This window comes from Anguilla anguilla, chromosome 4 (assembly GCF_013347855.1).
Source record: "Anguilla anguilla isolate fAngAng1 chromosome 4, fAngAng1.pri, whole genome shotgun sequence".
NCBI classification, from domain to species: Eukaryota; Metazoa; Chordata; class Actinopteri; order Anguilliformes; family Anguillidae; genus Anguilla; species Anguilla anguilla.
In genome coordinates, this window is record NC_049204.1 from 42,135,740 (window position 1) to 42,279,918 (window position 144,179).

A 144,179-nucleotide genomic window follows, 5' to 3' on the forward strand; every position below is an offset into this window, starting at 1 on the left:
ACGAATTAGTCTAAATTCATTATTAATTGAAGGAATGCAACCTTGGACATCCATTAAAAATCTATTGCATATCTCTGGCCGAAAGTGAGAGACATATGACTTAACAAGTCATGCAGCAAAATCTTGGCTACAGCAACAGACCAAAATTCACATTGGCAATGCAGCCCTCTATGTCATAGATGTATTGTGACTTTGCTTGTTATTGTTGTGCTGCTAAAGTAGTTGTTTTAAACTGGCCACTGTATGCTGTGCAGCATGAAGGACACTTTTCAGTTATACTACATGCTGGTACTACTTCATGGTGTGTTGTGGCAGAGATGTGCAGTGTGCAGATTACGGTTTTCTCTTTGACTGTTTGGACTAACTGGAGTACTATAGATGTGACATTCATCATAAAACATGTTACTGCTTTAAGGTATTTTATATTGCAATGGTGGGGCTGCCTCTAATTCGTAAGCACCTTTCCAGCACTCTGAAGATCACATAGTCCCTTTAAACCCTTCACCCCAAGCACTTAAAAAGGCTATTTGCAGCTGGTTTCTATTATTTTAAGGGCAGAAGTATACCATCAAGACTATATATAACATCTTAGGAAGTGTGTTAAAATTGATTCACATAATGTTCTCACAATGTACGGAAAAATCTAACTCCACTATTGATTTCACATAATTCACATCAGTTAGCAGTAAAATTATCACTGGATATGCGAGAACTTATCAGCTCTGAAAGTTGAGAGTTTTGTATAATTAGAGGACAGTATTTTGATGAGAATGCACTAAGTGACTGTTGATGGCCCCAGCCCAATTGTACCAATTTCCATTGTTAATTGGTAGTGAATCTGCACTCTATTTTATCAGTGTCTAACCTTACAAAATGTAAAATATGGAACTGTAGATATGGCTGTTGAACACTCTGACAACAGAAAAAAAGGAGGAAATACAGTAAAAGAGCACTAACTTTAAAAATATTGCATGGGTACAAATAAATTGGCAAGTCGCTTATCAAGAAGTCTGAGTTTGCCATTCCCCCATGCAAAGACATGTACGTAAAGATCTTTTTGTTTTTCTTTGTTCCCTCAACCACCTTTCTTTTCAGGTTTCAACACATCACATTTGGTTTTTCACAAAGAACCAATAATGTTATTGGAAGTGAATGCAGATACCTGCAGAGACAGTTGGATGCATACTTTAGATATGACAACTTTCACATAGCCAGGATCCTGTCCCAACATGAGCAACTGCAGGGTTTCCGCCGGTGTATTGCAAGCCCGGCGGCCCGCCGGGCCTAAGCATCAGGGAATTTATTTCTTTTTTAAATGTATTTTTAAGATGTTTTGAACTACAGTTACAGTGGGGGGGCTCGGTTGAAAAGCTCACCAGCGACATCTGTTGGTTAAAACGTGAACGCAATAGGAAAACACCAGGTCTGAGATCAGTGTTCTTTACCCTCATTGTGTGTAAGTGACATTCAACCTTTTCACAGTCTCTGCATTCAACACTTGACGCTTCCAACTATCACAAGCTAACGTTACCACCATTTCTTATTTAGTAGGCTAACTAACCTCGTTACAAACTGCGTTATCACTTCATCTCGACGGTAAGTCGGCCTACATTCTTTTTATATTAACTTAAGCAGTGTGTAGGTAACGTTAAACTAGTAACATGAATGTAATGTTCTCATATATTGTAACATTACATGACTTATTAATCGCCAACGAAATAACAACTTCACTTGTTTATTAATAACGTTAGCTTGATGACATTGATGTGCACGCCAACGGTGTCATAAAAATTTTTCCCGACTGTGAAAACTGTCTGACTTGTTTACATTCTGGACAGATGTGGCTACGGAGTAAAACCATCGTTGTTTCCGTCTCAGCACTTTCGTAAAAAATTCTTCTTACGGTGAAGAGTGCCTGACCGGCAACCGTAGATGTGTTAACACAGCGGCAAAATTAGGCTATATCTAGAAATACCATCTTTGGGGGAAAAACGCTACGGTTGAGGGTCAGGCACTCTTCACGGTAAGAAGAAATTTCAGGATGTTTTCGATATTGCTTGTGTCTAAAGTGCTGCGACGGAAACAACGAGAGATTTATTCAGGAGCCACATCTGTACAAAGTGTAAACAAGTCAGGCAGTTTTCACGGTCGGGAAAAATTTTATGACAACGTGGTCATGTAGCTAACTTAGCTAGCTAGCCAAACAGTCAGTAACACAGATACTTCCTTGGTGCCATTTAGGGATAATGTCAAGGAGGAAAGGTAGCCTACTGTAAAAGCCAAAAAACCTAAGACAGTTTTTTAAATGTTTAAATGTGCCCAGCATTCCAAGGCTTGTTGTAAGATTCAGTAGCCAATCAGTAGCCTACTTGAATACAATTTTTTGGTAGAGTCCAAAAACCTTGATATTATTTATTTTAATTTAATTTCTTTTGTTGTTGTTGAAAACACAGCATTCCAAGACTGTACATTGTTGTCAGATTCTTTGTAAGACTCTGCTATGCTGTAAATAATTGTTGATTTTTTAGAATGTGCGTTGAATAAATGACTTATTTATAACAACATTCACATTACGTAGTCATATTTTCAACTCTCCAGTCAGCTTTTAGCACTGACTTAATGTAGGGCCCTATGGAATCTGTGTTATAGCTTTTTTAAATTCTCAATTCCGTGATTCCGTCCGTGATTCTGTTATCACAGAAACTATAGGGCCCTACCTTAATGCTGCCATCAGTCTGTCGCTGCCCCCGTCAAAAAAGACACTTGGCTGCCGGCCCGCACCGGGCCCTGTCAAAAGATACTTGCCACGGGGCCTAACAACTTTTCTGGGGGAAACCCTGAACTGCATTCCTGTGAAAGACCCCCACACTAAAGAAAAACAAAAATGGATGTACGTATATGATAGCGTATGGGTGAGCGTGTGTGTATCTTCGTGCATGTGTGTGCACATGTATAAAATATAGGAGATAAGCACACAGTATTGAACATTCCAAGAAAAGTGTTTTATGGTGAACAACATTTCAGCACCTGATAACACTTGCAGGTTGAAATACTCATCATTGATAACTTTTTAGGAGCATTCTTTGGGGTGTGGTTATTGTTTTTGCTCCAATAGCCTGGATGTAATCCACATTACCGTTACTATGTTTTTATGCGGGCCAGCTTCCAGCACCAGGCACACCCATTACAATCCAGTCATATTCCTCTCCTTCAGAGGAAGTGGGTTATTCTTGACTAATTGGATTTGGACAAGTCTGATCTGGTGTGAATGCTCACTCAACACAACAGTTGAGCCCATGTGAAGACATGCCTCATGCCTGATGCCAAAAACACTGCTACAGGACATGATGTGTGCCACATAGTACTGACTAGTGGGGAAGTTCCCTGAGGGTGCACAAATGCAGCAGCTTGGCAAACTGCATTATAAAACATCTATGGCCCAAGGCCTGAGCATATTCATGTTGAAGCGATTGGCTTTCTGAAGGACAATGTGTGTTGCAACCTGTGAATGCAATGGAGTACTTACTGTGTGATTATGATTGGGTTTCTTATGGTGAACATGAAAAATAGAGAATGTAACACACCTCCCCCCCCCCTCCAAAAAAAGTAAAATCCTGGCCCATATCAAGACCCACAGAAATAATGGGATAAGCCCTTTTAATAACTTCAAGTTCTCAGGCCATCTTTGGTTTGGTCCCAGAACTGAAGCTGTATGAGGTACATTGATTATTATTCCAGTATACTCGTCTCAGAGGGTGAAGACTCCCTGCTGGACACACATAATCACAGGAGCTCTATTACAGACACTCTGGACCAAGTCTCCTTTGAAAAAGAGATTTTTAATTTCAGTGGGAATTCCTGGTAAAGAGAGACTTGAGACCTGCCCAGTATGGGCTATGTCTATATCGGAAATTAGGATATGCTATAAATGCTGTGGTACATTGCATTGGTTATTGTTTATCAATACGCTATGTTTAAATGTATCTGTCCCTATCAAATAAACATTAAATAAATAAATAAATGTACTGCAATGTTCCTGTTGATGACTGTGCTTTTCAGAGAAGGAGCAGCACTACTGTGTGGTACTCTGTGCTTCATGTACTTCCTGTGCTCTCAACACACATGTGCACATATACATGCATACACACACATGCAAACAGGACAAGATAACACAGTAAATCTATTATCTCAGCACTACTCAAAGCCTAGTCTTGATCCCATATGGTCAATCTCTTATTGAGGGCAAAGTTAACTTTTCTGGAACAGGCTTTAGTATGATTGGTAGGCTGGTATCTTATAATAGATTTGTTTGGCTGTGGTGGTTTTCATTTGTAATACAGGTCTTTGATGCCATTATTTCTGCTGGCCACATATTCACTTGACCTTACCATGATTACAACACAGCTGGTACAAATTGATTAATAGTAGAAAAGCAACTGAGAATGAATGATCAGGAACTACTCAAGTCATAAGACTTGCTAATTCTTTCAGCAGGATGTGGTTCATGGCCAGACTGAGAGGGATCACGGATTCACTCCATCCTGTGTATTTGTCTTTCTTATCAGTCTGGATTAAAGCTTGGGGAATGTATAAAAAGAAGGCACAGGAGAGGATCAGGATTCAGCTCAACTCCACTGAATCCAGCATGCATTTCCTGTATCTCCAACTATTGCCATTCCTGTAAATAAACATCATTTTCGTGACGTTTGAGATGTTCCTTTCCTTCTTACAGTACAATTGCATGCACTCACAAGACTCATGTGCCCCACTGTACTTCTGTATTGTTCTTTCCCACTTGGAAAAATTAGCATCGATACATAATAACCTTGTACTTTACCAATGTGGAGATTTCAGATGTTTTTCAAGTCGACCGTTGCAGTGAAGCCATATTGATGTCTTTGAACACTGTTGTTTATAATAGAGACATCTCGCCTGGCTGAGGTAGCAATATGGGTCTGTTTAATCAGGCTTGCCCTTATTTGCTTATGTGGCCATTATTTTCATCATGAAAGAACAAGTGAAATGTTTTAAAGGAAAAGAGTTTATCAGCTGCATACACCACTCATAAGCGTGACAGATTTAGATATTAACGAGCACTTTTAAATTGTCCTGTATCACCAGAGACCTTTGAATCTGGTAAAACTGGATGAAAAGTACAATGTTCACACTGTTGTTCAGTGGTCTCATTTGATTAAATGGTTAGCCTCCATTCATCATTCCTAAGTAACTAGATAATCCTACTGTTTGGGCCAAACATTATTGCTGTAGTTGAATAGTCATGAGCCTGTGACATAATTTAAGGGAGCATCACTGGAAAATGTTCCAGCTTTTAATCACCACCTGCAATTGTAATCTTGCTTACACAAGATTGTGATTATTCGGAAATGGTAACTAATCACTGGTTTAACAACATGCATCTCAGAGTCGAAAGGTTTATAGCATATTGGAGAGATAAATTAGCAAGACTATGAGGAGCCTGATGTACCTATGTGTATGTTTGTTACGGTCTATCCCCACAGGAAACTGACTCAATTACTTGCCAAACCCAACAATTTGCCATTACATGTTTCTGCGCCATGGCCAGCTGGCTTTCTCACACTTCACTAAGGAAGAAGTGAGGAAGGAGGGGTGGTGGTTTTGGTGGCCCAATTAGAAGGCCTCACCTTGCTCTTTGCAATCCTTGCATCAGACACACACAGGACAGAGGAAAGACCGTTGTGTCACACTCATCTGAGGGCCAGGGTCAGGCTGGGGTCAGGGAAACTCTGCTCTCAGTTTACACAGCAAACTGGAGACACACACATTCCCATCCCAATCTCTTCCTCCCTTCCCTTCTCTCTCTTTTACTTCCCCTGTCATTAATACAGCAAAATATACACAAACTATGATATTCCCATCTACCCTTCCTTTCACTCTCTCTCTTTTAACATAACTAGGCAAGCGCAGCGGGACCCTGGATACAGCCTGTGGAAAACATTGTCAGAAACCACTGACCAATCAAGTTTTGTCCATAAATAGTACAGGACCTTCTTTTCACAAAAAATACTTCCTCTTTATTTAAAAATTACATCTCTTCTAAATGACAAAAAAGTATGGGCAACTAAAGGAGCTTCGCTATTAATAGACATTAGCTATGATAAGGAGCTAGTTAGCCATCTGAAAACTTTTAGCATACCATTAAATGTTAGATACTTGTAACTAGCCATTGAGACATAATACAGAAACTAGTTAGCTAGCAAGCAAATTTTTGGCGCTCTGAACTTACAGTATCCAACAAATATAAAAACATGCTGCATGTTATTAACAAAATAGCTAGCTACCTAGAGCACATACACCACTTCAAATTCACAGCTGAGCTGTTTTTCTGCCCTTCAAAATTATTGTACTCAACTGCTGTAGTTAGTCATTGAAGATAAACCAACTGCATGTCACGGCCACTTGCGCATGTTTAAACAATGGATTAATATCGCCACCTACTGCACACCACCACCCGCGCACATTTGAACAATGGGGAGTCAGCGACTCAGCCAGCCCCTCAGTAAGAGACATTCATGGTTCCTGGCTGACCCGCAGAGTCCGGCAAACAGCAATCTAGACACGGAAACTCACAAACTCCCATCTCTAGCTCTCCCTTCTTATACTCACTACATTCCAACCTTTATCAAGTCTTTCCCCCTTTCCCATATTTGAAAACAGTCATTATTTCTCTTTACTTTCACATTTTCTTTTGGCTTTAGTCGCACCTTCCCCACTCCCTGAGAAATGTAAAGATGTTAAGCTTTCACAGAGGAGTTTCAAAAAGAGATTTTGCCAAGATGAGAGTAGGTGACATCAAAATCAATTAAATAGTAAAGGTTCTTTTGGCAACAATCCAAGATTTAAGAAACTGAAAAAGAGCTTAAAAGTTGAGTGTTTAAAATGGTCTAAACCCATTCTTGAAGTCACATTGATATCTGTAAAATTGTATACATTTATAATAATAATAATTATTGATAGTATTCTACTACTAATAATAATAATAATAATCATAATAATAACAATAATATGAATAATAGTAATAATACATGTTATTATTATTATTATTATGAATATAGCTGCAAGCATGGAGTCCAAGCACACAATCAACACCGGGGGTGGTCAAATCCATTCTAGCAAGGCGGATGTGTATGCAAGTCTTTGTTGTCACAAATAATATTGGACAAATTAGTGAATTACCTGAATGCATTAAACCGTAGATTAGACCACAATTAGATTTTTAATTTGAGACACAGACACAGTATTCAGCTGTTCCATTGAGAACTTATCAAGAAATGCAGATAAAATATGATTTACTAAACAAATGGGCTGGGCTAATGAAACAATTAAGAGCAGAAGTTGGCATTAAATCCAGAAACATATATGGCCCTCCTTGCTCATCCCTGATCAACACCATATGAATATTGCTCTGCTCAGACCCATGTGTACTACTAATCTGTACAATTTTCAAAGCAATAAACCAAGTCTGTAATTAATTACAGTAAAACAGAATAGTTTCTGCATCAGAACAAAAATGCAATTTAATACTACAGCCATGATTTTTCACATAGACAATTTCTTTATAGAACTTTAGGACAACAGAGCAGTGAACAACTTTGTGGAAGTTTCATGCAAATCGATCAAGATGTTTTATTTATTCAAATGAGCTAAAATGATCTAAACTCAGTGCAAAGATCCAAAAGCCTTGTTCTTTTTGAGGAGAGGAATGTAACGGCATTAGCCTCATTTCTGTATGGCAATGTGGACAATAGGACAAGAGGTATGGCTGTATAAATATTAAAAATTAAATTAATTGCTATAGGCCTAGTGCCACCAAGTATACTGAGGACAAACCTCTTCTGGCAATCTTTCAGATAACATACTGTATATTGACAGTTTACTTTTCATGCATAATGTCATAAATTCTACAGTATAATGAAATAACATATAAATTAACTTACCAGAATATAATGGCTGTTTGCTTTAATACGATGTTAAAAATTAGCCACTTCCATCGGCATGTGATCACTATGTGTTGGAGGGAAACGCATCATCCCAGTGCGACTTTTAAGGTGGGGTTATTTTTTCTTCAACAGCATGGACCAATATTTAGTGGTATTCGTACAGTAAACTGAATCTGATGAAAAACGTGTAACAGGTTTTGCAGCCCTTCTCCCCACAAACCACACAATCTGTCTTTCTTGGACACACACAGGCTTTATTGTGCGCTTGTTACAAAACACAGATATACAAACAAAACACACACAGTAAGGAAGGGGATTAAACGGCACGTCGCTCCTGCATGCATCTCTCATTCCAACGCCCCGGTCTCACTGCAGGCAGAGCATATAAACAGTTAACAATTACTGAAAAATGCCAACAGGTGTGGTAACAGTTCAGCTAAACTACCTCTCCACCTGCAGATGGTGCCCTAACCACACCACCCCTCCACATACCCCCACTGCCCGACTTAGGCCAGGGAGCCGTCTGGGCACCAGCTAACTCCCCCCCTTCTCCAAGTGGGAGAGGAAGACAGTAACCACCATCTGAGCCCCCGGCCCATGGATCATCTTGAACCTATACAGCCGTAATGCCAGATACCAACAAGTGATCTGCGCGTTGGCATCTTTCATGCGGTGGAACCACTGAAGGGGCGCATGGTCTGAACAGAGGGGTAAATGGCATCCCAGGACACAATAGCAGAAAGCGCCAACCACCCACTTGATAGCCAGACACTCCTTCTCCACTGTGCTGTACTTCGCCTCCCACTGTGACACCTTCCAGCTAATGTACAGCACCGGGCGGTCGACCCCCTCAACCTCCTGGGGCAAAATGGCCCCCAGCCCGCTGTTTGATGCATCCATCTCCAGACAAAATGGGAGAGCAAAGTTAGGTGTATAAACAAGCAGTTCACCACAGAGAGCCTGTTTAACCTTCTCAAATGCCTGCTGGCACCACTCCATCCACTAGACCAGATCTGAGGCACCCTTTCAGGTCAGATCGGTCAGGGGACTGGTTAGGTCAGAGAATGCTGGAATAAATCTCCTATAGTAGCCTGCCAGTCCCAAGAACCGTCTAACCTCTTTTTTGTCTTGGCCCGCAATAGCTGCTGTCTTATCAAACTGGGGATGCACCTTCCCACCGCCCAAATGGTACCCCAGATGCTGTACCACCAACTGCACACTTCTTCAGGTTGGCTGTAAACCCATACGGAGTGGAGAAGGCTGTTTATTATTTTGACTCTGGCGACAAGGGAATCTGCCAGTAGCCCTTAGTTAAATCCAGCGTCGTGAAAAAACGAGCAGTGCCCAGCCGGTCCAGGAGGTAGTCGACCCTAGGCATGGGATAAGCATTGAAACGTGAGATCTCATTCACCTTGCGATAATCAACACAGAATCGCACAGACCCATCCTGCTGAGGCACAAGCACAATGGGGCTGCTCCACGTACTGTTTGATAGTTCTATCACTCCCATCTCTAACATAGACTGCAGTTCTGCCTGTACAGTTATCTTTTTGTGTTCAGGCAATCTATAGGGCAGAGAATGCACTGTCACCCCTTGAGAGGTTTCAATGTGGTGGTGGAGGATGAGGTATGTGCACCCAGGGAGGGGGGAGAACACATCCAAAAAGTGCTTCTGCAACTGGGCCACATCTGCTCTCTGACACAGTGAAAGATGGTCATCACAAAGGGTTGGCGTAGAATTAGCCGGTTTCATCACGTCCGGACCCAACTCATCTCTCTCACTGTGGTAACCAGAGAAACAGGAGCCACCTCTCTCCACGCTTTTAGGAGATTGAGGAGGTATATCTATGTTGCGCCACCCCTGTCAGACCGTACAACTTCATAGTCAACAACCCCCACTAGCCGTATTACCACAAAGGGCCCTTGCCACCTGGCAAGACATTTGGAGGTAGAAGAAGGTAATACAAGCTCTTTATCTCACGGTGCAAATTGTCTGAACTGAATACCTTTGTTGTATGCGCACCGTTGTCTTGTGCCTGAAGCAAATGCTCCCGCGAAAATTTCCCTAGTGTGTGGAGCTTTGCTTTCAGGTCCAGAACGCACTGAATTTCATTTTTACGGGTGCTTGGATCTTCTTCCCCGTTTCCTTAATTAGATCCAACACACAAATTCAAAGGGAGAAAATCCCGTGGAGGACTGGGGAACCTCACGCATTGCAAACATGGTTCAGCCACTTATCCCATTATGATAATCTTCATGCACAAACTTGCAAATCATTGTTTTTAAGGTTTTATAAAATCTTTCTACCAAACTGTCCGTTTGGGCATGGTAGACCGATGTTCTGATTGATTTAATTTGTATATTCCGCGTAACGTGCAAAACCTTGATCAGTTACCATCTCTTTCGGGATCTCAACCCGACAGATTGTTTAAAACAATGCTTGTGCAACACTCTTAGATGACATGATACACAGTGGTACTGCTTTTGGGTATCGCTTTGCATAGTCCACTAAAACTAACACAAAGCGATGCCCGTGTGCACTTCGGTCTAATGGCTTGATGAGGTACATCCCCATCCGTTCAAAAGGGACCTCCATTAACGCTAACGGACGCAAGGGCGCCTTTGGAGTGGCTGTGGGATTAACTAACTGATACTTGGGACAAGATGCACACCACCTCTGCACTTTGCCCAAATGCCTGACCAATAGAATTGGGCCATTAGCCATCTCAGTGTTTTATCAACACCCAGGTGACCAGTCATTGGATTATGGTGAGCCGCCTGGAAAAGCATTTCCCAATGGCTCATTGGTACCAAGAACTGGGTGTTCTCCTCTCTGGTTTGAGTGTCACAACTCACTCGGTATAGCCTATCTTTAATAATAGAAAAATAAGGGTGAACTAGAGTGGTGCCAGGGCAAACCCGGTGACCATGAATAGCTATCTTAGTCAAAGGCAAAGTGTAAAGTAACTTACACATACAAAGCACTGTCTATAAGTTACATGAAACAATATTGGCTATCTCAGCTCACACAAATTAACTACTTTGCCCAATGCCCCAAGTGGTCGGCACACCATTTGGTGCTCCTGCAACCAAATTATGTGTTGAAAACACAAACTTGGTGTTCTGGCTTCATTAGTAGACGATTCAAGACAACTATGCCGAACACAGAGTTTCTAAGCGCCACCATTGTCGCACTGGTCGTCCATTTACAAAGCACCCCCTTCCTGCAGTCTAATCTGTAACTAGACACCCCATGCATGACACACTGGACAATAGTGTCTACCAGGGCATACATGAAAACATTCTTTTACCAATAAAAATTTGTATTCCGTCGTAGCAATAAGATAAAGCCAACAATAGCCAAAGGTATGCCAGTACAGCTGAGAAAACTGAACACTGAAATAAACAATGAATTTTTCCATGAATTTTTCCAAAAATTATACCATGTCATTCTACCATCAATATTGTCAACTAAATATGGAATAAATATACAACCTTACCATTGGTTTTACGTGTAGATGTCCCTTTTGTCTTAGACAATCCGTTTGTGAAATATATGCTCATTTGTGACGCCTGGGTGCATTCCAAAATAGCTGTGTGTAATACCACACGTTGTTTATGGTGTTGTCGTCCTTTGTAGTACAATCTGGCTTGATTGACAATTAATCGATCCAATAGATGACAGAATAAGCTTTCTAACAATTAATAATATGTCTAATTTTACTTGTGGAATAGTGTTTTATAGCTCAGCATAACGTAATGTTTTGTCTCATTATAGCACCTGGTGAAATTTTATCAATGACTTTTGTCATTTCCTGGAAAATATTATTATTATTGAGAAATTCTGTGCATGGCTAAGGCATATGTTTGCTGATAGACCGAGCTGATATACTGTTTTCTAGACTAAATTAGAACTGGGGAACGAGAACATTGATTCTGTCTCTGTCTCAATCTACTGAACACAGATAAGATTTCATCGTCCAATATATACGTTATTTTTGAGTTAATTGAGTGTTTTCAGGTATTTTATAATGATGATATTGTAACGTAAGCATTCACTGGTTTACTAAGTAGTGTTTGTGTTAAATGCAACTGATGTGACCTGAACTGGAACATTGCCAAAACGTGGTGGACGGTTGAATATTGTTTTAATGTCCCATTCCCATATGAGAAAACATCACATACTGTAGAGTACAGAAATACATACGAGAGTTAATGATTACACATTTAGGTACTGTACCACATTGTGTGATCATGTTTTTTGTATTATTTTTTATCTTATATCAATGTTTCATCTTCAACCTTCATAAGGGGCACACGCTTTATAATGGACAAAAAGCATTTGATTCATTTTTGGAGAGATTTTGGATATGTTTCTGGACTCCTAGATATTTTAGACCACTGTATTGATGGACAGCTTGTCATTCCCACTTGACAATGATGCAACAGTGAGTTTAGTTAAAACAGTTGATTTGTAGTGAAATACATGATTATGTTGAGATTTACAGCAATGCATAATTTAGACATGTTGGATAGTTTTGGAGACACTGGGTACACTGCTTACTTTTTGCTTCATATATCTTTAGTAGTTCTGCGTATCCACCTTTAGATTTTACACACTTGTGGTTGAGAAGTTTTTGATCCAGGACATAGTTTAATCTGCTGTGTATATGCAATCTCTCAGTATTTCATTGCAAACTAAAAAAGAGCAAATTCATTTTTGATTTTTTGCCTAGACAATTGCATTTGTGGCACTTTATTTCTTCATAAATTATGAATATAAACTAATCTAAGTTAGTATTGTAAATGGTACAAATGTCTTGCTTCATTTAAGGCATTTTTCAAGTCTATGTGATGCTCACATCTGGAGTTATAAAGCTTTAAATAGGGTACCCCCTAAATGGGCAAGGATTGACCAGATTTGGCATGTGCACAAAGAGGTTAAACAAGTGATATTCCAAAGTAATTCTACCCAATGTTTCCTAAATTTTTTCAAGTAACTTGGCCCTGTGTTTCTGAAATCTTACCATCTGAAGACAATGCCGTCATTCAAAGTTTGTGTCACATCAAAGTGTCAAAAATTGCCTCATGAGCAAGGCTTTTAAATGAATGTATGAAACTGCTGGTCAATACCCAAAGAATATATAGTCCTCCAGAAAGCATATGTTTATACTTTGTTGTCAAGTTTGTTTTACAAAATGTACAAGTCCTCGTATATTTGCAACTTATAAACAAATAAATACTGATTGTAAAATAATACTGTACATACATGCAGACACGCATACATGCAATACTTCATTATCCCCATGGCAACATTTCCCTAGCAGCATGTAACATTCACATTTATAAACAGACATTTATACCAAGAAACATACAGATAAAAATTACACATATTGAGGCCTATTAAATAAATATAGAATCTTACAAACCTATCCATGTTGTTACGTCCCCAGCCTCTGCTTGCCTGGGTAGTGCAGGTGGAGGTAATACCCAATTGCTTAATTGCTTGATTGCCTCCACCTGCCTGTGGCCCAATATAAGCCCTGCAGTATGAGGCTGGGGAGATTCTTCTTTGGGGTATCTTTTGTGTGGTTTGTGTTTGGTAGGTTTTTGTGAAGCCCCATTATTTTGTGAACTTTGAGTTTTTGTTTGTTTGAGTTTGTGTTTTTAAATCAGTTTTTGGATTGATTTTTGGTGATTTGGACATTTTGTTTGTTTCGGCCCTTCGAGCCAGCCGTAACACATGTATACAGTCAGGTCCATAAGTATTTGGACAGTGACACAATTTTCATCATTTTGCCTCTGTACGCCACCACAATGGATTTGAAATGAAACAATCAAAATGTGATTTAAGTATAGACTTTCAGCTTTAATTTAAGGGTTTTGTCAAAACTATTGTATGAACAATGTAGGAATTACCACCGTTTTTATACATAGCCCCCCCAATTTTAGGGGCTCAAAAGTAATTGGCCAATCTAACATAATCATAAATTAAATTGTCATTTTTAATACTTGGTTGCAAATCGTTTGCAGTCAATGACCGCCTGAAGCCTTGAACCCATACACATCACCAGATGTTGTGTTTCTTCCCTGGTGATGCTCTTCCAGGCCTCTACTGCAGCTGTCTTCAGTCACTGCTTGTTCTTGGGGAGTTTTGCCTTCAGTTTTGCCTTCAGCAAGTGAAATGCATGCCCAATTGGATTCAGATCAGGTGATTGATTTGGCCATTGCAGAACATTCCACTTCTTTGCCTTAAAAAAAGTCTTGGGTTGCTTTCACAGTATGCTTCAGGTCACTGTCCATTTGCACTGTGAAATGCCATCCAATGAGTTTTGAAGCATTTGGCTGAATCTGAGCTGATAATATAGCCCTATACACTTCAGGATTCATCCTGCTGCTTTTGTCAGCAGTCACATTATCAATAAATACAAAGGAACCAGTTCCAGTGGCAGCCATACATGCCCACGCCATAACACTACCTCCACAATGCTTCACAGATGAGGTGGTATGCTTTGGATAATGAGCAGTTCCTTCCCTTCTCCATACTCTTCTCTTCCCATCATTCTGGTACAAGTTGTCTCATCTGTCCATAGGATGTTGTTCCAGAACTGTACAGGCTTTTTTAGATGTTTTTTGGCAAACTCTAATCTGGTCTTCTTGTTTTTGAGGCTTACCAATGGCTTACATCTTGTGGTAAACCCTCTGTATTTCCTCTGGTGAAGTCTTCTCTTGATTGTTGACATTGCCACAGATACGCCTACCTCCTGGAGGGTGCTCAGGGTGGCCAGAAGATCCGGGGACCAAGTATGCCATCATGTCACCCTGGAAGGCAGGGTCATAGGTACCTAAGGACTTCCCTGCTTCACAACGCACCAGCAACCCGTATGTAATGCAGGCGCCTCTAGCAGACAACTCATACACAGGAAGACAGAACCATTTCACCTTTGATTATTTTTATTATTAAATTTGCTTTGCTCTTTCAAGTCAGAAAATACACATTTCCACATAGATTCTGGTACAAGTATAGAAAAAAATCTCTTCACTATTTGGTAACAAAAGCGCAATTGACAATCGGGAAAACGAATAAAAAAGAAAAAAAAATCTCCCTCCATAAGCCTGCATGTAGTCAGGAAGTTTGCTCTTTTGAGCTGGGCAGGTCAGTAAGCTAAGACACTGTGACTGAAAGATGACTAAATAAGACAAGTCTCACGCAATATTACAGTTGAACCTCATGCAATATTACCGCTGAGCTTTATGGAACATCACAACTGAGCCTCATCTAGGGATATTAGTGGAAAGTGGAGTCAGTGCACTCATACATGCACAGAACACACCTATGTGCATACATGTGCAGGCGCACGTACACGTTATGATCGTCACATCTTGCAGCCACTCGGAGGCATCATCTGTACGATCTTAAATCAACCAATCGGGGAGCCAAATCCAGTCTTGATTACATATAACGGGGGCTTGGCTGCCCTCATCTAGGTTCTTTGAGAACAAAAAGACCTTCACCCCTGAGTCAGTTAAAACAGTTTAAGTACCCATTAACCACAGCCAATGCTGACCCCTGACCTTTGACTCTTAAACCCCTCTCTCCCTCTTTACTCAATCTGCTCCCTGCCTCGTAGGACATTATAGAAACAACACAAAACAAATGGCAACACAAAACAAAAAGATAAAAACCGACTTAACAACACAAAAGACTTCAATGTGCTCATTAATTTGTACACAACAGCCCTCCCCCGAACAAAATATAAAAATAGATCTCCCCGCTCTTCCCGTCCTATTCCCTTTGCCTGCCTGTTCCTCTTCTTCCCCTGTGTGCTCCATCCTTTGCTCAGCTTTCTTTATCTTTTGCCTCGTTTGTTGCCTGCCGGGGGCTTCTTAAGCTGCAGCAGCGGTGGGCTGGCCCCAAACCCGGCCGCTGGCGGATTGGAGACGCCAAATGTGAGCCCTGCTGATGCATTGATCCCAGGATTGCTGAAATTAAAGCCAGAGGTACTGGAAGTGCCAAAACCTGGAGAAACGAATAGAGCCACAGATAATGAGGGAAGAAAGGAGAGGCCACGAAGAGAGAATTATTTAACAAGAAAAAAATAGTCTTTAAACCTCAGCCTCACTTGTCAGGCTAATAAGCCATTAATATATGAGCAAGACCGAGACTCTGAAGTGAGAAAAGTCTGCCCAATTTACAGGATGTGCCTTGCTAAATAAGAAAGTATTTTTTTTTATATCTGAAAAAAATGGGGCTCTAGTTGGAGGCATCAAACATGATTGGCGTGACCTGCCTCTGTGGCTAGCTAGGGGGAAATCTAAAGATTAAATATTTACAACAACATACGTATTAAGTCCATCCAGATAAACTTCAATGCTAGCTACAGGCGAGTAGATTTCTGTTAACAAGCTAACCTTGCCATACTACTTATCCATGTTGGATATAGCTGCGCTCTTCGGCTTCTAGGTCAACAAATGTTAACAAACATTAGCTAACTAGCCAAAATAAAAAACTGTGTAGCCAGAATATAGCTAAAGCAGCATCACAACATTATCAAACTAATGATAGCAAAGATGCTTTGCATTCTCTTGTAATTGTGTCTGAAGTTGCTTAGCGACAACCAAAGGCAACTGTTTATACCTGACGAACATTCCGAGATCCAGTGTGCTGTCATTTGGTGACGACAATATCATAATACACAAATGAAATTTTTGCAGAAAGAACACAAGAACCATGAAAGGTATTAACGAGTAATTAAAGAGCAACATAAATCATACTGAAATAGAAGTTGGGCCTATTTGTTTTAAATATGAGTTTTGGAACATTCGGAAGTTTAGACTCCTATACTTTGCAATTAACCTTCAGTTTAACTTGCTTGGGTGCATGTGCAGTTGACAGGTAAGATAGCAAGTTTAGCACAGCAGTGTCCGTAAGTGGCAAAGGGCAAGAACAAATCTACCTATGTTTCAGGTCAGCAGCTACTGTAATTGGAAATGATGTCAGAGAAAGTCAAAGTGGACACACCTGCGCTCAGGCTCCCTCCGGATGGTTTGCTGGAAGAGGCAAAGCCAAAAGACGAGCCACCTGCGGTCACTCCGCCAAAACCAGGACCGCTGCCGAAGGCTGCCAGGAGACAGGAAGAAAACTGTCAACAAAACATTTGCACAACGCTGTACAAGCACCCAAAACACATACATGTACTGCTTACCAATCGACACACACACTGTCACTACACAAACCAAGAAAACATAACAAATTACAAACATACAACAAAAACACCAGGAAGATCTGACACTGGACAGGCTGTGTAATCAGACATTTCCACAAAAACAGCACAGACCACTAAAAACACACTACACTAACTATAAACACACACTGAATTAACCATTAACCTGCACTACAGAAACTATTAACACACTCCAAAAGCCACTAGAAATACTGTACTGTCCATTAATATGCACGTGGATACCACTAATATAAAAACAAAAATACACAAAAAGCAAAGGAAAAATAAAAAACCAAGATTCAGCAAATTTCATGTATGAAGGAGCATGTGGAACGCATTTAAAGATGATGATATCCATGCAGGGTGAGTAGATTTGTATAGGTGTGATTATGGATGGCAGGGTAATGTGCATATATGGATGTGCTGTACATGGATTTGGAGAAAACTGCCCATGTCACAAGTAAGGGTGACTTATGAATGTGTAGGAAATTAATATGCAAGTGTGGAGCGAGTTTTTCAAACCTGGGACATAAGAACCCAGTCCAGAAGGGCTGCAGTGTCTACTGGTTTTTTGGTGCACTCCAACACCAGTGATTCAATTTAATTGACTAAAGAATCTACACACCTTGTTCTCATGGACTTTAACTGGCTGCCGATTGAAAGGACACCACAAATACCTGCCAAGTGCAGCCCTCCAGGACTTCAGTTGGACACCCCGGTTTATAATGTCAGTGTACGTCAATGTGTAGTACCGTGTGCAGCAAGTTTCCCCAGCTGTGGTTTGACGAAAGGCTATATCTGCAGGAAGCATTTCCCTCTCCTTCAGACCTCTACTCAGTGTAACAGACTGCAGCGCCACCTGGAGCCAAATTTGCAGCACTGCATCTACTTTACATGCACGCACGTGTGCATCCCACACCTGAGCATGCAAGTTGAGAGAACAGACATTTTTTGGGGCGACATAGCTCAGGAGGTAAGAGCGATTGTCTGGCAGTCGGAGGGTTGCCAGTTCAAACCCCGCCCTGGGCATGTCGAGTGTCCTTGAGCAAGACACCTAACCCCTAACTGCTCTGGCGAATGAGAGGCATCAATTGTAAAGCGCTTTGGATAAAAGCGCTATATAAATGCAGTCCATTTACCATTACCATTTCTAGAAAGCACAGATCGGGTAAGTGATAGGTCGCGTGTCTGCTCTGGCACCTTAGCCCGTCTACCAGTGTGCTCTGCCACCCGTATGTACGCTCGTGACAGGAGAGACATTGCAGCAGAGCACATGGGCAACATGGAGAGGAGCGATAGCAGATTTACAGCTGCGAGAAGCATTTCTGCTTAGCTCCAATTTCATGTGTGTGTCCTGTGTTCCCTTGCAACAAAAACCTCACTGATCTGGGAAGATGCTGGCAGAAACAGCACCATTTATCACCACTTACACGTGTGCCATGTGTCCGCATGTTCCAATGGGACTGCTGCCATTGGAAAATCATCCAGCAGCTTTCACCTCTGCTGCTTACCTTTAAGGTGTTAGTTAAGGTGTAAAGTGTAACATATGAACGCTGCTTATGATTTCGAGGAGGGGGTTGGGGGGTCTGGGTGAAAGGAGCATGTGGATGGAGGTGGAGGCCAGAAGAAAGCATTAGCGAGATCCCTCAATCTTCCTCCCTTCCTGTCACTGCTAGGTTCGAGGTCGCTACTTCAAAAACACGTGTGTGGAATCCCCGTCCCATTAATTTATATACATATACCAACACGCAGCGAGGACTGAGGATTTTGGTGCTCTGAATGACCGTTTGGCCGTTGAAAACCCAAGAACATACTTAATATGTGTTAAATCAAAATGAACGCTGCAATACTTTTTCCTCAGATAAATTATGCACAAGTACCTGTCCTGACTGATTCAGCAAGTCAGGAGACAGGTGTGCGGTAAGTCTGCATATGCAGACTTCTGTGTACAGTAAAGGAGTCACAAGTGCAGAACTACGCACAGCAGACATACTTTATGTGTAGAGCTCTTATATGTGGAGACCTGTGCAGTACAGAGTGGGGGTATCTGCATAGCGCTGCCAGTGTTTCAGACCAGACATCACACTATATTCTCTGCAACGCATTGGCTGGGGGAGGGGGAGGGAGGGGCAGGGTGATCTGAGTGAAAATAAAAAGGTACCTCCGAGGCCAGAGCCCAAACCAGCACCCAGGCCCGGGGCGAGAGGGGCCGCCAGTCCCACCCCCAGGGGCGGCTGTGGTCCTGGGACAGAAAGAGAGCAAAGAAGGGGCTTACTCTCCTGGAAACCAGCAATACTGCATGCCTCTGGGGGGGGGGGGGGCTTCACTAACGCCACCATGTCCAATGGAGGGAAAAAGCAAGCAATGCCGAGTCTTCAGTGCATCCCACAGTCCACATTGCCTTGGGTTACCTATAGTGCACCACTTGGTCTTCAATGTTACCCATAGCGCAAACTGCCCTTTCAACATTACATGTAGTGCAAGATTTGGAAAGAAATGTCTACCACAACACCAAATGTGACTGCTGTTTAAAAATGCAAAAATTACCAAGACTTTTCCCTCACCCCACAAATGAACTTCCAACCCATTCAGTGTTGCATTCTGGGTAGATAAAAAGTCAGAATTATTTGTTCAAAATGCAGCAAACATGCAGAAAAATGACTCTGGTCCCTTCTTAAACAGCTTCAATTGTCCATGATGCAACAGTTGGTCACCTCATGCGTGTGTATCAAACCTATCTGTCTGCAAAACGTGGTGTCAGAGCTGTGATGGCCTGCCGCAAGACCCACTCTCACTCTCCACACTACTGATAAGCATGGTCCCAATCAAAATATGTGTACTGTTCTCTGACACACTTTGCCTTACTGTACTCTTCTCCAACACAGTACAGTTCCTTAACGCATGCTTTCTTACCGCACTGTTCATTAATACGTGGTCTTATTACTGTTCCTTAACACACAATCTTACTGTACTGTTATGCAACACACTTTATATTTCTGTACTGTTCCTTAACACACGTTACTGTTCCTGAAAACATGCCATCTTGCTGTACTGTTCCTTAACATGCTATTCCATTGTACTTTTCCTTGCACACCATCTTACTGTATCATTACATAATACACTTTACATTGATGTATTGTTCCTTAACACATTTTATATTGTACTGTTCCTTAACACATGCCATCCTACTGTACGGTTCCTTAACACATGCTTTTACTGCACTGATCCTTAACGTGTCATACTGTATTACGTAACAACTTTACATTTCTGTACTATTCCGTAACACACTATACTGTTCCTTAACATACTTTACCTTACTGTTCTCACAGTCATCTTCCCCTTTCCTTGCAGTGTAGCATGTGCCAATTCATTAAGATCATGCATCACTGAAACAGTCCCTTCATTGCTGACACTACTTTTTCTTAGTGCAAATTAACTTAAAAGTCTCAAGTCTCATGTTTCCTTTTTGCTGTTAGGTAGAAACATCCCCTTTTTAGATGTTAATGCATAAAGGGTTTGGATGTCTCATTTAAGATGTACAACTTAGAGGTATGCCAAGTTGCATCACCAATTAGTTTTTCCCCCCTCATCCAATTTGGTGTAAATAACTTATCAGTCAAAAAGAAACAAGACAAGGGCTTTTTTAATAGATTTATTGTCAATTTAAAAGCAGATCACTTACATGAAACATGACAGACAATTGGAGACAAAACCAATCAGAAGGTTCCTAGTTGCTACTCTTATGTTACATCATTCCGTTCTGTTTAAGATTTCTGGGGTATGTGGAAGCCATGATGCAACACACTGGTTATATGGTTATATCTACAATTTAAAGGCACACCATAGCTAATGCACCAACAAGCAGTGCTTTACAAACACACACACTCGTCTAAAGAAAAACAAACGGTGAGTTAATGTTAGATCAAAACTACCGCTTCATATTATTCCTGTGTAAACTTTTCAAAAATGGGACGTTCTGATCCGTGGATGTAATGCATTTTAAGACATGGCCCCACATTGCACATTCTAGTCTGGAGTGATACAGTGCCCAGTGATGCCTATGGTTCTGTTAAAGCCTACCTCAACCAGTACACTTCAATGACCATATCTGGTCACTAATAAACTCAGTAATGATATTTTAAGATCAAGGCTGCTCAAATCTTATTTCGTCGTTGCCATAAATTGCACAATGCTATGCAAATGGGCTAAAGCATTATGTACCTGACAGGATTGTGAGTGAGTCCCAACAACTGAGGCCCAAAAAGCTGCCTCCTTTTCAAAGCACAAACCCAAATTAATTCAAAAGCAAATACTCCAGCTGACATTCTAGAGTCAAACAGTTCTACAAAGACCACTCTAGAACCACTTGAATTATAGAGGCATCACAGAACACAAAGGGGTTAAGGGTCATTGACTAATATGAGCTCTACAAGGATTACAGAGCCAAAATGGATTCTAGAGGAATCAGAGAACCAAATGGATTAAAATCAGAATCAGAAGATTACTGAAATAATTTTCAATAAGATGGATAACAATAGCATTCTTGAAACCAGGGCTGGACTGACCAGTCCATATCAGCAGTTTAACTAACACGCCATGTTCTGGAGAATTAGACTGCCATAGCACTGTTTATGGAAACATATTTTCCACTGGGAGGCCTACATTGCTGGCATTCCCAGCAACCACAGGGAGCAAACCGACTCTCTGTGAAAACTCACAAGCAAAGAAATGCACTAGCCCTTAAAATAAAGAAGAAAAAAAAGAGACATTGTGTCATTTAAGTCCGTCTTCGTGCTAAACCTTTCGCAAGCATTCGCCTGTTCCCAGCGCAGAGCCACAGAATGGTGACAGGCTAAGCAGGGCTTCAGATAGCCCAGAACACTTGGAAGCCACACTGATGTGAAGCAATGAGAGGTCACAAATGATCACTTCATCAGTGTGGACTGCACTGAAACAATTTATTAAACTTAGCCGCAACCTGGCTTGCACACAAGCACAGTGACCTGGATTCTACAATAACAAGACCAGAACCAACACTGCTAATCCAATCTAGTGTATTTCTCACAGTTCATTCACTGCACCAGAATGGATTGATACTCAACCTCCTGCATATCCAGTCAAACAGAAATCCTTCATCGAAAGATGAAATCTGCATATCAATGATGTAATTTGAGAACTTTCAAACGGGTTGACTGTACAGAGATAAAATAATGTATAGTGAAAGTTCAGCAATTCAGTAGTCTGGTATTTATGAGACACCAGGGGCAAGGGCAGAATATTAAAGATAAGAAAAGATTTCCACGGTAAGGGATAGAAGATGCAAAAATTAATATCTGGTGACGGAGATGTCATTAAAGGGTTTAAATTTCACATTGTAATGTGCGGTAATACTAAAAACGCAGCAATGCCTATCCAAGAACATTCATTCACATGGACCCTGCAGAGAACACAGGACCAGTATGAATGAGAGAAAGAGGATGGATGAGTGTGAAAGAAATGGAAGAGAAACAGTGATGAGGAATGGAGGAGGGGGGGGGGGGATGGGGAAAGGAGAAAAGGAGATGGGAAGAATTTTTGGAAGGAAAGCGCAAAGGAAGAGAAGACATGCAGTAAGGAGATAAACAGTTAAACTGGTTAGATATATAGACTACATATACAGCCAATCATGTGCTCTCCTCCAAAGCATGTGATGCCATCCATTGCTTCTGTACATACAGCAGTTCTTAAGTCAAGCTCACGCAGACATGAGTCGGAAGATGTCTCATGTGCAGCATAACAGTCAGACTCCGGGGCACCCGGTTAACCAGTGGGAGTCAGTAGAGAGCAATGGAACGGTCTGCACGGGGGACCTACACCCTCCCCTCCGTGAGCGTGGGTAATGTTAGCAGCAACTGTGTGGCACCCTATAGGGTGAACATTCAGACACAGTGGGGCCCATCAATGCATTAGAAAGGTACTTTAACAGGATGAGCAGCCCAGCAGCCCCATTTTGCTATCATTATTTGTGTACAGAGATGCATACATTATCTTCACATATGTGTGTGTGTGTATATATACACACACACACACACACATAAAATTAATGTTTGATTGTCATACAAACTGAACTATGTAACAGAAAGTAACTTGATAAAGATGTTATGAGAGAGAGAGAGAGAGAGAGAGAGATGACATTATTTAACGTAACTAGCTTGGAGATACATTTAGCTAATGACACTTTAAAATTCAAAAACTAATTTGTTCAGAATTTCTTTTGGTACCATGGCAATGTGTACAAGTAACCCTGCTCAAGAGACATGAACAGTACAGAAATATAAAGTGTATTATGTAATGATACAGTAAGAGATGGTGTCCCTCCGGTAATAAGTCCAGGGAAGGGAGCGAGAAAAATAGAGAGAGAGAACAGAGAAAGAAAGAGAACGGAGAGAGACAATGGGCCAGAAGGATGGGGCTGGTTAGGGGACACTGCAGGATAGCACTAGACTACATGTCCTACTGTTAAAAGTGAATCCAAGACAACAGCATATATACAGGAACATAATACTGTCCTTCAACTGCATACAATAACACAAGTAGAGGTATGTACATGTACATTCCAACCATTAACTAACAAGCATAGATAAATATGTCCTCTCTAAAAGAAAATATGCATGCACTCCCAACAAACCTTAAAATACACACACACACACAGGTGTTCACACCAACATTCAACAAAATGCATATATGCACTTGTCCCCTCCAAGCACTAACACTCACATGCACAAGTAAGTGTCCGCATAAGTGTCTCCGAGCAAATCCATGTACACAAGGCAACAGTCCTGAAAACATATTCACCATCAAAAATGGACCATTTTTATACTGGTATCCAGTATTACTGCATTAATACCATCAAGTACACCCTCCACCAATAGATCACATGATGTGATTTTACTATTGTCATGGGTGAAGGAATGGTTATTCAAGTTTTAAACTTTTAAGCCTCAACAGCAAGCAACACCTTTAATATTTTACCAATACCTGTCATAGAATAATTAGAAATTATATGTTAAAGCAAATAATGACTCAGTAGTTAACAATATAAAATCTTTCAAGGGAACCATTTGAGCATTTAAAAAAATCTGTAACCACACTATACCGAGGTCTTCAAAACAATGTTCAAGAACATACTAAAACCAATAAATTTATTAAACATTGAAATGGTTAAGTGGGCTTTGAGCATACAACCCCACATGAAATTGATAAGGATGTCCATATAACTCATTACAAAGCTTTAATCTAGAGCTCCTATGGACAGGGGTATGTACAGTCCGTTAAAAAAATAACTGCAGTCTTCAAACAGCAATGCTTTTCTACCACAGCAATCAATATCAAGTGCCAATGAAGCCAACATCATCACACAGGGCACCAGATCAGAAAGTAAAGCAAAGCTCACAACCCTCTTCATGTGGTAGCTGCTTTTGGGACTGTTTACCGTTTTTAAAACTCTGTAGTGATGTGGAGTCCACAAGCTGGCCATAGCACTGACAGAACTACTATGGGGCTCCCAAGTGGGGTATCAAACTGAAGACCTAATGCACTGAATGGCCTTTGGGTCTGGAATGAGCGCTGATCGCTCCAGTGCTGGCAGCGGCTGGGAGGCCCGCTAGGCGGTCCGCGATTAGCCACGTGTGTGGGAGGGGTTCAGCTGGAAGTCAGAACCACACCTCATTATACACCGGCAACTCGACAGCTCGACCGGGCGCCCATAAGTATCACAGAGAATTATAAACTATAGGATGTGATCATCTACCTATGAGCATGTCCTTCAGTACAGGAAAAGCCTGCTAGGTCCCTGAAAACAGTAATACTCCCAACAGCAGCTGAAGCCTGTGACTTTGTGACTCCCTCCGCAAATCTCAACTTAAAATAACACTGAACTAAATTTCTCTAAAATTTAAAGACCCTTCCTTCGAAACAGCTCACTCAAAATTCACTCAGCCCTGGGCATCAAATCCCTCAAATCATGAATGCAAAATAACCTCCACGTCTGAGCAGAGGAGAAAGGTGTAAAACACTAGGAAAGGCTGAATGCACACAGCACAGTGTTGCCCCCAGCTCTGAGCCCTGCAGCATGGTGCAGTCACCACAGCAGGGGGGGTCGGAACCTTCCACCCACCATCGGGCTCCGATTGGCACATCTAATTGGCACTTCACACTAACGCTTTGCTCCCAGACACTCAACAGGCACATTAAGTTGTGTTTGGGGCGAGCTCATAATGCACCCCCTGTTAAAAATCACATTTTATGGAGTAATAAGACAGAACGCTATATTTTCGCCTCATCTCATTTAGCATTCTTATCCTTGTCTACTTGTTCATTCATGTAAATGATGTAATGCTACACTCAGGCCCCAGGGCCGCACCGTTTTGCATAGTCTAATCTATTTGTGTGTAATCTTCAGAATAAAGCGACAATAAAGCACATTTTTCTCCTTTGAAGGAAGAGTGCACTTATTCTTCACAAATATTGTAGTAACATTTTAATTGTGCATATAGTTTATTTTAGTCAATCAGAACCTACAACAGTTCTATCAAACCCTGATCATTTTACATCCACCTTAGTTGGAGACAAGCCAACTTAACTTATACACATTACACTAAGGGAAGGGACTGATTTTGTCCCGTGCTCCACTCTTACCTAAAACTGACCCTTCAAATCCAAAAGGTTATGATCGCCAAACTGCTCAGTAACATGTCATTACAACATTACAACTTTCTGTTAGCCAGTCTCTCTCATGCATGTGCTGTGCATGCCGATGGCCATGATGGCTGCAATTGCATGCTGCAGGCCAAACTGGGACATGGTGTGTGACAGTGTATGTATGTGCGAGCATGTGGAACGTCTGTGTGAGGAACGTCTGTGTATCATGCAGACTGACAAGACACCTTTTCAGACTGCAACTAGACTCCCCTGCAATCACCATGTCCAAGCACACCTACCATATGCAATTAATTAAGCTATTACTATATTTCATGGTTTAATGGTCATTAGGTTTACCTGTATGCATGTGTGGTGGCCTGCATTGAGATTCTTGGCCAACATCAGTAAATTGTATGCTTTAGTGATATATGCATATATGCACAGTAATCTGGGAGCGCTAGCCGGATCTAGCACTGCTGCTTCTGTTACGCAGGTGTATGCAGTTATGACCTCTTACACTGCAAGTCGCTCTGGACAAATGCATGACTGTTAAAAGAATGGAATGTTATGTGGTTATTGTGTGTGGTAGTGTGTTTGTGTGTATGCGTATAATCAGAGCACTCCAATATAAAAGCAGTGCAAAAGCCCTTTAGCTCTCCCACCGTCTACTGCTGCTGCAGCCGTTTCAAACAATACGGACCCCACATTCTTAATAGGGATGGGCAATGCTACTCTGGCAGCTGGCAAAATGTGTTAAATGAAAAGAATTGACATTAATCCAGAAATTAATGCATTTTATAACCAGCACTGCAAACCATAATACAAACACCCAGAGCATGATATGTGTAATACCCCACATGTGAAGATGGCACTCCTAAGATTTAGACAAATTAATCCCAATGTAGTAGCTCAGGAACTCCTGACCTGTTGAATAAGAGTACATGTACATTGGCAATACTGCCTTAGGATAATTGTTATCTATGAAATCAGTCAATAAACAAGCAAGTACAAGCACTCAGCCAACCCATCAGTTTGGCAAGTCAGAACATTTTTATCTTTGTCTGGAGAGTATAACCAGCTACTTCCATGTTCCATATATTGGTAAATACTTGTTGGTAATTACTTTACAACGCCAAATCGGAAGAACGGTATTGCTCAGCACCAGAGAATTTTTAAAAGTTACAACTAGCAACAAAGAAAATGCAACAAGCCATATTTGGTTAGGTGAGACTATGATAACCTGAATGTGGACCGAACTAAGTGCAGCGAATTCTACCTTTAAAACAATTAAAATTTCCTGAAACATCAATCGCCTTTCACAGTTTGTGTCAGTGAGACCCAAATATCTTGAAAACGAGGCAGGAGAAACATATTTGTAAGAACATATTAACATTAATCTATTCTAAAAGAAAAGTATTGGAGCAGCAAGCGGTGAGAGTTCAGGGGAGTCTGATTCTGAGTAGAAACCTGGTGAGAAAGGTGTGGCATCAGCATAAGAGAGACAAGAAACAAAAAAATTGACTAAAAGTCTAGAAGTGCATCCTGGTGGATGTTCAATTACTTCATAGGGGACTGTTTCTCATCCTCCACATAAGACAGAGAATGAGATTTAGGTGCTTTTTCTCACAGTGAGAGAAGACAGAGGGAGGAACCAAGGTAGAGGAAGAGGGAGAGAGAGGTACGAGGAGAAGGGCCAGGAGTCCGTGCCGCCACATACCGGCAGGACATTTCAGAGTAGGAGTTTCCGCGGACAGACCACAGCAGGTGAGTGTGGGGGGTCCAGAGCCCCTGGAGCAGAGGGGCTGAAACCCCTTCAGCACATACAGAGGAGCAGAAAGGGGCATAGTTTCAGGCGAGGTTGGCACAGGCTGAACTGTCCTTTACTTCCACCTCCCCTCTCCCCTCCACAAACTACGGGCATTCTATAACTTGAATGAGGTCAGACCTGGAGCGGGCTGTTGCTGCTGTGTTAGCGTGGCAGCCATGGCAACAGCCGCAGCGTTCGGAACACTGCTGAAGGGGGTGGGGCCAGTGGTGACGCGAGGGGCGCTCTGCCACTTCTGGCCGGCGGCACGTTTGGACTGGAAAACGTCAGTGGAGTCCTCCAGGAAAGCCTTCCTGTAGCCCAAGTACTGGTGTTTAAGGATCTGTGGGGTGCATTGAGAGAATAGAACATTAAACAAAAATTATTACGAAACACCATCAATGGCAACCCCTCAGAGCTCAAACACATGGATGCACACAAACCCAGGCTGCCAATTCACTTACTAAGGGCCACACAACACAAAATTCTCTCATCAGCCACAAAAAGTCTAAATTCAATGCTGTGGAAAGTTTAAATATCTACTGTAAACAGTCCAAGGCCTAAATATAATCAACATTGGCCCTCAACTTTAACAAATATTTAGAAGTAAAAATTTTTTTCACAGATAGATTTAGTTTTGCAGTTACTAAAACAGTTTGAGAAGGAAAACTAACAATTTAATTTACTTCTAAGCCAAGGTTTAGGACAACTGTTGATTGAATCCAAAGTCACCATTTAGTCACAATCTATACTGCCCCTCAGGGCAGTCTAAACCGCCCCTGAGGGCAGACTAAACCACCCCTGAGGGCAGTCTAAACCAGAGGGCAGTCTCAACCTCTACGAAAGTTCTAAATCTGTACTAAATCTGTTATGTTTGGTCTCATCCCTGCTCATGTCTACTTTTTAGTGGGACTCACCTTCACATTTTCATGCACCGACTGGAGCTGTGCAGCCAGAGCCACAAATGTCTGGTAAAGTTTTTGCATGGCCAGGGACAGATCTGTGTAAACACACAATAACAGAGTCAGTAAAGGGGTGGGTACTACTTTGGAACATGTGAGGGCAGAGGGGCTGGGATATGGCAGATGAGGTGGGTACTGGGGAATGTGTGGGGGCTGGTGTGTGTGCGTACATGGCGGGAATTCCGACACAGGACTGTAACTGCAAATATATTTAGAACAATCTCCTACATTAGTTTTGCATGAAGCGGGAAAAGTCCAATAATGCCACCTGCCATCCACAACTATAGACCAGTTTCTCTGCTCGCATTTCTAGGGAAGAAACTTGAGCATGTCATTTTCAAAATTCAAATTTCTATTTTCCTCACACAGAACAACCTGCGCGATTCCTTTCAGTATTACATGGGGACCGGCTGGCAATCCTCTCTGTCAATGAGGTCTGCAATGGGGATCTGCGGTACGGCCCTTATCTGGACTGCATATCCTATCCTGCTGGACATTCTTTCCAGGTCACAGTAGGGTGTCACAGTATCAGCACCCTGTAGACTCTCCACAGGGGCATCCCCCAAGGCTCTGTCCTTGGTCCACACCTCTTCTCCGTCAATGACAAATCTCTTGGTGCCATAAAGCTCACAGCTTTTATCTTTGCTGTGGCAATGGACTCTTTAACTCTACTTCCTCCCTACTGTTGGACCTATAGGTCTCTTGAACACATCTCAGCCTGTTTAACTGACATCTTCATCTGGATGGAAAATCACCACCTACGAACTCTGGTTCTAGCTCCAAATTGAGATGCTGCCGTGTATTTCCCCCGACAGAACGTTTCTCTCATCCTAGGCTACACCACTATGTCAAATTAATCTAGTGCCAAGAACCTAGGAGATGATGAATGCAACACTGCGAATGCAGCAGCACTGGGTCAGGCCTGCAGATTATTTCTGTAAAATATCAGGAGAATCAATCTGTCCCTCACCCCCTACTCAACCCAGCTTCTGTTTAAGGCTCTGGTCCTTTTACACCTGGACTACTATAACTCACTCTTGCCTTGCTGACCTCATCCAGAATGGCGTTGTTCCCCAGGTTTACAACCTCCTGAACACTCCACGTTAATCCCCTCCTCATTACCCTCCGCTGCCTATCCATGTTTGCTTACATCAATTTTAAAACCTTAATGCCACCCTACCACCAATGGGACTACCCCACACCTTCAAAAAATCATCGGATGCCAGCCTGACCCACCACGCTACAATCTCGGGACTCTGACTCCTCTCCCTCTCTAAGCCTGTACTTTGCCACATCAGAGGTGCGTTCAAGTTTAGCGAACAGAGGCGAATGTTTGTGGCGAACATGTTTTCTTTGAACAGTTCAATTTGAACAGCTTTTTAACGAACATTCCAAATTGTTTGCATTAAACATGAACAGACATGGCGACGAGGGTATTTGTACTCACAGCCGCTTCTGTGATCACCGATGATAAAAAAAATAGCTAGCTAGCGAACAATAATAACATTGGCTAGCGTTAGCAATAACATTATTGAAAAAACTGATCACACTGCGGCATCTTCAATTGAAATACCCATCTGGGAACATTTCCCTCAGTCCAGCATTCATTTTTGTTTGCCGCAATCTACCTTTTCAGACCGTTCGCGACAAACACAAAGCTAACGGAAAAAAGTTTGCAAACGTTTGCCTTGTTCGCTGAACTTGAACGCACCTCAGCTGTCTGGTTATGGTCTATTGGTGGTGGAATTAACTTTTCACAGCAGGTAGAACAGCAGAGATTTTGTCCATCTTCTGATGCAAACAGAAGACCCACCTCCTCAGACTCCATCTGGGCTCTTTCACCCTGACCCTCAGTAGAACTTTTACCCAGCCATGACACCTGATTTTGTGCATATTCTTTCTCAATCGTCAGAGCCTATGGTTCTTTGGTGTTGTTGACATAATGTAGTTCAATGCTCATTCAGGGACTTTTTTCTTGTTTGTGTAGATTTAAAGTTTAATGTTCAAGAGACAGTAGACAAGCTGTCAATCAAGTCTGCACATTTTGCACTAGCTGTCTCTTGCGAATATACTTTCTTCCTCTAGGAAATTACTGCAATTTAATCCCGGATCTTATTTTGCACTGTAAATCACTCTTGATAAATCTGCTAATTGGCAGTACAGTAATGTATTTAATACATTACTGTACTGCAATTTTTTCAATAAGTCCTAAAAAATAAATATAAATATGACCATATCTGGTGCATTTTGATATTATACACCAAATTGGATTCAAAGATGTGCATATATGAATGTTCTTTTTTGACTGTTGACATAAAATTTTGCCACAACAGAAATTCATTAACCTTTCTACCTTGCTAGGTGGCTTCTATATAAGCTAGACAATCAGGTGTCGTCCTCTCAAGTGTCCAGGACAGTCGACAAACCGGCAAGTCAGTGATACCGAATAGCAAGCCACACCAATTGAGGGTCCACATTACTAGTAAGGCAGACAAGGTTTAGAAACTAAATGGCTAAATTAGTACCAATTGTCTTCTACTGCAGATAAAAAAGCTGCTCAGTCTGTATTTCAAAAGTGAATTTTGAGTTGATGCCTCAAAATGTCCTTGTTAGCCTGGAGTGGAGCAACAGCAAAAGCAGTAATAGAGGAGTGTCTTACAAGATGTCAATGGACCCATCAACAGCATTAGCAGTCACCCAGTGGGTAGAGGAACACAACATTGATGTTATTCTATTCAGATGTCATGGGGACTAATGTGAGAATGATCTCTGCAATAACCAGGGTCCGTTTTAAAAAAAACTTAATCTGGATCACAAACGTACAAATAATAAAATACCGTTTTTTGCAATCCAGCATCGGATTGATCCAACTGATTTTGAGGTTTTTCCAAAGCTTTTTCCAAAAAGATAATTCTGATCCAGATCAAGATTCAAAATCAAGATTTCATTTAATCAACCTCTATGTTGCCATCTATTGGAACGAATAATAACAGCATGCTTTTTCAAGGGAAAATGAAAGAACCACTTAAAAATGTTCTTTTATCATCTATTTATTTGCACAAGTATACAGCAGAGAAATTTAACCCCTTTGTGCAGATGCTAAATTTGGCCAACCCTCTCCCATTTAGGAAGTGTTCTATTTAAGGCTTTAAAGGCCAGACGTGGGCATCACAGAGGCTTGGAAAAACAAGACACTTGCACCATTTGTAATACTTAAGTAACATAGATTAAATTCATAATTCAGATAGAAATAAAGTGCCACAAATGCAATTAAATTGCGTGATATGCTACTAAACCCATATAAAGCAAAATGTAAGCACTGTACTGTGGTGTCCCTTAGTGTCTCCAAATTTATACAAAATTACCAAATAAAGCATTGCTGTAAATCATAACATACTCATATATTTCACTGCAAATCAATTGGGACTCAAGAAACACAGTTTTCCAGGGTTCAGCATTATTGCTCGTCAGGCACAAGCAAACTTTATGATGGGAAAAGTGGAATGTGTTTTGCAGTTGTCCGATCGAACACATATAAAATCAATGTAATAAAAAATCAGTAATGTATCAGCAAATTAATTGACGTTGTAGCCTGTCTTAATTTGCAACCCGCAGTATGTTTGCCAGCTGTGTCTCCTTGCCTACCAAGGCACAGGTTGGAAAATACGGAACTGCATGAAGGCGCAGTTGTCATTAGCAAGCCTAGTGTCTCTATTTACCTCAGATGCGCGGTATGAGTAATGCGCTCCTGTAAACATCGTTAGCTCTGGAACATCTATTATCAACCGGGGGGGTTAGAGTAATGACCACCTCAAACCCTAAATTTAAAAAATATCTCTTCAATAGGGATGAACGTAGTTAGCTTTTAAAATCTAAGTCTCGTATAAATACACATAATAAATTGTCCAAATTAAAAAATTTAAAAAAACTTCATACATATACATTTCACAAACATATTGAAAAATAATGCAAAAACACTGTGACACTGTGGCAGACATACCTAAATATGTAATCACTCTTGTATGTTCTTTTGTACTCTACAGTAAGTAATCTTTTGTTGCATAGGGATGGGGCTACATTTTACTAATGTTACTATTTATGATCAATCCAAGAGAAATTTTATGTTCATCCTGCACATATCAACACAATAAATTTGAGTATTTCCCATGCCGTAAGTGAAAGGACAGCCAATGGAGATACCAATACCCCATATTGGATACAATATGATCACAACAGAATAATATTACACCATCAGAAAAATGTTGGCGATGTTCTTGCTTCACAGTAAACTGGTACATACATAAAATGACTGAGCCACATAAGAGCGCTTACAGTACAATATGTGAAATGCCAAAATTAGGGAACAGCCAATTCCTCTTGAAAGACACTCAATTTCACTGTGAGTTATATGAATTCAAACAAAGCAGGCCACTACAAGCCACTATGCTAACACTGCTCAGGGTAACAATGCCCCAATACTAACAGTTGTTATCCAGCCCCAGTACAAATATGCTGAGCATTATTAGCAAAGTTTAACAGTTGTCTTAAAAAGCAGTAACAAAAAAAATAAATAACCTAAATAACTGAAATGTTACAAGCAATAATATATACAGGCAGGTCCATAAATATTTGGACATTGACAAAGTTATTGTTATTTTAGCGGTCTACCACAGCATATTGGAGTTGAAATTAAATAATGAATATGAGCTTAAAGTGCAGACCTTCAGCTTTAATTTGAAGGTATTTACATCCAAAGCGGGTGAACGGTGTAGGAATTACAGCACTTTTTATAGGGTAAACGTCCCTATTAAGCCCACCAAATCCGCTTTTCAGACATTTTTAATGTATACTGCCCCAATTTAAGTGAGAACATTTTGGTTAAAATGAAAGTCTAATCTCTCATTTGGAGTGTCAGTAATTCATTTATACCAATTTCTAATGTTTTTATTTTTTAATTTGTCAAAATATGTCAAAAGTCTGGCATGGGCTTAATGGGTACCTAACGTACCCTTTAAGCCCACTTCATGATTTGTTGATAAATAAATATATATTTAAAAAATCTTAACAATACAAACCTGTTCTATTCAAATCTGTAATCTCTTAGCTCTCAATAGCTATTTTCATTTTGTCTCCACTCCTATCCTATGGCCTGTAAATGGCATTTGAAATAGGCATGACCAGCCTTTTTGCTGTGTTGTCAACACAGAAAAAGTTAAACTTACATGTCTTCTTTGGAATGTAGCCAAAAAACTATTTACGAACAAAATCAAAACTATAGTGGAAATTACTCTTCAATACTTCATCTTTCAATATGTGTTGTCATTTTGTCTGTATCTCTATCCTATGGTGTGCTGTTGGCATTTGAAATTGGCCAAAATTTCTGGTCCAGTCAGCTGGTTGAAAGTACAGGTGTTTTTATGAAGATTTCTGAAGACCGACTGACTGAACGAAAAACAATTTCAGGTTGAATACTAATGTTCTAGGGATAGTAAATGAGTCAATTTCAGGATTTACAATTAAACAATAACTTTTCAAATGTGAATCACATTAAGGATAGTAGTTTGAAAACATTGTAAAAACACATTTTAAAACCATTCAGTTCATTGTGGAGTAACATTAAAACATACAGTTCATTATGAGGAGACATCAGTCATAACATATTGAAGCTCATGTATCATTAGCCTATAACTGAAACAAAATAAACAAGAAAGATGTCAATATTTCTGCAATTTCTACTTTCTCCCAGACTAAACGTAGGCCTATGCTCTTTGAGGTGATTGTATCGTTTTAGTAAGGCTATCATTTGCTCCATGCTCCATCTTAGTAGTGTAACATAACATAGGTTATAGGGTGGTCTAAGCTTTATTTTATTTGTTTGTTTCAATCTTTTGCCCACGTTGTGGTTGTCTTTGTCTTATGCTAACAAGTCTTTCATGGCTTTCATCTTGTTTTTGTAGATTTTCAATGACCTCATGATTGCGCAAATAGAATGGTCCAGGTCCCTACAGCCCTGCTTTGCAGAGGATGAACTTGCGCTTCTATCATGCGTGGGCATGAACTGTAGTTCTTTGGTGTTATAGCCATCTTAAACTAAAACTCATCTGAAAAGTAAAGATTAAAAAATTATTGCTAATGTTAAGATAGAATACAGGCTTATCCAGAATGAATTGACGTATGCAATATCACTGATATTTAAATATGGGTATTAATTATCTGAATTATGGAGCTGATTCATCAGGTGAGGTCAAAATTAGGGAGGAAAATGGTTCAAAGGTCAAAAGGGAGAAAATCCCCATTGAAACACAGTAAAGTGGGCTTAATGGGAGCAGGTGGACTTAAAGGGAACATCAGTGAATTTATGGTTAAAGACAGAATATTTTATTCTACTCACATGACATTAAAAAAACAACTATATGAAATAAATCAATATGGTGCACTAACATAATATGAAAAGTATAAATTGATCATGTAGAGAAGTAATTAGCTATACTCATTTACATCCACCTCAGACAGTGTGATTTTTTTTTGCTAGAGTCCCCTTTAAGCCCACCAGGTAAAAATGTTAATTAAAAAATAAATAAAGATAAACATACACATTTATTGTCTATTTAACAGTATAATAATATAAACTGCATACAAAAATATAAACTATACATGCTTATCATGCTTTATGTCATTGCAATGAACAATACTATGTAGCTACTGTATTGATGCAGCATGTGGTCTGTTTGCTAGCGTGCTAAAACTCAAATTTTGATTTCAAAAGACACAATATTTCTAATTCAGGTAATATTCTAACATATGTCTCATTCAAAACACTAATCACTTAAATTTTGATAACAAGTGAGTACGTTCCAAAAACAGGAGTAGAAATATACAAAAAATGTTATTTTCTGAGGGTACCAAAATCACCTAAGTTTTTTTGCAACTTCTTCTGGGATCAGCAGGCACATGCCACACGTGCTTCGATAACTCAATATCAAAAAATGTGATTGACTTACAATAAAAAGTGTCATTTACGTAACAAGCAGCTTCATTTGAAAAAACATCAACAGCACAAAATGATGATGTAGTTTTTTTTGATTTGACTCAGAAGTTGCAAGTGGGCTTATATGGTACGTGGGCTTAATAGGGACGTTTACCTGTGGTCCCCCCCCCCTTTTAAGGGACCAAAGATAATTGGACAATTGGCTGCTCCGCTGTTCCATGGCCAGGTGTGTTATTCCCTCATTATTTCATTTACAAGTAAGCAGATAAAAGGTCTAGAACTGCTTTCAAGTGTGGCATTTGCACTTGGAATCTGTTGCTGTTAACTCTCAATATGAAGTCCAAAGGGCTGTCACTGTCGGTGAAGCAAGCCATCATTAGACTGAAAAAAAACAAAAAACCCCATCAGAGAGATAGCAAAAACATTAGGTGTGGCCAAATCAACTATTTGGTATATTCTTAAAAAGAAAGAATGCACTGGTGAGCTCAGGAACACCAAAAGGCCCAGAAGACCACGGAAAACAACTGTGGTGGATGACAGAAGAATACTTTCCCTGGTGAAGAAAAACCCCTTCACAACAGTTGGCCAGATCAAGAACACCCTCCAGGAGGCAGGCGTATCTGTGTCAAAGTCAACAATCAAGAGAAGACTTCACCAGAGTAAATACAGAGGGTTTACCCAGGGGTTAAACTGTGGGTGGACGGTGTCCACCCACCTTTGGTAAATAAATAAATATTACATTACATTACAGGCATTTGGCAGACGCTCTTATCCAGAGCGTCGTACAACAAAGTGTATAACCATAACCAGGAACAAGTATGACGAAACCCCTAGAGAGAAGTACCGCTCCAAGTGCAGGGAACAACCGCATAGTTCAAATTGGACCCTGAAGGTTAAACTGATTAACACTAACAACGAGAACGGCAACAACGCAGTCTATGGAGAAAATACAAGCAGTAGTTAAGACAGTTAATGCACCTAAGTCACCTACGAAACAGCTGCCTAGTTACAACCAAAATTACTAATGAAAACAGGTTGAGATAAATGATTAGTTTAAAGGAAAGTTTTGCGCCCCACCATAAATAAATAATTTTGACTGGCAGTTTTACAAATAACTATGACAATCCAGTCCATTTTTCGTATTCTCCAGTCCATGTCTTCCCTCTAGCCAGTTACTTGCTCAACCAATCAAAAATCCGAAGAAAAAAACTCAGGAGGAACAGTCGTTTATATAGCAGGCACAGAAAGAAAAATATCGTTGATTGTCTTGATTGTTGGAAGCGGACGCGGTAGGTAATTTCATTAACATGTAATTTCATCTATACAACATTTTAAAGAGAGATAAACAGCCCCCACGAATGCCGGCTATCATTAACGGCAACTTTTATTGCTTGAGCAAAATCAGCAGGTTGCTGGTCAGTAGCTAAGCTAGGATTGAATATTTCTCACATATATAACGTTTTATTCAGCAGCGAATGGTGAGCTGAAATTGGTGGGGCGCAAAACTTTCCTTTAAACAAATCATTTATCTCAACCTGTTTTCATTAGTAATTTTTCCTTTATTATCAAGCGTGCCAACGATCGGACTAATCAACTGGCAAGTAGCCTAACACACAGCATCTTCATACCGTGTTAGGGGGATTAAATGATAAATTCTATTTATCCATTAAAAATCCGTTTTAATCACCAAGTAGTCTACATTTAACAAACAAGATACACCAGTCTGTTATATCTACCGTGTTAGCTTTCAGAATAACCAGCGAAAACAAAACCTGCACTTCAATTTTGTTTACAGTCTACGCATTGCAGATATTTGCCATGAATTCGAGTGCAGAGAAAGAAGTACGTAACCACAAATAATGTTGATTAAAATGTGCACAATTTCGTACTGTAAATGAACATAAATGTAGGCTACAAGGCCTAGGCTATTCGCTAAAACTGCCTATTTGGGGAGAGCTGGCTATATATGATAGTATTGCTATTGAGTAGCCTATTTTGTGGATTAATTGCACTGATACTCAAGGAAAATCGGGAAGATTCCGCCACTGCTTAGTGATTAAAATTGATTTTTCTAAATCGCATTTATCATTTAATCTCCCTAACACAAAATAAATGCAAAGAAGCTGTGTGTCCCTTTCCAAATGCTTAGTCAGATCGTTTGCATGCTTGTTAGTCACTGAAAATTAATTAAAACAGTTTGAGATCAATGATTAGTTTAAAGGAAAGTTTTGCGCATCACCCATTTTCAGCTCACCGGTTGCCGCTGGTTTTATTTTGTTTAAATTCGACAGTTTAAGAAAGACGGATAAAGGAGGAAGAAAGGGAGGACAAAAGAGGAGGATGACCGATTATTTCCGTGGGTAAAAAAATTCTCAGCATTAATGACACTCAATAAACTTGAAATATTTTAAGTAAAAGCTTGCATCAATAGTATATTCTTTTTAACCTCTTAGCGCAAAGCCCCTAGTGGTGGGCACGCCCGCGTGCCTAAATTACTAAACTCAAACATTCGGTGCTACTGCAACCAAAGTATGAGATGAAAACAGAAACGCGTTGTTTCCGTTTCATTAGTAGACGATACATGACAACTATGCCGAAAACGGAGTTTCGCAGCCCCACCATTGTCGCTCCCGTCGTTCATTTAACACACACCCCCTCCCTGCAGTCTCATCTAAAAAACACCCCCCACCCTTGACATAATGGACAATATTGTCTATCTTGGCATTCATAAAAATATTCTTTCACCACTAAAAAATCGTATTCCGTCATAGCAACAAGATAAACCCGACAATAGCCCTAAGATATGCCTATACAGCAGTGAAAACGCTGCTCACTGAATAACGAAATAAACGAGAAAAAGTTTTTAAAAATGATACCATGTCATTCTACAGTCAATATCTGGGACTAAATATTGAATAAATATAAAACCTTATTGGTTTTACGTGTAGAGATGTCCCTTTTGAGACTGCGTGGTCATATATTGTCTTGGACAATCCGTTTGGGAAATATAGGCGCATCTGTGACGCCTGGGTATCTTCCAAAATAGCTGTGCGTAACACCACACCTGTTGTTTACGGCGTCGTCGCCCTTTTTAGTACAGTCTGACTAGATTTACAATTCATTTATTCGGTAGGCGAGAGTATAAGCTTTCTAACGATGTATAACATGTCTAATTCTGCTTTCGGAATAGCGTTTTATAGGTCAGCGTAACAGAAAATATTCTTAGCATAGCATTCACTTACGCAATCACACTCTGTTAGCAGACAAATACGATGCACCTAACGAAACATGTTCAAGGATATTTCGTAATTTCTTGGAAAATACTATTATTATTGAGGACTTCTGAACATAGCTAAGCCATATGTTTGCTGATAGACCTAGCTGACATCGTTTTCTGGAGCAAAACAGAAGCGAATAGAACAATATAATTGATACTGTCTCTCTGTCTCTATCTACTGAACATAGAGGAGATTTCACCATTGCTATGTAAGTATTATCGTTCAAAATATTTCGGTTATATACGTTCTTTTTGAAATTGAGTATTTTTAAATAGGTTAGTGGTGTTATATAATGTAAATATTTCACACTGTAATGTAAGCGTTAGACGGAAGTGTAATAGTTTTTGTGAAGCATGCAACAGTGATGACGTCAGAGCTGGAACATTGCCAAAACGTGGTGGACGGGTGAAAATTGTTTTCATGTTGTCTCATCCCCATACAATAAAACATACGAGAGTACAGAGTATAGAAATACACACGAGTTAATTATTACATATTTAGGTACTGTACCGCATTGTGTGACAATGTTTTTGCATTATTTTTTTAATCTGATAGCAATGTTTCATCTTAAACCCTCATAAGGGGCTCATTTATATGCTTTATAATGGACAAAAAACATTTTATTCAATTTTGGAGAGATTTTGGATACGTTTCTGGACACCTAGCTATTTTAGACCACTGTACTGACTGAAAGCTTGTAATTCCCATTTGAAAATTATGCAACAGTGATTTTCTTGAGTCAAAACAGTTGATTTGTAGTGAAATACATGGATATGTTATGATTTACAGCAATGCATAATTTAGACATTTTGGATAGATTTGGAGATGCTGGGTACACTGCTTAGTTTTTGCTTCATACATCTATAGTAGTTCTACATATCCACCCTTAGATTTTATGAACTTGTGGTCAAGAAGTTTTTGACCTAGCACATGTAGTTTAACCTCCTGCATATATTCAATCTCGCAGTATTTCATTGCGAACTTAAAAAGTGCAAATTTATTTTGGATTTTTTGTCAAAACAATTGCATCTGTGGCACTTTATTTCTTCCAAAATTATGAATATAAACTAATCTGTGTTAGTATTGTAAATTGTACAAATGTCTTGCTTCATTTAAGCCATTTTTCAAGTCTCTGTGGTGTTCACGTCTGGAGTTATAAAGCTTTAAATAGGGTACCCCCTAAATGGGCAAGGATTGGCAAAATTTGGCTTGTGCCTTAAGAGGTTAAAACACTGTTTTCCTTAATTACAATTATGTGCACAACACATTAAAGATACAACTATTTTGAGTTGAGACATTCTTTGGTTTGTACCTTATTTCACCCACCTCCCACCGGATCTCAGGGTCCACCCACCTCCCAAATCCCAATTTAACCCCTGGGATGTAAACCGTTGGTAAGCCTCAAAAACAGGAAGACCAGATTCAAATTTGCCAAAAAAACATCTACAAAGCCTGTACAGTTCTGGAACAACATCCTATGGACAGATGAGACAAAGGTCAACTTGTACCAGAATGATGGGAAGAGAAGAGTATGGAAAAGGGAAGGAAGTGCTCATTATCCAAAGCATACCACCTCATGTGTGAAGCATTGTGGAGGTAGTGTTATGGCGTGGGGATGTATGGCTGCCACTGGAACTGGTTCCCTTGTATGTATTGATGATGTGACTGCTGACAAAAGCAGCTGGATGAATTCTGAAGTGTATAGGGCTATATTATCTGCTCAGACTCAGAAATGCTTCAAAACTTATTGGACGGCGCTTCACAGTGCAGATGGACAGTGACCTGAAGCATACTGTGAAAGTAACCCAAGACTTTTTTAAGGCAAAGAAGTGGAATGTTCTGCAATGGCCAAGTCAATCACCTGACCATGCATTTCACTTGCCGAAGGCAAAACGCCCCAAGAACAAGCAGGAACTGAAGACAGCTGCAGTAGAGGCCTGGTAGAGCATCACCAGGGAAGAAACCCAGCATCTGGTGATGAGTATGGGTTCAAGACTTCAGGCAGTCATTGACTGCAAAGGATTTGCAACCAAGTATTAAAAATGACGATTTAATTTATGATTATATTAGTTTGTCCAATTACTTTTGAGCCCCTAAAATTGGGGTGGGGGGGTGGGGGCTATGTATAAAAATGGTTGCAATTCCTACATTGCTCATACAATATTTTTGACAAAACCCTTAAATTAAAGCTGAAAGTCTACACTTAAATCACATCTTGATTGTTTCATTTCAAATCCATTGTGGTGGCGTACAGAGCCAAAATGATGAAAATTGTGTCACTGTCCAAGTACTGTACATCTTCGCCACGTTTGTATGTATCCTCGCTAGACATCATGCTTTCTCCTCCTCTTCTGTCCCACTCCACAAAATTCATGCCAGCATGGCGAGAATTTTGTCTCGCCACGCAGATGTGGCAAAATCAGTCAAATTCTACAAAAAAAAACAATTATGCCTCAATGAGTGCTAGTATATTATTGCGTAAGATTATGATTGACTATGATTGACTACTACATTCCACTTCTTTGCCTTAAAAAAGTCTTGGGTTGCTTTCACAGTATGCTTCAGGTCACTGTCCATCTGCACTGTGAAGCGCCGTCCAATAAGTTTTGAAGCATTTGGCTGAGTCTGAGCAGATAATATAGCCCTATACACTTCAGAACTCATCCTGCTGCTTTTGTCAGCAGTCACATCATCAATACATACAAGGGAACCAGTTCCAGACATACCACCGGAAAGCTTTATCAATCAGACCAGAATTAACTGAAAAGAGCTACAATGGCATAACAAGCAAGTGGGTTGTTTTTAGATGTGTTTATTTTTTAAACTGATTGTTCAAGACAATGACTTCTGAATCTTAAAAGGGACATCCCTACATGTAAAATGAATGGTAATATTGTACATTCCATAATTAGTTGTGGATACTGATAGTAGAATGGCATGGTATAATTACAGAAGAACTGCTTTTATTTATTTTGCTATTCAGCGGGGCAGTGCTTTTCACCGTTGTATTGACATACCTTCAGTCTACTGTTGGCTTTATCTTGCTATAACAAAATACAAATGTTTTTATGAACTCCCAGATAAACTCTACTGTCCAGTGTGTCATACTTGGGGGCTACAGTTGCAGATGAGACTGCAGGGAGGGGGTGCTTGTTCAAGTGATGACGTACACGACAATGGTAGCATTTATAAACTCTGTATTTGGCGTAGTTTCCAAGTATCATCTACTAATAAAGCTAGGACACAGAGCTTGTTGTTTACACTCATAGTTTGGTTGCAGATGCACTGCATGTCTCAGTTTGCATCCCGGCCACTAGGGGACATGTGTGAAGGGGTTAAAGACAAAAATCAATGTCTCCTTGAATGGGGAAATCAATCCAAACAATATTCCCCAGTAAAACTTTACATTTAGTTAGCAGCTTTACCTACATAGTTAAATTGTAACTAATTTGGTAACAGGAGGTTATTACTGCGTAACTGCAATGAAGGTAACACAGAACAATAGTTAGTGGAATTCTTAATTACATTGGAATAAATGCCAGTCCTGGTACATGTCTCCTGCTAAAATGAAACCATTCTGTATCATGAAGAAACATCCTGAAATTAACAGGCAAGGTTTGTTTAGTATCATGAAGATATGGCCTATGAGCATTGCCTCTGGGGGATCAGAACTTCATTTAGCAGTTTGGGAAAACCCAATTTTCAGATTTAATCCAATTTGATTACTGTTAACCTGTCAGAGTAGTTTTGAAAAACTGGCCCCACATATGAACCTAAAAGAGGGAGTAGGTGATAGCGGGGGGCTCTATTACTAGCGGGGTAGACAACATAGTCGGTTTGCAAAAAAATAATCCCGTATGGTGTTGCCTGCCTGGTACCCAGGTAGGAGATTTCCAACCCTTGCAGGAATTGGATCTTGCCCTTGACCCTGAGAGTGGGAGCGTGCAGACAAGCTTCTGGCTAGAGTGGGAAAAGACTGAGTGGTCATGGTTCACGTAGGAACCAATGAAATAGGTAAGGGCCGGTTTGAGGTCCTGCAGGACAAATTTGTGGAGCTAGCAGAAAAGATTAGGAGCAGAACCTTCACAGTAGTTTTTTTCTGGAATACTACAGTTACCACATGCAAGCAGAGGGAAGCAAAGTTTCATTTGGAGGCTTAACACATGGTTACAAACCTGTAGGAAAGAAGGCTTCAGGTTTATGGGGCACTGGAACTCCTTCTAGAACAGTGGTGACCGGTATAAGCGTCATGGGCTGCACCTGAACTGGAGGGCTACTGCTGCACTGGGCCAGCGTATGCTTAGGGTAGCACAAGATTATTTAAACTAGGGACTTGGGGGGCAGGGAGGTCAGAGTAAAAAGGGTAGGGAGGTGCAGACTGTCCGGATGGAAGCTGTCAAGTTCTAAGAATATTGTGAACACCAATTAAATCTTTTTTAGGCAAAATGGTAGTAAGGGTGGCTTGGGATGGCAAGGGGTGAGGGAACAGGAGAGGATGTGTACAAGTACTATTCTGAAATGTATTTGGTCACATTTTTGGAACTTGAGGCTGCTATGGATAGTGGAGGCTATAACATAGTTAGGATTACAGAGACATGGCTTGGGGAGAAGGATGGGGATGGATATAATGTAGAGGGGTACAAACTAATTAGTAAGGATAGGTCCAGAAAGAGAGGTGGGGGTGTAGGTCTCTATGTAATGGCCAGAATTTTTAATTCTAGATAAGCCAATTTTAACAAGATGCAAGCAAATTTAAGTAATATTGGCTGTGTGCAACTTACGATATGATATACTTAAATTTCCAAAAAGCATTTGATAAGGTCCCACATGAGACTTGTTAGTAAAACAAAGACAGTAGGAATTATAGGAAGTATTTCGCAGTGGATTCAGAACAGGACACAGGGTAGAACACAAAGAGAAGTAGAAGGAGGGATATTATCTAAGCAAGGGAACTGTGAAAAGTGAAGTCCCACAAGGATCGGTGCTGGGACCACTGCTTTTCCTCATTTATATCAATGACCTTGACAGGGACGCACAAAGTATATAGTCAGTTTTGCAGATGATACAAAACTGGGAGGCCCAGCTAATAGTTTTAAATATACTAAAGTAACTCAAGCAGATTTAAACAAAATTCAGAAGTGGGCGGAAACCTGGCAAATGAAATTCAATACAGCCAAATGTAGTTCTGCATGTGGGAAATGAAAACATTAAGCAGGATTACTTGATGGGAGAAACAAAATTGGAGGGTGCTCAATTTGAAAACTATCTTGGAGTAATGGTTGATCAAATACTTTCAGGTTCAAGGCACTGTGCTGTAGCAGTAAAAAAGGCCAACAGGATGCTATGATATATAGCCAGAAGTATTGAACATAAATCCAAGGAAGTTATACTTATCTTACACAATACATTTGTTAGACCAAACTTGGAGTATTGTGTGCAGTTTTTGGGACTGTACTACAAGAAAGATATAGAAGCTCTGGAAAAGGTTCAAAGAAGAGCAACCAATTTGATTCCTGGTATGAAAGATAAAAGCTGAGTAAAGCTTAAGCAGTGTACCCAGCATCTCCAAAGCTACCTAAAATGTCTAAATTATGCACTGCTGTAAATCACAAGTATTCAAGTATTTCACAACAATACTCAAGAAACTCACTGTTGCATCATTTCCAAGTGGTAATTACAAGCTTTCTGTCAGTACAGTGGTCTAAAACAGCTAGGGGTCCAGAAACATATCCAAAATATCTCCAAAAAGGAATATAATGCTTTTTGTCCATAGTAAAGCATATAAATGAAGGTTCAAGATGAAACATTGATACCAGATTTAAAAATAATGCAAAAATATTGTCACACCCTGCTGTACAGTGCCTAAATGTGTAATAATTAACTCTTGAATGTATTTCTATACTCTGTACTCTCGTATGTTTTCTTGTATGGGGATGGGACGATATGAAAACAATTTTCAACTGTCCACCACATTTTGGCAATGTTCCAACACTCTTGTCATCACTGTTGCATGCATCACAAAAACTATTACACTACTAACTAACGGTTACATTACAGTGTGAAATATCCACATTATATAATACCACTAACGTATTTAAAGACACTCAATTTCAAAAATAATGTGTATAACCAAAATATTTTAGCAGTACTTACATAGCAATGATGAAATTTTATCTGTGTTCCGTAGATAGAGACAGAGACAGTAAATCAACGATACAGTTCAATCCGCTTCTGTTTTACTCCAGCAAACGATGTCAGATAGGTCTATCAGCAAACATATGGCTTAGCTATGCCCAGAAGTCCTCAATAATAATAGTATTTTTCAAGAAATTACGAAAAATCGTTGACAACGTTTCGTTAGGTGCAGCGTCTTTTACTGCTACCACAGAGTGAATGCGATGATAAGAAGATTTTCGGTTACGCTGACCTATAAAATGCTATTCCAAAAGCAAATTTAGACATGTTATACATCGTTAGAAAGCTTATACTTTCACATACAGAATAAATGAATTGTCAATCAAGCCACACTGTATTAAAAAGGGTGACAACGCCGTAAACGACACATGTGGTATTACGCACAGCTATTTAGGAAGGTACCCAGGCATCACACATGCGCATATATTTCACAAACGGATTGTCCAAGACAATATATGACCACTCAGTCTCAAAAGGGACATCTCTAAGGTTGTGATAAAGCCAACAATAGCCAAAGGTGTGCCAGTACTGCTGTGAAAAACGCTGCTCACTGAATAACGAAATTAAAAAGATACCATGTCATCCTACAGTCATGGTATCATTTTTATTTTGTTATTCAGTGAGCAGCGTTTTTCACAGCAGTACTGGCACACCTTTGGCTAGTGTTGGCTTTATCTTGTTGCTACGACGGAATACAAATTTTTGAGTGGTGAAAGAATATTTTTATGAATGCCCAGATAGACAATATTGTCCATTATGTCATGGGTGGGGGGGTGTAGTTGCAGATGAGACAGCAGGGAGTGGGTGCGTGTTAAATGAACGACCAGAGCGACAAGTGGCGCTGCGAAACTCCGTATTCGGCATAGTTGTCATGTATTGTCAACTAATGAAACTAAAACAAAGCGTTTCTGTTTTTAACTCATACTTTGGTTGCAGTAGCACTGAATGTCTGAGTTCAGTAATCTCGGCACGCCGGGGTGCCGACCACTAGGGGCTTTGTGCTAAGAGGTTAATGCAAAAATTCAGGTAATTCTTGCAACTGTATATGCGCCCACCTCACACACCAATGGTAACTGGAATTAAAGCCGCAAGCGGCGTTGGGAGGGGTTCAAGCATTGGCACCATCGCACCCCCTATTGAGCGATTTTAAAATGGCTTTGTCCCCATGATCATATACCTTCACCCAATATATCTACTGAACATCATGATGATTGTATAGAAAATGGATGACTTATGGCCAATTTTGTGCTAAGAGACGCTGTCGAATGACTTAGTTGCGTCGCCATGGATGTGTCCTGGTCGCTTCCCGTAAAGGCCTTTACTATGTCGTAACACTTAGATGAGATGTTGTAACACTTAGATGGGATGTCGTAACACATATATGGCCCGGCGTGTATGTACAGTTGCAGCGGTTCCATGCCGCAACTAAAAAAGGTGTCACACTAGTGTTGTCACGATACCAAAATTTTGACTTTGATACCAATACCAGGTTTAGTATCACGATAATTGATACTGAAACGATACAGATTCAATACTCGGTACCTAACGATACTGAAATTACCTTAATAGATGAGAAACGTAATGTCCACAAGGGTTGACCTCATTTTCGAATTCATGGTTTATTAACAACCTGGTTCATTAACAACCTTTAAGTTGAAGCCTCTTCAACATATTTAATATGCATAGGCCTATAGTGTTACAACACTGAACAATAGAGAAATATGTTAAATATATTTCAAAAATTAAACAGTTGTAAACTAAATAATCTTTAAAACAGGTCTTTCACCTTTAAATAGATTTAAAAACAGCATATTTTAATAACAATACAGCATCTATCTATAATAAAGTATTTCCAAATTGGAACACCTATTGCTACTGAAGTGAACTGAGTCAAAGCTTGCCCTGTATCAAGGAGCTGAGTGCACAAGCGCAAGTCACCTCACTTGGCAACCTTAGTTGCTACTGCCTTCTAGCGAAGATTCTGACAAATTACACTTTTCATCTTCTCAATCAGTAATGCGGGAGACAATTTTCCCTGGCTTTTACATTTGACGCAAAACTACCGAACGTCGGGAAATTCTAATACCAAACCGTTTCTTTTTTTTTTTTTTTGAAGTACTGAAAAAATGCTGAAGTGTCGGCGTACTGTGCAACACTACATCAGACACAAACCTATGCAAATCCATGGCTCAGCTTAGCAGAGAATGCACATTTCAGAGCGCCTCAGAGACAGATAGAATAATAACACATGAATACACATTTCAAGAATAAATACGACATTGAGAAAAAACGAAACAAAAGACGAGATATCAAGTCGGGACCTACGCGCAGAGCAGCCTACCGTTTTATTCATGTAGACACTGGCATATAAAAATTTTTTAGGTTACGCTGACATATAAAACGCTATTCCAAAAGCGAAATCAGACATGTTATACATCGTTAGAAAGCTTATACTCTCACCTACTAAAAAAACCTAATAAATTAATTGTCAATCAAGCCAAATTGCACTAAAAAGGGCGACAACGCCGTAAGCAACAGGTGTGGTATTATGCACAGCTATTTTTGAAGATAGCCCAGGCGTCACAAAAGCGCGTAGCCTATATTTCACAAACGGATTGTCCAAGACAATATATGACCACTCATTCGCAAAAGGGACATCTCTACGCGTAAAACCAGTGGTAAGATCGTATATTTATTCAATGTTTAGTCCCAGATATTGAATGTAGAATGACATGGCATAATTTTAAAAAACTTTGTCTCGTTTATTTCGTTATTCAGTGAGCAGCGTTTTCACTGCTGTATTGGCATATTTTAGGGCTAATGTCGGGTTTATCTTGTTGCTACGGAATATTACATGACATTACAGGCATTTGGCAGACGCCCTTATCCAGAGCGACGTACAACAAAGTGTATAATCATAATCAGGAACAAGTGTGTCGAAAACCCTAGAGAGAAGTACCGTTCTAAGTGCAGGGAACAACCGCATAGTTCAACTTGGACCCTGTAGGTTAAACTGATTAACACGATCACAAACAAGAACAGCAACAACGCAGTCTATGCAAAAATACAAGCAATAGTTAAGACTAAGTCACCTACAAAACAACTACCTAGATACAACCCTAAGCTTACAGTCAATTTAGAGATTAAATCGAGAATACGATTTCTCTCAGCATAATGACGGATTTAAAGACTAAACGAACTCACCCGATATTGTCTTCAAATGGACCGTATTATTTATTTAGACATTGGCAGACTACAGCATAAATTGCGTCTTTTGTTCATATTCAATATTAGTAATTGCAGCGAGAAACTGCAGCTGTAGGTCGTTATGTTATGGAAGCAATGGAACGAAGCGGACTATATATGTATAGGGCTACCGTCATTGTTTCATTATATCAGCGTGTTTTCGCGCGTTTGCACAGAAACTCAGAACCTATCAATAAAATGGTTTAGCTATTTCTCGGCATAATGACAGATTCAAAGACTAAACGAACTCACCCGATACTGTCTTGAAATGGATGCAGGCTCAAGAAAAGTAATTATTAATCCTCTCAAAAAGCTTTTATTTGGTAGCCCTGGTAGCCTAGCATGCACTCTGGCTGGCACTGTCTTCTATTGCTTCCCCGACAGTCAGACCGTCCCCTCACTGATAAAAACTAGACCCTACGGTGTCGGATTACTTGCGTCGCCATGGATGTCGCTTGCCGTAAAGAAGTTTACTAGATGTCGTAACCGTTTAGATTTGGAGCCACAGCTCTTCCGCACCCCACCTAATAAAAACGGCCAAATGGCGGTCAAATAATATGGCGGACATAGGTAGTCCCAATGACAAAGTTGTACAGCACGTTCAGATGCATATGTCAATGAAGTTCTGAGTTGATCGGACTTATGGTGTAGGAGTTATGGCCTTTTACGCAAAACCCTTTGTTATAGCGCCACCATCTGGCCGACATAGGTGATTTTTAGTGCCTGAGTAGTGGAGGGCCATAGGAACCAACCTGCCAAATTCGGTCACTTTAGGACTTATGGTTGCTGAGCCTCAGACACTTTTAGCGGAGAAAAATAAGAATAATAATAATAATAATAATAATAATAATAATAATCCGAACAGATACAATAGGGTTCCACCAGCTTCGCTGCTTGGACCCCTAAATATTATGTTGGAAGGCTGGATATGATGGGTTAAGATGCCCTAAACAAAAATCCATGTGCAGTGGTTGTTGCTGCAGTTGTGTTAAGCATTCATAAAGAAGACACAAAGAGGCCGCATGTGCTTGCTATGCATGTTTTCTTTACTAAGATCTGGCACTGTGCAACCTACACATGTGTCCGGGAAGCAACACATACTCCCCTTATATATCCACACAGAACAGCTGCTTAATTGAAATTGCTAAAAATCCAAGAATACATTTCACTGATCTAAAACAGCCATGCACAGGAAATCCGGTGTAGTGCCAGTGTGGTAAACTATTCAATGGCACATACAGGTACTACTGGTCATTCAAGGTTGCCCCCCCCCCACAGAAAAAAACTTTATGTTGCCGTTTCCATTATGTGTTCACTACCCATACGCAGAACACAATATGTAACTTTTGATATGCTGGTGGTGTGTATGTGGTCATGCTGTACCTTGAGGTGTGATGTTGGGGCCATTGCCCTGAGTTGTCAGGTGATTCTCCAGCTCCTCAATTTGCTGGCGATACTGTTGCAGCTGCACCTCAAACTGACCAATCAGGGCTCTGAAATAACTACAGCACAAACAAACAGGGCTCTGAAATAACTACAGCACAAACAAACAGGTCTGAAATAACAATAGCACAAAGAAGGAGGAGAGAGAAGTGAGGAAGGGAAGAAAGAAAGGCCACAGGGTAGTCACTCACTCTGAGGGTGCAGTGTTTTCATGCTGGAGTCCTGGGGGGGTTTTCTGTGTGCGTATGGCAATATCTGCATTTTTCAGCTCCTGGGTAGAGAGGGAAAGTAAAGCAGACTTTCACAATTTCTACAATACAAGCTTGAACTGTTGATGCATTCACATACAAACTAAAGAGGAACACTACAGCCTTTGCCCCTGTTAAAAAACAGTCGGTCAAAAACAAGTATTAATCACAAAAACTGTTTTAAGTGAAATGTTCACATTTGCTGAAAGCCTCAAAAGACAGAAAATGAAAATGATCAGCCCTAATGCTAACATCAGCCGGCTCTCCATCAAGGTGTATCAGCACAGATCTTTGACAACTGCTACAGCTTATTAATTTAGCTATTAGCCCCACCCCCAAGCCCAATATAAAATGACAGAATTCGGTCCAGAAGCGACCCAAACTGTCAGGTTTTGGTCGAAGTTTATCAGGCTCAGGTGAAAGTTAAAAACTCTAGTAAGCCACTTTACCCATATATTTTTTTACAGTCTATGGTCCATACAATTTAGCTAGCAACAGGAAGGAGCTACTAGTTACAAACAGGTCAGGAGTTTATGAAGGCCCTCATCAGTTTGTATGTAACAGTGTTCAGTACCTGAGCAGTCTCCATCTTCAGTTTGTTGATGGCAAGGCTGTTTCTCTGCAGGGTGCTGGCACTGACAGACAAAAGCTGCTTCAGACTCTTAATGTCATCCTGCACCTTTAGCATGGCCTTTGAGGACATCCTGCTGATCTCCTCCTCAACCTGCTTCTGCTCCTTTACAAACTTCCTGTAAACCACAAAAAACACAGTCATACAGCTTACCAGCCAAAGCCAGCCTCTCGACCACATACTGTAGTTTCACTGGACACTTACTGGAAATTTTCAACATCCTGGCAAATGAGGGTTGGGAGATTGTCATCCTTCAGAGCCTTGCTGTCCCTGAGGGAAGAAACACAGGAAGGGAAACAGAAAGAGAGAGAAAGGAGGAAAAAAAGGGAGGGGAAATATGGAGTGTCAGAACGAGCACTCAGTGTAAGTGCTTGTTCTGTGGGTGTGCGGGGTTCTGAATCTATGGGTGTGTAGGGTTCTGATTCTGTGAGTACCTGGGGTTCTCATTCTGTGGGTGCTTGGGGTTTTGATTCTGTGGCTGTGTGGGGTTCTGAATCTGAGGGTGTGTGGTGTTCTCAATCTGTGGGTGTGTTGGGTTCTAATTCTGTGGGTATGCGGGGTTCTGAATATGGGTGCGTGTGGCACAGACAGTGTATGCATGCCCATTGTGGGTGTGCATGGTACGGACTACGTGTGGTACTCGGCATGGGCAGTACTTACTCTGGTCTGGCCCCAGAGGATTTGTTATTCTTCTCTGAGGAGCTTAAGTCAATACCACCAAGACCCACACTGGTGGAAGCTGGAGGGGCAGTAGAGGTGGAAGTGGAGATAAAAGATCCCATACCTAGCCCTCCAAGAGCTGGCTGTCCCAAAGCTGCAACAAAGAGCAGCGAGACATCAGAAACACACACACACACACACACACGCACACACACACGTGTAAGTGTAATGAGTAATAGTTCCTCACTAGCATTAGCTGTGTTAAAGAGGTTGGAGCCCATTCCAGAGGTGGAGCCCAGCATGAGCCCAGAGGGGGCGGTGGCAGAAGTGGCGGGCGTGGCCCCCAGGGAGAGCGAGAAGCCGATAGAGCCAGCCTGGGGAGCTGGGGCAATGGAGGTGAGAGCGGTACCGAGGGTCAGCCCCGTGGGAGCAGAGGAGGCGGTGAGTGAGAAGGGCGTAGCTGAAGCAGCTGGTTTTCCGAAACCCAGGAAGCTGTTGCTGGCGGTGGTAGTCGCAGCTGGAGCCCCTGATGTATAGACAATACATGAACCTCTTTGAATTCATAAACAGTCAACTATTGTGCACAGTAAAAACTACTTTAGACTACAGAATGGGTGAAGCTACAATGAGCTGCCAATCACCGAATACAAACAATTTTCTATCCTCAACAAAGCGCAATGGGTTTGTTGACATCCGTGAGCATTTACCACCTACCACCATTTTGGGTTTAATGAAGCTACCTGCCCAATCACACCTATTTTAGAGAAAAAGCCCCTGAGAGCATGTTCTGACAGTAAATCATCCTATCTGGAAACAATGAAACACAACAAAACAAAACAAAACATAAACACTCACTTTATTAGGTACACCTGTTCAACTGCTCATTAACACAAATATCTAATCAGCCAATCGTGGCTGCAACTCAGTGCATTTAGGCATGTAGACATGGTCAATACGATCTGCTGAAGTTCAAACCAAGCATCAGAATGGAGAAGAAAGGTGATTTAAGTGACTTTGAACGTGGCATGGTTGTTGGTGCCAGACGGGCTGGTTTGAATATTTCAGAAACTGCTGATCTACTGGGATTTTCACGCACAACTATCTCTAGGGTTTACAGAGAATGGTCCGAAAAAGAGAAAATATCCAATGAGCGGCAATTCTCTGGGCGAAAATGCCTTGTTGATGGCAGAGGTCAGAGGAGAATGGCCAGACTGGTTTGAGCTGATAGAAAGGCAACAGTAACTGAAATAACCGCTCGTTACAACCAAGGTACGCAGAAGTGCATCTCTGAACGCACAACACATCGAACCTTGAAGCAGATGGGCTACAGCAGCAGAAGACAACCCAGTAGCAAGGTGTACCTAATAAAGTGGCCGGTGAGTGTCTATATAACACAAGGCTTCTTTACAGTTAATTTAGTTTTCCTGACAACTGAAAATGTCTCCATTACAAGGTGGCCTTTAGAAAGAGCATGTTTTAATGCATCAACCAGCTCTGAAGCTTTACAATCAGACCTGCATACAGAAGGTACAGTAGTTCAATGAATGCAAAAATTCTTATTCACCATCCTTGAAAGCAGGCTTGGGCCAGTATGAGATTCTGACATAACGGTAGCCTTGGCCAAAAATATCATGGTTTCAGAGTACAGCACATCTTTAAAATGTGTTACTGTAAAATCAACAGGCAAAAAATAAAATCGAAATCTGTCTTCCCCGTTGAACAAAATGCATTTTATTTTCAAAGAATATATAGAACATTAAGAACATTAATGGCCATTATATATTGATAATTAGAACATAAATGAATTGTTTACTGAACTGCAAATAAAACACTTCTAAATAAAATTAAAATACATTGATTTTATTAAAATAATGCAACATTCGCCCTGAACAGTGAAATTAAAAGATCTTTTATTATCAATGCATGTCTATGCTTGGTTTGCAGTGGAACAAAACAAAAAAGTTGTGAAAATAACTGAATTCATGCTTATTCTACAAAGACATTCTAAAATAGCTTGGACAAAATTATTGGTACCCTTTAGAAGTTATAAGAAATAATTGATTCGTAGTGATACTTTAAGCAGACTATTGTGTTTTAATTAGTATCACAGGTGTTTTCAATCTTATAATCACTTATGCAGCCAGTTTAAAAGGAGAAAATTACTCACTCTGCTGTTTTGTGTCTCTGTGTGCATCACATTGAACATGGAAAACAGAAGGAAAAGTAGAGAGTAGGGCTGTGCCTGACTCAAAATTTTCTTAGTTGAATTGGATTTGGCAGTTCAATATGACGATTCGACGATTCATTTTATATATTAAGGGTTATAAGACTTTCTGGCAAAATAGTACATTGGCATGCATTTCAGTGGGGATTTAGACCACGTTAACATAGTCAAATGCAACAGAGTCACATAAACATTTTTTTGAGCATTTAAAATTAATAAATCCGTTAAGACAACTGCATATGATGCCAGATGGCTGATTTGAATTGCAATGCATTAGCCTGCGTGCAGATTTGTTGGAATCATGTGTCGGAATAATGAGACAGTACACAGGTATTTCTGGTTAACCTAGCTCTTATAACTTCTTTATTTTGCTTTAAACATTAAAAATGAACAAACAAATGAAGCAGTTTAAATACATTCACGGCATTGTCCGCTTTTAAATAACTGACATATCTTCTTCAACAGGATAGGGGCCCTGGCTACTTCTTTATTTCTCTTTAAATATAAGAAGCCTAATATAGGCCTATACATCTACTCAAACATGTAAAAGAATAAATTAACAAATGAAGCAATTTAAGATTTGAATTATTTTAGTTGAAAATAATGCGTTTTTAAACAAAAGTTAAAATAAATGGTATTGTCAGCCTTGAAATAACTGACGTCTCGTCTTCAATGAGACCCTTTTTATTTATCTTAAATACAAAAAAGTCACACCAAGGTCTGGGCACATGCCCCAAAAAGCTCTCTCTCTCAGTCCAGGTTGTGATGCAGAAGATTCACAAATTCTTATTTTCACAAAAATAAAGACATGTTAATATAACCTACATCTGTAATGAGATTGATTTGTTGCACAAATGAGTGTGCCTTAGTAATAACATATAGTACTAATACTATTTTTATACTTACTGGATTTACTGAACAATTTAATTTATTTTATGTAAAAAAATAATGGATAGAAATTACTATTGACTGTGTGTGTGTGCATCAGCACTGAAATGAAAAACGCACAGAACATGCTTGAGCATGTTACCGAGCTAAATAGCCTGGAGAATTTAGTTCACTAATGTTAGTTAACTAGACATGATATCTAATTATCTACAGTGCCCTCCATAATTTTTGGGACAAAGACATTTTCTTCTTGATTAGGCTCTGTACTCCACAATTTTAGATTTGTAATCAAACAATTAACATGTGGTTGAAGTGCAGATTCCCAGCTTGTTAAAGGGTATTTTTATACATTTTGGTTTCACAATGTAGAACTTACAGAACTTTTAACCCTTCATTTCAGGGTACCATAATGTTTGGGTTAAATGGTTTTACGTGTGTGTGTGTGTGTTGTCACAGGGTTCTGCTTAGTCGGGTGCGTTCAATTGCTTCCTTAGTACAGGTATAAAAACTTTTAGTAGCTAGTCTTGATTTTAGTTTACATACACCAAGGCTAAAGATATTCAAACTCAGTTCTTCACAACGCCGCACATTTCATGTTACCATACATTTCTTATGGCAAATCAATTAGGGCATCTACTTTGTTAATATCAGAGGTAATTTTAAAACAATCGATTAGAGACAGATTTATTTCAGCTTTAATTCACTATATCAGAATTCCAGTGGGTCAAAGGTTTACATAACTTGACTGTCTCTTTAAAAGTCTGGAAGATTCCAGAAATTGATGTAATGACATTTAGAAGCTTCTGATTGGCCAATTGCCATAATTAGGAGTTAATTGGCACCTGCGGCTGTACTTACGGGCCTACCTTTAGAGCCACCGCCTTTTTGCCCTTGATACCATGGGAAAATCAAAGCAACTCAGCCAAGACCTCCGAAATAAAATAGTGGACCTCCACTAGTCCGGTTCCTCCTTAGGAGCAATTTCCAAAAAACTGAAGGTACCACGAGCATCTATACAAACAATTGGATTAGAATATAAAAATCTTGAGACCACACATTGCATCGTTCAGGAACGATGCAAATTAACTCTCAGGGCTGAACAAACTTTGGTCCGACACGTTCAACTGAATCCCAAGACAACAACAAAGAAACTGGTAAAGGAGTTTGAGGCATCAGGTACCAAAGTATCTACATCCACCATTAGGAGAATCCTACATCGCCATGGCCTGAAAGGCTGTTGCGCAAGGAAGAAGACCGGTATAAAAAAGACAGAATGAAGTTTGCAGGTGATCACAGGACAAAGACCTAGCCTTTTGGAGGAGTGTTCTCTGGTCAGATGAAACAAAAAATTGAACTGTTTGGCCATAATGATCAGCACTATGTACGGAGGAAGAAGGGTAAGGCTTTTAATCTGAAGAATGCCATCCAAACTGTGAAGCATGGGGGTGGCAGCATCATGTTGTGGGGATGTTTTACTGTAAAAGGGACTGCTGCACTTCAGAAAACAGATGGCATCATGAGGAAGGAGGATTATCTAGAAATACCGAAGCAACGCCTCAGGACATCAGCTAGAAAGTTAAAACTAGGTTGCAACTGGATTTTCCTGCAGGACAATGATCCTAAACATACCGCCAAAGTTGTAATAAAATGGTTTAAAGACAACAAAGTGAAAGTATTGGAGTGGCCATCACAAAGTCCTGACTTGAATCCCATAGAAAATTTGTGGACTGAACTGAAAAAGCGTGCCCGAGCAAGGAGGACGACAAACCTGACTGAGATACACCAGTTCTGTCAGGAGGAATGGGCAAAAATTCCGGCAAAGTATTGTGAGAAGCTTGTGGATGGCTACCCCAAGCGTTTGATTCAAGTTAAGCAATTAAAAGGCAATGCCACCAAATACTAACAAAGTGTATGTAAACTTTTGACCCACTGAAAATCTGATATAGTACATAAAAGTTGAAATAAATCTCTCAGCTATTATTTTGAAATAACCTCTTATGGAAATAAAGTAAATACCCTAATTGACTTAACACAGGAAATGTATGGTAACATTAAATGTGTGGAGTTGTGAAAAATTGAGTTTGAATATCTTTAGCCTAGGTGTATGTAAACTTTTGGCCTCAACTGTAGTAAAATCCAACAATGGCGTATTTGTTGCTTTTGGATTACTAGTCAAATTGTGCCTCAGGGAGATTTTTATTTAGGAACATCATATAATATGAGGCGAAGATATGTTTGCAGAGAACAATGAATGGCTGACGTTTGCACACCACCCTGAAAAGGGCATGCCTTTTATGAGATTGTTAGGGTGTTTCCTTATGCAAATCAACATGAGCAGGCATGAGCATTTCATTTACGAACAAGTGGCATTCATCTCACAGCATGGAGACGCACAAAATCATGTCCAATGCAAAAAATGTTTTGTGAATGAGGCCCAATGAGTTTGTGACTGACCATATTAGGGCACTGTAAACTGCCCTCTGGGTTGAATGAACATACAGTAAAACACAACAAACATATGCACACACAGACAAATGGCACGTGCATGCATGCATGCACGCACGCGCACACACACACACAGACATGGCGGACGGACACATGGACACACCCACGGACACCCGGACGCAACTTACCAAGAGTAAGGCCTGTGGCAGGTGCAGCAGTTCCTGTAATTTGAAGTAAATGTGCATAAGACAGTCTGAAGATCAACACCCATGATCACACAAATGCAGGTTAAACCTCCCTTGTTGTGAAATAGTCTTTTACATTGGATGGAAAGATATTTTAGCTGTCCTGTAGACATCAATGTAACTGTTGAACTTCTCATGAGATAATTATGATTTTCAGCGTATACCCTGCAGTATATCAAGCTTGTGTCACTCTGCTAAAAGTCAATGCAGCACATTATGCACAAAATTATAAAACATGGTAAATAGATAGTAATGTTTCATTTAAGTAGCCTGCACTACTGCTGACTTGTATTGTTAGTTGTAAAATCAAATCAAAGCTTGCTGATGCAATCATGGTTATTAACTGTAAGAATTAGGGATGTGAATCATTTTAGTCAATTCGTCGATTGTCAGTCGTGAGCATGAACGTCAAATGTTAATTTTAAAAATCTTTTTGGTTTTCTTTAAAAAAAAAAAAAAAAAAAACACAAACCATTCAAAATAAAAGATCATCAAATGTTAAGAAGGCTACTGCTCTAAACGAGTAATATGGGGGGGGGGGCTTCTGAATTTGGGGAACTCATTCACTTTAATTACTGTAAGTTGAAAAGATAAAGAATGATTGCGTGGAATGATTTTGAAAATCTGAATGAAAACACTGTTCAATGCAAAATATGTACTGCCAAATTCACATACCACACTTCGACATCTATGATGTTAACCGACCTAAGAACCAAACATCTGAGGCCAAGGGATAACAGCAAATAAGCACTCAACTTCCTAGTGAGATCTCATCAGTGTGACAGCTGTCCAGCTGAAACCACAACAGATTTAAAAGACATGTTCTCCGTAAGCAAGGTAAAGGGCAAAGGTTTTCGGAACTTCCTGCGAAAGACCATCACAGCTCGACTTGAGTGGAGTGAAACAGCCGTCTATCTGTAGGCTACCATTTTATCCAATCCCGACAATGCAATGATAACCATCTACGTGCGGATATGCCAAACGGTACTAACTATTGAGCCTTACGTGACTAAAATTTGGCACTTCATAGAAGATTGGGTTAGGCTATGCATTAACCTGTGCAATTAGCGAAGAAGGATACATTCATACTGGAAAAAATATAGCAACGCTGTTTTAATCTCATGATCAGCACTGATTCTAGTAGAGGCTTGTTTTTATCAGTGGTATCCTACATCCCTAATAAAAATGTATGCATTAAGGCCATTGTGAAGAATGGATATTTGCATTCTCTGCAACAAAATACAGATCTGAGTAGCAGTGATTTCATTTCACCCACTAGCAAACAGACCCTAGTGTAGGTGTAGATGTTTGGGGTGGTGGTGCAGTGTAGGTGTACATGTTTGCAGTGGTGGTGCAGTGCAGGTGTAAATGTTTGCGGTGGTGGTGCAGTGTTGGTGTACATGTTTGGGGTGGTGGTGCAGTGTAGGTGTAGATGTTTGGGGTGGTGATGCAGTGTAGGTGTAGATGTTTTGGGTGGTGGTGCGGTGTAGATGTTTTGGGAAGTGATGCAGTGTAGATGTACATGTTTGTGGTGGTGGTGCAGTGTAGGTGTACATGTTTGGGGTGGTGGTGCAGTGTAGGTGTACATGTTTGGGGTGGTGGTGCAGTGTAGGTGTACATGTTTGGCTTGGTGGTGCAGTGTAGGTGTACATGTTTGCCGTGGTGGTGCAGTGTTGGTGTACATGTTTGGGGTGGTGGTGCAGTGTTGGTGTACATGTTTGGGGTGGTGGTGCAGTGTAGGTGTACATGTTTGGCGTGGTGGTGCAGTGTTGGTGTACATGTTTGGCGTGGTGGTGCAGTGTAGGAGTACATGTTTGGCATGGTGGTGCAGTGTAGGTGTACATGTTTGGCATGGTGGTGCAGTGTAGGTGTACATGTTTGGCGTGGTGGTGTAGTGTAGGTGTACATGTTTGGGGTGGTGGTGCGGTGTAGATGTTTGTGGTGGTGGTGCAGTGTAGGTGTACATGTTTGGGGTGGTGGTGCAGTGTAGGTGTACATGTTTGGCGTGGTGGTGCAGTGTAGGTGTACATGTTTGGCGTGGTGGTGCAGTGTAGGTGTACATGTTTGGCGTGGTGGTGCAGTGTAGGTGTACATGTTTGGCGTGGTGGTGCAGTGTAGGAGTACATGTTTGGCACGGTGGTGCAGTGTAGGAGTACATGTTTGGCACGGTGGTGCAGTGTAGGTGTACATGTTTGGCACGGTGGTGCAGTGTAGGTGTACATGTTTGGCACGGTGGTGCAGTGTAGGTGTACATGTTTGGCACGGTGGTGCAGTGTAGGTGTACATGTTTGGCGTGGTGGTGCAGTGTAGGTGTAGATGTGGTACCTGCTGCTGGAGCGCCAAAGGAGAATCCACTGGCAGGTTTCTGTGCAAACAGGCTGCTCCTCAGGCCGAGGGAGGAGGTGGTTGTGGTGGTGGTAGCCGTGCCCAGGTTTCCCATCGTGAACCCTCCAGAGCTGGCAGCTGGGGTACTACAAACACGGAGAGACCAAGATAGTCACACACTGATTTCTATATGAAACACATGGCAAGCTAGAGATGGGAAATTGTCTGTATGTTTAGACTCGCTGAAAGTTAACCTCAGGGATCGTTGATGAATCGGTCGGTGGGGTGGGGGGCATGGGTTTTTCATGAACATGTCACTTTTGCAATTTGCAGTATTAAGCCGGAAGGTGTACCATATTCCACCAAAATTACCCGGAACTTTCAGTCCCAGGAACTACTTTACCAGGAACTAAAAGGTTCCTTCAGCCAATGGTTGTCTGCGTTTCCACCGGGGTCTAAAGTACCGCGAAGATTAGGCAAATTAGCCCACTGACGTTGTCGTCGCTCCATCTGTCATATGATTTCTTCTGTAACCCCATACTACCACCGAAGTAGCCTACATTATTTTCTAATAACCGGGACAGCCCGGAGGGGTTTATTCCACTTATATACAATGGGTTACCAACAATGACTATATATGGTTACTTTTGTATTTATTGATTTTCATATATCCTCTCAAACACATTCATTAACAGCAGAAAACATGCACACGTTGTAAACAATTTGCTGTTTTATTACTTTCTCGTCGTCAATTCCATATAGGCTAATCGCAAAATGACAAGAATAGAACGAAAACTCGGACTTGCGTGAAAATGTAAATTAGTAGTGGTACAGCCACCGTTTGCTTTCCTTCGAAGTTACTGCTAGCCGAGCAGCGAAGTGTGCCCTCCAGATGCGAACCATGCACCATAAATGAGTCCATAGTCTTCCTGGTCTTTTCGTGGAATTGAAAAATGGCAGTAAAATTGAGTAAAATTACGGCAGTCTGAAAAAGCTAAAGCGAAGATTACTAGAATTAACCTGTTATTTTACCCGGATAAAAAGTGCGGAAGGTTATTTCCAGTTTGCTTGTACTGTATCACCAATGTTAATTATGCAGAACTACCGCATACCTCACATAACTGTATCAAACGTTTTGAGTCAATTACAACGGGCTAACAAAGAAAATCCGGAAGAAAATATTCAGCAACCGAATTAATCCGTTTGAATGTTTTGGTAGCCTACGTAATATGCTGTCCCAGCACGAATGCTTAGCATTTTATAAAACGAATACTAAAGCAAGAAAAGAACAGAAGAGCACACGTTATAATTCCAAGACGTTGACAGGTTATAACCAAAAGTAGGCTACTGCGCCGCATAACATACAAGTTTGATTTGAAGTTATTATGAAAATAAATTGGTTTGCCGCTGCATATTTTCAAACATGGCGGGTAATGGCGGAAAATAAATACAACACAAATGCTACGAGTACTCGACCAATCAGAAATGTTCAGCGCTGCAAGCTCCACCCAAAAGGTTCCTGTACTTTCGGAAAGTACTACCCCCCGAGCAGGAACGTTTTGGGGGGTAAAACAAAGCCCCCAGAACTAAATTTAGACCCTAGTTCCTGCGGTGGAAACGCACCGAGTTCCTCAAAAGGTTCCTAGTTCCGGGGTATAGTTCCTGCGGTGGAAACGCGGCTTTAATTACTAGCCTAGTCACTGAAATGAGTATATGCCATTAGGCAATAATTAGGTTATATTGGCTTCTGCATTTCCGCTGGTAATAATCAGTCGTGGTGCTGCGCCCTAGCAAGATTTAGCATGACACAGTAACATAAAACCCCTGAAATCGAGTAATTAGGGGTCTAAGCAGCGAAGCTGGTGGAACCCAATTGTATCTGTTAGGATTATTATTATTCTTATTTTTCTCCGCTAAAAGTGTCTGAGGCTCAGCAACCATAAGTCCTAGAGCAACCAAATTTGGCAGGTGGGTTCCTATGGCCCCCCCCCCCGTATGTCAGCCAAATGGTGGCGCTATAACAAAGGGTAACGCATAAAAGGCCATAACTCCCACACCATAAGTTAGATCAACACAAAACTTCATCGACCTATGCATCTGAACGTGCTCTACAACTTTGCCATTGGGACCACCTATGTCCGCCATATTGTTTGCCCGCCATTTTGACTTTTTAGGTGGGGCGTGGACGTTTTCTCCGCTAAAATGTCTGAGGCTCAGCAACCATAAGTTGTAGACCAACCAAATTTGGTAGGTGGGTTCCTATGGCCCCCCACTACTCAGGCACTACAAATCACCTATGTCGGCGAGATGGTGGCGCTATAACAAAGGGTCATACTTTAAAAGGCCATAACTCCCACACCATAAGTCAGATCAACACAAAACTTCATCGATGCATCTGAATGTGCTCTACAACTTTGCTATTGGGACCACCTATGTCTGCCATATTGTTTGCCCGTCATTTGGACTTTTTTTGAGTTGTGGTGCGGAAGACCTGTAGCTCCACATCTAAAGTGTTACGACATCTAGTAAACTTCTTTACGGCATTCGGCTAGAAGACATCCATAGCGACGCAAGTAATCCGACACCATAGGGCCTAGTTTTTATCAGTAAGGGGAGGGTCTGAACGTCGGCGAAGCAATGGAAGACAGTGCCAGCCAGAGTGCATGCTACTCTACTAAAAGTTTGTTAGTAAAAGCTTTTTGAGAGGATGAATAATTACTTTTCTTTGGCATGGATCCATTTGAAGACAATATTGGGTGAGTTCGTTTAGTCTTTAAATCCGTCATTATGCTGAGAAAAATTGTATTCTCAATTTAATCTCTAAATTGACTGTAAGGTTAGGGTTGTAACTAGGTAGCTGTTTCGTAGGTGACTTAGCTAATGCACTCGTCTTAACTATTGCTTGTATTTTTGCATAGACTGCGTTGTTGCTGTTCTTGTTTGTGTTAGTGTTAATCAGTTTAACCTACAGGGTCCAAGTTGAACTATGCGGTTGTTCCCTGCACTTGTACTTCTCTCTAGAGTTTTCGACACACTTGTTCCTGATTATGGTTATACACTTTGTTGTACATCACTCTGGATAAGAGCGTCTGCCAAATGCCTGTAATGCAATGTAATATTCCGTAGCAACAAGATAAACCCGACATTAGCCCTAAAATATGCCAATACAGCAGTGAAAACGCTGCTCACTGAATAACGAAATAAAAGAAACAAAGTTTTTTTAAATTATACCATGTCATTCTACAGTCAATATCTAGGACTAAACATTGAATAAATATACAATCTTACCATTGGTTTTACGCGTAGAGATGTCCCTTTTGCGACTGAGTGGTCATATATTGTCTTGGACAATCCGTTTGTGAAATATATGCGCATTTGTGACGCCTGGGTCGGCTACCTTCAAAAATAGCTGTGCATAATACCACACCTGTTGCGTACGGCGTTGTCGCTGTTTTTAGTACAATTTGGCTTGATTGACAATTAATTTACTCAGTAGGTGAGAGTATAAGCTTTCTAACGATGTATAACATGTCTGATTTTGCTTTGGAATAGCGTTTTATCGGTCAGCGTAACCGAAAATTTTCTTATATGCCAGTGTCTGAATAAATAATATGGTAGGCTACGCTGCGAGCTGCACTATCGAGCTGTCCTATCTATTATTTTTAATGTGTATTATTATTCTATCTGTCTCTGAGGCGCTCTGAAATGTGCATTCTCTGCTAAGCTAAGCAATGGATAAGAATATGTGTCTGACGTAGTGTTGCACGGTATACCGAAACTTCAGCACTTTTTCGGTACTTAAAAAGAAACGGTTTAGTAGTTTTGTGTCAAATATAAAAGCCAGGGAAATGTGTCTTCCACATTACTGATTGAGAGGATGAAAGGTGTAATTTATCAGAATCTTCACTAGATGGCAGTAGCAACTAAGGTTGCCAAGTGAGGTGACGTTGCGCTTGTGCACTGACTCGTTGATACAGCGTAAGCTTCGACTCAGCTCACTTCAGTAGTAATAGGTGTTCTAATTTGGAAATATTTTATTATAGGAAGATGCTGTATTGTTATTAAAATATGCTGTTTTTAGAACTATTTAAAAGTGAAAGACCTGTTTAAAGATTATTTAGTTTACAATTGTTTAATTTTTGAAATATATTTAATATATTTTTCTGTTGTTTAGTGTTGTAACACTATAGGCCTATGCTTATTAATATGTTGAACAGGCTTCAACTTAAAGGTTGTTAATAAACCAGGTTTTTATTAAACTGAATTTGAAAATGAGGTCAACCCTATGAAGGTATTTTCAGTATTGTTAGGTACCGAGTATTGAATCAATATTGTTTCAGTATCGAGTATCGTGATACTAAACCTGGTATCGGTATCAAAAGCCGCGTTTCCACCGCAGGAACTTTACCCCGGAACTAGGAACCTTTTGAGGAACTCGGTGCGTTTCGACCGCAGGAACTAGGGTCTACATTAAGTTCCGGGGACTTTATTTTACCCCCAAAAAAAGTCCCTGCTCGGGGGGTAGTACTTTCCAAAAGTACCGGAACCTTTGGGGTGGGGCGCAAGCGCTGAAAATTTCTGACTGGTCGACTACTTGCAGTGTTTTATTTTCCGCCATTTTAAAAAATCTGCAGCCGCAAACCGATATATTTTCATAATAACCTGAAATCAAACTTGTATGTTATGCGGCGCAGTAGCCTACTTTTGGTTATAGCCTGCCAACGTCTTGGAATTATAACGTGCGCTCTTCTGTTCTTTTCTTGCTTTAGTATTCGTTTTATAAAATGCTAAGCATTCGTGCTGGGACAGCATATTACGTACCAAAAAATTCAAACGGTTTAATTCGGTTGCTGAATATTTTCTTCCGGATTTTCTGTTAGCCCATTGTAATTGACTCAAAACGTTTGATACAGTTATGTGAGGTATGCGGTAGTTCTGCATAACTTACATTGGTGATGCAGTAAAAGCAAACTTGAAATCACCTTCCGCACTTTTTGTCAGGGTAAAATAACAGGTTAATTCTAGTAATCTTCGCTTTAGCTTTTTCAGACTGCCGTAATTTTACTTCAATTCCACAAAAAGACCAGGAAGACTATGGACTAATTTATGGTGCATGGTTCGCATCTGGAGGGCACACTTCGCTGCTCGGCTAGCAGTAACTTTGAAGGAAAGCAAACGGTGGCTGTACCACTGCTAATTTAAATGTTCACGCAAGTCCGAGTTTTAGTTCTATTCTTGTCATTTTGCGATTAGCCTATATGGAATTAACGACGAGAAAGCAATCAATTCAACAGCAAATTGTTTACAAGATGTGCATGTTTTCTGCTGTTGTTGCCAGTTATTTGTGGAATGTGAATGCATTCTGTTATATCGGATGTCAAGACATGAATGTTCATGTGAAAGTGCGCATAAAAACATAATGAATGTGTTTGAGAGGATATATAAAACAGTTACAATCTGACTATTGGCCTGTTATATCCTATTTGTTGCATAACAATGGTCCAAGTTCAACTACCAACGACAGTTTTGCTTGACAACGGTAAAATATGCCCAAACGGCCCCGGAAGAATATTTCAATTTCAGGTGATTAAATCGATAAAAATCAATAAATACAGAAGTAACCATATATAGCCATTGTTGGTAACCCATTGTATACAAGTGGAATAAACCCCTCCGGGCTGTCCCGATTATTAGAAAATAATGTAGGCTACTTCGGTGGTAGTATGGGGTTACAGAAGACAGGACAGATGGACCGACAACAACGTTGCTTTTTCATACGTCAATGGGCTAATTTGCCTAATCTTCGCGGGACTTTAGACCGCGGTGGAAACGCAGACAACAATGGGCTGAAGGAACCTTTTAGTTCCTTGAAAATTAGTTCCTGGGACTAAAAGTTCTGGGTACTTTTGGTGGAAACGCGGCTAAAGTCAAAATTTTGGTATCGTGACAACACTAGTGTGACGCCTTTTTCAGTTACAGCATGGAAGCGCTGCAGCTGTACATACACGCCGGGCCATATATGTGTTACGACATCCCATCTAAGTGTTACGACATCGAAAAGGCCTTTACGGCAAGCGGCCAGATTGATTTTATACAATCATCATGATGTTCAGTAGATATGTTGGGTGAAGGTATACGATCATGAGGACAAAACCATTTAAAAATCGCTCCATAGGGGGCGCAATAGTGCCAATGCTTGGACCCCTCCCAAAGCCGCTTGCGGCTTTAATTTTAATTGTGATTACTGCCAACAATCAATACAACTTTCTAAAAAAATAATCTGACCACCACAATGTATGAGATGCTCAAACTCTTGAAATGGGAAGCTATGTGGACATCCGTTTCGTCCACCATAAGCTAAGCGTTTCTCTATTCTTCGTCACTCCTTGTTTACTCCATTCAATGTGTGTTCCTAAAGCTCAAATATTCAAATATCTGGGCTGTTCACAACTGAAACCTACCCTAAACTAAGGGTTTAGCTTGTTGTCTGTTGCACAGCAACACACTTTTTAAACTTACATTATTAAAAAGAATATATTCTTGAATAAGTATAAACAAAGTATCATAATTATACAAGCCCATTATAAATTATGGAAACAATCTGTCTTGGTAGTGTGGTCAGACTTTTGGTCCTCATGCACTGTATGTTGCCACTTAGTCTTAAATAAAAACTAATTCAACATTTTGTTCAGCACATGAATTTATTAGCCTATGCGTAACGAGGTTAATTTATCATATGTATACACATAGCCTACCACTTGAAAAAAGTGTTTCATACAGTTAATTTCTTTGTGCAGCCTGCTGCTCAAAAAGAGTTCCCAGTAATTAGTTGCTTATTTTTATAAGAAACACGTTATAATTTTGTGTTCATTATTTTTTCTTTCAAATGTCAAAGTGACATACAGCCAACTCTTGTTTCGCAGCGTGAGCTGGCCCTCCCTCCTCTGTCTCGTAGCCGGCATGTTAACTTTGTTTGTAACTTTGAAAATGTTAACTTTGTCTATGCAGCAAAATTTCATAACCTCTTAATAGTTACAACACAATTTAATAAACAGCACAAACAAACAAATCCCCCCCCCGCCCCGACCACATACCTTACACAACCACCACAAATAAATTCTCAACCTGTGGGAAACACTGCCACAACTTGTTTACATGACTCAAAGCTAGTGATAACATAAGTTGGCCAGTTAGTCTACATTTATTCATAACTGATGAAAAAGACATTTTTAATGTACAAAATGCCAAGTTACTCACACATACAAAGCACTGTCTATAAGTCATTCATTCAAATCTAGGCCTGCCATTAAAAGTATTGATATCAAAATTGTGTCAAGTTACATGCAACAATATTGACTCTCTTAGCTCAGACAAACTAAACACGCTGTATTGCAAAGCAATGCTACCCAATGTTTCCTAAATTCTTTCAAGGAGCTTGGCCCTGCGTGTACAAGCATATAGTCCATTAATGGGGCAAAGGTGTGTGGATAGGTTTGTAAGATTCTATATGTATGTAATAGGCCTCAATGTGTTTTTATCTGTGTAGTCTGAATGACTGCATGTCTCTTGGTTTAAATAGGGTAAACGTCCCTATTAAGCCCACCAAATCCGCTTTTCAGACATTTTTCATGTATACTGCCCCAATTTAAGTGAGAACATTTTAGTTATAATGAAAGTCTAATCTCTCATTTGAAGTGTCAATAATTAATTTATACCAATTTCTAATGTTTTTATTGTTTAATTTGTCAAAATATGTCAAAAGTCTGGCATGGGCTTAATGGGTACCTAACGTACCCTTTAAGCCCATGGGTGTTCCAAATAAGCCCACTTCATTATTTGTTGATAAATAAATATATATTTAAAAAATCCTAACAATACAAACTTGTTCTATTCAAATCTGTAATCTCTTAGCTCTCAATAGCTATTTTCATTTTGTCTCCACTCCTATCCTATGGCCTGTAAATGGCATTTGAAATAGGCATGACCAGCCTTTTTGCTGTGTTGTCAACACAGAAAAAGTTAAACTTACAACATGTCTTCTTTGGAATGTAGCCAAAAAAATATTTATGAACAAAATCAAAACTATAGTGGAAATTACTCTTCAATACTTCATCTTTCAATATGTGTTGTCATTTTGTCTGTATCTCTATCCTATGGTGTGCTGTTGGCATTTGAAATTGGCCAAAATTTCTGGTTCAGTCAGCTGGTTGAAAGTGCAGGTGTTTTTATGAAGATTTCTGAAGACCGACTGACTGAATGAAAAACAATTTCAAGTTCAATACTAAGGATAGTAAATGAGTCAATTTCAGGATTTACAATTAAACAATAAATTTTTAAATGTTAAACAGATTTAGGATAGTAGTTTGAAAACATTGTAAAAACACATTTTAAAACCATTCAGTTCATTGTGGAGTAACATTAAAACATACAGTTCATTATGAGGAGACATCAGTCATAACATATTGAAGCTCATGTATCATTAGCCTATAACTTAAACAAAATAAACAAGAAAGATGTCAACATTTCTGCAATTTCTACTTTCTCCTAGACTAAACGTAGGCCTATGCTCTTTGAGGTGATTGTATCGTTTTAGTAAGGCTATCATTTGCTCCATGCTCCATCTTAGTAGTGTAACATAACAGGTTATAGGGTGGTCTAAGCTTTATTTTATTTGTTTGCTTCAATCTTTAGCCCATGTTGTGGTTATCTTTGTCTTACGCTAGCAAGTCGTTCATGGCTTTCATCTTATTTTTGTAGATTTTCAATGACCTCATGATTGTGCAAATAGAATGGTCCAGGTCCCTACAGCCCTGCTTTGCAGAGGATGAACTTGCGCTTCTATCATGCGTGGGCATGAACTGTAGTTCTTTCGTGTTTTAGTCATCTTAAACTAAAACTCATCTGAAAAGTAAAGATTAAAAAATTATTGCTAATGTTAAGATAGAACACAGGCCTATCCAGAATGAATTGACGTATGCAATATCACTGATATTTAAATATGGGTATTAATTATCTGAATTATGGAGCTGATTCAGGTGAGGTCAAAATTAGGGAGGAAAATGGTTCAGAGGTCAAAAGGGAGAAAATCCCCATTGAAACACAGTAAAGTGGGCTTAATAGGAACAGGTGGGCTTAAAGGGAACATCAGTGAATTTATGGTTAAAGACAGAATATTTTATTCTACTCACATGACATTAAAAAAACAACTGTATGAAATAAATCTATATATGGTGCACTAACATAATTTGAAAAGTATAAATTGATCATGTAGATAAGTAATTAGCTATACTCATTTACATCCACCTCAGACAGTGTGATATTTTTGCTAGAGTCCCCTTTAAGCCCACCAGGTAAAAATGTTAATTAAAAAATAAATAAAGATAAACATACACATTTATTGTCTATTTAACAGTATAATAATATAAACTGCATACAAAAATATAAACTATACATGCTTATCATGCTTTATGTCATTGCAATGAACCATACTATGTAGCTACTGTATTGATGCAGCATGTGGTCTGTTTGCTAGTGTGCTAAAACTCATATTTTGATTTCAAAAGACACAATATTTCTAATTCAGATAATATTCTAACATATGTCTCATTCAAAACACTAATCACTTAAATTTTGATAACAAGTGAGTACTTTCCAGAAACAGGAGTAGAAATATACAAAAAATGTTATTTTCTGAGGGTACCAAAATCACCTAAGTTTTTTTGCAACTTCTTCTGGGATCAGCAGGCACATGCCACACATATGCTTCGATAACTCAATATCGACAAATGTGATTGACTTACAATAAAAAGTGTCATTTACGTAACAAGCAGCTTCATTCGAAAAAACATCACACAGCAAAAAATGATGATGTAGTTTTTTTTGATTTGACTCAGAAGTTGCAAGTGGGCTTATATGGTACGTGGGCTTAATAGGGACGTTTACTCTATCTGTTTATAAATGGGAATGTTAGGCCCTACATGCTGCTTGGGAAATGTCGCCATGGGGATAATGAAGTATTCCATGTATGTGTGTGTGTATGTATGTATGTACAGTATTATTTTACAACCAGCATTTATTTCATGTAGCAAATATAGAAGGCCTTGTACATTTTGTAAAATGAACCTGAGAAGAAACTATAAACATATCCTTTCTGGAGGAATATCCTTTCTTTAAGTATTGACCAGCAGTTTCATACATTCACTGAAAAGCCTTGCATGAGCCTATTTTTGTTTTTAGACACTTTGATGTGACACAAACTTTGAACGACGGCATTGTCTTCAGATGGTAAGATTTTAAGAACACAGGGCCAAGTTACTTGAAAGAATTTAGGAAACATTGGGTAGCATTGCTTTGGAATACAGCATATTCAGTTTATCTGAGCTAAGACAGACAATATTGTTGCATGTAACTTGGCACAATTTTGATATCAATACTTTTAATGGCAGGCCTAGATTTGAATGAATGACTTATAGACAGTACTTTATACGGTATGTGTAAGTAACTTGAAATTTTTGTAGGTTGAAAATGTGTTTTTCATCAGATATCATGTATTTTTGTACTCTTTTTGTTATGAGTTAGTGATAAAGACATGCAAACCGGTGAAGTAGAATCTTTATACAGCGCCAGTACCGACCAGCGGTACATGGTCATTTTAAGTTATCGTGAGTGTTGTTGGCTATTTCACATTGGCTGTACGTGGCGATGTCACTTCCTGTTGTGCGAGTACAAGCCAGTTTACCTTGTCTGGCCGTGTCTCGGCTTTCTGTTAATCATACAGCCTCAACTGGCGTGGTGGCAGAGGTGGGATTATCACTCGCATACTGTATTTACTTTCACTTTCACTTTCACGTGGAGCCGCCCGACAGCGGAGAATATTTTACTGAAGCCAAAAGTGTAGCCGCCACTGTGAAAGCACGTCCGCATATTCAAACAGGTGCTACTCACCGTGCACCAAAGCAGCGGTGCCTTTCAAAGACTGAAACCATAAATACCTTTGAAAACTGGAAGCAGAATTTATTATACACTTTGTCATTGGACAAGAACTTTGCTCCTTTTCTGGCCAAAGGAGTCGCGTGGCTGAAGAAAACCAAAGCCCAGCCGCTGAGAGGATTTCAGAATGAAGGTGAGGGCGTTCCCATTGCTAGGTGACGCACTGCACAGCAGAAAGTTAACTCGCTTGAACTGAGTGCTACCTATTGCCCTATTATTTCAAGAAGCACCATAGTTAAAAATTTTACATCACTGGGATTCATATGGCAAACAATAAGGCAACACCTTGGTTTTCAAGTCTCCGGCGCTCAGTTTATTTACTTATCAGATATACATCTTGAGGGAGATGAGCGTCCAGAAGCCCTTTACCAGCGACTGATGGCCTTTGTGAAGGTCTCAATGTTACGCCCTGATGGCCTCAGCCACCATGGTGAGGTTATGACAGAACAGGAGGAGCTTTTGCCCACGCTAGAAAACATGGTGGTCTTCACATGGTTAAGGCTCATTCACCCTGGCCTACCCAGACATCCCATTTCGTAGTGATTTCATTATGGCGTGTGCTATTTACAGCTGCACTAGACAACCATAAAATAATCCTCCTCTTACGTTTTTTGGTAGCCGAGTCATTTTTACTATTTCCTTTAGCCTACTTAACCAAATAATTATTTGGCAGAAAGTGTAATCAGCTTGCTATATTTGGTAGTCCAGTAGCCTATGCTAAAACAGTTCGCAACTTCGGCTACCAAGCCATTTGACTAGCTAGCTAACCCTAAGCTGCAAATATTCAATCTGTCAAACGTGTTTGACGGCTTGTCAGTCATGTACATTCCGTAAATGTCTACCTGGGCCATGCTTCACGCATGTGACAAAGCTACTATAATCCCGATTTTGGGATAAACACTGCTAAATTTTCAGTTTTACGAAGCGAATTAAGAGTCTTAAGGTTTATTTGCTGAATAACACACAACACACGATGAAAGCACACACACAGAATTTAACAAAATTAACCATCTTTGTAAGACTGGCATTTAGAAAGGAACGTTTTTAGCATTTAAGAGACCGACAAGAGCATTTAAGACAGTGGTTCTCAGAATCGGTCCTGGGGGCTCCTTGCGTAGGCTATATTGGCTTCTCCATTGGTTTTGATTATTTACAAGAAAAAAAAAATAGTCTAATAATAATTAGAATTTCAATGTACATTATTTTTGTCTTCATGCACCAGGTGGAAAACTTGCTGTTCAAAGTGCGTTGTCATATTTACACGCCTGCAGATCAGTTATTAAAATACTTGGTAGATTTGTTAATCACCGCTGACAGTGTTCATTTTTATTCGGTAGAAAGGGACTTGCGAACGATCGGCCAGCTATCGTCACCCAGCAAGTGAACACCACAAACGGCGATGGAGTAGCTAGTAGCAGTTACTGGCTCATTAACTGACTGTGGCGAAAACCTACGACGATAACTTGCAGGTCTACCAGACAGTTATATGAAAATTAGCCTAGTCAAATCACCAGTAGCCTACACATCTCTGATTGATTAACCATCAGTGCAGTCGATGTTCTTCCCCTGTGGTTCATATTGCTAATGCGTGAGCTAACCACGGATAGCCTACCTAGCTCACTGTCAAGCTGATATGCTAGCTAAGCATATTCGTTTTGCTGAGAAACATAAATTGAAGATAACTGAACATAATTGTATTATTAATATCATACATAACGTGATTACATGACACAGTACAGTCACGGATGGAAATTAAACATTTGATAATATATTTTAAGCAGTGACGTATCGACCTTCCGATAATCCTGTTTTTGGGTCCAAGCCTCTGCTGTGTTGGCTGAGGCTCTCGTCTTTTCAACGTGCCGCAGTGCTGTGTCCCTTATTGTTTGAATAGATCGGAGTCCAAAAAAACTATTCAATTGTCATTCTACTGCTTTTCTTGCAATGAGAAAGAGAAGAGGAAATGGCTGCAATTAATTCTTAAACTAAATGAAGAAAAACAAAGTTTGGCGCCAGTGGGTGCTAATGTTAGGTAGCTGTTTACATCCTGTTCTTACCTGTCCTTATCAGTTCTCATTATGCATTAGTGCACAACCTGTCTACATTACAGTTTATCATTACCGTACACCTGCAATCATATATTCTTACCACCATTCTTAATGGTAGTTCTACTATTTGCACCGTTGTTAAGTAAAAACAGACAGAATCGTTGGTTTCATAGAATTAACGACCAGAGGTTTTTGCTTAACGGTGCATATAGGCTAGTAGAACCACCATTATTTTCCAATAACGGGACAGCCCGTCATGGTTTATTCCTTACATATAATACAGTGGTAAGAAAATATAGTAGCAGGTGCACAGTAATGATAAACTAATGTAGACAGGTTGTGCCCTAATGTCTATGCATAATGAGAACTGATAAGGACAGGTAAGAACAGGATGTAAATAGCTACCTAACGTTAGCACCCACTGTCTTGCTTTTTTAAAATGTTGCGGTCTAGCAGTGTAGACACTGCGTTTTTCCAAGGCCCTCTGAAACCGGGTTTGAATGCCAGTTAGCTTTATGATAGGTTCGCCGTCACTTGTCACCTAGCCAATATTAAAATTCTGGGTTTTGGGTCAGAATGATCTCACAGCACGCTTATTATGCCGGCTAACTAGCTAGCTAACTATTGAATTGTATTCAAAACAGCGGTTACTACAAACGGAATAGTTCACAAAGATACGGATGAAAATGCATCCCATAGTCATGAGTTAAATACGGAACGCCTATTCTACTGTCCAAATAAGGGACGATTCCACATTTTGTGGGATGGTTGGTATCCCTAAATGAAGTAACTAGAACCGTGATTCAACGTTGCCATCTATTGCGAAATTGGACATTGAAAAGGGGAGGGGAAAACGTAACAACAATTCAAAATCAAAAGAATAATGTTGCTGTTTTAACTGCTTTAAATGCTGGATTTTGTAGCGCATTGATTTTAGAACTGTTAAAAGGCCTGAGGTGTCCCTTTACTGAGAAATAATGCCCACCCTTTGGACCAATCAGAATCGAGTATTCAGCTAAGCCATTGTATAAAAAGTATAGAAAGATAGTTCCAGTCCTTGATTCTGATTGGCTGAGCCGTGTTCGAAGCCGTTGTAAAATACTCTATAAACGCACACCTGTGACCGCATTACAATTTCAGTATTACTACGCCAATTAGTCACCCATACAATGTGGTCCGTTCGCTGTTTTCATTTCTGTGTGTTGCTTGGCAAACATTCTGCTAAATGTCGCTGAAGAACTACATTGCTTGGCGGAAGAATGATTATTTGTTATCAATAAATTATTGCATTTTTTGTTGCTGTGTGTTTATTTTATGAAACCGTGCCAGGTATATGTAGTAACTGTTTCATAAAAGCAATAAGCCACGCGAGGCCGTGGTTTACAGTGATTTTACAACAGCTAACAACTTAGCTGTTGCAAAATCACTGTAAACCACGGCCTCTTGTGGCTTATGGCTTTAATAATTCATGTTACTGACGAGATGCGGTAAATTTATCTGGTCTGAAATTAGTGCACAACCCCAAGAAGGCCCCTGTGAACTGTAAATGAAAACAATAACTTGTTATATTTGATTTGATTCTAAACAACTTTGTTTATTAACTGTGTAAATTAACACATTAGCTTTTATGTTGTATTTAATGTTGAACAGGGGACCTTTATTTATTTTAATAAAATATGCTTTAACATGATAATTGTCATTTTCTTCAATCATAATTATTAGAACTCGTAAAATATGTTGCTAGTAAAAAGTGTTTGCTTGAGCCAGTTGAAGGCATGGTACACATGCACGTGTGTGCACGCATAGGCGTAGATTTTGGGGAGACGTAGGGGATGCGTCCCCCTCAAGATTTAGAATTTATATTTAGAACATAAAATGAATCCCCCTATTTTGTGTATTCCTTTACATAAAGACATTTACACCATAAATTGATGCAGAAAAGGCACAAATTGGTGCATAAAAATTCACCAGAATGCAGGAAATTAAGTGTTTGATGCTCACAATTTCCTGGAGGAGGACCCCCCGCTTAATGTGCCCCTCCGCCTAATTTTGAGCCAGGAAAAACCCTGAGACTATATATATATATTTACCATCATTGTTTTATTATACCAGCATGTTTTTGTGCGTTTGCAGAGAAACTGAAATACTATTAAGAAAAATGGTTTAGCTATTTCTCAGCATAATGACAGAGATCAAAGATTAAACAAACTCACCCGATATTGTCTTCAAATGGATCCATGCCAAAGAACAGTAATTATTCATCCTCTCAAAAAGCTTTTACTAACAAACTTTTAGTAGCATGCACTCTGGCACTGTCTTCCATTGCTTCCCCGACCCCCTAAAACCTAGTATAGGGCTGGACCTAACACACGTGATCCCGCCGGCCAATGGTGTAACTTCATCACTCAGTCAGTCACAGACATTCGCGTTTGTAGGGCTGGCCCTGCTCTTGCGGTCCAGCCAAAAAGGCTACAAACTACCTTTTCTATGAGAAATGTGTTGTCGAGCTCACGCAAATACACTACTGGCGACATTCTAAAGCTCCATTTTGCCCTCTGTACTATATAGCTAGCTAGCTATGGCACGTCCTCACCTCTGTAACGTTATTTGTTGTCCTTCGTGTGTCCATACATCTGTATTGGTGGTTGTAGCTGTGTCTCCTTAGCTCCTACTCATGCGTGCAGGATAGCATCCGTATGCGCTAATTAGGCTAGGTTAACTAAAGTAGGCGATCCATACGCGCTAACTAGGTTAGCTAAAGTAGGCGAAACGTGAACATGTTAGGGTTAGCTAAAATGAAGTTAGGCGATAAAGCTGTGCTCAAAAATGTCATGCCGTACCACCTGCGCATGCGTTCTACTAAACGAAGCACCACCTGCGCATGCATCCCACCAAACCATCATCAAAGGTTGTCCGTGAGTGAGTGAGTGGCCACAATTTGCCACGCATAGCCCACAGCGCCAGTTCCTGCACGCCGTGGGAAAAATACATATAGAGCAGTCACGTTTTCAAGCCACAAGCCTTGCCCATAAGTGTAAACTCGCGTGCTTTAGAATGCACACCAACCCACTCAGTTAATTATTAGTAATCAATAATTCAAATTATTTGCTAATTCAATTCTAAGTCTTAGTGTTATTCAATTGCACAGCAGAACAAAAGTTATGAGATGTTTGTTAGGGTATTGTCCCTACATTCCCTCAGAGCAATTTCCCAAATTTAGAGCACAATGTTCCTCAGGCCTATGTTCCCCTCAAAGGATTTCCCCACCAATTATGAGCCCTATGCTCTCAGGCCAACACCACAGCAACTACCTAGTGATTAGTGTTGCACGGTATACTGAAACTTCTGTACTTTTTCAGTGCTTAAAACAAAACGGTACAGTATTAGAATTTTCCGACGTGCAGTACTTTTAGGTCAAATGTAAAAGCCAGGGAAATGTGTCTCTCGCATTACTGATTGAGAGGATGAAAGGTGCAATTTGTCTGAATCTTTGCTAGATGGCAGTAGCAACTAAGGTAGCCAAGTCAGGGGACGTGCGCTTGTGCATTCATCCTTGTTGATACAGCGCAAGCTGACTCAGTTCACTTCAGTAGCAACTATTTTTATTTCTGTTACTTAATATGGTGTTGTTCTAACACTTTAGGTGTTCTAATTTGGAAATATTGTATTATAGGAAGATGCTGTATTGTTATTAAAATATGCTGTTTTTATATCTACAGTACCAGTCAAAAGTTTGGACACACCTGCTTAAACCGGTTTTTTCATGATGAAAAATGCTTTAAACTGTATAAACACTTAATATTTCATTATATGATATCTGTACTTCTATAAGTGAATTGCATTCAAAAGTTTGATTTTTAAATGAAAATGGAAATCTTGTAAGCTCATTGGGGGGGTGAATTTTGTTATTTAAATATCTTAGTACGTACTGGTGTTCAAGATGACGTCTATCTATGTAAGTTTCACCCTTCTACCCTCCATTGGAAATATATGGGACTGCATGTGGTGAAAATGATGTAGGAATATACCCCATGCATTTTGAAATATGGCAGTTGGTCTTCCTTTTTTTTTTAAATATGAAAAATTCTTGAAAAGTCCTGGAGCACCTGTTAAGACAGATGTGATCGTGAACACCAATACGTACCAAGATATTTAAATAACAAAACAATGCACCCCTTCCCCAATGAGCTTACAAGATTTCCATTTTCATTTAAAAATCAAACTTTCGAATGCAATCCACTTAAGATTATCTGCTTATATAAGTACATATATCATATAATGAAATATCAAGTTTTTATAGACAAATTTATACAGTTTAAAGCATTTTTAATCATGAAAAAACTGGTTTAGGCAGGTGTGTCCAAACTTTTGACTGGTACTGTATTTTAAAGTAAAAGACTTGTTTAAAAATTCTTTAGTTTACAATTGTTTAATTTTTGAAATATATTTAATATATTTTTCTATTGTTTAGTGTTCTAACACTATAGGGCTATGCTTATTAATATGTTGAAGAGGCTTCAACTTAAAGGTTGTTAATAAACCAGGTTGTTAATTAGAGCCCGACCGATGCCAGATTTTTGGGTCCGATGCCGATCCCGATTTTGGAGAGTCCTAGCCCACCGATTACCGATGTTTTGACCGATATTTTGTCAAAAAGTGCAACATTTTCAAATCAATTTGAAAAACCTATATTTTATTAAAGTTTCTATATTTAAGAACATTTAACTTATAAGCAAACAAATAAAAATAAACGCACAAAGAACTTTTTAGATAAAAAAATGTAAAAGATGATATTAAATTAAATATATATATTAACACCATCTTTGTGTGAAATCAAAATAACTCCACACCTTGCTTTTACTCTTTTCTTTTCCAGCCATCTATAAAAAAAAAAATTTAAAAAAATTAGTTTTCCAGTTTCAAACATGTATTTTTATGAATATTATTATTGTTGTTGTTGTTATTCATTTGTTATTATTATTTCTTAGTATCTATTCTCAGTAAATTAATTATATTTTCTTATTTTATTCCTACTACATGATCTCAAAGAGTAAGACTTTATCTAGCGAGCTTCCCTGTCCATAAGAATTCGGTGGTGAAAATAACTACAATGCGCTCTGACGCGTGACTAGATGACACACTCGCTCACAATAACGCATTAGCATATTGACACAGCCTCATTATTTCTTATTATATATTCTCAGTAAGTTAAATGAATTATATTTTCTTATTTTATTTCTATTACATGATCTCAAAGAGTAAGACATTATCTAGCGGAGCTAATGAGTGAATCAAGTGTTACGTTAGATGAAATTAAATTGACTGGATGAAATACGTGAAAAAAACCACAATGCGCTTTCGTGCAGGTTACCCACGCTGTTACCCAACTGTTGGTTGATTCACTTCTCCAACTGGAATCCTTCTCTCGTGTTATCAGGACAAAGCTAGATAACACGGTTTAAAATGATCCACGTTAGAAGTGTTTTATCGGCGTTTTTACTGTCTGTTTAGCTTGCTACGATGACGCGTGACTAGATGACACACTCGCTTGCAATAACGCGTTGTTTATTGACACAGCACCATATAGTAGCTAATATCATTATCTCAGATTTAAAAAAAATGTGTGATGCATTCAATCACCATTTTATTTTGGTTGGTTATTTATTTGAGAATACAGCGATGTCCTCTGGAAATGTAGATCCTACGCTGCTCATGTGCTCACTGCCACTTCATAAAGGCTTGCTAGCCAGCTAGCTTGCTAAAGTGAACCAAATATGTTAGCTAGATCGCTCGCTTGATAATGAGGATTGATAAACATAGTGGTCTTATAAACGCATTTAATTGAAAACTTTCACTAAATATACACACCTTTATTGCGGCAATCGAATCTGTGCAGACAAGTCTTGCAGTGGAGAATATTGGATGAGGCACGAGTGACAAACGTCTTATTACAGAAGTAGCGCGTCAGCTGCTGCAGTTCACACTTGTATTAGAGCTCCCTCTACTGGATAATTCTAGTAAATAGCAATTACAACGTTCGAACAGACAAGTACAGATAAATAATCAATGTTTATTATACTTATTTAAAAATCGGGACACATCGGCTGCATAACCGCCGATCCCGATGTCGTCAAAAAAGTCAAATAATGGCCGATATATCGGTTGGGCTCTATTGTTAATAAACTGTGAATTCGAAAATGAGGTCAACCCTTGTGGACATTACATTTCTGATCTATTAAGGTAATTTCAGTATCGTTAGGTACCGAATATCGAATCAGTATCGTTTCAGTTTCAAGTATCGTTTCAGTATAGAGTATCGTGATACTAAACCTGGTATTGGTATCGAAGTCAAAATTTTGGTATCATGACAACACTACTAGCGACACATTAGCTAATTACTACACACTAGCAACCACCCACCAACACCCTAGCAACCACCTGTAATAACCTCGTAATCCCCTAGCAACCATCTAGTAATTACAACAGTACCCATATAGTAATTACAACATTAACCACCTGGTAACATCCAATCAATCACCTAGCAACCACCTGTAATTACTAGGGATGGGTACGAGTAATGGACTGATCGATTACTCATCGGATACGTGCCAACTCGTTCTTTTTTATTTTCTAATAAAGGCTATGCATGTACAACTATGTGTTGGAGTGTGGTTCCATTTATTAGTTTATCATACACTAGCCTATAAAAAAGAAACAGTAAACACGTTTAAATAGAGAATATTTCTTCATCTAATACAAACAGAATAAAGCAAACATATTTTTAAACATATTAATTTAGAATGACGATTGAACTTTTGCAGATGCTACTCCACAGTCAGCTGTATATATAAAATAATACACACACATCCCAGGCAAGCACCATTAATTTATACTGAACAAAAATATACATGCAATGCTTTTATTTTTGCAGCCATTTTTAATATGTTTAAATAATAAACGTATTAAAGATATCAAAGATTTGTTCTATGTGCACAAAGATATTATTTCTCTCAAATTTTGCCCACAAATTTGTTTATATCACTGTTATGGCACTTCTCCATTGACCAGCACAGCACGGTACAGGACAGCAAGCATTCGTATCCTACCCGTGCCGTGTTGCCTGTTGCGCTTCTCCATTACACAACAGACCCATGGGAGGAGTAAAGCATCCTGAATGTGTAATAATTTACTTTTGTATGTATTTCTATACTCTACTCTCGTATGTTTTCTTGTATGGGGACGGGACGATATGAAAACAATTTTCGCCCGTCCACCACGTTTTGGCAATGTTCCAACACTCTCGTCATCACTGTTGCATGCATCACAAAAACTATTACACAACTAACTAACGCTTACATTACAGTGTGAAATATCCACATTATATAATACCGCTAACCTATTTAAAGACACTCAATTAAAAAAAATAACGTACATAACCGAAATATTTGAGCAGTAATACTTACATAACGATGATGAAATGTTATCTGTGTTCAGTAGATAGAGACAGAGACAGTAAATCAATGTTGTAGTTCTCTCCTCTTCTGTCTTACTCCAGAAAACGATGTCAGCTAGGTCTATCAGCAAACATATGGCTTAGCTATGCCCAGAGGTCCTCAATAATAATAATGGTATTTTCCAAGAAATTACGAAAATTATTGATAACGTTTCGTCGGGTGCGGTTTTCTATTACTGCTGCTCCAGAGTGCCAAAATGGTCGCACTCTGGAGCCTTGGCCGTAAGTCATCAATATTTTATACAATCATGATGATATTCAGTAGATATTTTGGGTGAAGGTATATGATCATGAGGACAAAACAATTTTAAAATCACTGAATAGGGGGCGCAATAGTGCCAATGCTTGGACCCCTCCCAACGCCGCTTGCGGCTTTAATTAATTTTTATTTTTTTAACACTGACACATGGGCACTCCATCCAGTGTTTCTCGCTGCCCAAAACATCAACAAGGTTCATGTGACCTGGAACTATTTTCCTCAGTGTCCATTTCTAAAATTGGTTGACAATGTTAATAATGTGAATATTATATTAATAATAATATAATAATGTTAAATATTCTTTAATAAAGTTATTTGTTTAACCACTTAGCGCAAAGCCCCTCGGCACACCAGCGTGCCGAGACTACTAAACTCAAACATTTGGTGCTACTGCAACCAAAGTGTGAGATGAAAACAGAAACGCGTTGTTTCAGTTTCATTAGTAGACGATACACGACAACTATGCCGAAAACGGAGTTTCGCAGCCCCACCATTGTCGCTCCAGTCGTTCATTTAACACGCACCCCCTCCCTGCAGTCTCATCTAAAAAACACCCCCTACCCTTGACATAATGGACAATATTATCTATCTTGGCATTCATAAAAATATTCTTTCACCACTAAAAAATTGTATTCCGTCATAGCAACAAGATAAACCCGACAATAGCCCTAAGATATGCCTATACAGCAGTGAAAACGCTGCTCACTGAATAACGAAATAAACGAGAAAAAGTTTTTAAAAATGATACCATGTCATTCTACAGTCAATATCTGGGACTAAATATTGAATAAATATAAATCCTTACTGTTGGTTTTACGTGTAGAGATGTCCCTTTTGAGACTGCGTGGTCATATATTGTCTTGGACAATCCGTTTGGGAAATATACGCGCATCTGTGACCCCTGGGTATCTTCCAAAATATCTGTACGTAATACCACACCTGTTGTTTATGGCGTCGTCGCCCTTTTTAGTACAGTCTGGCTTGATTGATAATTCATTTATTCAGTAGGCGAGAGTATAAGCTTTCTAACGATGTATAACATGTCTAATTCTGCTTTTGGAGTAGCGTTTTATAGGTCAGCGTAACAGAAAATATTCTTAGCATCGCATTCACTTACGCATTCACTCTGCTAGCAGACAAATACACTGCACCTAACGAAACGTGTTCAAGGATATTTCGTAATTTCTTGGAAAATACTATTATTATTGAGGACTTCTGAACATAGCTAAGCCATATGTTTGCTGATAGACCTAGCTGACATCGTTTTCTGGAGAAAAACAGAAGCGAATAGAACAGTATCATTGATACTGTCTCTGTCTCCATCTACTGAACATAGAGGAGATTTCATCATTGCTATGTAAGTATTACCGCTCAAAATATTTCGGTTATATACGTTATTTTTTAAATTGAGTATCTTTAAATAGGTTATTGGTGTTATATAATGTGAATATTTCACACTGTAATATAAGCGTTAGATGGAAGTGTAATAGTTTTTGTGAAGCATGCAACAGTGATGACGTCAGAGTTGGAACATTGCCAAAACGTGGTGGATGGTTGAAAATTGTTTTCATGTTGTCTCATCCCCATACAAGAAAACATACAAGAGTACAGAGTATAGATATACACACAAGTTAATTATTACACATTTAGGTACTGTACCGCATTGTGTGACAATATTTTTGCTTTTTTTTTAAAAATCTGATAGCAATGTTTCATCTTAAACCCTCATAAGGGGCTCATTTATATGCTTTATAATGGACAAAAAGCATTTTATTCAATTTTGGAGAGATTTTGGATATGTTTCTGGACACCTAGCTATTTTAGACCACTGTACTGACCGAAAGCTTGTAATTCCCAATTGAAAATTATGCAACAGTGATTTTCTTGAGTCAAAACCGTTGATTTGTAGTGAAATACGTGAATATGTTGTGATTTACAGCAATGCATAATTTAGACATTTTGGATAGATTTGGAGACGCTGGGTACACTGCTTAGTTTTTGCTTCATACATCTATAGTAGTTCTACATATCCACCCTTAGATTTTATGAACTTGTGGTCAAGAAGTTTTTGACCTAGCACATGCATAGTTTAACCTCCTGTATATATGCAATCTCTCAGTATTTCATTGCAAACTTAAAAAGTGCAAATTTATTTTGGATTTTTTGTCAAAACAATTGCATTTGTGGCACAATTTCTTCCAAAATTATGAATATAAACTAATCTGCGTTAGTATTGTACAAATGTCTTGCTTCATTTAAGCCATTTTTAAAGTCTCTGTGGTGTTCACGTCTGGAGTTATAAAGCTTTAAATAGGGAACCCCCTAAATGGGCAAGGATTGGCAAGATTTGGCTTGTGCCTTAAGAGGTTAAGAAAGCAGTCATCCGAGTACCTTTTCATAGTCATATCGGTGCAAAATTGGTGCACAATCCACATAGAAAAGATCTATTTTCATTCCAAAAATTCACTATATCGGCCACCATATCGGTAATCTGTGAATTTTTCCCCTCTAAAATCAGTATCGGTCTCAAAAATGCCATATTGGTCGGGCTCTACTTGTAGGACAACCTTACAATATGATATCCAGACTCTGATGATGTTGATAGGTCACAGACATCAGGAAGTCATGGCATGCAAAGGATATGCAACCAAATACAAAACATGACTATTTTATTTGACATTAAGTTAATCTGCGTAAAACACTGAAATGGGGGACTACGTATAAAAAGTGCTGTAATTACTAGCCTACATGGTGAAACCAAAATGTATAAGAATACCCTTTAATAAAAGTTCTGAGTCTGCGCTTTGACCATGTGTGAATTGTTTGATTACAAACAGAGAAAATAAACTATTAGATCAGAAAAAAAGCAGAAAAATGCAGGTGGTTTTAATGTTGTGGCTGATCGGTGTATGTGTCATACGGAAGTGTGAGATGGCAATCATTTATAGTGGGAATAATCTTACTGAATAATTTCACCTGTTTTACAGAAATGTAAGTTTTTTTTAATTACTTTAATTTTAGTATTTACAGTGCTGATCTCCTGCGCCTACTGAGAAGCAAGCGCTCACAACTTTTGACAACTAGCCTGACTACCCCACACCCTCACCCCTTCCACAGTCATCTTTTTCTGCACTGCTGCCAATCATCTCCTTACTGGTCAACTCCTCCCTGAGCACTGGCTGTGTCCACCGTGAAATAAGTAGGTCCAAGTAATGTGGACCCAAAGATTCATCTGCCATCAAAACTTTGAGTAGCATCACTTTCCTATCAAAAAATCATTAAACAGATTAGGCTATATCTACTGAGACAGCACCTTACCAGACTCAGAACAACCTTCTTGACCCCAAGCAGGCTGGCTTCAAAGCAAACCACTTAACAGATACAACTCTCCTCTCTGTAACAAACCATTTAATACAACAAAAGCAGAATCCTTTGTCCACCGTCTTATTCCTATTTGCTCTCTAAGCTCCATTGCTGCCAGCTAACTGTCAGGTGACTTTGGCCATCCTAACATAAAGGTTATCGCAGGCTATGTCCACAAACTCAATCACATCCTCCTGACCACTCCTATAAGGGGATATGGCATGTCGCAAAAAGCCCATCAACTTACCACAGGAGTCCCTCAGGACCATTCTCAGCCCTCTACTGCCTCCAATGTACACTTCCATGGCTAAATAAAATGGCCCCCATGACTTCTCCTACCAGCGTTATGCTTACAACACTCAGCAGGTTTCCTTTCCACCATCTATAGATGCACATATTGCATCACACATTAAAACCTAATTTGTAGTTTCTAATATTTCTAGTAAAAAAATGAGTAACTCTACATAACAGCTAAGGTTGAGTGGTATCCAGTCCTTTCCCACACTGTCATACCATCACAGAAAAGTAATGTGGTATTAAAGGTGAACTGAAACGTAATATGAAGTAAAGCTGATATCATTGATGCCTTTACAGTATAATACACATTTCTTTTCCAGCAGCTTTGACTGGTATGATTGTTAGTGCCAGGCATGGTGGTTTCAGCACCTCAGAAACAGCTTCCCTTCTAGGATTTTTGTGCACTACAGCCTAGAGAAGGGGTGGATAATTCTAGTCCTGGAGGGCCATGATGTATGCAGGATTTTGTTACCACCAATTACCCTGGCTAAATGAGCCACCTGGCTGTACACATGAACACTGATTCACTTGTAGATTAAATCCCAGCAAATGTTTCATATAAGGACAAAAGAACAGTCATCGGCTGTCATTCACACATTTCTCAAGAAATATAACTAAAATGCCAGATGGCATAAATGTTAGGACTAATTAAGTAACTATAGAAAGGCCAGAAATGCTCAAATAACAGCGGTATGCAGAAGGGCATCTTAGAATGCACAACGCGTCATGCCATGAAGCGGATGGGCTACAGCAATATAAGAACATGCCGGGCTGCACTCCTGTCAGCTAAGAACCAGAAGATAAGACTACAGTGGGCAAGCAAAAGCTGCACAAATGAAAATTGGTCTGATGAATCTCAATTTCTGCTGCGAAATGCAGATGGCAGGGTCAGAATTTGACGTGAACAGCATGAACCCATAGAGCCATTGTGTCAGTGGCGCAGGCTGCTGGTGGTGGTGAAATGGTGTGAGGAATGATTTCTTGCCACACATTAGACCCTTAACACCAATTGAGCACCATTTGAATGCTATACTATGGCAAGGAATTGTTACTGATCATGTGTATCCCTTTATGGGCACAGTGTAGCCTTTTTCAAATGGATACTTCCACCAGGATAATGCACCATGTCACAAAGCACGCATCATCTCAAGCTGGTTCCATGAACATGACAGATACTTCAGAGGTCTGCACAGTCCCCTGACCTCAATCCAACACAGCACTTCTGGGATGAGATGGAAAGATGCAGCATGAATGTGCGGCTAAAGAACTGTATGGATGGTGTGATGCTATTGGGTCCACATGGAAAAATCCAAAAATCCCTAAGGAATGTTTTGAACACCCTGTTGAATCCATGGTGCATAAAATTCAGGCTGTTCTGGAGGCAAAAGGGGGGTCCTGCTCAATACTATATTGTTGTACATAATAAACTGACCAATATATATGTACAATCTAGCCTTTCACTGCAAATGAACTCAATAATACAGCAATCACATAGGCCTACTGTTTAAAACATTAGATAATATTTAGAGCAGATTGGAAATCGCCTCCGTCCAAAACTGAGAATAAGCTCTGGAATCCATTCTCAAATTAAGACCAAATTCCCCAGGTATCTGACAACTGTCATTTTTGGGCACAAGAGCCGTCGCCTACCATTGAAAACAATGGGCCACACCGCGCAGAGTAAGACTGCCACGTTTTGTGTGCCAGGTTAAAATTTTCTATTCACTTACTTCACTGGCTCGCTAATTTCAGGAGACTACGTCGACTTTCCATCATTACTTGTAACTATTACTAGTAAAATACAGGCCATTGGTTAGTCAGCGATTCTTTTAGCTTACTTAATCTGTTAGAAATCACCACCTAAATCACCTAGCATTTTCAGCGATAATAACCGCGGCTAACGCTCGCCAAGCTAGCAAAGATAATGTCAGGTTCTTACCTTGCTGTTGCTCCGAATGAAAATCCGCCACCAGTGGTCCCCGTCCCAAAATTAAACCCAGACATTTGTAATATTTTACACAAATGTCTTTGTACAGAACAAAAACTGCAAATGTTATCTAACCCACACAAAAGTGTCCGGCTAGCTTTAAAGGCTATCGAGTCACAGGTCGTGAGACCTCGTGGAGGCCCAACATTTATAAAGTTGCAGTCATATCGTACAGGCCATAACTATAACGCAGACTGTACACTAAAACGAAAAGGCCCTGCACGCAAATATCGTTAGATGTCGGTTTAAAATCGTCGTTAATTCACCAAAAGTTACACAGTTCACAGCAATGGTTTGATTGCGCGCCTACGGTCAGACATCAGTTCCTCGGTATTTCCGGTGACGCAGCTTCGCAGATGGTGCTGGGATAGTGGAGAATCGAACTATGAGAGACGCGACTTCGTTGATTTTCAGTCCCAGGCGGATCAGGGATTGACGTTCACCCTCTGAGGCTCGCAAACTCCAGTGGTTACCTGAGGTATTGCAATTCAGTAAGCAGCTGGTGGCGAAAAGCTCATTTCCATATTGAAGTCCGTTAAAAAACCATGAATTTACCTTGGCCAAATTATACTATATGGACAGTACTTTAAAAATTTAAGATTTCTTCATACCAGACTAATTGCTTTCCAGAGACTGATTGTTTTTCTGATCTAGGTCACACAAATTAAACAAGCTGTATTCCAAAGCAGTGGTACCCAATGTTTTCTAAATCATTTCAAGTAACTTGGCCCTGTGTTTTTTCATCTTATCATCTGAAGAGAATGTGGTCTTTCAAAGTTTATGTGTCATATGAAAGTATCAAATGGCAATAAATTACAGTGGAAATGGGCATCTGATTTAACGCAGAGAAAAGCCTCCACCCATATATGGATATCCAAATCAAAGCATAATTCCTCTATAGAGATAATGACTAGGTGTCTCCCATACATAATCATCCCGGTCAGTCTGATTTCAATTTTAAAGCTACCATTTGCCAGCAAATACATTTTTAAAGAAAGTGCTCAAATAACTAAAAGAAATTACAACAAAACAGCAACAATAACAACAAATATATTTACACTGATACATACAACTGAACAAAAACCAATTTTAAAGTATAATTTATTACACTAATGGATAACAGCAAATGCTCACATTTTTAAGTCATAATAGCAATACATTGTAAATTGTACTTAACCTTTTTCTGTAAGTACATTCTATTAGCGTTTACCAATCATCTGTACACGAGAATAATGAGTCACTAGGACAATGAAAAACTTAAAAGTTTCATGTCAAGATAGTACGGATGATTTATGTTCAACTTTACATGATATCTATCTGATGTCCCAGGATGCGTTTAGCTGACAGTGACGTAACGGAGCCACGCCCAAATCGGAAGTACCAGGCAAAATTTATTGACGAAGAAGGTAGCTGGCTGCCGATCCCTGAAGCTACTAGCTATTGTTCTTTTTGTTCGCTAAATGAATAGCGTATGTAGCTAATCAGCTAGTAAACGAACACAGAAAAGAGACGCATCGTAGTTGCAGCTTGCAGCATTATCAAAATCGTCTCATGAGTGGACGCGTAGCTCTCCGGAAATCGCTTTCGACTGCTGCGTAAACTGACAGTCGACATTAGAATATGGAGCACATCCGAACTCCAAAGGTAGGGTGGAAATTAATTCGTTCGCTTGCTGCCTGTGTCAACTGGTAGTGACCAGCCTCAGCATCCGATCCGGTTCGAGGATTTCGATTCTGCTTTTGGAGCAGGAAACTTTTACACAACAGTGTGAAAAGTAGCCTACGGTGTTTTGCTGACAGCTTCTTTAATCAGACATTGCCAGTTAGCAATTACGTTAAGATCTCTAGCTTAGGTGGTCTGATTTCATTATTTTTTTATTTAGACCGGATCTTTTGTCACAGTCGGCCCAAACGTGCTTGCTATCATAGTTATCCAAGTTCGCCAACCTAACTGATTAGCAAACACTGACGTGCCAAGTGAAGTTAAGGTTAGGAAACATGATCAAATCGTAGCCGTCAGTGTGGTTGCAGAACAGGGTGTGGACATGAACAACCAGCATCCGCACTCAAATCTCTAGGATGAAGACACTAGCAGTAGCTATTGATTCGTTGGTACCTGCAATTATTGTGCAAATCGGCCGCAGCTATCGACAGCTAACATTAAGAGTCCGAGAACGTAGCTAACGTTAACTGGACAGCGGTGTAGCGGTGTGCCATACGATCTGCCTTTCTGTTGGCACACGCAATAACCTAGTTTCAGACTATTGCTGGTTCCCAGTTAGTCATGGCTTCCCTAAAAACGACAAAGTAATGTTAGTCTGCTTTCTAAATGTAAAATAAAAGGACCATGCGAGTATCAGATTAATTCACACACATAGTCTTTCATTTCATATCCGCAGCCTCAAGAACTAGATTTCGAATACACTTACTGTTAATACATTTTTCAAGCGGAAAGACTAAATGTGATGCTGTGCTGTAAAATATCATTTCCAGGGTATAAGTGACAGGCATTGCAAAACCAGTATTTCTAGGTAGCTAGGTAACAAGTGTCTGATCTGTGAAAAAAGCCCATTTGGATGTGGACTGTCTCTCTGGTAGCATTGGAAAGTCAATATGTGGGCATTTCCTTGTGTGTGAAGGCATCACAGAAGGTACCCACTAAACTGGTGGCAGATCCGAATGGAAACTCATGCATACTGGATGTTTACAGAATGCAGGACATCCAGATGCAAAACATAATTCCCTCATTGGTGAAATGGAGGATATGCTGTCAGCTAAAACATTAAATGAACAATAAATAAATGAATAAACAGAAATGCACCTTTATATACGACCAAATGAGCCTACTGAACAAGAGAGGGGGAAGAAGTGGCTGGAAGCAATCAAATGCTGTGGTCAAAGCAGTTAGGCCTAGTATTTGTTAACTCAACTTTTTTAGTCTACTGGTTGATGTCCTGTTAATCATTCAAGAACTCTTGCAGAGTTAATATTAAGAATTATCTAGCAAGCATAGCATTAAATGTTGACCCTGCTAGCTTTCCAGTTTGGTATTGTGTTTGGTATGGGCACTTACATTAATACTGTTTACTACATATCTAGCTGGGTAAATACTGTTCTGGATAGCATGCTGGCCAGTGTTATAAGTTAACATGCTAGATTGCTGAACTTAAATCTTCTACAACTTTACAGAATAATTAATTGGGCCTGTGTGGCCTATAGAACAGTAATACAAATACAATTCACCTGAGGATTTAAAAGCATCATTGAATCCAAACAAGACAGGTCCTTCTTAATTCCAGGCACCTTTCTTTATCCAAATGTCACAAAATTATGGTTGGTGCAGTGTTATTATCTATGAAATGGTACAATTCAAGCTAAATTCAGTATTTAATTAGATGGCTTTTTTGTTTTACCTAGAACATAGAACTTCAGACAAGCTTTGGAACGTGGAGCGTAATAGGATGTTCAGCTTTTCTGAGAAGGCTGGTTGCTTCTGTATTGTAGAAGTACAGTTCTAGTCCCGGATTATTTGCATTAGATTGAATACAGAAACGAAAGCTTTTATGAATTGTCCCATGTCTGCTGGCTTCTCCATTTGTCATAAATAACCCCCCACCTCACTAAACACTCTTCCATTGGAGAAAGAAGAGACAGAAACTTATTTGCTAGCAGAGTAAGTGTTTTTAAGTCTCATCTTGCATTGCTTCCACCACTGCAATGGCAACATTTCCTTTGTGAAGTAGAGACTGAGGTAGTGGTTAAGCTCATTGTCAAAGCTGGCCTGGAGTTTAGCTGTGTCTTCACGGGACCCAAAAGCCCTGTGTATTGGCTGTCTGCAAGACTTGGAGGGGCTGATCTTCTAACAGGGTTCAAGGAGAGTTGCAGGCACAAGATACTTTGTCTGCTCTGCCTTGTAGAACCATTTGGCCATTTAATCCCCCTCCTTCCGCAGCCCACATTGAGGATGATGTCCCATTGTCACTTTCATGGACTGTAATTTAAAAAAAAAATATTATATATATATATATACTGTATATATATATATATATATATATATATATATATATATATATATATATATGGACAAAGTTACTGTGACATCACCCACTGACTTTTCCATAAAATATGAACTTAAAATAAATCAGCACATGATGGGGAGACCCTATTGCAAATGCATGTTTTTGTGAGAAAAAATGAATGACTTTCAATGAATGACTGTATTTCAACCGCACATTGGTACCATTGATTTACACTGAAACAAGTGCCTGAAAGATCTATACTGGAGTCACCTGCACTGGCACTAGAGAGCACCATCTCTTATTAAGACCAGAAAGTGAGCTTCAAAAACGAAGCCTGGTCTTGCCAGTTGATAATTCTTTCCAGTGGTGCCAGTGTCTCAGTAAGTTTTGAGGTAATGTCCCACTGTGCTGCGGTCAAATATCATCTTTGCCTTCAAACGCAGAATGCACATTTCTGTTTAATCATCCTCTGCAACACATGAAGTGTAGAGCTCCAGCATATTGTGATAGGGAGGTTAATCTGCCCTGAAGAGGCCTTCATCTGTTTGACCGGGAGAAGAGTGCTCAAACTGAGATGCTGAACCGGAATGTCAAGGATGACTGACTCAAGAGGCTATTGTTGATGACAAGCTGCAGTGTGTGGACCTTGCAGCTGAAGTCTGGTATCTCTGCTGGTCTCATGCCTTGGAACATATTAGACCCCCTATTTATTTATGTGGATCTACATTAGCTGTTGCCTGCTTAGCAGCTACTGTTCCTGAAAGCACCACACGGCTAGTGCTGATACCCTAGTGCCCTAACATGACCTGAAGCGTCTTACTGATGTAGTAGTCACCTTTATGTGATATACTCATAGCCTTGCCATTCAGCACAACCTGGTCCAGTCAGTTTCAGGGAAGCTCAATTTGGGCTCATGTAGTGCCGTGTTTTTTAGCATCTCTTTGCAGAAGAATATCTTTTCTTTGACCCTGTACCACCTGGGTTTAGAGAGACCCATCAACTGCTGAAGACCAGTAACTGTGAGCGGCTGGTTGCATGTGGCCTTTACGCTTTGGTCTGAATCCTGCCATTTAGCCTGTTGACTGAAAAATCTGTGTATTTCTTTAATTCTTTACTACAGGCTTGTGGATGATTTTATTTCAGATGATTCCACATGTTAGTGGTATCTTTGGATTTAGATGTTGATGACAGTGTGCTTAAAGTTTTTGCACAAATACCACATGGCTTTTACAGGTGCTGCCTCAATGTACTAGTCTGAGGCTGTTGATCTGGCCCCCCCTGCAAAACTCCTGAATGCATTGATGGCGCTGCGTAGCCAGGATGCGATCTGTGCGGAGGTGGGCCACATCTCTGCATTGATGCTTTAGCTGCACTGATGATTTGGAGACATGGAAACATGCATACTTGCACACTTCTGCAAGAACAAATGCATTCCCTGTGACCTTTAATCATGACTAATAGCAAACTGCTGTTACTCGTTGTTTCAGACATTAAACCAGACCATTGGTAAGTCAATGGCTTAATCAGAGCTGATTAACTGAGTGCTCATCTAGGATGAGCGGTGGCATTTAGGGTGAGAGAAACCTTAATGTCTTGAACGGGTCATCCTGGCTGTCTCTACAGGGCCTGTCGCTTAGTGGTCTGTCCTCCAGTTCTCGAGGCCAAGAGTGGGGCCAGCCTTGGCAGAGTGCAGTCTGTGGTTGCTTAGTTGCAGACTGGTTCCTGGATACATAATCAAGTGCAGGGTTTCCCCCAGAAAAGTTGTTAGGCCTGGTGGCAAGTAGGCCTATCTTTTGACAGGGCCCGGTGCGGGCCGGCAGCCAAGTGTCTTTTTTGACGGGGGCAGCGACAGACTGATGGCAGCATTAAGGTAGGGCCCTATAGTTTTTGTGACAACAGAATCACGGACGGAATCACGGAATTGATAATTTAAAAAAGCTATAACACAGATTCCATAGGGCCGTACATTAAGTCAGTGCTAAAAGCTGACTGGAGAGTTGAAAATATGACTACGTAATGTGAATGTTGTTATAAATAAGTCATTTATTCAACACACATTCTAAAAAATCAACAATTATTTACAGCATAGCAGAGTCTTACAAAGAATCTGACAACAATGTACAGTCTTGGAATGCTGTGTTTTCAACAACAACAAAAGAAATTAAATTAAAATAAATAATATCAAGGTTTTTGGACTCTACCAAAAAATTGTATTCAAGTACTGATTGGCTACTGAATCTTACAACAAGCCTTGGAATGCTGGGCACATTTAAACATTTAAAAAACTGTCTTAGGTTTTTTGGCTTTTACAGTAGGCTACCTTTCCTCCTTGACATTATCCCTAAATGGCACCAAGGAAGTATCTGTGTTACTGACTGTTTGGCTAGCTAGCTAAGTTAGCTACATGACCACATTGTCATAAAATTTTTCCCGACCGTGAATACTGCCTGACTTGTTTACACTTTGTACAGATGTGGCTCCTGAATAAATCTCTCGTTGTTTCCGTCGCAGCACTTTAGACACAAGCAATATCGAAAACATCCTGAAATTTCTTCTTACCGTGAAGAGTGCCTGACCCTCGACCGTAGCGTTTTTTCCCCAAAGATGGTATTTCTAGATATAGCCTAATTTTCCCGCTGTGTTAATACATTTCTACGGTTGCAGGTCAGGCACTCTTCACCGTAAGAAGAAATTTTAGGATTTTCCCAAAATTGTGTCGAAAGTGCTGGGACGGAAACAACGATGGATTTACTCTGTAGCCACATCTGTCCAGAATGTAAACAAGTTAGGCAGTTTTCACGGTCGGGAAAAATTTTTTATGACACCGTTGGCGTGCACATCAATGTCATCAAGCTAACGTTATTAATAAACAAGTGAAGTTGTTATTTCGTTGGCGATTAAGTCATGTAATGTTACAATCTATATGTGAACATTACATTCATGCTACTAGTTTAACGTTACCTACACACTGCTTAAGTTAATATAAAAAGAATGTAGGCCTACTTACCATCGAGATGAAGTGATAACGCAGTTATCGAGGTTAGTTAGCCGACTAAATAAGAAATGGTGGCTTGCTTGGTAACGTTAGCTTGTGATAGTTGGAAGCGTCAAGTGTTGAATGCAGAGACTGTGAAAAGGTTGAATGTCACTCTACACACAATGAGGGTAAAGAACACTGATCTCAGACCTGGTGTTTTCCTATTGCGTTCACGTTTTAACCAACAGATGTCGCTGGTGAGCTTTTCAACCGAGCCACCCCACTGTAACTGTAGTTTAAAAACATCTTAAAAATACATTTAAAAAAGAAATAAATTCCCCGATGCTTAGGCCCGGCGGGGGGTCAACTTAGGCTGAAGTGTCTTTGCTGAGGGAGATTTGCAGAGAAGGAGAGAAATGTACATGTGAATTACAAAAAGGATTAACCACACAGATGGTGCTTGACAAATATGATGGGCTCTCTCTGCCTCAAGGCCCTCATCCTCTCTGATCTCCTCCTACTCCTCCTTCTCCACTTCTTCACCTGTCTGTCCTGTTCTGCTCAGTAAGTTGGATAGTGTGCTTATGTCAGACCAAGTTCACTGGTGCCGGGAGGATAAAGCAGGATTGATGAATAATAATAATGACTTGCATTTGTGTGGTGCTTTTGTCACACTCAAAGTACTTTACAGACACCAGAAATGTGAAGCAAGCACCTGGGTGATGCATGGGTGCCATTTGGCGCCAGATATGGCCCCATGTCATATGTGGATTTGATGGGCTCTTTAGTTCTTTGTTTTCTTTTAGAAAAATTGGCTCCGCCGCAATAGCACTTTAGTGCAAGGTGTTGTTTTTATTTACAGTGCTCAAAATTACAAAAAACCAAGTCCGAGGGGACCAGGGATTGGCATTCTCTGTGAAGCTCATAAACTCCAGTGGTTACTCGAGGTATTGCAGTTTTGTAAGGCTCATGCCAAAAAAACAAATTTTCCCATTGAAGTCCATTCAAAACTATGAATTTGCCCTGACCAAATTAAATTATTTTGAACAGAACTTATTATCTCTAAAATTTTGTCACATTGAACTAATTACACTCCAGGCACTGATTTTTGTTCTGATTCCCACAGAAGAAGATATAAGATTTATTTAATTCCAATTTGGTCCACATAGTTTTACGTCACAGTGCTCGTAACTGCTTAATCGAGCACACCTGCTCGTCTCATACATGAACGAATATGAGACTGTTACTGACTCATCGATGCAGAAAAGGGTTGAATTCAGAGTTGCTTGCACAGAACCAATATATGAGAATACGCAGAGTATTAAACCGTGACCTAGAATAACATGAATCCACTGCCATTATTGTTTTGATTATATTGTTATTTTGATATGTTAATATTACTAATAGTAATGTTACCTGCCATAATTTTCTTGTGTCCATTGTTCATGGTGATGACTCATGACAAATAAATATTTAGTAGCTAATAAAGCTAGGCATATGTGGCTCTTAAATTGAGATTCTATTATGCTGATTTCACAATATTATTTTGACTACATTCTCATTTTGATATTTCTACTAATAGCCTAATACCATTAAAATGTTATTAGTTGTAGTATTTCTTTCTTTGCATGATGATGGTGCTGATGGTGCTGATGATGACAATGTAATCACATGAAAAATAAATAGGCCAACATAAATTAAAAAATGAGAATAGCTATATATTTTCTCTTAAATTATCTTAATTAAGAATTCATCTAATTAAGATGAAGTGGTGTTGAAGATAATAAACATGTCATTTACAAAGATGACGATTGTATGAATATAATACATAAGCCTAATTTGACATTTGACTGATTTTACATAAATCTTTGCATTTTTCCCATTTATTTATTATTTCTTGTCTAACTCATAGTTCAATGCGCTCAGTAAGTTACGAAAGTTTGCCTGTGTGCTGAGATAAACCGACCATCACGTCAGTGGCTACAGCTTTTTGTAGAATACCACTGTTTTTGAATTCACTTCGCAGTTCCCTTTTAATTGTAGGCTACTACTCATTGCTTTTCTAAGGATATGAACATTAATTTTTCAGTGGATTTGTCATATCTTAGTGTGTATTATATGATTTTAAAAAGCACACAGACACAAAGCACAATTAACTGGGATGGTTTATAAGTGATTGGGTACATTTATCAGCACTAGGCAAAGACATCTTGAATAATTTTTACATGTACTGCTGAGATTGTCAGTACCCGAGTTCAGGATAGCATGACTAACAACATTACAGTATAGTAAATCATATCGAAAGGTTGTCGTTGCCCATATTATACTTTTTCCTGTAATTCAGGAAAAGTGTTTGTTGATAGAGTATGCGTTAAATAGGAGTGCGGCCGCTGATGACAGAGCTCTCTGTCACACTCATCCCACTACACCTGATCAGGATGAAGGGAATACCTGTACACTGTATTACATGCCCCCAAAACAAACGTTAATGGCACCTACAACGGTCTTTGTCCGGAGCTAGATAGCTTTACACCTGACAGAGGACATTGTCTGTTGAAATATTGTTGTCACCTTTTGATTTGTTTTGGGGATGTGTAAAGCAGTGTCCCCTCATCTTCTTCCCCTTCCTCATTCAGTTCAATTCTCTCGATCTTCCCCCGATTTCTCTGTGCCAGCCCACTCCTTTCCTCATTCCTGTCCCTGTTATCACCATCTTCTGAACTCCCTCTGCTCCGCCCATCTGTTATTATCCTCCTCTTTCCCTCTGCTCCTTACTTTCCTCTTCCTCCTATTTAACTTCTAAAGTCATTTTTGTCAGTTTAAACAATCAGCCTGTTAACAGCATTAGACCGAGTGGACACCTGGCATTGAGAGCAGTAGAATGTAGCCAGCGAACGATTAGCTGAGCAACATTTTGGTCTTTTCGCAAGTAGAGAGAGAGCCAAATGAACAAATATTTTGAATGGACAGAGCCAAAAGATGTGGCCCAAGCTTCTGGCCATATTGTATGATAGTGTATGAGCTCTATGCACAAGTGTAAAAACAGGCTCATTCAGAAGCAAGAGTTAACATTTCAAAATGGGGAATAAGTTAGATTTTCAGCACACACGTGATTACTATGGATGCACCGAAATGAAAATTCTTGGCCGAAACCGAAAATAAGGAAATACTTGGCTGAATACCGAATACCGGTATTTTCTCATTTATTTTCCCATTTGTACCATTGCATAAATTTAATCAGTTTTGCTTTTGATTTAAGCTTTTCGACGACAAAACTAAATTACAAAACGACATGGTGATGAAAAAACTTTTATTAGTCTATTTCAGTCCTTTCCAGCAGACATTATACTAAAAAAGCACAATAACTGGGGTAATGAACATAGAGGGCAGGGAGTGTTCCACAGAAAGCTGATATACTAGTATAATATTCAGTAAAAATCTTTTTGGGAGGTAATTCAAGATCTTTATTATTTTCCTTTGTACAATACAAGAATACAATAACTAAAAAATCAAATAAACGGAGAAAACACGCATCATTCAACCAACATGATTTCCAACAACAAATGTTCACCTGTAGCCTGTGGAATATATATTTCATTTCTACCAAATGTAATTTCAAAAGATAAGTCAGTGCCAACTGTTGACGAATCAAGGGAAATGTAAAATACCTAATAACTGTACAAATAGGCTACTAGCTGCATGCTGAGAGTATTAGCCATTCTAAATGCACAAAAAAGGCGCTGTTTGAAATGAAAGTCAAAATGAAAGTGCACGCGAGACGTGCGTGCACGGACAGGGGAATCAGTTTGCTTCAAGGATACTGAATTTGCTACAACATCAGCACTGTTTGAACGCATCATCAATAGCCGCAGGAGAGCAATGAAACAGTATCACATTTATTTATATACCTTTGTTACAATAAAAAAAATTTTTAAAAACACACACACATTCAGTCAAAATCTTCGGCATTTTCACTCTTTCGGTCAAATTCCAAATGTGTAATTTTTTGCTATTTTCGGCCGAATATTTTCGGTGACCGAAATTTCGGTGCACCCCTAGTGATTACATATAAAAAAGATAGCACGAGGGCTGTCAAAAGCAAAAAGTTGTTTTTTTTCCCTATTCAAAATGTATTCAAATATCGAATATAAATTTGACAGCACTATCTTTTTTTTTTTTGTCGATACAGGAGTAATGTCAGGAGCAGAGGGTGGTGATTGGTCAGAATCTCTTGTACCCACACAACTGTACTTGCAATCACTTTCATAAACTAAATTTAATAACAATAACACTTTTATTAGGGTCTTACAGCCAAGCACAACCTCAGCCTGTGTATCAAAGGAAAGAACCTCCTGCACCTGTACCAGTGACCATTGCAGGTTTTTTTTACGTTGCTAGATTGTAATATGTGATGTGATGCGATACTTGCCTAGTCTGTGCTATTAATGAGGAAGTGCACTGTAAGAATGAGAGGATAATATGACACAACGCAGCTTAAGCAGAGGCCGCAGTGTGTGGCGTTGCTAAGAGTCTGTTTGACTGACATTGCCGGGCCAACAGGTGCCCTTTGTCCCCAGGTATGCTGATGATTGACAACTGGTACTGTTTGCTCTTTCAGGTTGAGCAGGTGAAGCTCCAGGACAGGTTCAGTAATAAGTGCACCACAGGAGACCTACACCTGACTGCCACCCACCTCATCTTCGTGGAGAGCACATCAGCAAATGCACAGGAGATTTGGGTAAGTGTGTGTGTGCATATGTGTTTGAGTGTGATTGAAAGAGAAAATGTGCCTTCACAGTGCTATGGTTTCAGAGAGAGGAGGCTCTCTGAAGAAAAGCTGGGCTGGGATGACCTGGTTTTTGACTGGTGCAGTTGTGACGTTTTAATGTAGAATGCAACACAGACTCAGAGATAGGTCCCCCTTGTAAGCAGATGCTCTGCCTCCAAAGAGGCTGTAAACCATGGGAACAGGGGTTATTGGTGCCGCACAGTGATAGCCTCAGCCTGTGGCTGCCAGTTGGCAGGGTTGCCATGGTAATGTTAAGACAACCAAATTGACTTCTGATAGCGAGAAGAGGACCTAAAAGGTCAGGCTGGTGTCTTGTCATCAACAGTAGCCCTGCTCCTTGGTGCAGCAGCTTCACTCTTTTATGGGGAAGGTCACCGGAGAGTGAAGCTGTTGTTCCCTCTACCCCCCTCCCCGTTTAGAATGGCTTATGCCCTAATTATTCTCTAATTTTTCTATTTTTTTTCCTGAGACTATAGCCACTCAGCTGGTACTTCCCAGCTCCCCCATGCACGCACACGCACACACACACACTTCTGCACACACATTACATTACATTACATTACAGGCATTTAGCAGACACTCTTATCCAGAGCGACTTACACAACTTTTACATAGCATTTTTTTACATTGTATCCATTTATACAGCTGGATATATACTGAAGCAATTTCGGTTAAGTACCTTGCTCAAGGGTACAACAGCAGTGTCCTACCCGGGAATCGAACCTGCGACCTTTCGGTTACAAGTCTAGTTCCCTACCCACTGTGCTACACACAGAGACATTATGCGCCCTTCAACTTATATATGATGTCTCCGCCCTGATTTCTGGTCAGGGATTTTCCCCCAGTGACTGCCGGGCCTGTCCCCCACCATGGTAGTCCTTCAGGGTCAGCTGTCTGGTGTTTGTTTGTTAGTGGTACCCCAACCCTGTTCCTGGAGATCTACTGTCCTGTAGGTTTTCAGTTCATCCCTAATTTGGCACACCTAATTCTACTAATTAGCAGCTCATCAAGATATCTTGCTGTTGAATGAGATGGGCTTTGTTAGGGTTACAGTGACAATCTACAGGATGGTAGATCTCCAGGAACAGGGTTGGGAATCACTGGTTTAGGTGTTCACAACAGAGGGCGACCGGTGAATTTACAGTGGCATCATTCCTGGTGCTATCTGAATGCATTTTGTTCACTCATGTCCTGCTACAGTCGGGAGGAATGAGACTTATAATAGGAAGTGCTGCAGGTATTCATCCAGGGTGTTGAAAACAGGCTCTGCTAGCTGTCAATTGAGGACAATTGGTGATTTACTGCTATATAGTGTAATATTGCCCTGAGAGAGCAAAGTACTCAAACACACACCTTTCATGGTTGGGTTAAGTTAAATGCAACCCAGCTAGCCCAAAATATTGCAAACTCTTACAATGTTGCAGGAAGGTCTTCAGGTTGTGGCGAATAACATTGTTCTTTTTTCTGCCAACTCCTTCCAACCACAACTTTTCTGCTGTGCTGTAAATAGGTCCAGCTCATACTTACCCTTTTTTCCCTTTGCATGAAGTGCACCTAAAGCCGCGTTTCCACCGCAGGAACTTTACCCCGGAACTAGGAACCTTTTGAGGAACTCAGTGCGTTCGACCGCAGGAACTAGGGTCTAAATTTAGTTCCGGGGGCTTTTATTTTCCTGCTCGGGGGGTAGTACTTTCCAAAAGTACAGGAACCTTTCGGGTGGAGCTTGCAGCGCTGAACATTTCTGATTGGTCGAGTACTCGCAGCATTTTTTTTTGTTTATTTCAACCGCCATTTTAAAAAAACCTGCAGCCGCAAACCAGTTTGTTTTCATAATAACTTGAATTCAAACTTGTATGTTTTGCGGCGCAGTAGCCTACTTTTGGTTATAGCCTGCCAACGTCTTGGAATTATAACGTGTGCTCTTCTGTTCTTTTCTTGCTTTAGTATTCATTTTATAAAATGCTAAGCATTCGTGCTGGGACAGCATATTAAGTACCAAAACATTCAAACGGTTTAATTCGGTTGCTGAATATTTTCTTCCGGATTTTCTTTGTTAGCCCGTTGTAATTGACTCAAAACATTTGATACAGTTATGTGAGGTATGCGGTAGTTATGCGTAATTTACATTGGTGATACAGTAAAAGCAAACTGGAAATCACCTTCCAAACTTTTTGTCAGGGTAAAATAACAGGTTAATTCTAGTAATCGTCCCTTTTGCTTTTTCAGACTGCCGTAATTTTACTCTGCCATTCTTCAATTCCACAAAAAGACCAGGAAGACTATGGACTAATTTATGGTGCATGGTTCACATCTGGAGGGCACACTTCGCTGTTCGGCTAGCAGTAACTTTGAAGGAAAGCAAACGGTGGCTGTACCACTGCTAATTTAAATTTTCACGCAAGTCCGAGTTTTCGTTCTATTCTTGTCATTTTGCGATTAGCCTATATGGAATTGACGATGAGAAAGTAATCAATTCAACAGCAAATTGTTTACAACGTGTGCATGTTTTCTGCTGTTGTTGCCAGTTATTTGTGGAATGTGAATGCATTCTGTCGCCTCTGTCAGGGTAGGGCGCGGGAATGGACCCAAACGCAGAGTGCAAAAAACAAAACTCCAACGGGTAGAAAGAACAAAGGCTTTACTTAGAAGGGGAACAAAGGGAACAGAACGCCTCGCAGGGCGGTTTAACAAACACAACGAAAATCCTCAAAAAAGCGGGAAAACAAAAATACAAAAATTCCAAAAAACGTAGAGAACCGAGTTGGCAGGGAACAGGGAACAGGCAACAGGCAACGGGAAGGCAAGGAAACCGGCAACAAGCAAGTAAGCAAAAAACAAGCAGGTAGGCAACAGGCAGGCAAAAACACGCAAGGATCCAGCACCTGAGTCAGGGAAAATGGAGACTTAAATAGAACTGACGCAGACGAGACACAGGAGGGCACAATGAACAATCAGGCCACAGAGAGGGAAGGGAACACGAGACAATAAGCAACTAATAATGGAATAATGGGAAACAATAAAACAATTAAACAAGACACAAATCAGAGGTGCCGCCATCTGGCGGCCCAACCAGGAATGACAGGGGGAAGACACAGAACCCTGACGTCCCAGGAGGCCGACCCTGGGAGGGGGTGAACTGGAGGGTGGGAGCAGGGAACAGAACTCAGGACAGGAGCACCGACAGAAACAGGACTCAGGACTGGACAGAACTCAGGAACTCAGGACAGGACTCAGGGCTGGACAGAACTCGGGCGACAGGAGACTCAGGGCTGGACAGGACTCGGGCGACAGGAGACTCAGGGCTGGGCAGGACTCGGGCGATTAAACAAGACACAAAGCAGAGGTGCCGCCATCTGGCGGCCCAACCAGGAATGACAGGGGGAAGACACAGAACCCTGACAGCCTCGGATGTCAAGACATGAAAGTGAATGTTCGCATAAAAACATAATGAATGTGTTTGAGAGGATATATGAAACAGTTACAATCTGACTGTTGGCCTGTTATATCCTATTTGTTGCATAACAACGGTCCAGGTTCAACTACCAATGACAGTTTTGCTTGACAACGGTAAAATATGCCCAAACGGCTGCAGAAGAATATTTCAATAATAATATTTCGATAAAAATCAATAAATACAAAAGTAACCATATATAGTCATTGTTGGTAACCCGTTGTATATAAGTGGAATAAACCCCTCCGGGCTGTCCCGGTTATTAGAAAATAATTTAGGCTACTTCGGTGGTAGTATGGGGTTACAGAAGAAATCATACGACAGATGGACCGACGACAACGTTGCTTTTTCATACGTCAGTGGGCTAATTTGCCTAATCTTCGCGGGACTTTAGACCGTGGTGGAAACGCAGACAACAATGGGCTGAAGGAAGCTTTTAGTTCCTTGAAAAGTAGTTCCTGGGACTAAAGTTCCGGGTACTTTTGGTGGAAATGCGGCTTATGGTGGGTGTTCAGCAGTGAGCTGACAATTGTGGAGCGGAAAACTTATTGGTCTCAACCTGTTTTCAGTCATTTTCCTTGATTATCAATACAGTGATTAATTCACAAAATACTCAGTTCCATCAGATATTGCCAGCTCTCCGAAATGAGGCCGTTTAGTGAGTAACAAAATTATTATTATCAACTTATTTTATCAACCTTATATGTGGATACATGTAAACCTCTTCCTTCTCTACACTCACACTAAGAGAATATTTGTGGCAAAAATCTGCAATTCTCAGATTTTAAACAATCTTGAAGGACAGGTTTTGTTATGGTTATGCTGAAAGCTAATGTGGTAGTTAACAGCGTGGTGTATCTTATTTGCTGAATGTGATGAAAACAAAAAAATTGATTTTTCTAAATTGAATTATCATATAATCTCCCTAACACAATGTGATGAAGCGGTGTGTTACTTGCCAATTGGTTAGTCACATCACTGGGAGGCTTGTTAATCAAGGAAAATTAATGAAAAAAGGATGAGACCAATGATCAATTCAAAGGGAAGTTTTTTGCCCCACCAATTTTCAGTTCACCAGCCACCGCTGGTATTCAGGTCACGAGACCATGCCCAAAACTCTGGTTCCTGGGGTGTGGGAGAGCTTCACGCTTCTGGGATTAGCTGACCACAAATCACTCAGGCCATGGCATTACACATGCAAATTTGTGCTTAGAGGTGTCGCCAAGAGTTCCATGAAAGGACAGAGCTCATTTGGTATGCAGATGGCGGCTTCTGTTATTCGGGTCACGTGCCATTGTTTGTTGGCATTTTCCGCACTGCCATACTAAAGGAATTTCTGCGGATGCTTGGGCGTGATATAAACTGGAGAAAAATATTGTGTCGTGCGAGCGTACGCTGTGGCTGACTGACAGGTGCAGGTATGATGCTGGTTTCAGTGTCTGCTCCACAGTAGTGCTACGCTAGAGCCCTCTCCTCAGGGCCTGAGATTCTGGGTAAGGTCTTCTGGGTAACTCCAGACTACGGGGCGGAGCGCTGCCGCTTCTTTCTTTTTAGAAAGGGCTAATTCCTTTAAGCAGAGTGGCCTATCTCAGTTTATTACTTTTCACCCCCTTCCACCACCATTCCTGTTTTTATCTTTTTTTGATTTCTATCTTTTTCATTTTTGTTTCAGTTTTTCTTTTTTAGCTACTCGCACGTCTACTGACGTGCAGAATTCATTTAAATTCGATAGTGTGACAGTTATTCAGCATGTCTACAGAGAAACATTTTGAGGTAATAAGTGAAACGTTTCACAAGTCGGTAAAATTAGTGGGTAAGTTATTTCCTATGGACCCCTCTCTCCTAGGACACAAGCAGTCCCTTGAAAATTTCTCCCCAATTTTATATTTTTTCAGATTTTTTTTTCTGCCATTTTTTCTCATCTGTTGCTGTTTTAGTTGAACTAAGATTGCGCCATAGCTGTTTAAATCCTCCACAGGCACACACCTATGGTGTGTAAACAATGCAAAGGTTGCTGGGAGACATAGTTTCTTATCTTGTGCCTATTATGCCACACTGCTCTACAAAACAACCAGGTTTGGCAGGCAGTTTGGAAAATGTAGGTCAGGTGAAGCTTTGCACACATGCTTGTTTTCATGAAAGGCCACAGTAATTGCATCAGCGCTGGTTGAGTGGAGGAGGTACATAGTTACATAAAGCCCAGATTTTCATGTGACTCTGTGGTTCCTGCATAATCCAGCTAAAGCCGCGTTTCCACCCAAAGTACCCGGAACTTAAGTCCCAGGAACTACTTTTCAAGGAACTAAAAGGTTCTTTCAGCCCATTGTTGTCTGCGTTTCCACCGCGGTCTAAAGTCCCGCAAAGATTAGGCAAATTAGTCCATTGACGTATGAAAAAGCGACATCGTCGTCGGTCCATCTGTCGTATGATTTCTTCTGTAACCCTATAGCCTAAGCTACTACCACCGAAGAAGCCTACATTATTTTCTAATAACCGGGACAGCCCGGAGGGGTTTATTCCACTTATACAACGGGTTACTGACTATATATGGTTACTTTAGTATTTATTGACTTTCATCGACTTAATCAACTGAAATTGAAATATTCTTCCGTGGCCGTTTGGGCATATTTTACTGTTGTCAAGCAAAACTCTCGTTAGTAGTTCGACTTGGACCGTTGTTATGCAACAAATAGGATATAACAGGCCAACAGTCAGATTGTAACTGTTTTATATATCCTCTCAAACACATTCATTATGTTTTTATGCGAACATTCACTTTCATGTCTTGACATCCGAGGTGACAGAATGCATTCACATTCCACAAATAACTGGCAACAGAAGAAAACATGCACATGTCGTAAACAATTTGCTGTTGAATTGATTACTTCAACTCTCATCGTCAATTCCATATAGGCTAATCGCAAAACAGCAAGAATAAATAGAATGAAAACTCGGACTTGCGTGAAAATTTAAATTAGCAATGGTACAGCCACCGTTTGATTTCTTTCACAGTTGCTGCTAGCGGAGCAGCGAAGTGTGCCCTCTCCAGATGCGAACCATGCACCATAAATTAGTCCATAGTCTTCCTGGTCTTTTTATGGAATTGAAGAATCACAGAGTAAAATTATGGCAGTCTGAAAAAGCAAAAGGGACGATTACTAGAATTAACCTGTTATTTTTCCCTGACAAAAAGTGCGGAAGGTGATTTCCAGTTTGCTTTTACTGTATCACCAATGTAAATTACGCAGAATTACCGCATACCTGACATAACTGTATCAAACGTTTTGAGTCAATTATAACGGGCTAACAAAGAAAATTCGGAAGAAAATATTCAGCAACCGAATTAAACCGTTTGAATGTTTTGGTATGTAATATGCTGTCCCAGCACGAATGCTTAACATTTTATAAAACGAATAGCCTACTAAAGCAAGAAAAGGACAGAAGAGCACACGTTATAATTCCAAGACGTTGGCAGGCTATAACCAAAAGTAGGCTACTGCGCCGCATAACATACAGGTTTGAATTCAAGTTAATATGAAATTAAATTGGTTTGCGGCTGCAGATTTTTAAAAATGGCGGTTGAAGAGGAGAGGTGTGTTTCTTATTAGATAAGTTTACAGATTTTTAGGGTCCTGGAAGAAAAGTGCTTTGTAGATGCCAATTGTCATTATTTTGGGTCATAGATTAGAAACTTACCTGGCAATTAGGTGATGTGAGCATCACCTAAAAATGACACAAATGTGATGTCTCTATTCAGGCTGGATATAAATGTGATGTGAATGTGTAGTTGCGGCGTTCTTGTGATATTGATATGACGTGCATGTTTGCATAGTTGTATGTAGGCCTAATTAGTTTTTTTTTTGCGTGGGTGGGGTGTCATTGGCTTGAGCACACTGATGTGTGTGGTGACAGTAGACATGCTGTGGATGCAGTGCGTATGTTTGTTTTTTGGATGCAGTGAGGATGTTTGTTTTGTAGATGCAGTGCGGATGCTTGTTTTGTGGATGTAGTGCAGATGTTGGTTTTGTGGATGCAGGGCAGATATTGGTTTTGTGGATGCAGTGAGGATGTTTGTTTTGTGGATGTAGTGCAGATGTTGATTTTGTGGATGCAGGGCAGATATTGGTTTTGTGGAAGCAGTGCGGATGCTTTGTGTATGCAGGGCGGATGTTTGTTTTGTGGAAGCAGTGCGGATGTTTGTTTTGTAGATGCAGTGCTGATGTTTTATGGAAGCAGTGCGGATGTTTGTTTTGTAGATGCAGTGCTGATGTTTTGTGGATGCAGTGCGGATGTTTGTTTTGTGGAAGCAGTGCGGATGTTTGTTTTGTGGATGCAGGGCAGATGTTGGTTTTGTGGATGCAGGACAGATGTTGGTTTTGTAGATGCAGGGCGGATGTTTGTTTTGTAGCCTAGATGCAGTGCGGATGTTTGTTCTGTGGATGCAGTGCAGATATTTGTTTTGTGGATGCAGTGCGGATGTTTGTTCTGTGGATACAATGCAGATATTTGTTTTGTGGATGCAGGGCGGATGTTTGTTGTTATGCTGTCTGGGTGTGATGTAGTTGCAGTGTGTGGACAATTATGTGAAAGTAGCATGATGGATATCATGTGCAGCTTTGCATGGATGTGATGGTGAATATGGCATGCCCAGCATCTAAAATCCCTACCTCCTCCCCTTCCTTGTAGATCCTGCACCACCACATCACCTCGGTGGAGAAGCTGCCTCTCACCGCCAGTGGCTGCCCCCTGGTCATCCAGTGCCGGAATTTTCGGGTGGTGCACTTTGTGGTGCCGCGGGAGAGGGACTGCCATGACGTCTACAGCTCGCTGCTCCAGCTGCTGCGGCCAGGTGAGTCGCGCCCCGTCCTGCCAGGTGCTGATGGAGATGCCGGGGGGGGGGGGGGGGGCAATGGCGATGTGCCTAATTTGATTTAATAGTGTGTGCGCCTGCTTTGGTGCTCTGACAAAGGCACTGCCGTGTGAGCCTCCTCCTGCTTCTGCATTGGTCCATTGCCAACTTGAGCTTATAGTATGCCACATTCTGACCCCATTTCAACAGACAGAATTCATAAACAACTTCACATATCCACACAATAAAGCCCCAAATTAAGGGGATTTAGCATTTTCTCCTTCTACTTATTCTTCTTCTTCTTTTTCCTGCCACAAATGCTCCTAGCCCACAAAGAATATGTCTCTAGATTGGTCATTGTACATATATCAACCAATAAAAACATTCGATGCAAACACAAAATGAACATGTATACAAGTCCACATGTTTAAAACAGTACAACTTTGCAGCTCTGATGTCTACTTCCCTCGTAGCCTAGTGCCTTTGCCTTTTGGAACTGTTTACATGACTCATAAAAACACAGGGCCAAGTGACTTGAAACAATTTAGGAAACATTGGGTAGCGTTGCTTTGGATTACAGCTTCTTTAATTTTGGTGAGGCAAGATAGCCTATATTGTTTGTAGTACAGTAACATGGCGTCATTTCGATATCAATACTTTTAATGGCAGGCCTAGATTTTTGCCAGTTTGAATGACTTAGGCCTATAGACAGTGCTTTGTATGTCTGAGTAATTAGGCTTTTTTTTTTTACATTGAAAACATGTTTTTCATGAGATTAACATGATCCTCCGTGAACTCTTATTGGGCAATAAATGCCTAAAAACAGTCTCAATCATCTTCAGTTTAAAGGATCGTGCAGTTTTAAATGTAACATTTTAAGCTAATTATGCAAGTGCCTTGGTGACTAGTGGGAGTGAAATGTAAAATATTTAAATATTGGTAAATTGGTAAATCACTTGTTACCAACAAGCAGTTTTTAGTGAGGTCTGCAGCTTTTTTGTTCTTCCCTCTATGATATGATTGGTCAGCCTGGCAGCCATGCAGAGGAAGTGATAGGTCAGCAAAATATCCTGTCAAGTGCCTGTTTTCCAGCTTTACCAGTGGCCTGTCTGGTGCTGGTCTGGTTATAACCTCCTATCAGTGACTACACTGGCTGCCCTGGAGGCTGGTTGGAAAACAGTGTAGTGAGGGGAACAGGTTTATGCGAAGGCTGTTGTGACGCTATAAATAGATCTGTGCTCAGCATTTTGCAAAAATGTATAATTAGCAGTTGACGTAGTGCTAGACCATTTATAATATTAGTTTGCACTAGTTTTTAGTTTGAACTGTTTTTCTTGCGTACTATGTCTCCCTTGTACAGGCTGAGGTTTTGTCAGGTGACACTGCTTGCTTCTGGCTCGATTTGGTTCTGGCACATTTCGGCCTGTTTCTGTTAAGGCCCGACTCTATGAAGCTGAGAGGAATGCTTGCGTGTGACTCAGCTGTGAGTCGGTCCTCTGCAATGCCCTTTCCCTGTCCACAGTGTCGTACGACGAGCTGTACGCCTTCTCCTACAACCCCAAGCAGAACGACCAGCAGCGCGAGGAGGGCTGGCAGGTGATTGACCTTGCTGCGGAGTTTGAGCGCATGGGCGTGCCCTGCGACCAGTGGCAGCTGACCGACGTCAACAGGGACTACAAGGTGGGCATGGCATCAGGAGGGCTACTCGGCAGGCTGTGACACAGACCTGACTTGCCTTGTGCTTTGCCTGTTCTTTATGGTTATACACAAAACATTGTCCATGCATTCTACTCGCACTGTACCACACCCTCTACCCGGGCTGTACACGCTGAACATGCGTTCCACACACTCTACTCGGGCTGAACACACTGAACACGCATTCCACACACTCTACTCAAGCTGTACACAATGAACAAGCATTCCACACACTCTACTGGGGCTGTACACACTGAACATGTGTTCCACACACTCTACTCGGGCTGTACACACTGAACACACGTTCGACACACTCTACTCACACTGCACACACTGAACACGCGTTCCACACACTCCATCAGGCTGTACACACTGAACACGCATTCCACACACTCTACTCAGGCTGTACACACTGAATACGAGTTCCACACACTCTACTCCTGCTGTAATCACTGAACACGCATTTCACACACTCTACTCAGGCTGTACACACTGAACAAGCGTTCCACACACTCTACTCAGGCTGTACACACTGAACACGCGTTCCACACACTCTACTCCGGCTGTACTCACTGAACACGCGTTCCACACACTCTACTCAGGCTGTACTCACTGAACACGCGTTCCACACACTCTACTCAGAGTGTACACACTGAACACATGTTCCACACACTCTACTCAGGCTGTACACACTGAACATGCGTTCCACACACTCTACTCAGGCTGTACACACTGAACACGCGTTCCACACACTCTACTCAGGCTGTACACACTGAACACACATTCCGCACACTCTACTCAGGCTGTACACACTGAACACGCGTTCCACACACTCTACTCATGCTGTACACACTGAACACATGTTCCGCCACTCTAGTCAGGCTGTACACACTGAACACACGTTTCACATGGTCTACTCACAGTGTACACACTGAATACAAGTTCCACACACTCTACTCTTGCTGTACTCATTGAACACGCGTTTCACACACTATTCCTGCTGTACTCACTGAACACACACTCCGCACACTGTACTTTTGCTGTACACACTGAACACACGTTCCACACACTCTACTTGCAGTGTACACACTGAACACATGTTCCACACACTGTACTCTTGCTGTACTCACTGAACACGCGTTCCACACACTATACTCCTTCTGTACTCACTGAACACACACTCCGCACACTGTACTTTTGCTGTACACACTGAACACATGTTCCACACACTCTACTTGCAGCGTACAAACTGAACACACGCTCCACACACTGTAATTTTGCTGTACACACTGAACACGTGTTACACACACTCTACTTGCAGCGTACAAACTGAACACACGCTCCGCACACTGTAATTTTGCTGTACACACTTAACACTTGTTCCACACATTCTTCTCTGGTTGTACACACTGAACACACGGTCCGCACACTCTACTCCTGCTGTACACACTGAACATGCATTTCACACACTCTACTCACAGTGTACACACTGAACACACATTCCACACATGCTACTCCTGCTGTACACACTGAACACTTGTTCCACATGCTCTACTCAGTGTACACACTGAACACGCGTTCCACACACTATGCAAACCTACACATGTAGATTTACCTGTCTGTTGAGAATTAACATTTACCGCTATATACCTGTGTGTGCAGGTGTGTGAGACATACCCTCGGGACCTGTACGTGCCTATCACTGCCAGTAAACCCATCATTGTGGGGAGCTCCAAATTCAGAAGCAAAGGCCGCTTCCCTGTCCTGACATACTTCTACCAGGACAAGAAGGTATGCTGGTACCGAGAGAGGCCGATTATAAAGGAATCTTATGTGCAACATGCACAGTACCTGTACAACACACACCCTCACATACAAAACACGCAGTATCCACAACATATGTACACGCATACACTCACACATAAACATGCATTCTCATCCACATATTGGTATGTACAGACACAGAAACATTTTCAGATAGACCAGTTTACTTCTGCATTGCGCAAATAATTCTATTGACAAAGCAGCCGGTATGTGCTAACAGGCCCCACCCCTTTTTAGTCATTTACAGTTGCACCAACATTATCAGTTGCAACACCACCGTTGACAGCCTATCAGCAGCACGACCATGCTGCTTCCATCTGATCAATAAAAACAATGGATTGCCATGATCACACAGAAGCTGCAAGGCCTTGCTGTTGATTGCTGTCACCAGTGTTCAACAGATACAAGTGTTTTTTATGAGAAAAATAAAAGACAAAATGAAAACCATGGCATATGATAATCCAGGGTTTTGCTGGAATGAAAAGGGTCATTAATGCTCCCCATCAGGGTTAATGTCATTTTAGGCCATATCGCACAGCACTAACTTGCTGTCATCCCACTCATTAAACAGCTAACATTTTTTATCAGGTGTGGCATGACCGGCTAATTTTGAGTCATTTTGGGTTTTATATATGGCTTTGAACAGGAGAATTTCAACTTCCTTCAAATATTCTGCAATATACACCAATTCAAATCATAACTGTAACCAAAGCATGTTTTTGAGAAAAAATGCCACGCCATTCAACAGTTTTGTGTCTGATGTGTCTAATTTGACAAAGATAACATTTCTGTACAAACAACAACAAGCTGTTGCAACTTCTGACTCATTACATTACAGGCATTTAGCAGACACTCTTATCCAGAGCGACGTACAACAAGTGCATCAGTTCAAGGTGCAGAGGTGCAGAAAAAACACACTAGAGTGAAGTAAAGATCGTAGTGCCAGAAGTGACCACATAGATCAGGACTCCAACCCTGTAGGGTAACCTGTTCAGCAAACAAACAAACAATCCTGCCAAGTACAAACTAGCACTGAAATCACATTTGCCTAATCAGAATCAGACAAAAAACAATCCTGCCAAATAAAAACTAACGTGATCGCATTAGCCTAACTAGGTACATTGAGCTAAACTAGAGGCTAGGGAGGGGTGGGGAGAGGTGCAGCCTGAAGAGATGAGTCTTTAGTCTGCGCTTGAAGGTAGTCAGATTCTCTGCTGTTCTGACCGCCATGGGGAGGTCATTCCACCAGCGAGGGGCCAGGACAGACAGCAGACGCGAGCGGGAAGTACAGACACAAAGAGGGGGAGGTGCCAAGTGTCCAGAGGTGGCAGAATGGAGAGGTCTGGCTGGTGTGTAGGGTCTGATGATCCTCTGGATGTATCCTGGTGCTGACCCCTTAGCTGCCTGGTATGCAAGCACCAAAGTCTTAAATTTGATGCGAGCCATAACAGGCAGACAGTGGAGGTCAGTGAGCAGGGGGGTGACATGGGAATGTCTGGGGAGGTTGAAGACCAGACGCGCTGCAGCATTCTGGATGAGCTGCAGGGGTCTGATGGCGGATGCTGGCAGACCAGCCAGCAGCGAGTTGCAGTAGTCCAGGCGGGACAGGACCATCGCTTGAACCAGGAGCTGGGTTGCGTAGGTGGTGAGGAAGGGGCGGATTCTCCGGATGTTGTACAGGAAGAACCTGCACGTTCGACTCACTGCCGTGATGTTCTGAGAGAGGGACAGTCTGTTGTCCATCATCACTCTGAGGTTTTTTGCAGTGGGTGATGATGACACCACGGTGTCCCCTAGGGAAATGGAAGAGTCAAGGAGGTTAGAGGATGGAGCAGGGATGAAGATCATCTCTGTTTTACCTGGGTTCAGCTTAAGATGGTGGCTCTGGATGTCCCTCAGGCAAGCAGAGATGCGAGCGGAGACCTGTGTGTTAGAGGGGGGAAAGGAGAGAAAGAGTTGGGTGTCGTCGGCATAACAATGATAAGACAAACCATGGGCAGAGATTACAGGACCAAGAGATTGGGTGTACAGGGAGAATAGGAGGGGACCAAGGACTGAGCCCTGGGGAACTCCTGTGACAAGGGGGCGAGGTGCCGATACTGCACCAGCCCAGGCGACTTGGAAGGAGACTGAAAACAACAACACCTAATGATATGGACTGAAATATTATAAATGTGTTAATCACTGATTAAAGGACACAATGGGATTTCATCTGCTTGTCTATGCAAGATGGCTACGACTAGCAAGCTTCTGCAACCTGTGATCTGAAGACGGAGCGCTGCCGGAGAAAAGTTTTATTAAATAAACTTAAAACTTGAACTAACTGAACAGCTGACGGGGCTGTCCGTCCAATTAGGACGATCTGCCGGAGCTAGCCGGGGGACGCCGAAGAGCACCGGCGTGAATTTAAGGCATCTGTACGGTCTTGTGAGTTATGCCACCTCTTACCTCTCAGTCTGGCTGTGAAAGCTGCTCTCACCTCACCCAGAAGATCTCAGAGTTGGAAGGGAGAATATCAGTTATTTATCAGATCAGGGAAGATGAGAAGTCCATTGACTCCATGGTGTCGTTTTGCCCTGCACCTACTATGACTGTCCCATGTGCGGTCTCTGCCTCAACCCAACCTGGAGTCACGTGGAACGAGCTAGGTGCTAAACCCAAAGCCCTAGCCAATTCCACTCCACTCCTAGAGCCTTGGACCGTAGCAGGAAATCGTAGGGGGAGATGCTCTTCTTATGCCCCCCCATCACAAGGCATCAAACCCATAAACAGATTTGAAATCCTAGATGAGCAAGAGTTTCCATTTATGAGCGAGAGTTCCTGTCTTCACGTTCCACCTCCTGCATCCTCTTCTGGTGAGTTCCGGCGTTCTCCATCTCCCACGGTCCACTCTGCAGCGGATGCCAGGCAGCCTTCCCATCTGGCTGCACCTCGTCGCCCAAAGCCAAACTCCCTCTCAGCCCGACAGGGCCTGGATCCACTCCTTGGCCCATGGCTGAACCCTTGGTCCGTGCTCACTCTCCTTCTTCGCCTGATTCAATGGCGGAGCCCTCGCTGCTCCCACCTCCTCCCTCTACCCTGGTAATTGGTGACTCCGTTATCAGAAACGAAATGAGGAATTCCGCGGTGACTCTTGGCTTTCCCGGTGCAAAGGTTGGTGACCTCTTTGAGTGCAGTCCTAGCTTGTTGGTTAAATACCCTCTCACCCGTAATCTAATAGTTCATATTGGTTGCAATGATATTTCTGCTCAGAAGTCAGAAATTCTAAAACGCGACTTTACCTGCCTTTTTAACACACTCAAAGATTTTGGAAAAGTGTAAAATGTGTGTTTATTTCTGGTCATATCCCTCCCCTTGGGAGGGGTGTAAATCGTTTTAGCAGGATATTAGCCCTCCACACCTGGTTACAGTCCACCTGTGTATCCTACAATGATAATTTTGTTTTCACTGATAACTTTAACCTTTTTTTGGAACCGCTCGTCCTTTTACAAAATTGATGGCTTCACCCTAGTGCGCTGGGTGCTCGAATTTTAGCAAACAACATATTTTACTCTGTTAATAATACCCCTCGCATCTGACTAGCCTCTTTGTCCAAGTGCACATGTCTCGACAAAACACTAGTGACAAATTGGAAATGTTCACCTGTGTCTAAACCGTCATATAATTGCCACGCAGTCCCGATGGTTCCCCTGGGTAGCATGGTGGACTTAAATCACCTATACTGCTATTAAAAGATTCCATACTCATATTAAGCCTAGGTATTTCCTTGGTAAGCTTGCTGTTTGTGCTTGTGCATCTTGTGGGGTAAATCGGCAAAATCTTGTATCTCTCAAGCAACCTCTAGGTGCACTAGCCCAACTTGTCTCCCCAACTCTTTTAATTTTTAATGTCAGAGCATTAACTAATAAGACATTTTTTATTAATGATATTATTTCTGAGCATAATCTTGATTTTATGTTTCTAACTGAAACTCGGTTAAGTGTGGATGGTACAGCCGTGATGAACGAAACGTGTCTTCCGGGGTACAATTATTTTTATTCAATCATGGAAGGAAAGAAACGAGGCAGACTAGCCTCTGTCTATGCAGAAAATATTTGTTTCAAAAATATTGCTTTTGGAAAGTTCACGACGTTCGAATATCTTGCAGTTGTAGTAATGGGCAAAAAACCAATACTGTTGCTAAATGTGTATCGTCCACCCAAGCATAACGCAACCTTCTTTCCTGAATTCTCTGAACTGCCATCAAACTGCACTACAAATTATGACCATATTATTGTAACTGGTGATTTTAACTTTCATGTTGACAACACTACTGACAGCAAAGCAGCAGAATTTATGAAAATGTTGCTCTCCTTCAACTTAGTTCAGCATATTACGGTACCCACGCACAATAGGGAACATACCCTTGATCTAGTAATTTCTCATGACCTAAACATAAAAATAGGTCAAGTTATTGATATCGCTGTCTCAGATCACAACTGCTTTTTTAAAATACTATTTTACCCACTGTCAAAAACGTTGTCCAACAAACTTTTATAAAACGATACTTTAATAATTTATCAGCAGGTGTGTTCACTGATATGTTCCTGTGTGATCAACAAGACTGCATGTTTAACGACTCTCTTAGCATCCATGAGATGTTTGATAACTTCAACTATAAGTTAAAATCGGTTCTTAACACAGTGGTTCCCGAAAAAATCAAGAAGAGGTGTAATATGAAAGTGGCTCCCTGGAAGAATGAACAAAATCTTCACTTATAGAGTCTGTGCCGCAAAGCTGAACGCATGTGGCGAAAAAGCAAGTTAACTGTCCACCGCAACATATTAAATGAGTGCATTGTCATTTATAATAACACTATTCGAACGGAGAGGCAATCTCACTTCTCTAAAATAATTAGTGAAAATGGAAAAAATCCTAAACGACTTTTCTTTACTATTGGTAGATTTCTCAATCCCTCGGCCCCACCAGACCTACTCTTTCAGGCATCGCCATCAAGATGCCAGGAATTTGCCCAGTTCTTTGATCAAAAGATCAGGGCTGCGTTTCCCAGAGTCTCCTTAGCGCTACGTGCGTCGTAAGGTATCCCTTAAGCTCTTCCTTTAGCTCTCGAGCTGTTTCCCAGCGTCTCCTTAGCTAAGGTATACCTTAATTAAGGTATACCTTTAAAAGGGTGGTCTGAGGCACTCGTAAGCTGTCCCTTAGCGATGCGCTCCGCGGTTTCAGCCTTATTATGCCAACATTTTGCTTTTCAAATCGACAGTTGTACTACAGTGCGCATCTAGTAGCACATCGGCATGCGAAAATGAGTTTAATATTTACTTTACGAAAAGTAATTATCCAATCAACGTGTCTGTGCATAGCACGTCGTGAGAATGTTGTCGTTTTACCTGTCTATCCCCATCATGATGGTAATTAAGTATAGGGCCTATCCATGATAATAATCCAATTTGTGAAAATAAAATAAAAAAGTTTTTTTAAATTTATACGTAGTGGCGCTAACTTAGGATATGGCTTTTCTGACTGCATACCCTGTAGAAATTAGTTCGTTTGTGTGTGAGTCAATGATCACACTGACTTAGAACAAACCGCCGGTTTATTAAGAATGTAAAACCTGTGTGTGCAAAAACAACGTTGAGTGAGTCCACTTGCATGACCGAACTAGAACACGCTGATTGGCTAACCATAAACACACATACAGGTACAGTGGCTCATAATGGACAAACATAGCCAAATGATCTACATCCCCTTCCTTTAGCTCACACCTCCTATATAAAACAAAATAGCACTGGGTAAATATCAACATTACGGAACATTTTTCTTACCATGTTGTTTTACGATTTTCGGTAAACAACCCAATAATGATATTCTTGGTTAAATTTAAGATTATCCAACAGCAAATTAAGGTGGATGAACAAATCACTTTAACAGGTAGACCTATTCATAAGGCACCCGGTATATAATTAATCATGATCAATTTCCACAGACGCGCTTTTGCCTTTCATCTACGACCATTTTTGCATTGCAGAGAAAAGTTCGCGGGAATCAGTGCAGTGCAGTGATATGCTGCTACAGTTGCCTATATATTGTGTGACAAAAACAAATTAACATTAGACCTTTGTTTCAATAAGAACTAAATAATGCACCCATATGTAGCCTATATCCTTTCCCCTGGGCTTCCACGAAGTCCCAGACTATGGCTTATATGTTCCGATTGACGCTTTTTATTTTATCCATTGTAGCCTATATGTACGTATTTATTGAAACTATCACAAGATCTCGTCTTAACGGACTCTTAAAGAGATTAGCAGATAATCTCTAGTAGGCATAGCTTCCTCTTCTGCAGTATTAGATTGATGTAAAATTATTATGACAACACGTGTAATATTAAAACGTCATTCACAAGCCTTTACAAGTGAGACAATCGATTCGCTTGGCATCGATTGATAAACTTTTCAGCACCACATTGAAGGCCAGCTCCAACTTACGATGTACCTTTAAGTTGTACTTAAGGTATAGTCTGGGAAACACTCGTAAAAAAGCGGTTTCCCTGAAGGTATACCTTAAGAACCTTCGTAAAACGTTAAGGTACATCGAAACTCGGAAACGCAGCCCAGAACAGTTAGATCAGGTATAACATATTCTGGAGTGTCACCAACTGAATGTACTACTCGCTGCCCAAGGAATACCATGGATAACTTCAAAATACTAAATGAAGCAGAGCTAAAAAAAAATTATTGCAACTGAAATCCTCCACATGCTCCTTAGATCCTATCCCTACAGTCTTTTTCAAAGAAGTTACAAGTTGCCTCTCTGCCAGTGTACTGGAAATACTGAACCTGTTCTTGAAGACCGGCATTTTTCTTGATCCTCTTAAAACAGCTGTTGTCAGACCATTTCTGAAGAAAAATAACCTGGACCTCTCTGACTTAAGTAATTTTAGACCAATTTCAAATCTGCCTTTTTAAAGTAAAATCCTTGAGAAAGTAGTATCTACACAGATCAATCAGTTCCGCTGTGGAAATAATATCTATGAGACATATCAGTCTGGTTTTAGACAGAATCATAGCACTGAAACTGCCCTTGTTAAAATTGTTAATGACCTCAGAGTCAATGCCGCTGAGAACAATGTGTCCATTCCTGTACTACTTGATCTAAGTGCAGCCTTTAATATCATTGACCACAGGATTCTCATAAACAGCCTTGAAAATTATGTTGGGCACTGTTCTAAATTGGTTTAAGACATACTTAACTAATAGACACTTTTTTGTTAGCCAGGGGAACATGCATCCAAAAAACATGATATTCTTTATGGTGTGCCACAAGACTCCGTACTTGGTCCTTTGTTGTTCTCTTTGTACATGCTGCCACTTGGTGAAGTAATTAGAACGCATGGAGTCAATTTCCATAGCTATGCGGACGATACTCAGTTGTATGTTTCTCTTAGGCTGCATTCACACCAGATCAGCTTGCCGCAGGGTAGTGCAGCAAAAACGGCAGTCTTCCCATTCATTTGAATGGGGGTAGTGTGTTTAGGCTGCGGCAGTGGGGACCGCATGGGGTGCCGAAAAAAAACGCAGCGGCCTGTGGCAAGAAATCAGAATCAACTTTTGCTGGAACGCAATCCGACGTCACGCTGTAGTGGCCAATCACGTAAGTTGTTTAAATTACCATGGAGCAGTCTGCTGTTTACCGAGCAACTGTCAGATGAATTACTGACGCAATTCATTTCTTCAAGATTTGATTTTATGATTGTCACCGTGATTTGACAGTACCGGGTAATGGGATGAGTAACGAAACAATAATTACTAGCTAAATATCAATTCCGAACGTCCGAAATGAAGCTGTATAGAAGATTCGCTATTCAGCAGTTCTTGTATGTTAGTTTATTGTACCTAGCACTATGGAGCTCATGAGCCAAACTATGATATTGTCCCAGTTGTGTCCTCGCTTGGTTTATTTTGCGTACCCAGCTTCGACTGCGTCTGCGTCTGACTGGCAGTCTACGCTGCAAAATAACGCTAGCAAGAAGCTTCCTTCGGTTTGCGTTTGTGTCCTTTTTTTTTTTTTTTTTTGAGTTAGCGGACATGAAATGGGGGGGGGGGGGTAAAGCTCACAACATGACGTTTACACAAATGGGCCATGTCGTGACACGCCCACACCGCCGCACAACCCTTCGGCAAGGTGCCGCATTGCCTGATCTGATGTGAGTGCAGCCTTAAAAGCCTGATGACCCTCAGAGCTTAAATCAATTAACTAACTGTCTGACCAGTGTTATAAAGTGGATGAATGAGAACTACCTTAAACTAAACAAAGATAAAACAGAGATACTTGTGATAGGCTTGGACGCAAAAAGAAACAAATTCTGAGCAGGTTAGGGAATCTTGCTTTAAGGCTGCTTCATACTTTCCGCGTCCGCGTGTCCGCGAGGGTCCGCTTTGGTCCTTGTGACGTAAATGTCGTCATCCGCCCATGTCCGGAGGGTCCGCGCGGACCCCAATGCGGACGTCCGCGCGCAGCCCAAAATTTGTGACCAAGCCTAGTAAGCGCGCCGACTGGGCATGCTCCAGATAACAAAATTTAATGGATGCTTGTTTTGAAGAGAGTTGTGCGAGGAGATCCGCCATTACCCACATTTATATTGTCTAGCTGGGCATTCATAAAAATATTCTTTCACCGCTCAAAAATCGTATTCCGTCATAGCAACAAGATAAACCCGACAATAGCCCTAAGATATGCCAATACAGCAGTGAAAACGCTGCTGACTGAATAATGAAATAAACAAGACAAAGTTTTAAAAAATGATACCATGTCATTCTACAGTCAATATCTGGGACTAAATATTGAATAAATATACAACCTTCCCATTGGTTTTACGCATGGTGTAGACTGAGTGGTCTTGGACAATCCGTTTGTGAAATACACATGCATTTGTGATGCCTGGGTACCTCCAAAAATAGCTGTGCGTAATACCACACCTGTTGTTTACGGCGTTGTCGCCCTTTTTAGTACAGTCTGGCTTGATTGACAATTCATTTATTCAGTAGGTGAGAGTATAAGCTTTCTAACGATGTATATCATGTCTAATTTTGCTTTGGAATAGCGTTTTATAGGTCAGCGTAACCAAAAATTTCTTATCATCGCATTCACTTGTGCATTCACTCTGTGGTAATGGAACTGGAACTGAGCATCCCTGCATGTGATAGTCCCACCCACAGAGCCCATGCGTGTGCTGTCTTGCTGTTGTGTTTCTCTCTCTCTCTGCTTTTCTCCGATTATCAGAGGGCTGCATTGTGCCACCAGATAAATAACACTCTTACCTGTAGTTAACCTTTTTTCTGCTTTGGTCCTCACAATGTTTGCTCTGGTGCACACCAAAGATTTCTCTGTGCAGGAAAAAACCTGTATTCCATGCCAAATATTTGGTAATTATCTTCATAGTATATCAGCCAGCCATATTTTTAATGCATGTAAAGAAATGTGCCAATGTTAGTTTGCATCTTTATAAACAAAACAATCACCAGTCTGCTGACAGTAAGCAGATTTTTCTCAGTGCTTGTTATTTATGTAGCATCAGTAAAATAATGCACACTCCCATCACGAGCTGTGTGCTGACTTGGTGGTACTGCCACAACCTCTCTGTCTCTGTCATTCCCACGCTATAGACCATGCTGCTAGCATCACCATAAAATCTCAAATCCATAGACATTCCTCATTTGCAATGGGAAGAAGTTTCCATTTCTGGTTGTGTTTTACTTTTTTAAATAGCACTATTATAGTTGTCAAGAGCTGTGGCTCAGTCCAAGGATTGGAACCCTGGCACTTTCTCAGCTGTGGTCTCTTCTCTATCGGCCACCCTGGCTGCTTTCTTTCTGTCTGAATAAAGCAAAAATATATTTAAGAATAGCTGATTGTCCCGCTCTCCTTTAAAAAAAAAGAAAAGGAAAACGAGCATCAATAATAATAATAATACATTTTATTTATATTGTGGCTTTCCAGAGCTCAAGGTTACATTACATTCATTTAGCAGACGCTTTTATCCAAAGCGACGTACAAAAGTGCATTTTCATGATCGTAGACAACTGCTAAGGTCGCTAAATCAATATTGCTTGAATCCATGTCTGAAGAAAATATTTGAGAAATATCTGGGAAATGGGTCTGACACCCCTGATCCACATTAAGAATTCTCCAATGAGAGCACTGATGGTAATGACCATTTTTCCTCAGTCAGAGTTTTTTCCTGCCCCCTACAGGCGGCGGTGTGTCGGTGCAGCCAGCCCCTCTCTGGCTTCAGCGCGCGCTGCCTGGAAGACGAGTACATGCTGCAGGCCATCAGCAAAGCCAATCATAACAGCCGCTTCATCTACGTCATGGACACACGGCCCAAGGTACCATGCAAACCCACCGCTTCCTGTCTGCCAGGCACTCCTTGTGCGAGTCAGCATTCTGTAGGGAAGTGAGAAGTGCAGCTTGCATTTCTAAAAACCGACCAGATAACGCGGCTCTGTATTCTCAACATACACCTGGAGCGAAAACATTCAAATTGTATGCATCTTATGAATATTCATTAAGGGGAGTAACTAAAGATAGTGCTGGTGTGATTATAGAAGCTTTTAAAGCTGACTGTATAGGAAACAGTAGCCAGTGTCATTCCTCACTGTCTATGGGAGCTATTGCTATTTGTGTGGAAGGTGAGCTGTCTTGGCTGTCTGGGTTGAATGGATACAGTGTGTGGTTGTTGGGTGTTTGAGTAACCAGTGCCCCTCCCCTGGCTTTGCCACAGCTGAATGCTCTGGCAAATCGGGCAGCCGGAAAGGGCTACGAGAACGAGGACAACTACTCCAACATCCGCTTCCAGTTCGTGGGCATCGAGAACATCCACGTCATGAGAGCGAGCCTGCAGAAACTGCTGGAAGGTCAGAGATGTGGTATCCGTTTCGGGGGGGAGGGGAGGTGGAGACACTGGCATCACGTAGCTTCTAACACACTGCTCCTCAGCACTCCTCATCACTCCTGCTACACTGAACACATTCTCCTCAGCGTATATTCCCTCTCCAAAAACTCACTACTGTTTCCTGAAAAGAATAATACACACTCATAATTTTATCTGTTACTTTGCATTGGAGGCCCTCTCTGAGGAGCCTGTGATTTCAGCTGAAATGTCACAGCTCCTATGGTACAAATAAATAATTTTTCCCAAATAATAATGGGTTAAGGACATGAAAGATGTTTGGGTTCATAAATATGGTATAGGTTATTTGTGTTTCCAGGGTGACTTCTGGAAATTATGGCTTTAGTTGTCACTACAGTATGTACCCCTAGAAATTGGAGCAACCTTCACTCTCATTGGCTGAGCATATCTCCCAAAGTAATAACAGTAACATTGTTTGCCCACAAGATAAAGCAAAGGCACTAACAATGGGACTTGTTAAAAACCTACTGTCCCTGAATGTGGCTTGCTCCACCCCTCCATCCATCTCAATATCTCTCTTTCTGTCTTTTCTTCTCCCTGCCCTCACTCTCTTTCCGTCAGTGGTGGGAACACGCTCTCTATCCATCTCAGAGTACCTGTTGGGGCTAGAGAGCTGTGGCTGGCTGAGACACATTAAGGCAATTGTAGATGCTGCCATCTTCCTAGCCAAGGTAAGTTTCTGTTATTCCTAAGAACATTGTGTGTGTGTGTGTGTGCGCGTGTGTGTACATGTTCATTTTGCACACATGATAACATGAGATTGCACGGACAAGATAATGGAGTCATGAAGGTAATCTGCGTTTTGGTACAGATCTGGCGATGGATGTTGTTGCTATGATACCGTTAATTAGCTGGAGTGTCACACAGCTCAGGTCTTGGTGTGCTGTGTTGTTCCAGGCTGTGACGGTCGATGGTGCCAGTGTGCTCGTTCACTGCTCAGACGGGTGGGACCGCACAGCTCAGGTGTGCTCTCTGGGGGCGCTGCTGATGGATCCTTACTACCGCACCATCAAGGGCTTTATGGTACGTTCCAATGTCTCCATCACTTTGAAGGCCCATCTGGTACTTCTAGAACTCTCCCTCTTTTAAAAGGACTTCATGGTATGTCCCACTGTCTCCGATGTTCATGGGAACATAGCGGTACTTATTCATTGTAAAAAAGATTGAGGCCTGAGTGCGGCATTGAGTGTGGGCTCGCATGCTCCTTAAATTCTTTCTTTCATGGTGCCATCTCAGAAGCACAACTTTTATGCTGTCAAGTGCCTCAATATCAGAGAGAGAAAACATGGAAACATAAGCAATTCATGCACGGGTTTTACTTGTTGGTGCAATCACTTAGCGGCCATGATGCCGGTGTCCTGAGTTTGCTCAACTCAGACATTCTGTGCTCCTGCAACCAAATTATTGAAAACACAAACTCTGTGTTATTTATTTATTAGTAGACGATTCATTACATTACATTACATTACAGGCATTCAACAGACGCTCTTATCCAGAGCGACTTACATTGTATCCAGTTATACTGCTGGATATATACTGAAGCAATTTCGGTTAAGTACCTTGCTCAAGGGTACAACGGCAGTGTCCTACCGGGGAATCAAACCTGTGACCTTTAGGTTACAAGACAAACTACTTATCCATTATACTACACTGACACCCAAGGACAACTATGCTGAAGATGGAGTTTCTAAGCGCTGGTCGTCCATTTACCAAGCACCCACTCCCTGCAATCTCTTCTCCAACTATACCCCCCCATGCATAACACACTGGACAATAGTGTCTATCTGGGCATACATTAAACATTCTTTTATCACTAAAAATTTGTATTCCGTCATAACAACAAAATAAGGCCAATAATAGCTGAAGGCATTGCCAGTACAGCTATGAAAAACTGAACACTGAAACAAACAAGGAATTTTTCAATACCATGTCATTCTACTGTCAATATCTGGGACTAAATATGGAATAAATATCCAGCCTTACCATTGGTTTTACGCGGAGAGATGTCCATTTCGAGACTGAGTGGTCATATATTGTCTTGGACATTTTGTTTGTGAAATATGCGCTCATTTGTGACGCCTGGGTACCTTCCAAAATAGTTGTGCGTAATACCACACGTTGTTCACGGTGTCGTCGCCCTTTGTAGTACAACTGGCTTGAGTGACAGTTCATCTATCTGATAGGTGACAGGGCTCCAGAGCGTGACCAAAAACCTGTCAAGTGCGACTAGACATTTTCATTGATCGCACCGGTGCGCCTGACATTTAGCAGGTCTGTCTGTGTGTGTTACGACGGAGTATTAGGGCCACATTGAGGGGAAAAAAAATTCGGAGATTTCGAGAATAAGGTCACAATATTACAAGAATAAAGTCATAATTTTACGAGAAAAAAGTCATAATATTACAAGAATAAAGTCGTAATTTTAGGCTACGTGTTATTTTAGAGGGGAAATATCAGCCTGCCGCCTGCGTTAAAATGAGGAAGGTGGAGCATCTTGTGAAGTTATACTTCAGTATAGGTTTCACAAATAACAAAAAAAATCTTTTGGCACATCAGCACCACATTATCATAAGTATCAAGACATTGAAAAAGTTGTGCAAGAAACTGTCTGTTCCGAAGAAAGAACCACACGGACTTGGAGGAAATTGCAGGCTCAGGCTGCCATTAGACTGTCCTCTCGAACAAACAAAAACGAGCAGCCCTGAGGTGCAGATGCAACATACAAAAACAAAAAGGAGTGGTCCAGAAGTGCAAAACATTTGCACCTCAGGGCTGTTCTTCAGGGCTGCACATTTTTGTTTTTGTATGTTGCATCTGCACCTCAGGACCACTCCTTTTTGTTTTTGTACATTGCATCTGCACCTCAGGACCACTCCTTTTTGTTTTCGTATGTTGCATCTGCACCTCAGGGCCGAAAGTTTTCTTTTTGTTTTTGTGTTTTGCACTTCAGAGCCACCGTACCTCCGGGAGCAGCGCACACTTTTGTTTGAGTTATTTGAACTTAATTTATTTATTTGAGTTTGTCAAGCACTTTAAACATCAGCACTTTTTAAGTTTATTTTTTAAACAATTGAGGTTATTGTGATTTCTGGTTTGTGCTGTGATTTAAATAAAGAAAAACATTTATCTGCACCTTTATTCCTGTTTACAATTATTTACATAATGTGTTAAGAAATGACCAATGTGTAGGCCTATGGGAACTGACAAAAAAAGGTAACGCTTAAAATGTATTATTGCTGCGCCAAAAGGCACTGTGAAAAATTTTGGGTGCACCTAAATTATGTGCTTCTGAGCATAGCTAAGGCATATGTTTTCAGGCCTAGCTGATATACTGTTTTTTGAACTAAGTCAGAAGAGGGGAACGACAGCATTGATTCTCTGTCTCTGTCTCTAACTACTCTACACAGATAAGATTTCATCGTCCAAATGTAAGTGTTACTGCTGAAAATATTCCTGTTATATACGTTAATTTTGAAATTGGGTTTCTTTAAATAGGTTAGTGGTATTTTATAATGAGGGTATTTCACACTAACATAAGTATTCCTTGGTAGATAAGTAGTTTTTTTTATTAAATGCAGATGTATCCTAACTGGAACATTGGCAAAATGTGGTGGGTGGTTGTATGTTGTTTTAATGTCGTCCCATCCCCATACAAGAAAACTTTACATACAGTAGAGTACAGAAAAACATACGACAGTTAATGATTACACATTTAGGTACTGTACCACATTGTGTGCTAATGTTTTTGCATTCTTTTTTTAAATCTCATATCAATGTTTCATCTTAAACCTTCATAAGGGGCCCATGTATATGCTTTATAATGGACAAAAAGCATTTTATTCATTTTTGGAGAGATTTTGATTGTTTCTGGACCCCTAGATATTTTAGACCAGGGGTCCTCAATCTTATCCAGAAAGGGCCGGTGTGGGTGCAGGCTTTTGTTCCAACCAAGCAGTTACACACCTGATTCTACTAATCAAGATCCTTTGCAAAGAAGACTCTAGTGTTTAATTAGTAGAATCAGGTGTGTAACTGCTTGGTTGGAACAAAAGCCTGCACCCACACCGGCCCTTTCTGGATAAGATTGAGGACCCCTGTTTTAGACCATTGATGGAAAGCCTGTAATTCCCACTTGAAAATGATGCAAAACTGAGTTTCTTGAGTCAAAACAGTTGATTTGTAGTGGAATACATGATTATGTTGTGATTTACAGAAATGCATAATTTAGACATTTTGGATAGATTTGGAGACACTGGGTACACTGCTTACTCTTTGCTATTCATCTTTAGTAGTTCTGCATATCCACCTTTAGATTTTACACACTTGAGGTCCAGGAGTTTTTGATCCTGGACATGTATAGTTTAACCTGTTTTATATATGGAATCTCTCAGTATTTCATTGCAAACTAAAAACTTTTAGATTGAAGCAGGACAACTTTTAAATGTCCTGCTTCATTTAAGCCATTTTTCAAGTCTCTGTGATGCTCACATCTGGTTTTTACATGGTATATGCAAGCTCTGGTAACTTTAAATGTTTTGAGTGTGGTGATGTGGGCCATAAACGCTTTGCTTGCCCGCACAGACATCGGGTTACGGAGGAAGGTGAAGCCGGCGGAGCCCGGAGCAGGGGAAGGTACAAGTGGTCAGGGAGACAGAAAGCCTCAAAATGCACCCTCCCCAGAGGTAGTAAGTGCAGAACAACAGCCTGGTGAAGAGCAAGCAGATCTAATCCAGGGCACGGCAATCTTTAGCGCTGCAGCCTCAAGCGAGGACTTTGTTGGTAGTGGGGCTGTAAGCACCGCATCTCTGGTCCCAGAAGTTTCTGAATCTGGACAGTATGAACAGGCTAGCTTAGAGGAGGTGGGGTCCGAGCAGCTTGTTACGAAGAGCCAGAGAAACGAAGACGATGGTGAAATGGAATATGATTGTGATTCGGATGGCACTTCAGTAGCTGAGTCAGTGTCTTGTTCTGGTGACTTAGAAACGTTAAATGAGATTAACGATTTTCTTGACGAGACATTTGGAAAATCCGTTAAAGTAAAAGATTTTTTCCCTAACACTGAGAAATTTATTAAAATTGTTTCAGTTCTTCATAAATCTGCAGGCCTCGATGTACTAGACGACAAAAAACATTACTGATTAAGAAAGCATGTGACCGCCTTGAGGAAAGAGGCTTTGCCTAAAAATGGAAAAAATGGAAAACGGATGAGAAACATTAAATAATACAAATGAGTGTGAATCACAGGGTGTCTTGCTCTTTTATCTGTTTTTTCTTTCTCTTTTTCTGACTCCACTCTTTATTTTCTTTATGCAAGTTTAGAGAGTTGGGTCGACGGTGGAAGGGATGGGTAGAAGAGGGCTCTAAGGTCAGAACTCTTTAAGCAGAAGGGCTTAAATGTTGTTTTACTTCAGGAAACTCACTCTGACTTAAATAATGAGGTAGACCTGGGCTTGTGGTGGAGGGGTCAGCACTTTCTTTGCCAATGTTAACGCAGGGAACCAATGTTAGCGCAGGGGTAGCCATTCTTTTTGCTCCCGGTTTTAGTGTAAATATTTTATCTGCTACAGAGGTAGTGCAGGGTAGGGTACACATGGTAAGGGCTCAGATAATTTTTTGTTTTGTAAACATCTATGCTTCAAATGAGGGATCAGAGCGGGTGGAGGTTTTTAAGTGGTTGAGGGACATATTAGCACAGGGAAAGTATTGTTTTAGGGGGTGACTTTAATTGCATTGTGGAGTTTGCACAGAACAAGTGAGGAACCACATTTACAGTCATCCATTATTTTGTCCAGAATACTAACTCAGTTATACTTAGTAGACACATGGAGGGCTAAACACTCACAGGTCAGACAATACATGTTAGGGTATTAGATGGTAGGATCACTGGTGCAAGGTTAGATAGGCTTTACATATCACAAGCTTTTGGCACCAGGTTAGCAAAGAGTTTCATCCATCCTGTTGGTTTTCCAGATCACCATCTAGTCACCACTGATATGTCTTTCTACCAGTATGAGGTACTACTCATACTGGTGTTTTAATCTTAAACTGAGTCAGGGAAATGACAATATAGCCTTACACGGGGCACCACTTATGTCACGATTATATTTCGATATTCTCACATTGGGCACCACTTATGTAGGCCAAGCGGTATAACCGCACAATTAAAAATCAGTCTCATAAAATTACAGTTATCTAGACTATTCAACCATAAATTTGGAACTCAATTAGTAATCAAAATGACAAATATTAAGAATACAATAATTAAATCAAAGATTTATGATAACCTGAAGAATATAGGTCTATATAGGCTATTTTGACTCGTTTGATTCTCACGTTCCAGCAACATCAAAACAGACACGGGTTTAATACAATTATTTATTAAACAATTGTACAAACAGAACATACACAAACTAATCTAAATGGGGAAACTGCTAAATACGGGAAGGTAGGGGTGCGTATGCGTGTGTGCGGTTGCGTGTGCACACGTGTCCCTTTGTTTGTGGACGAAAGGGGGAAGGGTAAACGGCGGGTTGGTTGCGTATGTGTGGGGTACAGTGTAACCGGCGTGACTGAATAACTTAGCTCAGCTACGAAGGAGTATTGCTCCTGGTAGTGCCAGAGAGTGAAGCGGAACTTCAGTTCTTAAGCAATACATGCAACCAAGCTAGTTATTTGCCCCCTAACGACTATACAACGAGTGTGGTGTCGTTAGGGTTGTAAAGTTAGTCGGGGAGAAAGAGAGAGAAAGACCATGCGTGATATTGTTTCCCAAAGATTACATCGCCAGCGCAAATTATTGTAGAAGACAAAATTGAAAGACACAATGTCACATTAAACTCAGTGCAGACTAAACTTCTATTGCCTGGAAAGTTTGCTCAGTCTTACTGTCCATCCATTCACGCAGATAGCGGCCTCCGGTGGTCTCTGTGGGGTCCTGGAGGGAACAGTATTGGCGTTGTGAAATTGTGGAGGTTTCCAGATGTGGGGCGCGCAAACCGAGTCGTTTTTCGATAGCAAAGGCAATGTGGTTCTTCCCCCCGGGTTGGTCGTCAGCAAAGTTCTTCTTCCTGGAACTCGTCGTGGTTAGTCGGTGCAGCGTCGGCTGTGCGCTGGTTTTCACGCGGGATGGATCAGGCTTAGTCACCGCAGGCGAGCTAAATTGGCAGAGCCTGGTTGCTGTGTACAGCGACTTTATCTGTGCGTTAGATAAATCGGTGACTGCAGTGATCTTAGGCGTTCTGCAAACCCCTTTGAATTGGAGTTCTACAGAGTTGTGATAACTCGAGTTAGGCCCATAGGAGTTCCACAGTACGTGGAAGAGACCCTGCAGTAAGGGGGCAAAGAGAGAGTGCAGGAAGAGGGAGGGCGATTACTGTCCCTAACTTTTATACCTGGTGTGGGGGGTGGGGAAGTATGGAGGAGCAGGAGGGCAGAGTTTGACTCTTTGAGGCAGTGGTAGGAGGTTGGAAAGACACAGATTCACATTTTTTGTCAACAGTACACTTCCCACTCAATAGCCAGGGTAAGAGCAGCAGTGGAGAGGCTAGAGCAGGAAATTCAGGATATACAGGGCAACTTGGTGACTCCTGGCATTCCTTCTCAAGAGAAACTGCTGCTGGGGAAAAGGAATGACCTGAGTCTTCTGTTACATGAAAAGGGGAAGGGGCCATGGTGAGGGCACAGTTCACAAATATTAGGGATGTGGATGCACCTAGTGCTTTCTTTTTTAATCTGGAGAAGTCTCTCAAAGGAAGTAAATTGCCTGTCTTTGCCTCCCAGATGACAGGATGACTGATGAGCCTGCAGAGATGTAGTAGTCAGTAGTTTTTCATACTAATCCAGGGCCTACCTCAGTTGGGGGCAACAGAGTGTGCAGCCTTGGACTCTGAGCTCAGCCTGGGTGAGCTGACTGTAGCGGTAAGAGAGCTGGCACCAGGTAACGCGCCAGGCATTGACGGCTTACCAGTAGACTATAAACATTTCTGAAATCATTTAGGGCCTGATTTACGACAAGTACTGGTGGACTGTGTTGGACGTGGCTCACTACCAGCTTCCTGTCAACGTGCTGCTCTCTCCCTACTGCCAAAGAAAGGGGTCTTGACTCTCTTAAAAAATTGGAGACCTGTCACTCTTTTATGTGCTGACTATAAGCTTCTGTCCAAAGTTCTTGCAAATAGGCTAAACAATTATCTGGAGCTACTTGTCCATAAAGACCAGTCCTTCTGTATTCCAGGAAGGAGCATAACGGACAATTTGTAGATAATGAGAGACCTGGTTGATGTTTGCAATGTTTACAATCTTAATATTGACATTTTATCCTTAGATCAGGAAAAAGCTTTTGCCCGGGGTTGATCATGGTTTTTTGTTTTCCACTTTGAGGGCCTATGGTTTTGGGGAAGGTTTTTTATCATGTGTAAGAGTACTGTACGAGGGGGCTTCATGCATGGTGAAGGTGTGGGGTGGGCCCAGTAGTCCGTTTCCTGTTAGTAGAGGGCTTAGACAGGGCTGTCTCTTATCTGGACTATTATACTCATTGGCTCTTGAGCCACTTTTATGCAGACTCAGGACAAAGCTAATTGGGGTATCCCTACCAGGGCTTCTACAGGAATCACCTTTAGCACTATCAGCTTATGCAGATGACATTAATGTTTTTATTCAAAATCAGGGTAATGTAAAGGTTTTAAAGGACAGTTTGGGGGTTTATGAAGAAGGCCTCCTGTGCTAAAGTGAACTGGGAGAAAAGTGAGGCCTTGCAGTTCAGGCAGGGGTGGGTGCGGACAGCTCCCAGTCTGCCAGGGGATCTGAACCTGCCAGGGGGGATGAAAGTTCTGGGTGTTTTTTTAGGGAATAAGGAATACCAAAAGCAGAATTGGGAGGGTGTAGTGGAGAAGGTGTCCGCCAGGTTGTCTAAATGGAAATGGCTGCAACCTCAGTTGTCGTATAGGGGAAGAGTACTGGTCGCCAATAACTTGGTCGCCTCAACATAAGGGCAAAGACTAACTATTCAACCTCCACCAAGGGGCTTAGTCAATCAGGTGCAGCAAATGATTGTGACCTTCTGGTCTGGACAGCACTGGGTAAGGGCACCTGCATTATATCTACCAGTGCAGGAGGGAGGGCAAGGCCTCATGGACATCCCAGCCAGGATTATGGCATTCAGGCTACAGGCTGCACAGAGGCTGCTCTACTCCTGCGGTCTCAACTGGCTGGATACAGCTCGACTGCTGCTGAGGAGGGCGGCAGGCCTCGGCTATGACAAGCCGCTGTTTCTACTGCAGAATGAAGAGTTTGACTGGTCAGAGTTGACACCATTCTACCAGTCAGTTTTACAGGTGTGGCAGATCTTTAGTGACAAACAAGACCCTACTGTAGAACCAGGCATGTGGCTCTTTGAGGAGCCATTGCACTTCAGCAATTTTATAAGAACTAACTGTTTGTCCTCTCCCAGCTTGCGGGCTAGTCTGCGGCAGGCAGGCTGTGTCAAACTAGGGCATTTGATGGGAACATCTGTGGCAAGACTGGGGGAGTTGACTGGTATCTGGTCTTCTAGGCTGCCACACAGGTTGGTGGTGGAGGTTTGTGCTTCCCTGCCAGGGCCCCTCAGAGCGTATGCAGGGAACCATACTCTATCTGACCAATGGGATGATGAGTGTGAGTATGCTTTCCCCTCTCTGACTGTGTCTCCTGCTGAGGGGGAATGGCAGGAGGAATAGGGAAGTTTCCTGTGTCTCACAACCCCCAAGCTGGGGCAGTTTGAGATTTGAGGGAAGAAAACCCTTTATCACATCTGTGTTAAAGTGTTACACTTATGCTCTCTGGCAGGGTTAAAGGGGTGGACTGAGTTTTTTGGTCCGGTTTCTTCTCCAAAAGGCTGTTGGCGGCCGCTGTACGAGCCATCTGTTGACAAATGGACCGGCGACCTCCAGTGGAGGATTGTGCATGGGGCAATATACAAACACAAACAGGCACACCTAGATCCTAGTGTTGGGGAGGGTTGGACTTCTTGCGCACAAAGGGAAACGTTATATCATCTATTTGTACATTGTCACAGGTTGAGGGGTTTATATAGTTTATTGGAGAAGTGGTTTCAGGGGTACCGTTTTCTTTTGAATTGTTTATTTTTGGGCCTTGGTATAATGCTAAATAAAGGTTGCTTCATGTTTTAATGAACCTGTTGTTTAGGCTGTCAAAGCTTTCAATTTGGTAAACCAGAAAGCACCATGCTGAGGGTCAGGGGTTGGTTGACCCAGAATATATGATAAAGGGACTCCTTGCAGCCCGTATTAAAGTGGATTTCAGTTATCATAAACTGACAGATAATTTGGAGGCTTTCAGAAGCACATGGTGCATTAAAGAGGTGCCGTGTTCTGTTCAGGGTGACATGTTGGTACTTCATTTCTGAAAAGTTTGTGTCTTTCTGTTTTTATTTCTTTTTCCTTTGTTTCTTCTTTGTTTCTTTATTTGTTTTATGTCTTGCGAAAGGTAAACCATTTACTGTAATGGTGTTCGTTTTTTTTCATTCTGTGCTTGTCTTTCAAGTTAGTCAATGTATTGGTGTTTCCTTTTGTTTTTCCCCTACCCCCTTGTTAGTCTATTTAATATTTCTGTTTTATCCTTTTTTATTTCCTTTCCCCGAGTGTCATTGTCTGGATATTTTTCGGTATGCTTGCAATATAATATAAATGTAAATATGTTATCTTATTTTATCTATGTCTGCGTATTGTGCAATAAAGAACTCTTAAACTCTCTCTCTCTCTCTCTCTCTCTCTCTCTCTCTCTCTCGCCAAGGTCCTGATCGAGAAAGACTGGATCTCATTTGGGCACAAGTTCGGAGACAGGTACCCACCTGGCTGAACGGGTGGGACTGGGGGGGGGTGGGGTGTGTGGCCTATTCTTTCTGACCCCCTCTGATCTGACTCCGTTCCCCTCAGGTGTGACCAGCTGGATGGAGATCCTAAGGAGGTGTCCCCGGTCTTCACACAGTTCCTGGAGTGCGTGTGGCAACTGACTGAACAGTTCCCTCAGGCCTTCGAGTTCAGCGAGTGGTTCCTGATCCAGATCCACGAGCATGTACACTCCTGCCAGTTTGGCAATTTCCTGGGCAACAGCCAGCGCCAGAGGGAGGAGTTACAGTGAGTCACAGAAATGAGGGTGGAGCCTCTGTGGCAGCGAGAGACGAGGTGGATAGGAGGAGCTTCCCTGTGAGGAGGCAAGGTGGAGGAGGTCCAATGAAAGGCAAGGGAGGAAGGGGCTTGAGTGAAATGCAGAGGGTTTGTTAAAAAACACTGCAGGAAGTGTCTTATTGAGATAGAGGCTTTAGTGATTGAGGGTGGTGTTTCATTGATTGACAGACATAATCGGAAGGTTTGGATGGAGTTTGGATTGTGGCAGTGTGATGACCTGTGTCAAGGGATGTAAACAGCAGGAGCTGATGGGAAACAGGGAAACAATTTTTTTCCTCATTTTTTTGTGGTGGGGGGGGGGGGTCTTAACCCATTTGCCCATTTCCCCAGTTTTAGTTGTAGCCAATTCCCTCTCCTACTCATTGCAGTGGATGTCCTTCTCATCTATGACATGCTCCACGAGCCTGGAGGGTGAAGACTAGCATTAGTCTCCTTTGATGCTAATGAAGCCAGCTGCCTCTTTTTTTCAGCCTGGTTTGTGACCGTCACCAGACAATTTGACACACTTGGTGGAGAGTGCCATTACGCCTGTTACAGTCAGAACTCCCACAGAGGCTACATTGCCAGCAGAGGTCACTAGAGGGCAGTGTGAGGGAGAGAACAGCCATGGTAGGCTATCCCTTCTGCAGGGAGGCAGCCAACTGCAGTCCCCACGGGCATCCCGTCACTGGATGAAAAACACAACTCAAACCGGAGTGGATTCAATTAGTTCAAACGACACTGAAGTGGTCAGCTTTGCACCAAAACTCAGTGCCTGGCTGTGCAGCTGGGCAACCAAGACTGACTTTGTCGAGTGGCTGACTTCAGAGAGTGAATGACATTTTAACAGTCTCACCTCCTATTCTCCCTCCTCTGCCTTTCCTCCATCTCTCAGGGTGAAAGAAAAGACTCATTCTTTGTGGTCCTCCCTGTTGAACGAGCAGCAGAACTACCTGAACCCTCTCTACAACCCAAGCCTGGCTGAGTCACAGCCAGTCCTGGAGCCCAGCACTTTGCCCTGCCACTTCAAGTGAGTGTACGCCACCTCGCTGTCATCGTCATCATTGGTTTTGCGAATTCTGAGCTGTACAGCTAGGGTTTTGTGTTCTAACATAGGTGCGGTGTGAATGGCAGCAAACGTTTGGGTTCTGACGTTGTTCTGACCTGTGACCCAGGTTCTGGAGAAACATGTACCACCAGTATGACCGGACAATGCACCCTCGCCAGTCCGTCCTTAAGAACCTGCTCACTCTGAGAGCGCAGAGCAAAGATCTGGAGAACACAGCCCAGCAGCTGGAGACTGTGAGAACACACCCCTCTCTGTTTCTGTCTCTGTCTCTCTCTTGCTGTTTCTGTCTCTCTCTGTCTGTCTCTCTGTCAAATTTCAAATTTTTACATTTAAAGATGTTATATTGGCATGGCAAATGCAGGCATGTGTGTTGCCAAAGCAGAGGTTACTTAAGAAAACTATGTGCAATATGGATAATAGATTATGGATAATAGATGTAAAAAAATGGCAGTAAGTAATGCTAGGTGTGTGTGCATGCACACGCATGTGTTTAAGTGAGTCTGCCTGTGTCTGTCTGTTTGTGTGTGTGCATGCATGTATGACAGGGTCACTCATTCTCCCTTAGTGTGGCAAGAAAACACAAATTGTGCTGTTAGTATGCTGCAATCTTTGTTTTCCCCATATAAGAAGGGTAGATTTTAAGCCAAATTCTAATTGGAATCTCAGATTGGAATTTGTCCTGTTACGACATAGATGACCCCATGTGCTTTCTCCCTTTGTAAATTCACTGCAATGTTGAAATTTCTTGTAGAACCAATTTTTTATTCTAAATAATTGTAATTGGAGGAATGTTCATAGAATCATATAATCTTGCTGTCCCTGTCTCTCTCTTGTCTCAATCTCCCTCTCTCTGTAACTTATTTAATTTTCAATTCCAGGGCTTTATTGACACTATTGTGGTATACACTCACCGGCCACTTCATTAGGTACACCTTGCTAGTACCGGGTTGTCTTCTGCTGCTGTAGCCCATCTGCTTCAATGTTCGTCGTGTTGTGCGTTCAGAGATGCTCTTCTGCATACCTCAGTTGTAACAAGTGGTTATTTGAGTTACTGTTGCCTTTCTATCAGCTCGAACCGGTCTGGCCATTCTCCTCTGACCTCAGCCATCAACAAGGCATTGTTGCCACCCACTGGATACTTTCTCTTTTTCGAACCATTCTCTGTAAACCCTAGAGATGGTTGTGCGTGAAAATCCCAGTAGATCAGCAGTTTCTGAAATACTCAAACCAAGCCCGTCTGGCACCAACAACCATTCCACGTTCAAAGTCACTTAAATCACCTTTCTTCCCCATTCTGATGCTTGGTTTGAAATTCAGCAGATTGGCTTGACCATGTCTACATGTCTAAATGCATTGAGTTGCTGCCACACGATTGGCTGATTAGATATTTGCTTTAACGAACAGTTGAGCAGGTGTACCTTATAAAGTGGCCGGTGAATTAGTATTGCCAACATGTAAGCAATAAAAAGTTGAATTCAAGAAATAATCTTGTCAAATACTGACTTTCGCTCCAGTCCCTCTTGTGTCTCTAGCCTGACAATAATTTTCACAGTGGTGGGCAGAGGAAAATATCTTATTTCTTTCCTATCCAATCATCAATGTACTTCCTGTGTTTGATGCTATTTGACCCTGTGTGTACTTCCTGTTTTCTTGCTTCCTGAGCCTTGTCCCTCCATGTGTTCTTCCTGCAGAAGTTGCGGAGCCTGGGCGTGAGCGCCCCACCCCTGGACATCCGTGCTCCACCTAGCCACATTGCCCCACCTGCAAGGCCCCAGTCTCTCATCTTGGGGGCGCCCTTCAGCTGTAAAGAGGCGGAGGAGGAGGAGGAGGAGGAGGGGAGGGAGGCAGAGCCGGACTGCGGTGGCAGAGAACGGACAGTAGAGGGCAGCAGTGCCACCGACAACGGCTATGCAGAGCTGCAGGACTCTTTCAGCACTAAACCTGAGCTCGCGGTTGTCAGCCTGGAGTTTGGTGTGGCCCGCATGACCTGCTGAGCATTGTGGGATAGCTGGAGAGGTGGAGTCGGTCTGGCACCGGAGGAGCCACACCCCCCAGCGATCCCCCACTATGCTGGCATGTGTCATACATGTACAGGGTGGAGCCACCCGTCCCATAATCAGTACCTGAATGAGAAAATACGAAACATCACTGGCATTAACTGGTCCCAGTGCGGCTCTTATTTTGTAAAGACTGTCAATAGCGCTCAGTGAATGGATGAATGAACAAATCAATGGATAAATCAGCAGATGAATAAACCCATTGGTGGGGTTACCAGGGTTGCAGCTACCATTCCAGAGTTGGTTGTGTTTTGCGGGGTGTGGGTGTCCAGGGGTGGTGGGGGTAAGAGAACACGCTTGTGTGTAGGAACATTGATATATTCCATCGCACACCTCTTCAGACTGATCTGCTGAGAGTGTGTGCAGTTACAGAACTTCTTGGTTAGCAGGAGGAGGTCTGAAGAATGGCACTGCTGGGATATTCAATGATCTCTCTAAAACCCACGCTGGGAACATGGTACGCACACACACACACACACACTCGTACATATACATATGCAAGCACACACAGAGCTTGACAAATGAGTTGAGAAAAGTTTATGCTGATCAAGAGGTGATTGTGTGTGTGTGACTGTTTATGTACTTTTGTATACAAGTGTATGTGTGTATGCAACTTTGTGAAAATGTGTGTGTGTGTGTGTGTGTGAGAGGGAGAGACCAGGTGACAGGTTGTATGTGCGTCTGCTTAATAGTGTTACGTTTCTGTGCATATGCATATGTACGTTTGTATGTGCACATATGTTTGCATTCATAAGGTAGCATGTAAATGTGGGCTTGTGTAATGGTTTGTATGGGTAAGTGTGAATATGTGTGTGTTAATTTGTATATATGTAAATGTGTATAGGTGTGTGTGTGTGTGTGATATATCAAGATTCAGGAGGGCTGCAGTCTGAATACAGACTGTGAATCTGAGACTGTGAATCATTTCCAGGCCCCAGTAACATACTTGCGTTTCCTTGCTGAATTGTATTGGCTTTAGTTTAGGGGGCAACATGGGCTTTGTGCATGCCATATGCACCAGCAAGCATTTTGCACAAATCACCTGTTCTAGAATCCAGCATCTCTGCTAAGATGGTTGATGTTTTGAGATGTACCTCTCAAGAACCTTCTCACTCAGAGCAATGATCCGGCACATTAGCTGGTGACTGTGAGAGTATTATCTCTCTCTCTCTCTCTCTCTCTCTCTCTCTCTCTCTCTTATCAGGTTGCAATTTCCTTGAAGATGCCAGACCTCAATCGGTTTCCAGGTCAGGCAGGGGCTGAGAAGACAATGACGGATAAAATGAGTGATTGGTATTAGACCTCTCTATCTCTCCCTCCCACCTCTCCTTTCATATATGTAGCTAGAACCGGAAATGGAAGCAAGAGTGACTAAATTTTCAAACAATGAAAATGCCCAGCTCCTATGAGTCCCTGTTAAGTTCCTAAGGAGACTATCCAAACCATGAATATTCATGAGCAGGTGAGAGTCAGACCAAGATAAGTATTGTCACTGCTCTGAAGTGATCCCGTGGCCAACCTTTGCTCTGAATGTTTGTGTTTACATCAATGCAGTTACAGCACTCTGGCATAAAGCGCTACAGAATTCTATTTCTGGCATGTAAATAAACTGGGCGTTTCCTCATTTTTGGCCCCCTGCTAATCGATCACATTGTTCAGAATAGCCCACTTTCCCTGTAATGTACAGGTATAATCAGAGACGGTATTCCGTACTGTGTTTGTGCTTGAGGTTATTTTGGTAAGCAAGATATCCCACTGCTCATGCTCATGGTTCTACAGGCTACAAGACTTTCCATAAATGTGTTTCTTGAGGTGAGAAAAGGTCTGATGTAATTTTACAGGTTCATGGTTTTAGAGTTTTGAACAGTCCTGACATAAAATTACAGGTAGATGGTACTAAATTTTAGAACAGGACTGATGTGACACTTGGTTATAAAAAATGTTATTAACCACGACTTTCTGACCTGCGTCTCACTATCCTGAGGTGGCGACTTCTGCTAATACACTTACACGGGTACAAATTGATGCATACATGTGTACAAATTAACACGACTACAAATCTACTCATAAGTAGAAAAAATATTTATTTTGACTGGTGATGACAATCTCTTGGTCTTATCGGTGTTATGCTGTCTTTTCTGAAACAGAGGTATGCTCCCTGCCTCAGAGAAAAGCACTGCTAATGGCAAAGCTGTTTAACCCAAAATAAATTGAAAAAATACCTAAAGCACACGTATGACGGACTCATACAACTGACATATAGGCTCTGGGTAAGGCGAAATGAACAGCAGGTCCTGGCTGTGACTCGGTTTAAAAGACCAGGAGGTCCTGGTTGTGACTGCATTTACATGGAAGACATGGCAGCCATTGCTGTAAACCTTCGTTCTCTCCCTCTCCACCTTCGTGTGGTGAGCTTTCTGGTGCAAAATGGCTGCCGTGCATCACCCAGGTGGGTGCTACACATTGGTGGTGGGTGAGGTGAGTTCCCCTTCACTGTAAATCACTTTGAGCATTCGGAAAAGTGCTATATAAATGTAAGGATATATATTCTTGCTAGGAGGGTTAAAGCTGGTCACTCTAATTACAACAACAATCGGGGGGGGGGGGGGGGGGGGGTCAGACAAGGGTCTGTGTGTGTGTGTGTGTGGGACTGATTGTTTGATGAGTATGTTTGAGCAACATTATTTGTGTGGGAGTGTGTGTCGTCGGGTTAATGACGTAAATCAATGTTAGTAAGAGGTGTGTGTGTATATGTGTGTGTATTTGCCTGAGCTGGATCAGTTAGAAGTGTGTGTTTGCATATGTACGTGGTGATTCAGTCTGTGAGGAATCCATGCATTTGTATGTCTGTTCTACATACCTGCTACCGTTGGCGAGTTCTGCTACAGTGTAGTCTTTTTAGGGCCGGCACCACATAAGTTTGATTTGTGCTCTTGTGCACGTACCCCAATGGGTGATGTCATTTGCTTTCATTGTGAATTTTCTGTGTTGAGATGGTACTTGTACTCACAACCCACAATGTTTGAAATGGATGCAAAGCTTACTTTCACGTCTTTAATGTGAGCTAATGATGGCCAGTGGCCTTATTAGCCTGAACACATTGTTTGGAGTTTTCCGTGAACTTGTACTTGTAGGGTGTTCAGCACACAGGGCATCTGTTGGGTGTTTGTCAAATTGAACAAAAACAAGTCAAGTAAGAATAGTGGAATAGTCACTTACACATTGAGTATTTGGTTGGACAACTGATTTTAAAGGATTTTAGCTTTATCGAGAAGTTTGATTTGTGTGTTAATTATTTATGGAATATAAATCCATACAGTCTGTTTCTGGTCTTTTTCTGCCAAGATTATTTTGCCTTTTTAACTGTCCCAGTTAATGTGTTGGATAATGAGTGTTTACAAGTTCCCATTTCTGAGGAATAACATAAGTCTGGTTCCCTGTGATCCAGTTCTTCTTTTGATTTACTGCCGGAGCATGTATATTTACTGCCAGGTCTGACTACATCCTCAGCAGAGGAATTGTTGTCAGACGGCATTCAACTTGTATGTGGACCTGCCAGAAGGGGGCGTTGCCTTCTGTATAAAGATGACCCTGCTTGCCTCCTCCTCTTCCTTCTATTGTTCATTCATTGAAAAATATGTCAATGTTCTAAGAGGATTTTCAATTAATTAATCACATTTTATTCCATTTCCAGAACTGAACCCAACTCTGATGCCTAGTAATGTCTCTCCGTTATAATTTGCTTTCTCAGTTCATTACTGTAATAAGCACGAGCACAAGACTCACGCATATTGGGATTACTGAAGTGGTGGTATTTTAAGATCCATTGCACAGACTGATTAGACTATTATATTGTGTAAAGTGCTGACCATGGTGATCAAGGCTGGATGTGTATTCACACAAATTCTCTCTCTCTCTCTCTCACTTTCTCACTCTCACTCTCACTCACTCGCACGCACGCACAAACCCATTCCCTGTTGTCTTTCAAATGTCCCATTTAAGCACTGTAAGGAGTACAGCGTTGAGCGGTTTCTGATATTTCATACAGATGAATTCATGCTTTATAACATCATCAGGAGGCGGGAAAAGAGCGGAGCTTGTTTACGCATTGCGGTCTTGTTATCTTCTGATCGATCCGTCAACACATGGGAAACCCATCTCTATAAAATCCACAGTCAAGATGCATCATTACCAGGAATGGTTTGTTAATATGGCCAAAGTATATATAAATAACTTAAAAATGAACCAGATGGAGAGATGCGTTTGATGCTCTGTGATCTCTTCTGTACTCTCTGCTTTCCCCTGTCTGAATAACATAAAAACAAATCAGTTGTACTGTCTGTTCTCCTTTTTAAATGAACAGATTAATTTTAGATCCTGTGCAACCGCAATGATTGTGATAGTAACCCCAAGTGATAATAAATTTCACAGTAATGGTGTACAGATTATGACATTAAAGAAGAAGAATTGAACACAAAGAAAGGGACATTCTTGAAAAGATTACTATAATTTTCATATAGGATTAATAGTAATCTATATTTAGGTGGAAACCCAGTGGGTTTACTGCCTTTCATCATTTGTCCAGAAAGAAAAGTTATCGGAAATTAGATAATATGTACTGACCACATATACAGGGTCTCTCTCATGCACTCAAACACCTCTCTCGTTTGCTGTCTTTTTTCTTTCTCTGTCTCTCTAAGATCACTCAGGTTTTCTGGTTTTGAACTAATGTGATATTGCTAAAGAAACATGAGTAAAACAAGCCTATAGACATGCCCCCCTCAATCTGTTCCCCTAGATTTTTCATATTTCTCAGCCTCATAATGGCTTCCTTGACTTTCATTGGCACAACACTCGTCTTTATGCTGACAGATGCCAAGACTAGATACTGAAAGCTGTCTTATACTTGCAGCAAAGAATCTGAATATTCAGAAACACCTGTGAATCCATTTGTCCCAACCATTATGGCACCCTAAAATGCGGGTGCTATGTATAAGTGCTGTTATTTCTACACGATGATACCAAGGGTATTAACATACCCTTTAATAAAAGCTGAGAATCTGCACTTTAACCACATGAATTGCTTGAGTATTAATCTAAAATTATGGAGTACAGAGCCAAATAAAGAAAAAATATGTATTTGTCCCAAACATTATGGAGCTCCCTGTATATAATACTGTGTTTGTATTTCATGCCAATAAGGAAAACTGAATTTAAGTGGAGAGAAAGAGAGATAGAGAACAGATGGAGCATCATCCATGTTGGGGGGTGAGGGGTGGTATGTCTGTTATAGCAGGTGGGTGATTTTGTCCCTGGTCCTCCATGCCTGGTAAAGCCAGTTTCAGGGAGGGATGGTTTTGAAAGTGGAGGCAGACCAGATAAAGCAGCACAGAGCAGTCCAACTCCATGCTGTCAATGTGGACATTGTTTGACTGCAGTGAAGTGGAAGAGGAGGCAGTGAGGAGGGTGTGTGCCAGGGAGGGGGCTCTCCACGGTGCATGTGGGATGCTGACATAAAAGGGAGGGGTTGGAGGGAAAGAAAGGGAGGAGTGGGGGCTCATGAATGAGGCACCTCCCATTATTGACCCAGCAGCAAGTGCGCATGCTCCTCAACAGGCGCTTCTTCACAGACATGGGGACCTCTCCACTTACTACTCCAAATCCTCAGCATCCACAACAGGCCTCCTCAGGCCACCTTAGATATGGGGGTGGGGGGGCTAAGCCTTAAGCCACATACTGCTGGATATGTGCTGTCAGAGCACTGTGCCATTATTCGCACTTTTGATTTTCCTCATACACGTGCACACACACACATACACATGAGGGCACACACAGGGGCTGCTCAGTACAGCACGCTAGCTGTGATGGTTATGTTGAGTCACATTGGATTCAGCCACCATTCCCTCTACTAACCCGTTTCCATGCAGGTTTAATTTCCTGTTGTGTGTGCATTGTATGTATGTGTGTATGCATGTGTGTGAAAGAATTATTGTGTGTGTACATGTGTGGGAAAGACAAATGCTTTGGTTTGTGTTTGTGCGTGTGTGCAGTGTAAATGTGCTGCTTATGTCAGTTAAGTCTGGAATATTTTGCAAATCTTCTTTAAGAAAGTGCAGATTTTCCCAAATCTCAGCGACGGATTTCGGATTACACACAAATAACCACCTGACTTTTCTTTGTTTGTTTCGTTTTTTTGTTTGCTCTCTCCCTCCTCGTGCTTGTGCCCCACTTGCCATCCTGTTGATGGTACTGAAGTTTTGCAATCAGTACCAGTTCACTCTTAAATTAGTTATTTCCTGTGGAACCTAATCACATTAGTGCAAGGTTAGAACAATCCAGAATATAAGCACAGAATGCAGTGGAAGGGAGGGAGTGATGGAGGGAATAAATCTGGGACGGGGAAATAAATAATGTAAGGAGAAAAAAGAGCCTCTGCTGGGGGGAGGACGAGGGGTTGGGCTCCACTCCAGCGCTGACTAAATCGGCTTAGTCTCCCGGTTGCCATGGAGATCAGCAGGAGCAGCAGAGAGAGGGAGGGAGGGAGAGAGAGAGAGAGAGAGAGAGAGAGAGAGAGAAAAAGCACAGTAAAGAGGAAGAGAGCACGAGGGAGGGAAGAGAGAAAGAAGAAGAGGGCGGGAGGGGGAGAGAGAGAGAGAGAGAGAGGAGGGTCTGGAGAAAGAGAGGGAGAAAATACAATGTGCTAGGAAAAGGAAGCCAGTGAAAGAGAGCGATTCAGTGAGCCATTGAGAGAAAGAGGCAGGGAGGAAAGGACAGAGCGGCAGAGCTGTGGAGAGAGGGATTGAGGGAGCAAGACAGCGAAAGAGAGAGTGGCAGCAGCAGAGATGGACCTACAGTCGGAGAGCAGCAGTCTCCCGCCGTGTGACCCCCAGCCGTCCGGCAAGATCAACAAGGCGGCCTTCAAGCTGTTTGGGAAGCGTAAGTCCGGAAGGACGGTGCCCAGCATCTTCTCCATCGGGAGCAAAGGGGAGGCGGTCAAGGGGCCAGCCAAGCTGCCGCTCGTCAGGAGCAAGACCCACGATGGGCTGGCAGACACCAGCGTGCTGGAGGGGGGCAGGAAGGAGGTGTCGGCCAGCGGCGAACAGCTGAATGCAGCCGGCGAGCCTGCAGTGACCGTCCCCCCACTCCTCTGTCTCAAAGTCACTCAGCTTCTTCTCCCTGCTGCGGAGGGGCGGCAGGGGGATGGCAGGGGCAGAGGCTCGGCCCCCCAGGCAGAGGAAGGGGCTGCGGGGGCTCTTCAGCAGCATGCGCTGGAACCGCCGCGACAAGAGCACCAGGGGGGGCGGAGCTGGGCGCTGTGCTGCTAGCCTCCCGTACCAACAGCGTAGAGATCGTGAAGGAGGACGTCGCCCTCAGCCTGGAGCCCAGCCCCACGTTCTGGACACCGTCGCCCTGGAGACGGGCGAGGGGTCGGCTAAGCCTACTGACCAACCTGGTGATGCGGGTGACACTGGGAGCGGTGCCTCCACCTCGGGCGATCAGAGATTCCAGGAGTCTCAGGAGGCAGCAGCTGGAACTTGCCATGGGCAGGAGCAGAGCCCCGCCTCCCATAGCCCTGCCCCTGCGCTGTCACCGCTCTCTCAGGAGTCCTCAACGCTGTCGCCCCTGAAGGCCACCAGCGCAGCATCCCGGCCAAAGCACAGCGGCAGCCATGAGGTGCGGTTGCTCCCCCACACCCCCACCATGACCGTCACCCCGCCTGAACCGTCGGTCTCAGAGCCCTCCATGGACCGCCTCTGCTCCATGTTCACCGACGTCACCTCCCTCAAGAGCTTTGACTCGCTGACAGGCTGCGGTGACATCATCGCTGACACAGAGGAGGAGGGGGCCAGCGCCAGCGGCAGCAGCAGCGGGACAGGGAGCAGCAGTGGTGGGACAGGGGGCGGGACGCGGGGAGCGGGGGTTGTGCTCTGTCCACGGAGAGACCCTCCCCTATCCGTGCTCCTGCCCCTCCGCCTCCTGCCGCTGCTACCCCAGCTGCTCCTCTCATCCAAGCGGCTGCGCTGCCTTCCGTGGCCCTGCCCCCCGCCACGGCGGTTCTGAAGGTGCGGGCGGCCGCAGGGAAGCGCAGGGAAGCGGGGTTTGTGGCATACATGGGTGGCGGTGAGGAGATGGCCAGCCCGGATGAGGTAGACGACGCTGACATGCAGGGCCTGTGGCACATGCTGCCCCGGAAGGGGGAGGACTCTCCTGCCTTGCCCCGAGCAGACCTCGCCCACCACGCCCCCTCACGGGCTCAGAAACGGCTCCCTCCGGTGAAGACGCTGGGACTCAGCAAGATTCCCGTGGGTGGGAGTGGCAGCAGGGCAGGGAAACACCTGCGAGAGGCTCCGCTCGAGAACGGGCGGGGCAAGGACCTGCAGGATGCCCCCGCCAACAGCGACGAGGGTTACTGGGACTCGACCACGCCCGGGCCAGAGGAGGAGGAGAGTGCCCGGTTCCTGTCACAGGACGGGCTCCCTCGGGACAGCTGCAGTGGTGACGCCCTCTACGACTTGTTTGTGGACCCGCCCGAAGGGGGTGTGGCCTCCGATGAGGAGATGACCCCGCCTGCCTCCTCCTCATCCTCCTCCTCTACTTCGGGCAAGTCGAAGCTCACCCCACCATCCCAGGCCACTTCCTTCCGCTCGTTGAAGGGCAGCACCAGCCTTCCCCGGGACTCCCGGATCCCCATCAGTGTCAAGCAGACACCCCCCTCCCACTCTGCCAGCCAGGGGTCACTGGCGCCTGTAGCCGCCACTGCTATGACGCCCACCTCGCCTACAACGCCTGTCTCCCACGCATCCGCAGGCAAGGCTGACGCCCCCACCCGCACCAAGATCCCCATCTCCAAGGTGCCTGTCCGCCGGGCTGGCAACAAGCCCGTCAACACACGTCATGCCCCCAGTCAGGCTCCACACAAGAAATAGAACTTTCTGGACTCACCTGACCCAACCATCTATAGTTCAAAACTACAAGACTGTTGTCCAAAACCTGCTTTTTTGATTACCACTGCAGTGGAATGCATCTTCACCATCTTCACTAGATGAACATACACAGGAAGACTGCTTATGACCGTCTCTCTTTTCTGTTTCTCTTCATCTGTACATCAAGAAAAGTTCCAAAAACATCAGTCAAACGTAACCAGTAAGTAACACTGAGCGAAAAAAACAAACAGTTTCATCCTCATTCTCACCTGTATTAGACTCGCCAGGACAAGAATCACCATGACGGAATGCAATAAGACAAAACAAATCTTGAGGCCAAGAGCAGAGACCTCGACACAATATTTGACGTGGCGTTTAACGGACGCATAGAACATGGCATTGATGAGTTACTGAAGCAGGAAGACAGGCCTCCACTCTCACTTTGCACTCCTCAGCTGGTACCATTCAGGATCAC

At 41.4% G+C, this 144,179-nt stretch overlaps 3 protein-coding genes across 7 annotated transcripts in view; 2 read left to right on the forward strand and 1 right to left on the reverse strand.

Annotated features, from left to right (window-relative positions):
- Window positions 1-14,915: 14,915 nt before the first annotated feature.
- nup58 (nucleoporin 58) lies at window positions 14,916-86,299 on the reverse strand. 5 transcript variants are annotated; one of them, XM_035413684.1, is made up of 14 exons: window positions 85,873-86,298; window positions 59,465-59,610; window positions 57,083-57,115; window positions 51,747-51,863; window positions 51,338-51,491; window positions 50,882-50,947; window positions 50,621-50,795; window positions 49,990-50,069; window positions 49,739-49,857; window positions 28,604-28,686; window positions 27,828-28,029; window positions 19,365-19,445; window positions 17,002-17,100; window positions 14,916-15,999 (listed from the first exon to the last, which is right to left on the reverse strand). In XM_035413684.1, exons 1-14 carry the CDS (start codon window positions 85,935-85,937, stop codon window positions 15,830-15,832), a joined length of 1,590 nt encoding a protein of 529 aa, XP_035269575.1. In that variant the 5' UTR covers window positions 85,938-86,298; the 3' UTR covers window positions 14,916-15,829. The 5 variants fall into 5 exon arrangements, with proteins under 5 accessions (XP_035269575.1, XP_035269573.1, XP_035269577.1 ...); XM_035413682.1 differs by having other exon boundaries at window positions 51,585-51,863; window positions 85,873-86,296; XM_035413686.1 differs by lacking the exon at window positions 51,747-51,863 and having other exon boundaries at window positions 85,873-86,297.
- A 980-nt stretch (window positions 86,300-87,279) lies between these two features.
- On the forward strand, window positions 87,280-135,012 carry mtmr6 (myotubularin related protein 6). Its single transcript, XM_035414238.1, has 14 exons — window positions 87,280-87,564; window positions 97,534-97,653; window positions 105,842-106,004; window positions 107,527-107,684; window positions 109,362-109,490; window positions 119,774-119,908; window positions 120,304-120,436; window positions 121,054-121,163; window positions 121,390-121,515; window positions 131,281-131,330; window positions 131,424-131,624; window positions 132,550-132,684; window positions 132,830-132,956; window positions 134,415-135,012. Exons 1-14 carry the CDS (start codon window positions 87,541-87,543, stop codon window positions 134,715-134,717), a joined length of 1,914 nt encoding a protein of 637 aa, XP_035270129.1. The 5' UTR covers window positions 87,280-87,540; the 3' UTR covers window positions 134,718-135,012.
- Window positions 135,013-141,369: 6,357 nt separating this feature from the next.
- Window positions 141,370-144,179, forward strand: part of amer2 (APC membrane recruitment protein 2) — a 3,673-nt gene continuing 863 nt past the window's right edge. The window contains 5 exon segments of the mRNA XM_035412881.1: window positions 141,370-141,921; window positions 141,923-142,075; window positions 142,077-142,161; window positions 142,164-142,703; window positions 142,706-144,179. The exon segment at window positions 142,706-144,179 is cut by the window's right edge and continues 863 nt beyond it. Coding sequence (XP_035268772.1) covers window positions 141,623-141,921; window positions 141,923-142,075; window positions 142,077-142,161; window positions 142,164-142,703; window positions 142,706-143,707 — 2,079 coding nt within the window. The 5' untranslated portion in view covers window positions 141,370-141,622 and the 3' untranslated portion in view covers window positions 143,708-144,179.

What these genes read in the sequence shown, in the direction of transcription:
- mtmr6 (XM_035414238.1), top strand. Translation starts at nt 87,541, where the DNA reads ATGGAGCACATCCGAACTCCAAAG. An exon ending in TCATGGACACACGGCCCAAG is followed by an intron (nt 119,909 to 120,303) that starts GTACCATGCAAA and finishes GCTTTGCCACAG; the next exon opens with CTGAATGCTCTGGCAAATCG. An exon ending in CCTGCAGAAACTGCTGGAAG is followed by an intron (nt 120,437 to 121,053) that starts GTCAGAGATGTG and finishes TCTTTCCGTCAG; the next exon opens with TGGTGGGAACACGCTCTCTA.
- nup58 (XM_035413682.1), bottom strand. Translation starts at nt 85,937, where the DNA reads ATGTCTGGGTTTAATTTTGGGACGGGGACCACTGGTGGCGGATTTTCA. An exon ending in TCATTCGGAGCAACAGCAAG is followed by an intron (nt 59,611 to 85,872) that starts GTAAGAACCTGA and finishes CCGTGTTTGTAG; the next exon opens with TACCCCAGCTGCCAGCTCTG. An exon ending in CAGGATGTTGAAAATTTCCA is followed by an intron (nt 50,796 to 50,881) that starts GTAAGTGTCCAG and finishes TGTGGTTTACAG; the next exon opens with GAAGTTTGTAAAGGAGCAGA.